At 42.2% G+C, this 130,101-nt stretch overlaps 1 protein-coding gene across 1 annotated transcript; it reads right to left on the bottom strand.

Annotated features, from left to right (window-relative positions):
- Positions 1–13,136: 13,136 nt before the first annotated feature.
- Positions 13,137–122,369, bottom strand: GALNT2 (polypeptide N-acetylgalactosaminyltransferase 2). The gene is given in 18 exon segments (XM_048486389.1): positions 13,137–15,959; positions 16,654–16,773; positions 21,000–21,126; positions 21,460–21,543; positions 21,745–21,837; positions 23,955–24,081; positions 24,522–24,625; positions 25,737–25,824; positions 29,350–29,437; positions 34,502–34,623; positions 37,096–37,121; positions 47,667–47,706; positions 48,160–48,231; positions 49,293–49,372; positions 49,374–49,391; positions 64,454–64,607; positions 79,999–80,089; positions 122,153–122,369. Coding segments are annotated over 18 exon segments (1,701 nt in total). The 5' UTR covers positions 122,264–122,369; the 3' UTR covers positions 13,137–15,803.
- Positions 122,370–130,101: the final 7,732 nt, after the last annotated feature.

Here is a 130,101-nt window from a genome sequence, read left to right as displayed (position 1 = left end):
CAGTGATTTATTATAGAGTTTAATATTCACTAAAGTAAAATTAGCAATGCAAAATAAAGGTGATATTTGCCACGGAGTGCTTACTGGGATCATTAGACTCCATATGCCTTTGATTTTGCCACCTGAAAGTTAATGCACCATCACCATTGGACATATGTTTTGTGTGAAGGAATTTCTCTAGTTCACTTGTTGCTTTCCTTAATATCTTTTAAGGAATCCCATTCACAGTTCTCCTGCATCACTTGCATAATTTTGGCATATCATTATATTCCTTTTTCAGTATTAATCTAATTAGTTACCTAATTAGTTAAGACATTCAGTTAGCTGACGTAGTTAAGACATTTCTAGGAATGTGCCAGAGACTTAAATGAGTGTCCTTAGAGTGTTTGGTAAGTGCTCCCATCCTGCCGAAGGCTTTATACTTCTACCAACTGCCCAACGGAATCATTCCTGAATGGGTAACTAATGAGACCTCTTCCAGCTTATTCCTCCATGTACAGTAAGCCACCTCTGAGGCTGGTTTTCAGTGGTGACTAAAGACTATATTAAAATTTTGCACTTCTTTAATGCCTTCCATCTGAAGTACTACCAGTTTTCATATTCACAAATGAATAAGCCATGACAATGTATGTGCTAAGGTAGTGGAGTTGTAATGCTCCCCATTTGTAAAGGAAGAAGAAAACATTACTGTTTACATTAAAATTGGCAGCTTTGGGTTCAGCTTTTGATTCTACTTTTGAGGTACAAATAGATTATACCTAGTCTGTGTTACTTTATTCTCATTTCCACAGCTTATGTCTTCTAATTTACCACCATCAAATACTTAAAGGCTTAAAGTCTCAAAAAAGGGGGGAATACAGGGATACGCTTGTGTAGTTTCCCCATTGCTAGTACAGCTACGAATACAACACAGTGGTTGCAAGGCTTCCACACAGCAGGTTTCCTATGTTTTTTTAAAAAACTGGCAATTGAATAGAGGCTTTCTCAGTTGAGTCATGGTCCTCACTATTGCTGGTCAATTAATTTTACAGGTTCATAGAGCAGTGATACCGGAGGTAACCCTTGGGCAGTAACCTATAACAAACTAACAGTGCTGTTGACTTAATTCCTGAATTTGCCTTTTATCTCATACATTCCATGGAAGATAGTTGAGTTGGGCATAGAAGAAACAAGCTCTTTCCAAAATAAGCCCCACAGAAGAAAAATAGTTGCGATTTACTGTTAAGAAAAGAACCGCAATGCTAGCAAGGTCCAAGATATTTGTGTAGGCATTTCTCTGGGTTTTGAAGGCTGAGACAGACCTGCCTAAGGAGATTTACGAACATTTGCCTGAGGCAGCACAATGTCTTCCTAGCCATTCCCTACTATGTATCTTATGATGGCACTGGGTGAAAAGCTAAAGTGATGACTGGTGAAAATACAAATCCTAACAAGTAATCTAAATGCCCTGAGATGCTGCAAAAGAGCTGTTCACAGTGTCCTTGAAGAGATCCTAGTTGGGAAGCTTGAACTTACCATAGCGTGGGAGACATACCTCAAGACATTAAAACAAATCCTGAGAGCCAGCATAGTTGTTAAGAGCAGGTGGACTCTAATCTGGAGAACCAGATTTATTTCCCCAGTCTCCACGTGAAACCTGCTGGGTGACCTTGGCCAAGTCACAGTTCTCTGAGAACTCTCACAGCCCCACCTACCTCACAGGGTGTCTGTTGTGGGGAGAGGAAGGGAATGTGATTGTACACCACTTTGAGACTCCTTGAGGTAGAGAGAAGCTGGGTATAAAAATCTACTCTTATTCTTACCAGAAACAAGTTGGTTGAACCACAGTAAAACCAAGAGGGGAAGTTAGAACCATTCTGAAACATTTGAAAGTCCTTTCAATTACACAAGTAATTACCTGGAAGGCTGCTGAAACATACACTTCCTTCTGAATACACTTGCCGCTCAACTTTCTGCCCGATTGCATTTGGGCCAGATCTTAAGCAGAGCTCCATAGACTTGATATCCTTCCTTGATCCTGTTAGGGATACCATTAATGCTCCCAACAACTCTCTTCCACTTACTTTTCTTTCTCCAGTTCAATGCAAAAAATATTAATCTGGCTAGCAATTCTGTGTCATTACAAAATATGTCATAGTCACAGCTGCCCAAAATGTTCTCCATAAATTTGTCCTACTGTTTCTAGGAATTTCTCTCAGAACTATTTCATAGTTTGATTATGGTTTGTTGTTTAATTTTACTGCATAAGCTTCTCTAGATTAATAGATCTAGCTGTTGTTTGTGTCTAAACTAATTGCTTTTTGCATAATCTGGGGATATTCAGAAGGCTTGAATCTTATTTGAAAACTGGTAGACATAGATACCATAGATATACCTGGCCACATGTAATTCTGAATTTGGGAAACCTTTTTTAGCCAAGACTGAAGTGGCTCTTTTCTCTTTATTCTCTCCTTTTGAACACTTCCGTTTCAAATTTAATATTTTTTTGGAAATCTCTACCTCATTTTCCTCTATGTACATTGCATGGCCAATCCCACCCTAATAAAAATTAGTTACGTCAAATCTTATTTTTCAAAGTATTGCTAACTCTTAAGAGTGATGTTCAGTTTAACTTGGAGTCCTTACAGTCTGATCCGGGATTCTTCAACCCTTCCGTGAATGCTCTGGCTGGGATGTGCCAACTCTAACTCCACCCTCCACCCTCATGGCCCAGTAATACCAGCACAATTGTTGAGAAATCCGGATCAAGACATAAGTTGCTTTTGAATGTGCAGCTCGGGATGTTCAGTTTTACAGGTACATATGTATGCCTCACCTACATCAAGTGAGGAGATGTTAAGGGCAAAGATTGTGAAGGTGAGCCTTCTTAAGGGCTGCCTAAGGGGTTTATATGAGCCCTTAATAAAGATATCAGTGGTAGCACACACCCCACCACACATCATATGGAAAGTGGAATTTCTCATAACACTTATTGAGTCTCAGTGGGATCCTGGCATGCTTTTTTAAATCACGTCAGTCACTCCATGGAATAGGCATCAACTAGACATTAATAAATGTGTATCACTGTTTATGAAGTAGTAAATGTGTTAGATATTAAAGTGGTTTGTTTGTACAACACCAAAGTGTAAAAAAAAAACACTTTTCTCAACCATGCACCTAATTTTACTGCAAACATGGATCTTTGCTCTGAAATATGTATAGAACTGGGATGGCGCACCCTAACTTGGACGGGAGAGCAGGGAAAGTGGGGATGGAGCATGTTGCCTAGGAGCAGAGGAAGACTGCTTTAACTAGTTCAGAGGATGTTCTGTGCAACCCTATGCAATGCTATCATTTTTTTAAAAAGTAATCTTTATTTTATTAACAAAAAGTTACAAGAAAGGAAAAGAAAGTTAAAAATAAAAAATAAACACTAGCAAACATAACAATGATAGTACAAAAAGATAAAAATGGATAAGATAAGAAAAAAAGAGAAAGACTAATGAGGGGGAAAAAACAAAGAAAAGGGGGAGGAGGCGGGAAGGCTGTTTCCAATAGCTCAGCACCTCACTCATACTGCTGATTCTAGATTTTTTTTCAAACTACTGCAGTCTACCTGTCAAATTTGAAGGTCCCCAGTATCTGGGGAGGCAAGAGCTAAAAAAAGGCTTGCTCTGCAGCTGGCAAAATAGCCCCTTTCAGCAATGTGTAGTCTGGGAACAGTCACAGGCTCAGCCAGAGTGAAACGCCATTCCATCAGAAGTCCCTACACAAAGCCATCCTGAGCAGTGTTACACCATTCTAAGTTCAGTGGCAACAGAAGGTGGAACAGATTTCATTGTTAGCAGAGTACATCCTGTACACCTCCAGAACAGACACTAAAGAGACCAAAAGAGAACAAAATGCTTTCCTAAGGCATTCAGCTAGGAATTGGGAGAACTGAAAAGCAAATGAGATTCTTTCTTTCCTTGCATCAAAATTTTCATTCAAGAGAGAAAGATTTCACAGGTAGGATGCAGAGAAGACAACATCTCCACATCAGTTATCACATAAGGGAACCCATAGGGGCCCCATTTTTCTCAGCTCTAATAAAGCATTTGATGCCACATATGTAGAACTCAATAAGAGACTCCTAGGTGATATTGATAGTCAGTCATTCTAAAATTATCTAGTCCATGAATCATACACTGATCACTTCATTTGCAAATTAATTTGACTGTAAGTCTACAGTCAGCAAATACCTCATGGTTCACCACAAAACAAAAATTTGCAGTTTATGTATGGAAGACATAAGCTATTCATTGCTGAGTCAGGATTATTTACAGCTTGAATTTATTCTTGTTTCATGGGCTCTGGCTTTGTAGCCAGTTTTAATATACCAGATAAAATCTGTGAATTGGGAAAATAACTGCAGAATTTTAAATTAGCAAAAATACTGAACTGGTCAAAGAAATGGACTTCAGTGAAAACCTTGAAAGGATAGATACACAAGTGGTCTGTGGGGTTGCAAGAAGAGGCAGTCCAAATGAATGTTCAGGATTTGAAAAGGTGAATTTTACTTCTGGCGACTGTCTCCACTCCCATTTAGAATTCTCGTTTTCATGGGGAGGAACCACAGTTCATTGACAGAACACACATTTTGCATGTAGAAAGTACCAGGACTGCTCCCTGGCATCTCCAATGATGATGGTACTCTGATAGAGACCCTAAAATTGGGGCTGCCAGTGACAGCAGGCAATACTAGGCTAGGCAGAAGAGTGATTTAAAGCATAAAAGCAGCTTTACATGTTCAGTGTTTGGTGAGGGCCTTAAGGCTTTTAAAGTCACCCATACAAGACGTCTTTAATACTTCGGTAGGGCCTCTTGGTACCGGAGAATTTCGCTGGGTGCTTCCTCTTCGGATCCAATAACATCCTCTTTGAGGCAATACTTTCGACTGCTTCGCATCGTTACCTCAGCGCTTAACGCCTGCGCTGAAAAGCCTTCGGCAAGTGGCTTAATCAGATGCTCTTTTGTTAAAAGCTTTAAAGGGACCCCTTGCGTGGAAGATAATCTGCATTATTTCAAAATGACATTGCGACTTTTTCAAGCTACATTGTATTTCTCAACTTGTTCCTTTTTTTCTCCGCTTTGCAATATACATTCCACAATCAAAATGAAAATGCACCTGTACATTAACACAATTCGGTGAACGTACATTCAAGCTTTGCCTGTGTGTAACTTTTCAGGCCTAATACTTTCTGGCGCTCACAAAATCATCAATAATCACACATAAGATTGCTGTTCAGTTGCAAGCTTCCATTTTCTTCCTCCCTCACCCAAACATGTGTTAAAAATTCAGTTAAAAGATGTCCATGGTAAATTAAACGTGAGGTGCTGTTTTGTTGACCATTTGGGTTGAAAAACTCCGACGAGCAAATTTTATACACATTTGTCTGTTTAAGAAATGCATGAGTGGAGATTCTACAGCTGAGGAAAATGCCCAGCTATATTTCCAGCTCTTTGGTTTATGGGAGGACCCAACTTGTCTATGGTTTTTGTTTGACACAAAAGCACGCTTGCAATAAATTTTTACAAGTTTTCTACACCATGAGCTAAATTCTGCGTTCCAAAATGTGAAGTGTGGTAACAACAAAAACTGAATGGATTTATAGTATCACTCTGGTATCTTGTTATGTGATTTTTTTTTCGTTCAACAAAGTTTGTTTACAATCAACAACTTTGAAATACAGTCAACTATAAATTACAACTAAATTTGTCCTGGTCTCATTTTTACTGGTATCAGGGATGGGCTGTTGGGCGTCTGCTGAATTATTGGTTAACATCTAAAATCAGTCATAAATGTTCCATCTATAGCACAAAAATAATGCTTATTCACTCTTTTAGCTTCATGGGGCAAGAAATAGAAGGAAAACTAGAGGATTAAATAGCAAGCAGCTACTATTTTCACTCAACATTACAGTATGATCAGCAGCCAGTTTCTCCAATTCCCAACATTTTTCTGAATCCAAAGAAGGGGGAAATGATGTTTTGAAAAGATAGCTACTGCCATAAAAGGAAGAAGATAGCAGGAAAGAAAAGAAGAGTGGAGCTTTAGCTAGGAACAGAAGTATACATAGAAATATCACCTCATTCCACGCTCTGCAGGTCCCAGATATAGCCCTACAGCCAACACAATTGCCCAACGATAACAAAATTGTTTAAATGGCCTTTGGTTCCTACAGAAGCAAAATTAAACAAATGTATGCTCCAGCTAAAGACAAACTCAGCACTTGTCCTGCATTCACCATACCCCTTTCCTCAATTGTGATGATTTATCAAGTCTAAGGATACTCAACACCTGCTGTTCAGCTTGGATCCTGTTCAACTGCAAACAGAGATGTGATTTTTTTCAGCCATTCATTTGAGAATCAGTTCCTGGGTTATTGGCAGGTACAATGCAACTTGCTTTCATGCTTGTGCACTCTCACGGAACCTGGCTGAGTTCTATTACCACCGATTCTTGCTAACAGCTTTAATCAGATGGCAACTGTTTAGACATTACATACGTCTGTCATCAATAAATACTGTGTTTCAATAAAATCCTATCCTTGATTGCTTGTTTGATTAGTCCTTAGTGATTTAATGGCTGCCATTCAGTTTGAACTGGCAGCTTCCTTGTGCATTCTCAGTTTTGAGAAAACCAGTGTAAACCATTTGGACAGGCATTCACAGCTGCTCAACCTGAACTAAACAGACTAAGTGTTACCCTAATTTAAGGTTTCAGGATCTTGTCTGGTATCAGTGAACCCAGTAACTAATGCCAAGAGTGGAAAGAAAAACAGTTTATTTTGCAGCTGCGAAAGGTACTCTGGTGGATTCTGCATGGGCCAAAAATAGCAGTGTGAAAATGGTGTAAAAATGTTTTCACACTGCTTCACACTGCTGTTTTTGGCCAATGCGGAATCTGCCTCTGTCAGCATGAAGCTCAAAAGAATAGAGATGCTATGACGAAGGTTACAAATTCTTTTACACAGTTCAATTAGCACATTGCATAGCAACAAAACAAAACAAAATTGGCATTCATTTTTTTCTCTCAGGAATATTTAAATTCCTTTTATTTTCAACATGCAGTTTTACCATGTATGGTAAATAGCATTCTGACACTCAGGCACACTGAAACTAGAACTCTTAACATGGCCTGTAACAATTTTTTTGCATTTCATATTCTTTGCTATCAGCAGAGATCAGCTGCAGCTCCCATTTGATTGGCACCTTTGAACAAGTTTCAGGTGGAAAGCTGTATTGGTCTGCAGCTGAACAACAAAATTCAAGTCCAGTATTATTATTGCTATTATTATTTATTTGACTACTGTGCCACCTCTCCCCTCATGGGCTTGGGATGGCTTACAACACTCCAATACTCACCATATTGAACCAATAACTCTATGAAAGACATCATGTCATAAACTCTGTCAAATACAATAAATTAAATACAATTTAAAATCACACTTAAAATCTAATATAGATGGCAATAAAAGTACTTATTGAGGGAAGAAATGGACTGGTTGGAATGGGGAGGCAAGTAGCATTTTAAAGACCAACAATTCTAGGTTACAAGCTTTTCAAGTCAAAGCTTTCTTTATTCCAGGGCTGGATTAAGCTAGTAAGGGACCTGTTGCATGTTATGAAGTGGCTCTATTTTTTTTAATGCTCATAAATATTAAAACTTAAATTATTTACTTGCATAGTAAAGTAATTTTTTCATTTACTGTACAGTCAGATAATACAATAGATGTCTGACATTTCAGTAATACTACTTCACCACACCTGTATACCAAACACAGCAAGGAGCCAACACGCACCTACAACACATACCAGGTAGCATGCAGCTTCCCCAACATGTAAACAACAGCATGGGGTCCTCAAAAATGTAGGGCCAGTGGAATATGCTACTTTTGCTACTAGATTAATCCGGAACTGCCTTATCTGATAACAGTTGACAAGTTGTGTTTGCACTGAAATTCATGGCATACCTATTCAACTCAGCAAAAGTGTCCCTTCGCCAATCTCTTTATATTTTGGAATTTACAGTTAAACACATTAAGGAAGAAGAAGCGTTTGGATTTATACCCCACTTTTCTCAATGGTGAGGACTCTGAGAAGTCTCAAAATGGCGTACAAACTCCTTCCTTTCTTCTTCCCACAACAGATACCTTGTGAGGGAGGTGCAGCTGAGAGAGTACTGAGTGAACTGAGACTAGCTCAATGTCACTCAGCAGGCTTCATGTGTAGGAACGGGGTAACAAATCCAGTTCACCAGATAAGAGCCTGCTGCTCATGTTGGAAGAATGGGAAATCAAACCCGTTTCTCCAGATCAGAGTCTGCTGTTCTTAACCACTATACCTCTCTGGCTTCCCCAAAAGGTAAGGAACAGGTATTGTACCAATGGAAGATACATTTTACCAGCGGCCTACATAGATGCATATCCTGTGCCCTCTCTGCTGGTAGGGATGCCCCTTACACTGGCAGCAGGGGCAAATGCATGGGTGCAGCCTGGCACGACTCCCACAGTCCATTCAGTCCCCCTGCCTCCATTTGGATTGGGCTGTTGAAATTATTACCTGTTGAAATTTTTCAATCAAAAATTCAATCACAAAGAACAGAGTATATTTTGAATATTTCTTGGTCAATATCTGACTGCATATCCCTACATCCAATAACCTTAATTCAGAAGACCATTTGAACTTTGAAACAAGAAACTCGTTTCCTGCTTCAGGCCTTGCAGCTAACAACATTTAACATGTTACTGAGGATTTACTTTCACAATGTGCCCCTAAAATTGGTAAAGGGATTTCCAACCATGCATCAGAGTTGTGAGCTGCTACGACTGATGAAGGTTTTTATTTAATTGAGAGAAAGTGACTACTTTCAATACCTCATCCTTTCAAACAATAAGGTCATCATTACTTACAATGAATATTAAACACAAGGTCCTCAAACACACACATTGCCACATCTCAGATGATGAATAATTTAATTATAATGCTATACATATCTATCACTCCTCCATTATATTGAATTTGAAAATGATGGAGAGGTTTGAAAGGGCATAAAAAGGGGGGCGGGGAGAGAGAGGGCTGTTTTCAAGAGAAATTTGTGAGAGAGATGAATAAGTTAATGAAGTAACCGTTGCTCCTAATCCAAAGTGCATGGAGGCAGTTGCTGTATATAGGCAAGGGACCCTCAGGCTAGTTCACCACCCAAGTTGCTCCAGCAGCTGCTTTGGGGCACCACATTGAGATGAAACAGCTACTATCACCTCCCTTGTGTTACTGCCCAGTTGTCCTGCAAACATTAGTGATTAACAGGAGTAGACCAGGAGATAAACATGGCCCAGGAAAAGAGTCGCCTCTCCCTGTCCCCAGGCCCACTGGGACTCTTCCTGGTGGCCTTAAAGTTTAATCCACCCCAAATTGTTAGTCCTGGACAAAATCTTTAGAGACTGCCAGATTAGGATGCAGTGAAGTTCCCATAGTAACTAGTCAGCACCCTCTTGTCCCGCCCTCTTAATCAAACATTGCTGGATTGTGATTTTTTAAAAATAGCAACATTGCTGGATTGATTTGGGGGGGGGGGGGTTATATTAAAGATGGATTCCTTTTCACCTCTGGCTCAGCCAGGGGCGTAACGAGGCAGCCCTGGGCAAACTGTAGCCCTGGGCAAAACCTGAGTTGGATGCCCCCCCCCCCCATGGGCGGCCACTCCACCACGACCAAATTTTTTTTGCACCAGGACATTGGTGCCTGCAGGGGGTGCATTGTTAGACATATCAGCACCAAACCTTCAGTGTATCATCAGGAGACTATCCTTATGCTACTCCCCTAGTTTGGTGAGGTTTGGTTCAGGGAGTCCAAAGTTATGGACTCCCAAAAGGGGTGCTCCTATCCCCCATTGTTTCCAATGGGAGCTAATAGGAGATGGGGGCTACAGTTTTAAGGGTCCATAACTTTGGCCCCTCTGAACCAAACTGCACCAAACTTGGGGGGTATCATTAGGGCAGTCTCCTGATGAGACCCTGAAAGTTTTGAGACTGTGCCTTCAGAAATGTGCCCCCCACAGCCTGCAACCCCCATGGACAGCAATACAGAAAACTCAATGCAGAACAAAGATTCTTGGGCAAATTTCTGGTGTGTTCCTGCAGGGGGCGCATTTTTGGATGTATCAGCACCAAAATGTCAGGGTATCATCTGGAAACTGTCCTGATGGGACCCCCAAAGTTTGGTGCACTTTGGTTTAGGGGGTCCAAAGTTATGGATCCTCAAAGGGGGTATCCCATCGAACATTCTTTGCTAAGGAGATGGAAGCTACCCTTTTGAGGGTCCATAACTTTGGACCCCCTGAACCAAACTGCACCAAACCTTGGGGATGTCATCATGACTGTCTCCAGATGATACCCTGAAATTTTGGTGATGATACGGCCAAGAATGCCCTCCTTGCAAGAACATCCCGAAATTTGCCCAATGAATCTTTGTTCTACATTGAGTTTTTTGCAGTTAACTTGTCCCACATGAGGGTTACAGGCTGAGAAGGCGCATTTCTTTTAGTTGGCATTGAAGTCTCAAAACTTTCAGAGATCTCATAAGGGAGCATTCTGCCCCCTTAATGATACCCCCCCCAGGTTTGGTGCAGTTTAGTCTTCAGGGGGGCCAAAGTTATGGACCCCTCAAAAAACTGTAGCCCCCCCCCCCCCATCTCCCATTAGGCTCCCCATTGGAAAACAATGGGGGGATAGGGTGACCCCCTTTGGGAGTCCATAACTTTGGACTCCCTGAACCAAACCTCACCAAACTTGGGGGGTAGCATAAGGACAGTCTCCTGATGATACGCTGATAATTTTTTGTGCTGCTAGCCTAAAAACTGCGCCCCCTGCAGGCCAAAAATGGAAAACCACTAAAAATACCCAAAAACGAACCCAGCATTTTGATGCCCCCCACAAGGTGATGCCCTGGGCAGCTGCCCACCTTGCCCAATGGGCATTACGCCAGTGGGCTCAGCAAAGCCTAAGGATTTCTGGGTGCTTAATACTGGAGTCCTGGGAATTTAGAGTAACAAAGTTTGCAGGGTTAAATTCTAAACAGTCCCCAAGCCTACCCTTAAAAAAGTCTTTCACTTCTGTTAGGTTCCCTTATTTAAGCATTCCTTGCCACTACAATGAAATAGATATTCCTTTCTCTTCCAACCCTACTGTTCCATGACAAAGAATCAAAATAGCCACAATGAGTGCTGTGGAGAACAATGATTTCTTTTTTTAAAAGCTCTAAGTAAATGAATAAAGAGCTCACAACTAGAAATAAAAGGGGAATTTTAGGGAATAAAACTTCTGGGCTTTTAGAAAAAAAATGTCCTTGAAGGACCTCAGAGTTAAGAAGATTATAGAAAGCCAAATATAATAATCCTGTTCCCATAAATATTATGAGTAGGCTATTCTTTCTTCCAATAAGTTTATTTGACAGTGTTAAACATAGGCCAATTTTGCATGCCGAAATTGCTCCTCTGTTGGCACGGGGAAAGCCCTGATGCTATCGGGAGTTTTGTACTGCCCCCGGTGCTGCAGTGTGGCTGCCACATTTCTGCTCCAGAATCACCCTGCAGCACTGGCTTTGCTCCACGAATTTCCTGAACCGCAAAGGTTGAGGTTCTTTGGAAATGCCCCTTTGTTGCTCTGGAGGCTTCCATCACTGTGCAAAACTTTTCCATAGCAGAACCAGGGCCAGTTTTCCCACCTCGCCATTCTGGCCCACCCCACCAATGGACAGGCGCTGAGAATCGGCGCCCTCCCCTCCCTTGTGGAGGGAGAAACGTTGAGCAGAAAAACAGCGTGTGCAGGCACCGTGAACAGGAGGGTGGCAATTCTCTCACACAAGCAAGGATTGTAGATATAGATTTTAGATGGAGGGAGGTGGAGGACAGCGATCCCATTACACACGCAAGGATTTTAGATGGGGGGGAGTGAGGGTGCCAATTCTCAGTTCTTGTTTTGTGCTACCTGCGTGTGAAGGGGGGGAACCCCACTTGACATCTCACACAGCAAAGTGTGTATGTGTTTCTATTCGTATTACCTACCACTATTACCTCTTTACTGTTTTCACTGCTCATCTCTGGCCGAACAGTGTAAGGGCATACCAACCCTTCAGGCCACAGACATGCTGCACGAACATTCTAAGGGTGACAGTTAAACACAGCCAGCTTCATGGCCTGGTGCGCCAGGAAAAAGACGTTTTACCTGGCTCAGGTATGGACTTTCGGCGATTTGAAGGTCCGATTACCTGTCCAGAACAGGGAGGAACGCGATCATAGGAGAAAAAATTAGGCGATCCAGATCCCCAGCCATTTTGGCATTAGGGCGTGACTAACAAAGTCACTGATAGCTTTTTATATAGATAGATAGATGGGAAAGGATTTGCATTTCCAATGCTAGCGTGAATTAGATTGAGGGAGTTTTTTCTACATTACTTACTGAGCCCAAGATAGTATTTGCAGAGACACAGACACTTTACAGAATACCAAAATAGTTTCATTCTTAAGAACCATTGCCTTGTTTACAGTGTTATTTGACAGTGCTGGATTTCATCCAAGCATAAAGTTCTGGTTTCAAGAACTTTTCAGTGGAGAGTCACCAGGAAACAATGTTTTCAAGTCAAAGCTTTATAACCCTCACTTTGCAATCCAGTAAATCAACACCTGCACACTAAACCTGGCACATGTTTATGGTGTGGAGAACAGTAATCCATCTTCCAGTTTCAAAAAGTCTATCAAGTCCAAGCAACCATTAAGAGTTAAGGGGATACACAGGGCTGGATGTGAAGTACTGTGCAATGAGACCAAGTGAGTTTTCGACGAGAGTTTCTTGAACAGCGCCCTCACTTTTCCATGAAAATGTCAAGCCTCAGGAAACTGAGTGGAATTTCAAAGAGAGTTTGGAACACAACATTCACAGGAGTAGTCCACTCTCCATTCATAGTACAAAACTGGGTTCACCCAACTTTTTTGATATGCTTTTGGAGCTTTTAAGAATTAGTTTGCAGCTATTCTGTGAGAGAGCTGCTTTGCTCAAACACCGACCGGATGCTGGGTGTAGAATGACCGTACAATAGAATGCCAGCAAGCCAGGCTATCTTATCTATAAAGTATTTATTTTAAGTTAAACAAACATTTTTCAAGGATGGTTTCCATCTATAAAATGAACAAAGTACAAGCTCTGTACAGCAGATTTTAAAAACCAACTGAAATGACAAACTATATTTAATTTGCGAAATCAACTCAGATGTACCACCTTCATCCTTTTTGCTTTGAAGATGCTAAGAAAAGGTTAGAACAGAGATGACATTGATAAGGTTTTCTAGTAATTTATTATTTAAAAAATTGGGAGGGAGGGGGGTTTGGCTATTTCTTAGACTTGGGGTCAGAAGCCACCACTGACAACCACTGCATACCCGGAATGCATTTCTTTATAGGGGGCTCCCTTGCCTGGCCCATTGACAAAGAACTTTTTTGCAGCAGCATTACATGGAGCACCGCTCCCCAAAATTCATAGACTGTTAGAAGGATGGCATCACAGTAAATCACTTTGGCACACTGTGTCATGTAAACATGGTTAACAAATCATTACAACATTTCTGCCCTGATCCAGGGACCGTACAATACCATGACTCGCAGCCTGAATGCAGTCTCTAAAGCAGATCCTTTCCATGCAGTGCTTACAGAATATACTCCCCATTTCACAATGCAAAACTGACAAAAACTTGTAAAGAGAAATCTTGCCAGCAGTCAAGGTTCTAATACTTAATTGTGCAAACATTGGCTAGTCTGCCAGTTAGTTTTGGACTGGTAATATAATATGTTAAAATCTCAGGATGTATTAATTCCCTCTGCAGAAGAACTGGATTATTATCAATTAGGTTTTCAATTTCAAGACATCGACAATTACTAGCCCATAAAATTACCTCCAATGAGTTCTTCATCTCAAGCTTTCAGTTGGAGAGGGGGGGGGGGTCACACATTTGAACACTCTTGGTAACAAACCCACCCACCCACCCCCAGCACAACCACAGCTATTTTAAGGTTTCTCTCTCTTTTTGCTCCAAAAGTATACTTAAATAGGATACCTCTAAGAATTTTTACTAGGGGGGAAGAAAATTCAGGGTAGGAGCCGATCTTCCCATTGCCTCATCACATACCCGAGAAAAAAGGATTGTAAGCTCATAATTATTTCAACACAGTTCCTGCAGAGATAGATCAAAAGCATGCCATATAAATCCAAATGTTCACTGGCCTATTTGATTTCAATGTACTTTAAAGATACAGCCAGTATACATGGAAATATACCCACACTTTGTGGCAAATACTGCAGCTATAAGGGAAAATGCAGTTCACAGAAATACTCTCACCTATGCAACAAAAGACCATCATCAAGACATGATTTAGTAACAGTTTTATCTAAATCCTTTGTAATCTCTACAGAGCACATTATGAATGCTACTTGCTTTTTAAAGTACTTCACAGACACCTCTTTTATTTTTAAGACTGCAACCCAGGAAAAAACAAGTCAAAGATGTCATCAAGTCCTTTCTCTTGATATAAAATACCAGTTAGATTGAATCTACTGCTTCCAGTGAACTACTTCCACTCAGATTATTTTCAAAAAGCCTATTTTTACTTAAAAACACAAACCTAAATTGAAAACCCAAATCATGATATCCCAAGAGTACAATAGCTCCAGCATTGACACTGGGCTTCTACACAACGGCTACTGTGATCTTGTGCTGTCTGTCAGCTCCATCAGCCTGACCACTTTTGAAAAGGAGAAAGAAAACCATACTGATAAACACTACCTAAAGACAAACTAACCCTCATAGCTGCATTATTATTTTTTCTTAAGTATTTAAAAGGAAAAATAGCCTAGAATTGATCAACACAAAATACCAAGTTTACAGATAACTAGAGAGAAGGGCTTGAATTCCTGGACGGGAGGCGAGAATGCTGGTGGAGATGAAGCGCGCAAGCTCCTTCCTGCTGTTTTCACTGTCCTCCTCTGCAGAGTTCCAGAGTCCTTCAGGAGGAGGGAAAGCAAAGGAGGAGGCCCTCTTGGCAAAGCAGAAGCATCCAGTGTTCGAATAAACGAGACTCAGCAGCATCAACCCTGCACCTTCACAAACTCTTGTTCCGCTGTAACAATCCTCTGCACTTACCTGTGAAGTGTTAATTGCTTTGTTGATAAATTACAGAATGATGAAAACTGATATAAAGTTGTAGTTTTGACAATATATGTGTGTGAATACATACATGTTTATATTCGGAGTCCTGTCATAAAAAAGTTCATGGTCAAATATATCAAGGACACATGGCAAAATCTTCCAAAATGATGCTTTGATTTCTGGAAACCACAAACACTGATTTTTATGTATATGGGGATTACCAATGATCCTCTCCAAGCAACTTCCTCCCCCCTCCCCTGACTATTCCCTCCCTCCCCACCCTCTGCGTGTTGAAAGCAGTTTTATATTGTACATCTGTTTCTAGGGATGTTAATCATCTGCTGCGTAGGTACTAGCTTGAAGCTGGAAAGGAACTGGCAGGCCTTTACAGTAGAAGTGAGCTGCAGTTGCATTCGGTCAAACAATGCCAGGGTCCTCAGTTCACTAGCTTCCCTTTTGTTCAATTTAGTTGCTGTCAGCTGCTTTCAAAAGATGGAATACTGAGGTATATAAAGTATCAGTAACGCAATCAGAAAAATGTTGCCCAAGGTTTAGGGAGTGAGACAGTACTTGTGGTGTCGGCCCTTCTACTGCTGTAGATTAAGTGTGAACTTCCACTGCTGGGACAGTGAAGGATTGCAGACTTCAACAGTCAGGCCACCGTTTTTGGCATTTCGGCTGTCTAAACACAGGTTACTGCCCACATGCCTTAGCTTGGCGTTGCTTTCAATTTGTTCCCATTTCTAGAAGAAAAGAACAAAACAAAGATTCTGAAAATGGCCACCAGTATCGAAGTATGTGAAGTTTTCTACTTGCCAACAGATGTAAACAACATATGGAAGCACACTTGAAAATGTCTAAGGGAACTTAACACACAGAATAGGATTTTCTATTGCCAAAAGCGCAGCATGTGCAGCACAGCCTAAAGAAAAGCATATGGCAGATCAGTACCTGCAATGGTCAAACAACATGTATTGCATTTTTATCCCATCTTACCCTCTGAGGAGCTTAGGGCAGCAAATGTGGTTTTCCAAATCCTCTTTTATTTTCACAAAAAAACTGTGAGATAGGTTAACCAGTGGTGGTGAACCTTTGGCACTCCAGATGTTATGGACTACAATTCCCATCAGCCCCTGCCAGCATGGGTCAATTGCTCGCAGTGTGTAGCATATTCTAAGCGCAGCATGTATGCCGAGATCGATAAGTCACTTCCCCGAAGGGCCAAGTGATCATCCCAAGGCTCCGTATGTGTTTTCCTTCATAGCGGAGTAGAGATTGGCGCCTCAGTCTCCTAGCTCTACATTGACACTTTAACCATCCTACGCTTTAGCTATCTGCTGTGGCGGCATACCAGGCTTCCTGGAACAGAAATAAATATCTACACAAGGCATATGTTATAATGATGTGACCTTAAACTCTCAGCCACAAAATACTGACCTGTCTACTGTCATTTTCCCTGCAGCCTTGAAGCTTTATGAGTGAGCCGGGAGCTCGATCCACAACAGTAAGGCACAAATCCATGTGTTTCACTGACTTGTCCTTTGTTAAGGCCCATTCCTAGAACATAAAGCAGACGACACGAAGTTGTATTCAAGCTTGACGGGCCTTTCTTCCCTGATCTACAGTCATATGCTTGACCACCATAATTCTTCCATTGAAAAGTTTCTACAAAAATTATCCAGAAAATCAGCTTGGGAATTTCACTGATTTCTTTGCCCCTCAGTAAGAAACTTATGGACTTTATAATTTTTATTATGATATTTTGCCTACATATCGTTGGACTCTTGTTGATATAATGAAGACCCTCCTTCTATGAGGGCAGCTGTTCCCATACAACCTTTTCGATAGTATGTCAATTTGGTTAAGATGACAATAATCCATATATTACATAACCACTGAAAGGTTATCAGCAGTTCCAGAGGCACCTATTTGAGAAGAGACAACAACAGTAGTTCTATAATGCCCTCTACTGGCTCGGCTTTATAGCACAGCAACATTTAACAAGCTAAAACCAACACTGATCAAAAACACATTCTGGGAATGTGTAAATTAACAAGTAGTTGAGCTGAAAGACTTCTCAAATGCTGATGAATCCAGAAAAAAAAAGCACATGATACATCTATCACATTTTAAGTTTTTAGTGCTTTAAGCTAAATTTCCAGTAGTTGAGATAGTAATCAGCCTATTTTGCTAGGGCAGTGGTGGCGAACCTATGGCACGGGTGCCAGAGGTGGCACTCAGAGCCCTTTCTGTGGACACACAAAAATAGAGTCCCCCCCCCCACACACATCTAGGATGGCCTGGGCCGCTGGGCTCGATTATTAAACTAAGACCTAGTTTTGGGGAAGCAGTGTAGGTAACCCTGTTAAGCGCTGTTAAACTCCACTGATTTTCATGTGAAGAACTAAAGTGCGATCCTTTACCTGGGAGTAAGCTCGGTTGCTGGCAATGGGGCTTGCTTCTGAGCAAACTCTCCTAGAGTCGTGATTCACCCGTTGGAAGAGCTAAAAGCGTATTGCTTCCAAAGCAAAGCCACCGACAATACCAAGCTTACTCCCCGAAAGTAACTATCAACTCTGAACCAACCGTTTTTTCTAAACTTAAACCTCAGTATTCAGGTTAAATTGCCGTGTTGGCACTTTGCGATAAATAAGTGGGTTTTGGGTTGCAATTTGGGCACTTTGTCTTGAAAAGGTTCATCACCACTGTGCTAGGGTAACTACCAAGAGGTAACATTATTTAATACACAATAACATATCAATTTCTAAAAGCTAGACAACGGTTGTTTTTCAATCTGTTCCACACACAACTAACTGATGTATATGTGAAAGTATTATTTAAAGAGACTTAATGAACAATTACTTTTTTCTAAGCAAAGAAGTATTTCAGAATGGGTTTTGGGGGAGGGGAACCCTCTCCATTAACCCAAATACCATTGTAAGGCTGCAAAACAGATGCTCTCTTCCACAAGACAGTCAGTTCTGTGTACTCAAAAATTAGACTAACAAAATAGAATATGCCAGAAAACATGTCACTCAGAAAAGGCATCTTTTCTGAAGGGTGAGTTAGCTCAGCACTGCAGAGTGATATAGATCCCAACAATTCCTGGATTTTAACATTCGATGCTTACAGTCTGTTGCATGCTACAGAGCCCATCATAATGACCAAACTCCAGGCAGAAATACACACTCCACTTCCCCTTCAAATTACAGCACTTCTGTTCCTGCATTCATATCAGGCGTTTAATATTCTTTCCACTCAAATGATCCTCTACATCCTGTATTAGGCCCTGGAAGTGTTTTGTGAAATGTGGATCACTATGCAACAAATTCACCACAGAATGTACACTGAGTAAGAAAATATGCATTGATTAAGTAAGCTCTCTATAGGCTAGCTTTGTGTTACTTCACTAAGGGTAAGTAGATTGAAGTCCACCAGCACCTTGGAGTCTACAAGATTTTTGGGGTATAAGCAGTGGTGGGATTAATTTAACAACTGGTTGTTTACAAGCACCATTTTAACAACCAGTTCTGCCAAAGTGAATCCCACCACTGCTGCTTTCAAGAGCCAAAACTCTCTTTGTCAGAGCTTTACTCCCAAAAACCTTTTTGGTCCCCAAAGGGCTGCTGGAGTTAAATACCAGTATAGCCACATTCAGACCACTCTGGTGAAGAATCTTACTAAATCTTAAGAGTTTGGCACACAGTCATGCAAGGGAATGCAAGGGAAGGGGAATGCAAGGGAAGGGGAATGAGGGAAGTAGGGGAGGGGGCCCAGCATCTGGACATGGCCCACCCACCCTAATGGAGGGAGGGGAGGGAGGGGAGGGGTGGCATGCAAGGGAAGGGGAGGGAGGGGTGGCATGCAAGGTAGGGGAAGGAGGGGGAATTAATCTTAATTCCTTCAGATTAAAAAAAGGAAGAAAAACTACAGGTCGAGTCTGACTGAGATTGAAGAATGCTTTGAAAGACCATATTATTAGTTCTATGTCTATATTTTAATCAATAGTGGAAAAATAAAATTAAGCTATGCATAGAAGTCACCCCTTACTATTAAATTTATCTTATACTAGGCCCTAAAAATGAGTATTCATTCATTCATTTATTGGTCCTTTAGGCTGTCCTTTTCCCAAACAGTGTTCAGGGCAGCTTACATTAAGAATATTCAACGTAATAAAACATACAGCATTTTTGGTAGTTACCCCACCAATATCTATGTGGCCACAGTGATCCATGCAACGGTCACCTCTAAAATGGATTACGGTAACTCATTTTACGCTGGTCTGCCCTTGAGATTGCTCTGGAAACTACAACTAGCACAGAATGCAGCGACAAGACATCTTACCAGGGCACTGGTAAAAGAGTACATTACACTTGTGCTCCTCAGCTGCATTAGTTACTGGTTGAGTACTGGATCATTTTCAAGGTATTGATGCTGACATTCAAGGCCTCATATCTCCAGGACCTCATCTCCCCGTATTGGTCTTTGGTCCTCCGGTAGTAATCTCCTGGTGGTCCCTGGCCCCAAGAACTTCCAGTTAGCTTCAACCAGAGTCAGACCTTTTTGGGCCCTGGCTGCAGCCTTGTGGAACTCTGTCAGATGAAACCAGCACCTTGTCAGCTGTCAGCTATCAGCTGAGATCAGCACAGGGCCTGTAAGACAGAGATGTTCCACTGGGCTTTTGACTGAAACCACTCATAGGTCAAATCTATCTTGCTGGCCTTCCAAACTTTTTTCCCAAACTTTTTGGAATTTTCTTCACCTGTGAAAGTTTTGTGCTCTCCACCTTCCCTGTCTCGATAGTTAAATATTTGGAGTTGATGAGATACTGGGATGAGTATTTTAGGCTGTGACATTGGATTTTATCAATTATTAATCATTTGTGTGTTATGACACTTAATTAGTTAATTTTTAGTTATTATAATTGTACATATGTTGTTTTATTATAATGTGTGTAAACTGCCCCGAGCCTGGTGTTAGTCAGGAAAGGGAAGGGTATTAAATTTTAATAAAATGAATAAATAAATAAAACCCATAAAGTTTGGGTTTCCGGGCTGTATGGCCGTGTTCTAGCAGCATTCTCTCCTGACGTTTCGCCTGCATCTGAGGCTGGCATCGACAAAACCCATAAAATCGACAGCCTTCGACAAAACCCATAAAATTTTATAAATTCTAGAATGTACTTTGGTGCCATTAAATTTCAGAATAAAATCAATCCAATTAATATTATTCCTGTGCCAATGTATCCTTCCATCATGATGGGTGGGAAGGGGAAGGAAGCGGGAGGAGGTAAGCAAGGATGGAAACTGTTGCTGTCCTCAACCATGGGCCTAACAGAAAAGCCCCATCTTACAGGCCCTGCAAAACTGCAATAAATCCTGGCCTCATTCAACAGAGTGTTCCACTAGGCTGGGGCCAGGGCAAAGAGGCTCTGGCCCTGGTTGAGGACAGCCAGACTGTTTTAGGACTGTTTTTAGGATCAACACCAGTAGATTGTTGTTAGCCAAACATACAATAAATGGTCGAGTTCATGTTGCCATTTTTGTAAAACATCATAGAGTAAGCAAGATCAATCTAGAACAGAATTTCCATATGAAAGGTTAGAAAGATTTCAGAAGTGACTGGAAAGAATGGGTGGACATATTTTAGCCTGCATCTGGAAAAGTAATAAACTCACTCGGTGGTGCTGTAAATAATCAGAAATATGATTTATCTCATTCCACTCATTTAAGTGTTAAAAAACAATTCAATCCACTTCTATTTATAAGCTAGTGACTACTAACCTGGTTCCCCCCAGCATTGTGACATTCATAAACACCAACCACGCCATCTGCAAAATGGCCTAGAGTGTCAAGGCAATTGGTTCCTTGCTGCAAGGCCCCAAAAGCAATATCTTGGTGATCAGGTACCCTGAAAAACAAAAATCTTTTAAGTTTAAAAACCTTCCAACCATTTGACCCTGAAAGCAATCCAGAGGTGTGTACAGTGTATATGCAAAAGGACATCTTCTAAACATCATTCTAGGTGTTTCTATCATACATAAGGAATCTGTAAGTGCTTCACTGCAGAATAGATTTGTTCTAAAGCAGGCAATACTGTTGCAAATATCTGTAGTGTTGCATGATGCTATTCATGCAGCTGGACAAAGAAACCAAAACTCAAAGTAAAGACAAGGTCAAGAACAAGTTTTTCAGCCCAGCTCAACTACCTCCTCCCCAACCAGTCACACCATCGAAAACTCACCTTAATTCTGGATACACTTTTTCAAGATACCACTTGAACGGTTTGCAGTTAAGTCTCTTTCTCAGTTCTGTTCGGCTTTGAATACTATTGACAGAAAGAGTAGTTTTGTAACAACTGCATTTAAGTTGCCACAATTTAGAAGTTAACAATAACTTAAGTATAGAAGTTGACAACAGGGAGAACAGAACTATGTGTTCAGTTTTTATAATATAAATGTATAGTCCCCCCAATCCTACACTGAATTTCTACACTGATGAACAGTAGACAGACAGCAATTTGACTTACTTGCCATAAGGTACATTTCTGGCTGAAGGCACTGCTGCATAATAGAAATTTTTGTATTCATCCATCCAGACTTCTGCTGCCCTACGTGTATTTCTGGAAATAGTTCAAGACTTTATTATTTTTGCTCCTGTCACAGTCATGAGAATTTCTTATTTCTTTATTACTTTAAGTGCCACTAACCCACTGCAATTAAAAAAGCTATAGCAAAGTCTCAACGAACAAAATATGCAGAAGTAAAGATACTGCCATATCTAACCCTTTTAAGGTCTTTTGTTTAGGAAAGGAAGTGCCATGACAGAACCTTGGGCATTTTATGGTTCCATTCTACTTCTATCATCAGAAGAACAAATGAACAGAGAGTAAAGGTTAAAAAATGCTTTAAAACTATTTCACATATGGAAGTAAACTATTAATCCTGCCTAAGAGCTGAGGCCCTTTCCGCACAGGCCTCCGGGTGCCCTCACGCCGGCAAGAATTCTGCCGGCGTGGGGGTGGAACGATCGCTCACTACGCGTTGTTTGGCCGGCCCCAACAGTTGTGCCGGTTTCAGGAGAGGCGACTCCGCATGGAGACGCCTACTTCCCCTGTCCACAATTACTTGCCTTGTCCCCGTCATTACCGCCCTGCCAATGTCTTTCCTAAGCCTAAGCCCATGCTGCCCTCCGACCTCCAGAATTCCGGAGGGACAGCATGGGCGGGGCTTAGGAAGACAGCAGGGCTTAATTATTGCAGGGACAAGGCAAGTAAGCGAAAGAGAAAACAGCGACGATGTTCCGGGCGGTGCCGTTCACGCAGCGCCGCAGGAACAACACGCGCTGTTTTCCTCAAAAACAACTCTTTAAAGGGGTGTTGTTTGAGGACGACCTAACGCCAGCCCTGACGGAAGGGGAGCCAGGTCGGCGCTGCTGCATTTCAGCAGCGCCGCCTGTGCGAACGGCGGCCTGGGGGCGGCGTTTTTACCATCCCCAGGCCGCTGTTTTTGGCCCGTGCAGAAACGGCCTGAGAATTTTCCAGCATCAACACTGCCTGCAACTGACAGACTGTGACTAAGAATTACTTTTGAGGAGTGACGGGATCCTCCTGGTCAGAAAAACAGCTCTGAATACATCCCAACAACAAATAAAAAGTCTTTGGATGACTACACTGGGGAAATCAACAAGACTGCTATAAATAGCGGGAATGAAATAGAAGAGATGTACCACCCCCTTGCTCTCACCTGCACAGTCTCATACATATATTGACTCATACAGGGAAAATATGTTTTTCACTATTTAAGTTACACTAACATAGGACATTAGAAGGTTCAATCTTGAGATTTCCTTCAACATAAGTTAACCTTTGGTAAGCATTTAGTGTGCTCCATAACCTAGGCTTGATCAAATACCCTCTTTTTGCTTGTGTTCAACCCCCCCTCCTCCTTTATCTGTAGTAGAGGCAGTCCTGCACTGAGGAGTGTGCACTTGTCTGACCCTAGGGACTTCGGCTCATACCGACGTGATATCTTTCAAGAAGCTGAAAAGTACTCAACGCAAGAGGAATGTAGACTGTTTGGCAGAGGACCACCTCTGCAAAAGGTGAAGAGGTGAACAAGTCTTAGAATTTCTTGTGTAGAAGTTCTAAACAAGTTAAGGACTGAAGTACTGTGCACCTCACTTTCCTGAATAGTATAAATTCAGTAGCAATCTACACCAGTAACGAGACCTCGGTTCATTTTAATACAACCTGCCTTATGACTTGGATTTATATGGATAACCAAAATAGATGCGAAGGCACCAAGGCTCCTGTTGATCAGGTAAATCAGAAGGATCAGAAATAAAAAAGGGTTTTGTTTTCTCTACTTCACGATTTACTTGATATACTGGGGGTTGGGTTTTCTGCTCCCTTTTTAGAAAACAATTTCTGTGTTGAATTCCAGTTAATCAGATTCTGGATTGGCTTCTGTATCTATCAGTGGACAGTTCAAATGAATTGCAAAAGCAATTATGTTGATATTTGCTATAGATGTTGACTCATTTGATTAGTCTGACAGAAATTAATTTCATTTCATGCTGTGATAGAACATAGAAGAAACATCTGCAAGATTTTACTTTGTGATAGGGAGTTTTACATGCTAGTAAGGTATCCTAAAAGTAAAATCACTCACTGGATCTCTGAGTAAGGACTCAATTCCTGCTTTGATCATTTTCGTTAAAGCCATCTCCCAAAGTTACCTTGCAAAAACAGTACCACTTCCTCCAGGGAAGGTATAAGGGTGTTGCTTGCGAAACACGTGGCCCACCCTGCTGCAGGGGATTATTTCAAGGCTCCCACCACACTGCCACACACGGAATGAAATCTCTATCAAGAGAAAACGAGCAATGAGGTGCAAAGAAAATGTAGCCATTCTTTCCCATCCCTTCTTTCCCATCCCTATTCATCCAACCATCCAGATGGGAAAATTATTCTTTCTGAAGCAACTACCACACTGATAAGATTTAAAGTCAGTATTTAACATTTTGATATGGTTCTACCCTCATAGTCTATCTCATACACGTCTAGTAATTTGTGAAAGTCACATTGTACAGTCAGGATTGTGTGATAAAGATATTTTTTTCAAAATTATGCTCTGATTTTAAAATGCAGCCCTGTTTTGGCTGAACATTCACCAGTAATTCATTTAAAGTACTGACTGCCATTTAAATTTTCTCCAGACAGAAATCTGAAAGTCATAAACTCAAGAAAACTGGGGTATGGAATAATTTTTCCACAAAATATTTCTATAAGCCAAAGATGCGTACCTAAATTTTCTCCTCCCCATACATCCATCATCATATCATACTTTCCTAGCTCTTCAAAATAATGTTTGTCCATCACAAAGAGTCCACCAGCGATCATTGGCGTTCTAACAAGACAGAAAGTAAAGAACGGAGAAGTCCTATGTTATATGGGACAATCATATTGCAACCTTCCAGATGATTACTTTCTACTCATATATAAGAAATAAACCCATTCAGTTTTAGTTACCCGCAAATGCTAACTCTGAAAGCTGCTGCATCATATGTAATATGGCCAAGACCGAATCTCGGCGAGCCATTTTCCAATTTTTTTAAAAGCACACGTTGTTTAGTTTAATTTAGGATTAGTTGGCAGCTAGTTATATTTTATATTTTGAAGTCTATAAATATTTTATATTTTGAAGTCTATAACATGCCTTGCAAATGAATGCAGAACTGTTCATAGTACCTATTTACAAATTAGGCTTCTGTACAAAAATGTCTGATTACACTGCTTATAGAACATGCAACTCCTTTGATGATGTCAGAGAATTGAGAGCCCGGTAGTCCAGATGTGTCTATGTGCTTATTCTATCTTCTGATAGTAAGCTTATAAATACACTGTTATTCTGTGTATTTGAGTAGACCAGGTAATCGCTGTGAAATAGAGTAGCTCTTTATGCACTTTAGTGAACACTGATCAGAGAAACCTGCATAATTCTCTGGCATCATCTAATTTCCTGATAAGCTGTTTGCAACAACTCAATCAGTAAAATGCATGCAGAACAGAATCTATAAGTGGTTACTTATAAGTTGTTCAAGCATTATTTGTTTCCTTTCTTCATGTGATACAATCTCAACTTGTATGTCTGTATGTAGGCAGCATTCACCTGTGATGTTTTGAATTATTCATTTCACACAAAACCCTGCCCACTGGGAATGAAAATTACAACAGCAAAACAGAACCATGGAAAAATCACCATGTTAACTTCTTTCCATGTATCAGCCTGCACTATTCTGAACCCACATTATGTTGGAATTTCCTCCTGTATGTATTTATTTTAACTGCTTCCATCTTGTAAGCTCACTGCCAGTGACTCTCGGGGAGTTTCATGATACTCAAGATAATTCAAGGACAGTCTGACAGGCATCATGAGAGGAGATGGTAACTCAAAACACTGCACTAACTAAGAACAACAGTATTGTTTTGTTAGGGGAAGGATGAGGGCAGGAACATACTTTATGGGAGCAACAGGGTTTCCTTGCCGTGCTCTTCTTTGCTCTGGTGTCATGTAATCCCATTTGAATACTAAATTCCAATCAAAACCTAAAAAGAGGTAGAGAGACGAATCAGATATCACATCAATTTGCTTCCCTTCCCTTTTGAATAAATGGTTCCAGAAGAAAAAGTGCAAAATATTTTTGTTGAATAAGCAGCAGTTTTTGATAACTGCTTGAATGTTGAACCCCATTTTACACTCACTCTTGAATTACTTAGCTATTGGACTTAGTGTAATTATAGTTCAGGTACTACAAGCAAACAGGGTACTCCATACTTTATTTCAAAAGGTTTTTTTAAAAAAATGGTAGTTTTAGTTTACTATGTTTATTTATGAAGGCATTTAAATCTCACCACTTTGTCTACAAGAGGAGCCACTGTGAATAAATCCTTGAAGGCTATGAAGAAAGGGAAATGCTTCCTGTTTTTGCCTCCCCTGCCCAGTTCTCATGCAGCTGTACTAGAAATGAAAATCCAGGACGTTCTTTCTGCTTCTGCACCAAATCTAACCATTCTCAGAAAACTCCGTCCATGTAACTATTGCCAGGATTTTTGCCACGTGTTTTATAGATTCAATATTTTAAAGACAGGGGCAGACTACTTATTCACATCTTTAGCATTTATATGCACTTCTGGTACCAAAGAAACACATACCGGTACTCCTCTTAGTAGGTGCTTAATAAAATAATGTCCATGTTTGGTAAAAATACACCCAAATGAAATGTGTATATTTGTAAAAACTTGTTGTGGATGCTTCCTTAGAGTGGATACTCTAAGGAAGAAACAGATAAGATTCACTTGGATTCAATGGGAAGGAATAATCTTTACATACAAAGGACAGCTACAGAGAATCACTTCTGCAGCAAGTGCCAAAAAATCTACAAGAAAAACATTAAAGAATTTATTTAAAAACATCTAGTGGAGCTGTTGAAATGTAGAAAAAAGTCAGCAAAATAGACTAGAATGATAATATTATCAATCAAAGACTGTCAGATAACAGTCTTAAGCATTTATTTTGTGGGTTAGAAGAATAAGGAAGAATTGGAGAATTTTTATGTAAATTGTCTTTAAATCTGAGAAATAAGTTAGAAAGATAAGGTTACATGTTTGTATATATGAAATGGAATAGTAATGGAATAACTTTTTTCTCTAAAAATGCTCATCTAGATAATAATAGATAATAATAGTAATAATACAATAATGGTAATAATAGATTATTAAAGATAAATTTAGCAATGTGTTTTTGATTGAAAGCCAAGTAGTTGTGTGTTATTTTTTGCTGTTTATGTAGTTTTTAAAGTTAGGGTGACTGGTTCACTGTAGAGTTTTGTAGTGTACTGTTTTAGTTGTGGTGTGTAGTTAAAAACGTAATAAAATCATTATAAAAAAGAACTCCAAAAGTTTGGAGAGGCAGGACTTAACTTTTTCTGGTGGGTTTTCCAGGCTGTGTGGCCGTGGTTTGGTGGATATTGTTCGTAACGTTTTGCCTGCATCTATGGCTGGCATCTTCAGAGGTGTATCACAGAGGTGCATCACAGTGTGTAACAGACTTCCCTCTGTGATACACCTGTGAAGATGCCAGCCACAGATGCAGGCGAAATGTTAGGAACAAGATCCACCAGACCACGGCCACACAGCCCAGAAAACCCACCAGAACCAGTTGAATCCAGCCGTGAAAGCCTTCGACAATACATAGGACAACTTTGTTAATTAACCATGCAGTCATCCTTTTAGACTTGGCAGTCCCTTTGTTAATCTGGTGAATCTGTGATTTCAAATAGCTTCCAAACATCCTTTAGGGATTTAACTCTTTCTTTTTCAGATACATTCTAACTAGTCCCTCCACTTTTGTAAAATTCCCTCATTTGAAATCAAATGTTATTTTTTGGGATGTTCTATTGGCAGGAATAGAGAACTTAATAACATAGCGGTCACTGTTTCCAACTGGTGCCACAACATCTTTATGTCTCATCAATAAGGAATGACTATAAACAAATAATTGTACAAAATATACTATGCTTCACATGCTACAATGGCATCCTTCTAATCAACCTATAATTGCAGTAACAGACATTTGATGTCAAGAAGATTAGCTAACGAGGAACTTTTAAATTCTGTTTCAAGTGAAAGCTTTACTTTTTCCAAAAGACAATGTCTGGCAACAAAATGTGCACTTCATTTCACGAAATGGTTTTAATCCGAAACAGAAGCAAGTGTTTCAGTGGCACTGGCGAGCATGAAGTGGCATACACAAGAGTGAACATTAGAGGGCTCTTCTGGAATACAAATGAAAATGTAACATATGACATATCCTGAAACACATGTCTATAAGGCCTCCCAAGCTGTGTCCCATCTGGCCTCTTTGGTACTAGACATGCTCAGTTGGTTGAGGTCAAATCCATTTTTCCATCACCTTTTCTGACTTCATAAAAACAGCAAAGAAGAAAGCAGATCTGACTGAAATGAGCAACGTTTCAGTCTCTTCCTCCCCAGGATGTGACAGGTACTGAATTTAATGCTCTCCTTAGGAAACAGAAAGAAGGAGAGACAGAGAGGCAACATTCCCTACCCCGGTATAAGAGAGAATGCAGTCCAGGAGGGAAAAAGGGGGTGTTTTTTTAAAAAGCTGACTAGAGAGTGAGGGACTCTGCCAAGCTATGGACAGATTCCTAACTCCAGTAGATCCATGCTGATTTTACCCTAAGTGGCATTTCCAGGAACCTCACAGGCAGCCTTTGAATATATTACATCATAACAGACTCAGGTTTGCTCCCCACCTCCCAACTACCTACCTACCATCTGCAGTCCTTAAAATATGGGGAACCCAAGCTGCATAGGGATCTGAAGATCAATTCCAGCATCTGTAATTGGGTCCAGAAGGAAATTCAGAGCTAGCATAGATGAAACAAGACTGGAGTGATAATGGCCCCTACAACCCACTCCAAAGATTCCAGTACCCTGACTTCTAAATGTTCAGTTTTTATAGAGACATAAAAAAAACTCTGTTTATGCCTACACTGAAAATTAAAACTCCTGACTTTTTATTGTGATTTTGAGAGCCAGTGTGGTGTAGTGGCTAGGGCAGGGGTAGGGAACCTGCGGCTCTCCAGATGTTCAGGAACTACAATTCCCATCAGCCTCTGTCAGCATGGCCAATTGGCCATGCTGGTAGGGGCTTATGGGAATTGTAGTTCCTGAACATCTGGAGAGCTGCAGGTTCCCTACCCCTGGGCTAGGGTTTTACATTAGGATCTGTGAGAGGTTCAAATCTCTGCTGTGCCATGACCTTGGGCAAGTCACCTACAGCTACAAGGGGACAAGGGTGTGTGTGCGTTGCACTGGCGCATGCCTGGGGCAGGATGATGGCAGCAGGAGAGCAACATTTTGGAAGGCATTCTGGGCTGCATCAGCAATGGAGTTTAAGGAAGCTGAACTCCATGGACAAAAATTCCACCTTCCACAAAAGCACTCCATCGGATCCAACCCCATGAACTACAGCAGCTGTATTTTTAGATGTTTTATGGAATTGTGGGATACTGAGGGATAATCTTATATTTCAGCTCAGATACCTACCGCCTTTTAAATCAGCTGATGCCCCCACATATTGGAAGTTGTCCATATTAATTACATCAATTATAGGAGAAACAACTCTGGTCTTTTCCTAAAACAGACATTGAAATAAGAGTAAAACAGAGAAGACAATATTGTAATACAATAACATGAACATACCCTCCCTCTTTCCAAGGCACATAACATAATCAACAGAAAGGAATTTTATTCAGATCATCCAGTCTTCAAGTATGTTTCCCCACAGTGAAGGGATCTATTTCTCCATAGTTTACCTTATGTCTTCAATCACCACTTGTTCATCCCAGATCTAATTGATACAGTTTTATAACCGCTTACTACATAAACACAGATTTTGGTCTTGAAGCAAAACCCATTAAAAAGGCAAAGAGCAGTATGTGCCACTGTCTTAGCCCTAGAATTTTCTTTAAAAACGTTCACAGTGGGCGCCATTAAATTAGATCGATTTGCCATTATCTCAGAGAATTACTGTAATTGTAAAAAGCATGAAATATCATGAAGTAAAATGGAAGAATTTTATCTTTTCTGAACAGATTAGATTGTTATAAGGATTTATTAGCTGATAATGGACTCTCAAATGAGGAATTAGTTGCAAGAAAGGCAGGAACTTGACATACATGTTATCACTACAGGTTTTATTAACCAAAAAGAAAAAAAAATAATTTGCCAAATACTTTAAGTTCATTTAAACTATCTAGAGAAAAAGACCAAGTATAAAATTATACCAATTACTGTTAAAGACACCTAGATGTGCGTCCAGTAGTAACCTTAGAGACCAACAAAATTTTTAGGATATGAGCTTTTGAGAGTCAAAACTCCCTTGGTTAGTATCTGCTAAAGACAGTTTGTCAATTACGTTTTTTTTTTAAAAAAAGACTATTATCCTTCAATAGCTGGTGAAGGGAAATTTTTATATAAAGACTGTAAGTACTCCACATGTCTGAGAGAAAATTGTTGCCAATTAGAATTAAAATAGCATACTGCATTGTATAGAACCTATTCAAAGTACTTGTTTTATGGAAATGCTTAAGGTGATCTCATATACGCTTAGTAGCTTTTCACAAAAATCAAGGAATTGTTTGAAAGTGGTAGGTGATACTGGAAAGGTAAACCTCAAGAAAAGCCGTAGCACAGATCACAAGCAGTCCCAACTAAAAAGTATCTTATAAAGTTTTAGGTCATAATTAAGAAGGTGAAACAAGTAATAAAATTATGTAGGGCAACCCTATTACCACAAAACAGTTACCCTTGAACCAAGCTATAGTGGCTACCTGCAAAACAGGAACATGTGCATCCACAAAGCAAGCACATGGAGGGGCCCTACCTCTTGCCATCCAAATGCCCCCTTTCACACACCCCACCACTGTTCATCTCTCCCCCACCATACTCCCACTTCTATTTATTCAATATAATGTATTAATAAATCAGCAAATCTCAATAGGGATGTCCAGGAAGCATGATCTCTCCTCTCCACTGTGAAGCTTCAGTTTATTCCACTTCCTATTTTTAACTTATTAAACCTTTTCATAAGTGAAGCTGTCACTATATTCTAGAACTTCTGGTAAAGGATTTGATCTCACAAACCCACCCTTTAAATCCAAGTACATAGTACCTGCTGGACCACCCCCATAACCCCATGTTTATTGCCACACCAGCAGTAACTCCTGAAACATTGGTCCTGAAGGATGAAAGAATTTGGGCCTGAGGGATCTGGCCTAGGGGCCCACTTCCAGAAGGGAAGAATCAGCAAAATCACTTTCTCCTCATTCATGAATCATGGAAACTCTTGTGCAATAAGCAGGGGGAAAGACAATCTCTGCAGTTTCCCCCTTCCCTTCCGGCAGCATCTCATCCCATGTCATTCCTCAGAATCTTCCAACCCTTCGGAGTGGCTTTTCAGAATACACACACAAATTCAGTATAAAGGAGAAAGCTGCAGACATTCCCTACACAAACTTGCTTGATTTGTGGTTCAATAAGATCTAAACCACAGCCTTGATGCTTTTAGCAATATACCTTTCATATTCTACGCTGAATTCCACGCTAGAGTATTGCTCATTCTTGTTTTCATTTGTATCCCATTTTGAAAAGGAAGAGGCTTCTTGCCTTTTGAAGGCCTCTGTGACACTCCCTGTTAACCTCACTGGTAGCTTCTTGAAACTATTTGTACCTTGTCAATGATGCACATTTTATCTGAACTTCCATGATACTCGTTTGATCTGCCTCCAAAAAGCCCATCCTGATTATCTTTTTAAACTGCTAAAATCTTGGGTAGAGGCTGCTTCATTGAGAGTGGAACCTTCACCATCTGCTCTGATCCTCACCTGCAGAATACAGGCACCCTCGTTCTATTGATCGTTTGCTGCGGTTCTTCTTGCATTACAAACCACTTTGAATCCACACTGAGTGGAGAAAAATAGGACAAAAGTACCTAAATAAATGAACTTTCTATTTTTGAGAAGATTTTCTCAGATGAAATGGTGTGTGATGACGTTGAACTTTATGGGCCACTTTCCACGAGCGCATATCTTCAAGTGTATGGCAATGTAGCTCCTGCCCCTGGCTGATTTGACAGAGAAGGGAAAGACCTGTGTGTGAAGCTCAGTTTCAATTTTTTGGAGGACCAACAATTTCTCCAAAGATGAAGGCTGTTCACAGTGTCAGAACTAGGAATTGCTGTGGCAACCACACAAAGTTCAGATTCAGTTCCTTCCTATGTGGACAGATGTGCACAGATCTGTGCACAGATGTCCCCAAAAATAAGATGTACTGAAATCTATGAGACCAGAGCACAGTATGTTTATGAATACATTAGATACTTAAGTCCATGCAAGACACTACCTGTTTCTAGTGTTTTTAGCAACCATGTAAAATGCCCTACAGTTGTCTCTTTACATTTCTCTGTCTCAACTACTTCCTAGTAGTTAGCAGCTGTTAATTCTCAGCAGAACTCAAACATACATAATGTTGGTAGTGTGCTGAAAAAAATGCTTCACCACAGCTTGCTTCCAAATTGTACCACATGTAGTCCATCATAAATCTAACATCTGGATGGATCTGCCAGCAGTAAGATTCCCTAACAGTGGACTTTGGAGCAATGTGCACCAGCTGCTCCTGGGCATGCTTAGGTTGCAAAGCTTATGTGAAAACATATTGTCAAGATGATCTGTTTTATAACTGCAACATGGCAAAACAATGGGGACTCTGGACCAGTTTGCACAAGATTATAAACAAATATATGTGAGAGTTATTTCTGATGATTAGTCTCAGTTAGTTATACCAGATGTTTCATACCTCACACTTTCTTTCCAGTGACTACAAGTCCAGACACAAGAAGCTATTTCGCCTCCTTTTTGACGTTTGACATTTTGGATCCCTCAATTTAATACTGAACTCCTTGGATGCATGCCAGTTCTATTTTCTTCACTGTATTTGTAAAATTGTCATGCTGTATATACTTTCTCCACTCTACTGACTACGTAACATTTGAACTGAAATATGTAATTATTTCCTATAACAATGTTGGGAGAACAGGCATCCTACATGTTAGCTGATGTTTCCTTACTACTTGTCTTTGTTAGAATTGGCAAGAATCCAAGATCCATACCATCATGGAAAGCTATTTACCTTTTTTACCTGCCCAAATACAGTATTCCAACACATCTGTCTGGACATAATTAAAACAAAGGGTTTGATCCTATTTTCTTTCTTCCTGCCTTATTTAAAGACTTGTTAGGAAGTCACCTTCTGTTGCTGAAAACTTTTTCTGATGTGTTTTGCGACATCCTGTCCCATTTTGCTATTTTTAGGGAAATATTAAATAGTTGAAAACATAGTATTGGGGAAACCCTATTTAGACCTTAAAATACAACAGACAATAGAAATTTTGCTCACACCAGTTTCATAAATACAGTTTACAAAGAGAAACCAAAAATACTGACTTAAAAAAATATCCATTTTGTTCCTTCCATCTGGAAATATTGTAATAAGCGTTCATTTGTATTTCTAGCTATTAAAAAGTCTTAATACATAATCATTTATTGTTGATTACTTTCTTGCTCTCAGCCAGTGCAAGCTTGCTCAAATAAAGAGACTATCACCTCTAGGAAAGGTTACTCACACATGCTGTTTTATTTTGGAGAGCTTTATTTTAGAGATGAAAAGTGGTAATTTGAAAAATGGGCTGTTCCAAGATTCTTCAGTTGAGCCTAACAGGTTAACCATTATACTGGCAGAAACACTAACTGCAGCCAGGACCAGATAAGGATTTATGCTACCAGACATGAGCCCCAAGAAACTCTATATTCTTAATCAATGAATATTTATGAATGATGCTGTCATGGTCACAAATTAAAAGAAGTTATACAAATACTTTTGAACTCCAGCAAAAAAAAAATCTCTTAATCAATTTATCTAATAGTCATCCTGGCCCCATTTGTGGATACTTAAATCCACTGGCTGGGACCATGTAAAGTGATCTTTCTACAAACTTGGGAGACCTCTCAGGTTTGAAGCAAATTTTTTTAAAAAGGTAAAGGAGTTTTTAAAAAACCCCAAAACCTCAGTTTACCAGGAAAAAAGCAAAGGTCTGTGATAACACATTGCAAGATCTCACCAGATATTTTAATAAAGAAGAGAGAGGAACCTTTGGTACTGCTATGGAGGCAACCAAGCCAGGAGGCCGGTGGGTGAATAGCTGAAAGGCACCATCACAGCAAAGAACACAGCTGAGCAGGCAGCCAGTGAGACAGCTGAGAAAAGTGTCTCTGCCACCAAGAAGGGAAGCAAGCAGGCAGAGGGGAGGAGAATCACGGCAGTGAGATACAGCAACAGACAAAGACTGACAGACTGACATAACAGGCGGGGAAAGGAGGAAGTGAGAAAGAAAGCGAGAAAGACTAGCGGAGGGAAGGAAGGACAGATAAAAAGAGACTAACATGAAAAGGAGTGGGGGAGAGAGGAGGAAGCAAAGGTAGAGATGGAAACTTCTGCATAAGTTCTTGCAGATTCTTGCTTATATTCCAAATTATATATGGGGATTCCTTTGGAAATATAGCCCCTGAAATATTTCGTGCCAGCCCAGCATTCAAGTAGAAGATGTTTATGGTTCAAGGAATCCATGCTTCTTTTAACTAACCTCAGCGACTCTCTCCAGGAGAGGTTCCAGCCAGTGCTCATTGCATTCACAGTGACTATCCAAGAACGTCAATACTTTAGCCTGTGCTGCATCTGCACCTCGAACACGAGAGCGCATCAAGCCTGAAAATTAAGAGCACAAATTAGAAAATGGTCCATAGGTTTACTTACTCTGAATAGAGGTGCAGTGCAAGAAGCAACGCAATTAGATTACCATCTCCGCAGTATCAAGCACTGACTGTTATTATAAGAACATAAGAACTAGCCTGCTGGATCAGACCAGAGTCCATCTAGTCCAGCACTCTGCTACTCGCAGTGGCCCACCAGGTGCCTTTGGGAGCTCACAGGCAGGATGTGAAAGCAATGGCTTTCTGCTCCTCCTCCTCCTGAGCAGCTGTTCTGCTAAGGCATTTGCAATCTGAGATCAAGGAGGATCAAGATTGGTAGCCATAGATCGACTTCTCCTCCATAAATCTGTCCAAGCCCTTTTTAAAGCTATCCAGGTTAGTGGCCATCACCACCTCCTGTGGCAGCATATTCCAAACACCAATCACACGTTGTGTGAAGAAGTGTTTCCTTTTATTAGTCCTAATTCTTCCCCCCAGCATTTTCAATGAATGCCCCCTGGTTCTAGTATTGTGAGAAAGAGAGAAAAATGTCTGTCAACATTTTCTACCCCATGCATAATTTTACAGACTTCAATCATATCCCCCCTCCAACGTCTCCTCTCCAAACTAAAGAGTCCCAAACGCTGCAGCCTCTCCTCATAAGGATGGTGCTCCAATCCCTCAATCATCCTCATTGCCCTTTTCTGCACTTTTTCTATCTCTTCAATATCCTTTTTGAGATGTGGCGACCAGAACTGAACACAGTACTCCAAGTGTGGTCGCACCACGGCTTTATATAAGGCCATGACAATCTTTGCAGTTTTATTATCAACTCCTTTCCTAATTATCCCCAGCATAGAGTTTGCCTTTTTCACAGCTGCCATGCATTAATTATTTAATTAATTATTTAATTAATTAATTATACTTGTATACCGCCCTCCCCTGGAGGGCTCAGTTGACATTCCCATGAAACTATCAACTAAGACCCCCAAATTCCTTTCCTGGTCTGTGACTGATAGCACTGACCCTTGTAGCGTGTATGTGAAGTTTGGTTTTTTTGCCCCTATGTGCATCACTTTACATTTTGCTACATTGAACTGCATTTGCCATTTCTTAGCCCACTCACCTAATTTATCAAGGTCCGCTTGGAGCTCTTCGCAATCCTTTGCGGTTCTCACCACCCTACATAATTTGGTATCATCTGCAAACTTGGCCACCACACTACACACCCCTACTTCCAGGTCATTTATGAATAGGTTAAAGAGCACTGGTCCCAAAACGGATCCTTGGGGGACATCACTCCCTACATCTCTCCATTGTGAGAACTTCCCATTTATACCCACCCTTTGTTTCCTGTTCCTCAACCAGTTTTTAATCCATAGGAGGACTTCCCCTCTTATTCCTTCATTGGTGAGTTTTCTCAATAGTCTCTGATGAGGAACTTTGTCAAAAGCCTTTTGGAAATCCAAGTAGACAATGGCGTAGGAGGTTAAGAGCTCGTGTATCTAATCTGGAGGAACCGGGTTTGATTCCCAGCTCTAAACTGCCTCGGCACATACAAACATGACGGCAATATATCACTTTTTCTACAGTAAAGGCAATCAATACATTCCTGCTGCCTTGAAGGTTTTTGATGCTAGGATTGGTTCCTTGTTACTGTATGGTTCCCCCATTTGGATTTCGGCAATAAATAAATCATTTAATTTATTACAGTCCAAATTCCTTCGGAAACTAATGGGGCTCCCTAGTTGTGTGCCTTATGCTGCGCTGTGCATAGAGATGGGCCAAACAACTCTAGAAACCTTGGCATGGATAAGGGCTATAAAATATTGGCTGCATATACATTTTCTAGCGGGATCCAATAGTTATATTCCCTCTGTTATCAGATCACTTTATTTCAGAATGGTATACTTCGATCTTTAGAAAGGTTGAAGCTATTGGTTTCCCTTTGGAATCACTCCTTATGCTCACAAAGGTGGAAGCCTTCAGACTAGTTAAGAATAAGAACATAAGAACAAGCCAGCTGGATCAGACCAGAGTCCATCTAGTCCAGCACTCTGCTACTCGCAGTGGCCCACCAGGTGCCTTTGGGAGCTCACATGTAGGATGTGAAAGCAATGGCCTTCTGTGGCTGTTGCTCCCGAGCACCTGGTCTGTTAAGGCATTTGCAATCTCTGATCAAAGAGGATCAAGATTGGTAGCAATAAATTGACTTCTCCTCCATAAATCTATCCAAGCCCCCTTTAAAGCTATCCAGGTTAGTGGCCATCACCACCTCCTGTGGCAGCATATTCCAAACACCAATCACACATTGCGTGAAGAAGCGTTTCCTTTTAATAGTCCTAATTCTTCCCCCCAGCATTTTCAATGTATGCCCCCTGGTTCTAGTATTGTGAGAAAGAGAGAAAATGTATTGTCGAAGGCTTTCACGGCCGGAATCACTTGGGTGCTGTGTGGTTTCCGGGCTGTATGGCCGTGTTCTAGCAACATTCTCTCCTGACGTTTCGCCTGCATCTGTGGCTGGCATCTTCAGAGGATCCTCTGAAGATGCCAGCCACAGGCAACGTCAGAAAATATTCTAACCATACAACTCAAACCAACAAAGAAAAAATTTCTCTGTGTCAACATTTTCTATCCCATGCATAATTTTACAGACTTCAATCATATTTCCCCTCAGACGTCTCCTCTCCAAACTAAAGAGTCCAAGACCAAACATAAGGAATCTGATCATCTCAATATAATAACTGGACATAACAAATGCCCTGGAGGCCAGACCTCAGTCAGCGAAATCAAACTGCAGGGTTCTAGTCTAGCTGAAGTTTTGGACTCTTTTAAAACAATACTTCATAAAACTTATGGGGAGTGTTATGGCCGGAAAATGTAAGACCTTATTAACTAGTGGTTTTCAGAGAACACTTGCATGGGTGTCTGATAGTTCAATGGAGTAAAGCACAGCTTAATCCAAGAGTTGCAACTGGTGGGAATGTTTCCAATATACAAAATTCCAGAGGGCAGCTGGGCTACACCGTTACTGAAAAAATAAATAGAGAAGTCCAGTGGTATCTTAGAGATAAAACTTTGTACACAATAAAATTTTGTGAGCTGGGGCTACTTCATCACATGCATGAAGACTACATCTATAAAGGAGCTATTTGATTTCTATGAAAAGTTAGAACAACAGAAAGGAACAGTTGGATTGATCATGACATGACTTAACTCAAATTGGCAAACTCTCTATGTAATTTGTGAGTTAAAAAAAAAGACTACAATACTCTTAGATCACCAATAGAATGCCCTGAAGATTAAAAAATATCCCCACTGGTTTCTAGGTGTCATGTGGTATTCCAACTTGGATTTATACCCATTTATTCTATGTACTGTCGAAGGCTGGATTCAACTGATTGTTGTGAATTTTTTCCGGGCTGTCGCGTGCGATGATCGGTAGATCTTGCTCCCAGCGGTCTGTCGCATCCGTGGCTGGCATGGGGAGTGCACCACAGAGGAAGTATACCACACACCGTGTCCTGTGAACACAGTGTGTAACAGACCTCCCTCATGATACACCCTGAAGATGCCAATACGGTTCCCTGAGCTCTTTGGATGGGAACAAGATCCCTGAATCCATGACCACCTGGCTCTCAAACTCCTGGCTCCTACATTTATTCTGTTTGTATGGGATCTGACCTGTTTGTCCAATGTAGAGAATGGAAGACATTGCTGACATTTGATGGCATATATAATATTGGAAGATGCAGGAACTTTTCAATCTCCCCTGCAGGTGTGCAAGGAACTTGGGTATTCTCCTGTGTGTGAGGAGCCAGTGTGGTGTAGTGGCCAAGAGCAGGTGCACTCTAATCTATGGGCTGGGTTCGACTCCCAGCTCTGCCACCTGAGCTGTGAGACTTGTCGGTGAACCAGATTAGCTCGTGCACTCCAACACAGCCAACTGGGTGACCTTGGGCTAGTCACAGTTCTTTGGAGCTCTCTCAGCCCGCCACCTCACAGGGTGTATTTGTTGTGAAGTGATGGGAGAGGTGTAAGCCTTTTGAATCTCCTTACAGGAGAGGGGAATATACACCCAAACTCTTCTTCTTCTACCACATCTTACCCCTTATTTATACTAAATTTTTCCATTAGTAACTTTCTAGTTGGGTTTGCATTTCACATTTCATCCCTGTACCATCTCAGATTTTTTCTTTGTTGGCCAACAGCTGTGAGTGGTGAGATCCACAGTAAGTGGGATCTGATTTTGTTTTATACTGACCTCTTTTTTAAACATCTAGCCCTCAAAGCACACTGCCTGTGGTCTGCAAATGTAATATCAATTTATCAACCTTTTGGATACACCTGCAGCAGCTCTGATTTATCAAACTCAAGCTGGAATCAATCTTGTTAGTCCTTAAAAAGGTTGCCACTTTCGAGTTCTGTAATCATTCTTCCAATATACAGGACAGCCTAACGCTGACTGATAACAACGATGAACATTTATTATCCAAGACAGTTCTTTACATTTGAGAGGTGAAGTCTTCCTGAGGGATGTTTGTCACAGGAAACAATTAGTGAATTGACATTGTACCTTAGGCAAACCCTAGAGTTAGGCGAGGTGTAGTACAAACCAACAATTGCAGCCTCAGCACACTTACAACAAAAGCAGACAGAATGTAAACAACCCCGCCTATGATCACTAGTATATGTGAAAATTAAACAAGTGTTTGGCTGCTCTAATCTAAGTCCCTGGTCCCAAATGAAGGAGTTGGGTTATACCCACCCCTCTCAACCCCAAAGGTCTCAAGCAGCCTACAAACTTCCTCCCATTTCTCCTCCCCACAACAGGCACCCGTGAAGCAGGAGGGGCTGAGAGTGTTCTGAGAGAACTGTGAGGCTGGGGTCCAAGGTCACCAAGCAGGCAAGTCACAGTTCCTCGGGGATCTCAGCCCACCAAAACTCTTGGATCTTGATTTTCATTGGCTGACTCTTGCAGCCAAGACAACCTGCTCCTGACTACCTTATTAATCCCATGCAGTGATGGAATTATAGCAGCTATATCTTAAGTCTGCTGATTAATCCCACCAGAGGAGAGAGTTTTAGCTACTACCAAGGATGTAATGTGTGCTGCCATCAGCTCTCTGGAGGAAGATTTAAAACGTTCTAAAGAGGTTTGCATTTCTTGTGATCTAGTTGCAAGTTTAGGCCTTGACCATTCTCTGTTTGTATGCCCAAAATATGATAAGATCATGAAATATGTGAATTCTATCTTCTTACCAATGTTCTCAATTGGCAAGAGTGTTACAAGATACCAACCTCCTAGACAGCTCTGATGTGCTCTTTTTTAGAGACTGTTGCAAAATTTTATGCTGGAAGTGAAGTAATTTTAACTGTGTTTTAATCTTGAACACTTTGAAATTTTGTCCCCTGTTTTGTATGCCAATAAAAGGCTGTTGTTGTTGTTGTACAAATAAAAAATAAAATATAAGTGAATCACAGCAAATGTTATATTATATAAGTTGTAGTAGTGCACACCGACCCAGCGTGCCCGTGGTAAACGTTGGGGCCAGCGGACCTCTGCGGCCCCGCCTTGCAGTCGCATAGCACCCCACTCCCTCATCCCCATGAGTCCACCAGTGCGTGAACTGTCTGGCTCAATCACGAGGCGCCAGGAGTTAATGGTCTTGCCCCAGGTGAGGGATTGGAGGCTCCCAGGCAGCGTGCAGCTCCTCTCCATGCGTGGCCAGATGAGGTCATGCATCACGCGGTAGTCTACGACCTCCAGCTCTCCGGAACTCCCCCAGTCCCTCCCTCCCTACGCCCGATAGAGTAACAATAAAGGTGCCAGGAACCCGGCAGGCCGGAACTTCATGGGAACACGGACCTCCGGTCTCCCGCTACTGGCGATCTCCACCAGATGTTATCTCCGCGTCTCGTCTCGTTCTTACGCTGACGGTCGACCCTACAAAGCTGGTGCGAAACCGGGAATCCTCAGACCTCCCACCCTGCTCACGTTGCCTGGGAAGGGCGATACAGTCCGGCTGGATGCGGCGTCCAGGGACCACGTTTGGTCTCAGCCTGTCCCTCTGGATCGAGCGCGTCAGAGCCACAGCGTCCCTAGGACACTCTCGTCCGGCCGGAACACCGGTGAGTATGGGAGCTTGCAAAAGCGGGGCTCATGACAAGCAGTTGGCGAACTGGCGTTAGCGAAATCGCGGCAGGGTCCCATTATTAAAGAGAAGGGAGCGCAAATTGGTTGAGATTGAAGCTCGGTGTCCATGGTACCCAGAGGGGGGGACATTGAATCTTAAGGACTGGGAAAACATCGAGTACTCTTCGTACAGAGCCTCGTAGCGCCCGATGTACCGCTGCTACTGGCGTGGAGACAATGTTTTGTAAGCCATCAGCCTGCAGACCATACGGCTCCCTTGCTGTAGGCAGCCCTCGCTTCGATCTTTCACCTTCAATTTCAACCCGGAATTTTCTCTATCCGCACTAAATTGGGCCGTGTCCTCCTTCTGCCCCCCTAGCTCCTTCACCCATTTCAAACTCTCCTTTGACTCAGCCGCTTACTCTACTGCTCCGCCTTCATTTTCGAAGCCACTGCACCTCCGTCGAAGCCCGTAATGGTGGCGGGTTTCAAAACTCTCGCCCAGAGCATTATTAGCCGCGATCTGCAGAGAAAGAAAACCAGTGGAGAGCGATACTTGATATATTCTTGCATTGTGCCGTCCATCCACGGAGAGATACCGTGGGAGGGATGGCATAGTTATCCGGTGAGGTTATCGAGTACAGCCCCGCCCTGAGCTATAACATCCTTACCGAGCTCCATAAAGCAATGCGGGGCTGATAAGAGTCACCTAGCCCCTCATTGAGAGGCATGCTGGAGGGCCATCGCGGAACCACCTAATGGTCCCAGATGACTGGAAGACCTGCTTTCGCATGCTCCTGAGCCCTGCGCAATTTGTGGTCTGGGAGAGAGTGAGTTCCGCCAGCGGTGCTTCAACAGGCAGCCACCTCTGGCGGTACCTACACCGCCAGCTCGGCTTTTCTACGGTTTCGATGCTTTTGCCAATCCCAGCGATCAGATTGTCCTGCCTGAGGCCACCCTTACCGGTGCGCCTCTGAGATTAAGCCCTATAAGGCATTTATCCAAAGTCCCCAATGCCGACCAATGCCAACGGAGTTTTCTCCTCCATCGGCAAAACCCCAAAGAACCCTATGCTGAATTTGTAGACAGGCTCCAGGGAGCTCCAGAGGCAGGTGTAGATGGCGGGGAGGCCCAAAACGGGCTCCTCATCGCCTGCGCCAAAGGGAGAGCGGCAGCTTCCCGTAAGTACCCTTGGAGGCAATCCGCGGACCCTAGGCAAAATCCTGAACTGGCCGACATGGCTTAAGGAGCACTTACCAGGGACGCCGATTGGGTCCCTCAGCCCACCAAAGCTAGCCTCCCCTGCGCGCGCAGCACTCTCCACTTGGCCGGGAGACAGTCTCAGGATGACTGCTTTTAACTGCGGCGAGACCGGACGCCTTCGAAGGGAGTGTGAGCAGCCCAGTGGGGGGCCTACAACCCGATGGAGGTCCCGCCAGGAGAAGAAGGCCACCGAAACCCGGTGCTACGCGTTGCCAGAAGGGGCTTCCATTGGAGAAAGCTTGACTGCCGTCGGGCTCCAGCCAATCTCCCAACCAGGACCAAGGAGGAGAGTACTAGAGAGCAAACCCAAGCGCCCAGAGGCCTACCAAAACCACCCCTCGTAAACAGCATCGTCGGCTGCATTTTAGCCCATCATCTTTGGATTTCCCCACGAGGGTTCTTTGTAGCCCCAACCCAGGTATGGCCAGGCCCATCCCCTACGGGACAATTGGCTAGATGCTGCAAAAGGCCTCTGCAGCTGGAAACAGGGACTGTTCGCGTCCCAGTGTCGACTCCACGCGCAAGATTGTCCACCTCCAGGTCTGGACAAACATCCCACAGGGCAGCTGCCCGGAACCAGCTAAACTCAGCTGATTCTCTTTTGTCATAGCTGCCGACCCAATAAAGGCTGCGAGGCCACAGCAGCCAACATAGAAGCAGCCTACACCACCGATAAAGCCCGGTTGGAGACACCTATCGGAAGCTCAAATTACATGTCTGGAGCTAGCATCATGAAAGGATGTAAGTTCAAGGAGAAGCCTGGTGGACACGGCTGATGTTACCGATATCAGAGGAAACAACCGAGTGCGCCCGACCAGAGTCAGCCGACCGAGACTCACCCGCTTTATCTATGGGGTGGGGAGACAAAGCCAGCGGGCGGAGCATCCGCGCTCACGGTCAACAGCCTTTGTGAGTTCAATGGCAGCTCACAGTCCGCCCATCGTTCTAGGCCTTCCGTCGTCAATCTCTGGGGAAGGGACCTTTTTCGCGGTCAGGTTAAAAGCTGGCTCTGGTCTAGGATAGAGTAAAGCCGTCGGATCGTAGTTGTCGATGCCTTCAGTTGCCTCTAATTTCCACAGAATCTGTTTCCCTCTCCCCTCCCCTTTTTCCTTCTGTTTTGACCAGTAAAGCGGGAGGGCCAATTAACACAACTGGCCCCTCCCTGGATTAAATCTAGGCCCGATCACAATTGCGCAGCACTGTCCGGGACAGGCCCCCCAGTTTAAGGGCTACCGCCATTATCGCCTAATACCCAAACCCGTTTGGTTATGGCTGCATGGCGCCTGGCAACTTTATCAGGTACCATGTTAAAGGCCAGAGCTCAGCGGGCACCAACAGGAGGCGGTCTGGTGGATGACAGTTCCCAAAGATAATTGACCACAAAATTTAGCACCATCCAGCTTCCTGCATTAGCCACCAAAGGTCCGCGGTAAGTGCAACTCCCTTACCAAAACCCCCCCCTTCCCTTTCTCCTTTGTGTGTGTAAATTTGCCTCTAATTGCCTGGTGCTTCCATTCCCGGATGCACCATCCCCAAAGGTGCTTCCAAAGCCCCCTTTGTGTTGCTGATTAAGCATGCATACAATCCCAGGACTTCGCCATTCCCTCCCCCCCCTCGGGCTTCCGGACCCTGGCCTTGGCGCGCAGTGGCGGCTCTGAAGCCCGAATTTCCCACAGGGGTGCAGCTACCTCCCCTGCCCCTCCCTGTCAAACAACTAAAGAAGAGGTGTGGCTGGGAGGATTGCATTAAAAGCAACCTTCACGGGCTGCAAAACAAGCCTTCTTCCTTCCCATATTAAATCTAAGCACTAACTCGATCCCAATCTCCGCCATCCGGCTCTAGAACTGGAGCCTGGCGGGACCAGTAGTAACCTGGGAAGGGGTGTGTGTTTCAGTCCCTCTTCCACCACAGGTTCCCGTGGACTCCGATTACGCCATGACAGGCCAACCCATGGAATGGCCAGGAGAAACCAACCCCATCCCGGAGATGGGCATCTCTCCTAGGATCCCGCCCAGCGATCGTCCCAGCAGGAGCGCCCGTCGCCAGCCCAAGACCCGAGGCCAGGCCTGGGGAGGCGTCAGGCCACCAGCCAGGCCCTAGCTGCTTTCTTTCTGTAGACCACCCCGAGACACCCGGGGAGAACCTCTGTGCCGCTCTCTTTGTGATCATCACCCACCAGCTCAGCGACCACCATCCTTTGCCTGCTCTGCCTCCTGCGATGGCGATCGGCCACCCCTGGCTTTCACCAGACCAACATCTAGGAGCAGTTTGCTGCCTGGCTGCCAACGTCTCATCTTTCTGCCTGGGCCGAGGAGTACCTAGGGAGTCCGGGGAGCCTGCTAAGCTCCCCTGCCTGCTCCCGTCTGCAAAGCACCCGGGAGACTTCCCTAGCGGAGTCTGGGCTGGAACCCCTTCATAGATACCTCATCCATCAGATATTCTATGGCGCCGACTGGGACCCGTCGTCCAAACCCTCCCGACTGGCTCTTCCCTTGTCACCAAGGCGGTCGCTAATACAGAGTCCAACACCTCGCCCGCATCACCCGGCGCAGCTTGAGCAGGAACCGACCCGAGACCCCATTAGGTCGGCTCGGCCAGTTGGAACTACACACACATGGAGGACATTTCCCCGTGTTGGGAACATCCTGCTCCCCAGGGGCTGGTTCTGGACCTGCGGGGGGGGAGAGGGGCCGTTTAACTACATTCCCGCCCGACTCCCCTGCGGAACTCTTTGCTGCCTCAGCCGCTCTGTTGTCCTACCCCAGGCTCCCACCCGGAGCCCGAGGGGCCTTGCCGCCGCCCAGCTCCACTCTGCCTTTCGACCCCTCCTGTGGGACGACCGGTCGCCCTCTCGGCGAGGAGTTCGTCTCCCTCGCCCAGCTTCCCTGAGTGGGAGTCCCGGTTCCTTCCTACAATGCTAAGACTATTGGCCCGGCTGGCCTGTGCCCTTCTTGAGAGTCCATCAACTCTACCTCCACGCTCTGGATGCCCTGGCCTCGAGCAGCAGAGGTTTCGTCAGCGACCCTAGACAATGCGTGCAGCTATTGATTATTTGTTGTTACATCACCAAGGTTGTGAGAATGTACATAATATGTGTTGTTTTAATCTTTCTGATAATTCCCAGTTGAGGAGATCCACATGAGGTCGTGAGCTGCAAAGTTGTATCTAATCTGAGTATGATGTTTTGCCCCATTGGTGGTCAGCCCTCTGGAGCTGGCTGCGGGAGGATGGTTGAGTGCTATTGTACAGCTTCTGCATTGGTTTAATTGTGTGCCTTGTTATGGGATCTTGTTTGCGTTCAATGCGTGTCTAATGTTGCCTGGCGTGTGTAAGAAACCCCTCGCATTTCCCTTACCCGCCCAACCAAGTTCTAATGTTGCACAAACAGCAGTCAACTTGACCCAAGCGGCGGAGGAGACAAAGCGTCCTTTAAGTAAGCCCCTTAGCGTTTTGACCCCCCGTTTTCTAAAATGTAAAAAAAAGGAGGAGATGTAGTAGTGCACTGCCATTTAGCAGTGCATTAGTAGAGCGTTGGGGCCTTATGGACCTGCGGTATGCGGTCGCATGGCACCCTCCTCATCCCCCATGAGTCACGGGTCATGAACTGTCTGGCTCAATCACCCGGTATGGGGACAATGGTCTTACTGGGTGAGGGATTAGGCTCAGGCAGCGTGCGGCTCCCTCCGCCGTAGCCAGATGAGATCATGCATCACATGATGATCTCCGACCTCCGCTCTCGGGAACTCCCCCAGTCCTCCCTCCCTGCGCCCGATAGAGTAACAATAAAGGTGCCAGGAACCGGCAGGCGGGGAGACTTCGCTAGAACCACGGACCTCGGTCTCCATGCTGGCGATCTCCACCAGATATTTATCTCCAGCGTCGTCGTTCTAACTGCAGCTGACCCGATGAATTGCGACTAATAAGTAATTTAAAATTACTTATATAATACATATAATAAATTCTTTTGAAGCCTGTTGTTGTCCACAGAAGGTGTTGCTGTGACTTCCTGCTACAAGCGGGTTCCTTACCATGGATCCGTCTTTTATTGCCCTTCCTGTAACTTTAGAAAAATATTAAGAAGGCGAATGTTCCCTTATTTTAATCCACCTAAACAATTTACTGAATTACTCAGTTGCAGGTACAGGATATATTCCAATGAAATCACAGCTGAAAATAAACTTATCTGAAAATTACTTACAATAAACACAGCAAAACATTTTAACATTATTTTTAAGTGTACAGTTTGGGACAGAAATACATACTCAGTAACTCCAACAGTGTTTGTTTAGCTTTAACATTTTTGGGGGGAGGCAGATACATGGACCAGTGGATAACTGACTCCATTATTCTTGAGCAATGTGAAATAATGCAGGTCTGCTAAAAAGGTTTTACACTGATGCATTGGTATAAAGTGGCTATTGCAATTTCTATACAAGTCAGTACTGCAATGTCTCAGCAGAACATTTTTAGCTCAAAGTTTCCTAGAGTGCTGCAAAACACAGCTAATTATTTTCTGTGTAGGAGAGCAAAGAATCTCAATACCTAACGAAACATTATACCGCCAGCAGATTATGACTTTAAACTGAAAAAGAAATTCTGAAATGTAAGTGCTATCTTAATTGTATTATCATCATAATGCAGCTACATACTTTCAGTGTATGTTCATACCTTTTTGAAAGTATTTTGAGTCACTGAAATTCAGCTCCCCCCGCCCCAAAAAATCTTTGTACAGTCACTGATCTAATTACAGCATTCTTTTAGTGAAACCTTCCAAATTAAAATAGGAGGGTTTACTGAAGAAATGCAAGTAATATGAAGATATACAGGTTATGGGAGAAGGGTTTGTATCTCTTTAAAGTCAATTGAGTTCTTAGTTTGGACGATTAATTTTCTAACAAAAATTGCTAGATAAATTCCTACATGTGTTTATTTAATACTACTTTTATAGGTGATCTGTACTTCAAAACACAGCAAACTACCCATGCTGTACAATAGGAACAACTTTTATTCAACATAAAATACCAAAGGAACATACTGTTAAACACCAAAGGAAGATCAGATCTCTGAACATGACAGCAATACTTAAGCTTACCACTCTGTCCTACAGGACTCTGTTTTCCCTAAAAAGCACCTATCAAATTGTTCACTTCAACTGTCATAACTTACTGCAATCCACCAAGGCAACTGAACTACTAGTTTTATTTATTTATTTATTTCTGCACCTAATTTGGATAAAGTCTCTGAGCTCAAGAAACTGTTGATTTACTATGAGCTTCAATACCATAAAATGTCTCTTTAGAAAATGAGTCAAAATGCAGAAATGATAAACAGCAGACTAAACAGCTCGACATGATTTATTATTTATTCTAGCCATTGTTAGATGCACAATATTTTCAATTTTTTATGAGGAATGAAAGCATTAATAAATAAAAAAGAGAGAATGAGTCATGAAACATAAATAAAAAACTAATGAGCTGCCAGGATTGGCCAATTCATTACACTAAATTTCTCCTACAACTAATCAAACAACAAAAAATACTTGAAACAGAAACAAATTGCTTCTATTGTTGCCGTATAATTCTGTCAGGGTTTAGCATCTTCATTATTCTTTCCATTTCTGATGAAATTCTACTCACCTTCCGGCGATCATTTTATGGAACTTCGCACTTTCAATTTTACTCAGAAGAGCACCATCTTCAGCTGTAAAGGACCAAAATTGGTGAGCTGCTTGATATGCTGGCTCATGTAGGGGGAAAAAGATCATGAAAAGCTACTTCTTGCCAAACCATCTACACTGTCAGCCTGCAGACCTTGGAACACTTCCACTTTCTCCCTCTCTGTGGGAGGAACTCACTTGAGAGTATCAGTTCTTTTCTCTCTCACACAAGGTGACAATTTCACCTAGATGATACTGAAAGGGATAGAAGCACCAATCTTATTATTAGCTGTCTGAAATCTACAATCATCTGCCCCAACAGGCAACTTCAATCATGATTACCAGAAAACAGATATTAGCTTCAGAAGCTGACTAGCACAAACCTACCGCTTCTGCCAAAGAGAGATCTACTAGAGACATTCAGAGCCACTCTTAAATAACTACATTTCAATCAGCTGCTAGCACAGGACTTCCAGGAACAGAATCGGTGTTGGTACTTCTGGATCATTGCAGAATTAGATCCACCAATATGATTTCTTTGATGAGATGTGGTGGACTTTTTTTGAACACTTTTGAAAACAAACAAAACAAATGGAAATCAGATGAGCACTTTCATCCCAAAGTTATTTATTTATTTTGCAATTTTGCCACCACCCCTTTCCCTTACAAGGTCCAGTGAGGGTTTCCAACTTCTGTAAAATATAACAAAAGTGGAATACAACACAAATAATTAAAAACTTACCCGTAAAAGTTAATTAAAATTTAAGCTAAAATATAAACCTCAGAAATCCAGTAGAAAATGTTAACCCTAGTTTACACTCCATTGGCCCCTCTTCCTGATGACATCCTGCAGATTTGTTTTGTTTTGGATGGGGCCTGTAGCAAGGGAGTATCAATAGGAAGGAGAAAATAATGCACATGGATAGGGAAAGGAAGAGAGAAGTCTGCAGGGAAGGGTAGCAGGGAGGAGGAAAGGGGAGGGCCCGATGATATTACCATAGCTGCCTCAACCACTTAAACCTGGTGGAGCAACTTTGTCTTACTGACCCCTGAAAGGAATTGCACCTGCAGTGTCCTGAACTGGTCTACTCAGACAGAATGTTCCACAAGGTATGGAGCCAGGGCTAGCTGGATCTCTCTTTGGAGCCAGAGGGATCGCTGTAATTTTAATTTGCTGATTGCAGCAACAACTTCAAAGGGACAGCATACCCGGAGAGGTGGTCCCACATAGATACCAAGACCCCAGACCATTTAGGGCTTTAAAGGTTAATATGCAAAACCTTAAGCCTGACCTAGTGCACTCAACACAGGCTAGCAATGCAGCTATGGAGAACACTCATTAAATATATGCATGTCACAGAGGTCCCCATGTGAGGGACCTATGCTGCTATATTCCTGAACCAGCTTGAGTTTTGGATCCAAGGCCAAGGGCATACTACATGGAGCAAGTAGTAGTAGTCCAACCTAAGAGGTGACTGTTGAATGGATCACTGTGACTAGATTAGTTCTGGGACAAATAAGGAACCAACTTCTTTCACCTGGGGTGAGTGATTAAAAACCTAATGGAAATTTGACCAGCCCACATCAAAATCCAGAGATTTTTCACTTGAACCAAAGAAATGAGTAAAGCATACCCTGACAATTGTCGAAACAAAGCCTGATCTTGCCTCATTGTGAAAAGTGATTACGACACAAGTAGCTGGCAAATCGCCACTGTTTTCTCTGACACCTACAAAGAGACAGGACAAAGAGAAGTTATATGAAACTGCGGTCATCTAAATTAGAGACTCCCTATTAAAAAGACAGGTGAGAGAGATTACAGACACCTTCTATACCCTTTTCAACCAAGAAGAACTAAAAGCAGAATTGTAACTTCATCTGCAAAGTGCTGGACCATCCGTTTAGAGCAGCTCTGCTTGGGTGTGGTGCAGAGCATCCCTAAAGCAGGGACCAGAGGCAGCAAGAAGGGAGTTACAATTGGAAACCCTGGACACATGTTGTCTTTTATGATATTTTGGTATTTCTGGCACTTCTGTACCTTGAACTCATTGTATTTTTTTGGTACCACAGCTAGGTTAAGAGTTTAAGACTTAGATTTTCAAAGAATACAGTGGAAGGAAGCCTCTCCACTGGCAGAGAAATTGTACTGAGGGTGGAGGAGGTGTTACTTTGCAGGGGAACATCTGAGTGGGGAGACCAAGCGCCAGAAGAGGCAGCTCTGCATGAAGCCACCTCGCTTACCATCCCCCACTCACCTTGTCCTCGAAGGCGTCCAGTCTGGAGGTGCTGCAGAACTCCCGCCCATGCTGCCCTCCGACCTCAGGAGGTCAGAGGGGCATGCAAGGAGCTCGATCCTCCAGGCTGCTGGGCATTTGGATGAGAATGAGAGAGATAAACCCAGTGTCTTCAAGCGGTGCTGTATACACCCATGACAAAAAGCGGCGTAACTTTCCAAAAACCTCCCTCGGGAAGGGCGGTGGAAAGCGGCGTCTTCGCACTACTCAGGGCCGCACAGAATGGTGCTGTAGCCAAGGATGTAGGTAAGGGGGAGTTCTCAGGTTCAGACCCCTCCATTCATGTCCGAAGCTCCGCCCACCCGTTTGTGGGTTTTTAAAACATTTTTAGTGTTTTTTTTGTTTTTGGCCTGCAGGGGACGCATTGTTTAGGCTAGCAGCACCAAACTTTCAGGGATTGTTTGGGGGACTCTCCTGATGATACTACCCAGGTTTGGTGAGGTTTGGTTCAGGGGGTCCAAAGTTATGGCCTCCCAAAGGGGGTGCCCCCATCCTCCATTGTTTCCAATGGGAGCTAATAGAAGATGGGGGTTACACTTTTGAGGGTCCATAACTTTGGACACCCTGAACCAAACTTCACCAAACCTGGGAGGTATTGTCAGGAGAGTCTCTTATTGATACCACCCAGGTTTTGTGAAGTTTGGTCCAGGGGGTCCAAAGCTATGGACTTCCAAAGGGGGTGCCCCCATCCCCCATTGTTTCCAATGGAAGGTAATAGGAGATGGGACTACACCTTTGAGGGTCCATAACTTTGGACCCCCTGAACCAAACTTCACCAAACCTGGGTGGTATCATTAGGAGAGACTCCTAAAGATACCCTAAAAGTTTGGTGCTGCTAGCTTAACAATTGCACCCCAGACAGCAGGCACTCCCCAAATTTCTTCAAATTCTCCTATTAAATCCACCCCCTTCAGCATGGATTTAAAGGGAGAATCTGAGGTCCTCAGTTTAGAAGAAGAGTTTGGATTTATATCCTCCCTTTCTCTCCTGTAGGAGACTCAAAGGAGCTTACAATCTCCTTGACCTTCCCCCCTCACAACAAGCACACTGTGAGGTGGGTGCGGCTGAGAGAGCTCCGAACAGCTGTGACTAGCTCAAGGTCACCTAGCTGGCCTGTGTGGGAGTGCACAGGCTAATCTGAATTCCCCAGATAAGCCTCCACAGCTCAAGTGGCAGAGCAGGGAATCAAACCCGGTTCCTCCAGATTAGAATGCACCTGCTCTTAACCACTATGCCACATTGAAAGCGATGCTGTTTCAGGGTGGGGGATCATCCACTCCAAAACAGCATCACTTTCAATGTTGTTTAACTGGGGACCCCAGATTCTCTCTTTAAGGTGGATTTAAAAGGAGAATTTGGACTCTCTAGTTTAAACACCATTGAAAGTGATGCTGTTTGGGGGTGGATTCCAGCATCACAGCGGCTCCTGCCCCCCCCCCCCCCGCCCTGCAAAACTCAGATTTTGCACCAGGCTCCATTTTCCCTTTATGCCTCTGCCCAGAGGGGAGGGCAGAAGGAACTGCCAGCTGCCGGCTGGGAGCCCAGCTGATGGGGGGCAGGGGAGGCCAGGGTGGGGGAGTCTGCTGTCCTCGGCCTCGGAGAGCCGGAGGTGGGGCTTGGGGAGGAGTGGCCATGCCCTAGGGGCGGGTGGGGGTGTGGCCCCCCGAACCCCCCCATAAAAAATCTATACCTACATCCCTATACCTACATCTATACCTACAGCCTGTGCAAACAGCACCCCAGACCAGTGTTTTTCCGTCCCTGGGCCACTGTTTTTGGCCCCGTGCGGAAAGGGCCTTAGAGTCCAAATAGGCTTCGAATGCTGGCACTAGGGAAATGTGCATCCCATCCCACTCTGTCTTTGCCCAGTCAGGATCTAAGCAAAAGCTTTTGTGGGTGCAGCTGTGCCAAGAACTAGGAATTCCTGTAATGGTTGGCATTTCTCCTGCATTAGTACAACATAAGTTTTGCTGTGTTTGAAAGTACAAGGCCATCTGTTGTGACACAGAGGTCGCAACAATGGATAGAACTAGGTTGCCTCTATCAGTCTCATCAGAACAAACCAATCAACTGCTTTCATTAGGAGTAGTGCAATGCAACATTTATTCAGTTGTGTTCAAAATCTAGTCCCGCCAACAACAGTAAAACATTCCACCTAAAGCAACTCAATTGATCCAAGTTAGTCTTCTGAGTTGGATCTAGGTCTCTTCAAATCAATCAATTCCCCAAATATTTAAAAACCTACAAGAGCTATATAAAAATTAAGCTGCTTAAAAGTCTCACGGCAACAAGACTGAAAAGCTTTGTTAATCCTTTGTTTGCTCTTCTCCAGAATTAATGGTAGGTGAAAGCTCCATGTATTTCTGGTTCTCTTTTAAACACATAAAGTAGAATATAAACATTTTTCTCTCATCCATTTAATTTATTTTGATAGGTCTTAAGGGCTGCAGTTCAGTGGTACCACATCTGTCTGGCATCCAATTAAAAAGATCGGCAAGCAGGTGACGTGAAAGACCCTCTACCAGAAATCCTGGAAAGCCGCTGACCATCAGAGTAGGCAGTACTGACCTTGAGGGACCGATGCTCCAATTCAGCTTCATGTATTCACATTTTTTTTTAAAAAAATACTGTCTGCACTGATAGCAATCTTGACATGATATACCTATAAATCTGAAAGCTATTATACCCCCAGACTACCAAACCAAAGGTAGTTTTATCTTTTGTAATTCTTCAAAAAGACAACTGCTCTCGTGAAAACAATATGACAAAACTTAGGAAACCGTGTTTCCGCTTTGGTATCGGCTGGCCATTGCTCAGCCAAACCTTCGCTTCAGTGAGGCCCCAAAGATGTTATTTTCGGGAGGCCCGCATTGATACTACTAATCATGATGACCAGTTTCGAACGTCCCGGAGTATCTGGCGAGGAATTTTAAACAATTTTTTGGCCCTGGTTTTACTGCCACGTGCAGCAGGGGTTGTTTTACACAACTCACACAATTTTTCCAATACATTTTCTTTCCGTATTCTGTTTTTACCTGATTTTTCTTTTGATGCCATATACCTGTTGGCTGACTGCCTAGGCTGTTACCTTATATGGCACTGATTTTGCAAACTTGAGCTGTCTTTGCAGACTTCATCTCCTAGCGGTAGCAACAAATCAGGGTTGTGAAGGGGTTACTTTGCCTCTGGGAGCTAAGCTGGGACATTTGTGGTGGATTTTAAAGGTGTTTTCCTTTTCCCCCTCCCTTCTCCTTGCAAGCCCTGTCTGAAATCTCTATTCCCACCTGACTTCAAAAAAACAAAAAACAAAACAGGGAGCAGAAATAGAGAAAAATCAGAGTAAGGCAACAGTGTGAAAGTGCCATGTAACAGGCCTAATTCTCACTGAGAAAGATATTGTCCCACAAATACTATTACCCTGAGTTTGATGCTTTGGGGCAGGACTTTTCCCCCCACTTCCCGGCAGCATTGTGGAACATCCATGCACTTCACAGGGTTTCCCCTGGTTTTTCTCCAATCTTTCTTAAGTTTTAGGAAAGATCATCAATTGAAAATTGTTATAACTGTCTACAAGGCTCCCCAAATTCCCAGATTTCTGGCTGTCGTGGGTTTTCCAGGCTGTGTGGCCAAGGTCTGGTAGTTTCGGCTCCTAATGTTTTGCCCGCAAAATGAATGTGGGCAAAATCTTGAGAGCAAAAACTACCAGACTCTGATCAGTCAGTTGTGAAAGCCTTCAACAATACATTTCCCAAATTACATTTGCCATTCCCATTATATCGTGCCAACAAAATGGGATACACAGACATTTTAAAATATAAAGATAGGAATTCAATGAACAGCGTATGTTACAATGACGTAACTATAGTAAACTAGTGAAAAGCTCCTTTGGCATGTGGTGGTGGTGGTGGTGGTGGTGGTGGTGGTGGTGGTGGTGGTGGTGGTGGTGGTGAGTCACTGCTAGGGGACTGGGAATGCAGGGAAACCTGTCATGCAGAAGCCTCGTTGCTGCTGCACTGTATAAGCAGCCACAGCAGATGGTTACACAAGCAATGTCTCTTGTGGAAAACGTCACAGTACACCTGTAACTGGACACTATCATTCTGAATTGAAGGGAACTCCCACAAATATGCCTTCCCACAAAAACCCGCCCTTCATGAATGCAATATAAAACTAGATGCTGGAGAACAGAAGCCTGACATGTTGGTTTTCCACATGCAAAAGTTACTCACTTTTAGTATGATAAAGCATTCAATCATTTGAGCCACACCTTGTAACCTGCAACCAGAGGCATACCTAGGAAAAATGGAGCCTGGTGCAAAATCTGATTTTTGTGCAGCCCCCCCCCACCCCCAAATGGGCGGTCGCTGTGATGCTGGAATCCACCCGCAAACAGAATCACTTTCAGTGGTGTTTAAACTAGGGAACCCAGATTCTCCTTTTAAATCCACCTTTAAGGGAGAATCTGGGGTCCCCAGTTAAAACAACATTGAAAGTGATGCTGTTTGGGGGTGGATTCTCCCCCACCCTGAAACAGCATCACTTTCAGCGTTTAAACTGGGGACCTCAGATTCTCCCTTTAAATCCATGCCAAAGGGATTTAAAAGGAGGATCTGCGGAAATATGGGGGGGTGCCTGATGTCAGGGGTGCAACTGTTAAGCTAGCAGCAAAAAAAAAAAAAAATTCAGGTGAAGTTTAGTTCAGGGAGTCCAAAGTTATGGACCCTCAAAGGTCCATCTCGTATTAGCTCCTTTTGGAAAAAATGGGGGATGGGGCAGCCCCTTTGGGAGTTCATAACTTTGGACCCCCTGAACCAAACCTCACAAAACCTGGGTGGTATCATAGGAGAGTCCCCCAAAACATCCCGGAAATTTTGGTGCTTCTAGCCTAAAAACTGCACCCCCTCAGCCCAAAAACTGAAAAACACTAAAGAATACAATGATTTTTTTGCCCCCCCCCCCCAGGTGTGCGCCCAGTGCAATGCACGCATCCCAGTCCCCTGGTAGCTACGCCTCTGCCTGCAGCATAATAGTTTCAGACTAGGATCCCGGAGACCCATGTTTATGTCCACTCTGCTATGAAACCTTGCTAGATGACTTTGGGCCTGTCACACCCTCAGCCTAACCTGCCTCACAAAGTTGTTGTCAGTATACAACTCAAGAGAGGAGAACAACCCTAGAGGCTTTGGGTCTCACTTGGGGACAAAGATGGGCTATAAATACAGTACATACCGTATATATTCGTGTATAAGTCGAGTTTTTCAGCACATTTTTTGTGCTGAAAAAGCCCCCCTCGACTTATACACGAGTCAGCTGTATTTTAAAAAATATTTTAGGGTTTTTACTTTGTCGGCCTCCAGGGGCGCAGTTTTTAGGCTAGCGGCACCAAAATTTTAGGATACCATCAGGTGTCACTCCTGATGATACCACCCAAGTTGGGTAAAGTTTGGTTCAAGGGACCCAAAATTATGGACCCCCAAGGAGGGTGCCCCCATCCCCCATTGTTTCCAACCTTGTTGGAAATGGGGCTACATTTTGAGGGTCCATAACTTTGGACCCCTTGAACCAAACTTCACCAAACCTGGGTGGTATCATCAGGATAACCTCTTGCTGATACCAGCCAGGTTTGGTGATGTTTGGTTTAGGGGGTTCAAAGTTATGGACCCCCAAAGGGGGTCCTCCCATCCCCCATTGTTTTCAATGGGAGCTAATAGTAGATGGGGCTACATTTTGAGGGTCCATAACTTTGGGCCCCCTGAACCAAAATTCACCAAGCCTGGGTGGTATCATCAGGAGGGTCTCCTAAAGATACTCTGAAATGTTGGTACTGCTAACATAAACATTCCTCTCCTGACCAAAAATCCAGTTTTGAAGGATTTTAACTCTTGTGTTTTAGCTTGGTTGAAGGTTGAGCTAAGGTTTTTGTACTTTTAAAGTTATTGTTGAGACCATATTGTTTTTTTTTACTCCCTTTTCAACTTACAGAGCTAGTTTACTGTTTTTCTTTGAAATAAATATTCAAAAACATTTAACCTACTGATGCCTCAATTAATGTAACTTTATTGGTATCTATTTTTATTTTTGAAATTTACCAGTAGCTGCTGCATTTCCCACCCTCAACTTATACGCGAGTCAATACGTTTGCCCAGTTTTTTGTGGTAAAATTAGGTGCTTCAACTTATATGCGGGTTGACTTATACAGGAGTATATATGGTAAGTCAAATACTGCACAGTCCCAGGCTCACCACCACAGTGAAAAAGAAGTCTAGGTAAAGATTTTGAGAAAGAAACAATATGCTAAGAATGATCTGCCTACGGCTGACACTGTCAGATTTCTTCATGAGACGTAAAGCAAATGTTCTCCAGCTTCTTAAATGAAATGCAAATATTGTATTAAATGTTCAGCTGCGCAGATTAAATTGTGGATGTTCAGCTTGCCACAAGCCCTAAATTATAGTCATCTTTATGCCACCTGCACAAGAGAAAAAGGCCTGGAGAAGTATAAGGCAAGGGAGGCGGGAAAAATGGGTAATAGGAAAATTACAAGGTGGAGGGCAAAAACTCTTATTAGGATTTCACTCATCCTGTAAGAGAGAATTGATGGGGGGTTTTTTAGGTAGTTATTACAGCTAATTCACAATGCTACAAAACTCTTCAATCCAAGATACAAATGGCAGGAATGTTAATATTTTTTTATTTTATCTAAAATATTTATCAGCTTCTTTTCTTCTTTACAGAGCCCAAGGCAGATCACAATATTAATAAAATACATAAAACAGATTACATTAAAAACAGAAAACTAAAATTTCAAATCACAATTCAGGCCTGCTTTAATCAAATGCAGTCCTAAAGAAAACACCACTCAAACAACTTTCCTGCCGTAGTAGACTTTCTCTGTGTTTTACTCATATTTTATTTTTTCTTTACCAGTAGCAAGAAACTTAATTATTTTTCTGAACACACTTTTTTCTATGTCTGGAAACTTTTGGGAAACTGTGTTTATCTGCAACAGACATAAATGATAGTAAATTACAATTCAAACTTCGAAGTATACCAAGCCTTAAGACAGTTTTGTGAAGACCTCCACGAATGAGGACAGAACTCCACAGTTCTGCCCTGGAAAGCAGTAGCTATAGCTATAATGTAGCAGTAGCAGTAGCTATAATGATTCAGGGTTCACTAGTTCAAAAGAATCGCTCAAAACATGAGAAACTAACACACTCGAAGACTATAAACCAGCTCCCTCAAACCTTCATCGATGGCTTATGCCAACAGATACATCGTAAACATTCCTATTCATCCTCCTTCGTCAGTTATAATCAATCATGATATTACCCAAAGTTTGCACAACACAAAAGCTACATAAACATGTCACCACTCCAATATTTTCAGGACCCTGTGCTTTCAGGGCAAGTTCAAGAGGAAGAGTCAACCATTCTTTCTATCTATGACATTTCCATGATGGAGACTATTTGCAAATGATGTTCACAGCAACCAGAGTTCAGAATGCATCAAAGAGAAGCAGTGAATTAGAGGATCACACACTGAATGATCAATAGATTTCCAGGAAACCCCACTGCTTAAAACTGGGATGACATCTGAATATCCTCTGGTAATGGTCATCCTTAATTTTAGCCTGACACATTCTGAAGAAAGTAAAAAGATCTCAGGGTCGAACTGGATGACAGGATATCATGTCTCTAAAAGAGGAACTGAGGTCAAATTAGTCCCATGCTAATATGAATCAGGGTCACAAATGGAGGGGAGGGAGGGTTGAAGCTTCCATCCCCACGTGAGTTCACTAATCAAAACCAGCCCTCTCCCTCTAGCAACATTTTGATTTTGAGGGAACTATGTTGGTTTCTCACTTACATCATATTTGTAAAAATACCCCGAACCACCCAAAAACTGATCAATTTATTTTGCTTTGTAAACTCCCTTGACAACTTTATTAAGAACAAAATCTGTTCTACCACCTTTATTTCCCTTCCTGCATTTTTGGGCTTGAACGCCTACTCTGTCCTTACAAGCAGGAATGCCATCGGCACAGTAAACATAAATTGTGATCTCCAAGCTTAAAATTCTAGAGTCAACATGAGCTTTCATCAAGATCTCACCAATGGATTCACCTGGTACCACTTTCAGTCATTCATTACCCTTTAGACAGCTTTATGCAAAGAAGTATACAGCCCCACCTAAATCAGGAAGCCTACAAGAATACTTGCTGCTGTTTTACTTGTATTTTTGAACACATACTTTTGTTTTGGTCTGCCATTCTCAGAGATATGAAAGCTCAGGAGAAAAATGCTGTGGGGAAAAATCAGAAATAACCCCCTCAAAAATCTGGCAGAGAACTGAAAAATATGCTATGAACTTTTTAAAAATCTGGAAACAGCTAAATGCTTTTAGATGAGATTTTACACATGCAAAATGTATAGTATGAAAAAAATTGTGTACAGCAATTAAATGACCATTCTTATCAATATATCTGATTCTCAACATAGCCCCATTTGTGGGTATTTAAATCTGGAGAATAGAGCCATCAACAGACAGGATGGATCTTCCTACAAAACTGGAAAAAGCCCCAGATTTGCAGTAAAATTTGAAAACTTTTAAGAAAAACCCTAAGGGGGAGAGTTAAAAAAAATCCTAAATAATAGAAGCAGCACCTGTATCTTCACAAAACAAAGACCCTTTGCTAGGCCACCACAACATTATTGTCAGCCTTCAAGCCCTGGGTTCCATCAGCAAAAGGAATGTGGAGACCCTTTTCATGGGCATTAAGATTCTCTGAGGAAGGACTCATCAGAGTCAAACCTCAAAACAACTTGATACCATACAATTTGCATGACTCATCTGTCACAGAACCAGGCCTGGGAGAGCCATGCCTGTTCTACAAATCCTGGGTTCTTTTCTCCAGACACTCTGAAACCAGCTGAGTTCTCAATTATTTTATTTAAAAGAAAACAAAAAACAATAAAACATTCTAATTCTCAATGATTTTATTTAAAAAAAACAAAAAACAATAAAACATTCTAAAACATATTTCTCAGCTAAATAGCACGATTCCTGCAGGCTTGTCTCAGCCCCCTGAGCTTAGAGATGCTCCCTCTAGCTCAGGCTGGATTAGAATCAACCTTTGTTTGTCCCTTTCCCCTTAGGAAAACTCTGTTTCCTGCCATGCGGTAACCCAGCCTTTGATGTATGGCGGTTTGGTCACTGGCTTCCTTTTGGGCAAATTTATTCACAGCCTTTTGGTTCTCCATCCGGAGATCAAAGCCCTTGTCAGGCTAGTGTGATTTTTCCTGAAACTGTAAAGGAGTAACCATCCCATCATCCAAGATTGGCTGTTTGCAACTGTTCAACAGCAATCACCCCACAAAAGCCAATTAATTAAGAATTCAGACCGAGGATCAAATGTCCGCAGAAACTCACTGGGTGAACTTGGGCCAGTCACACATTATCAGCCTAACCGACCTCGCAGGGTTGCTGTGAGGATAAAATGGAGAAGAAAATGCTGTAAGCTGCTTAGGTTCCCATTGTGGAGAAAGATGAGGAATTAATGAAGTAAATAAATATAGCGGAAGATGGGAAACATTAAAAAGTTGATTGGTTGATAGATAGGAAGGAGTGAGAGGTAAGGATTCCAGGAGGATGGAAAGAAGAAATAGCGTGGGAAGGAGATAAATGAAAAACTGAGGCGCCCTCCCTGCAAGTCCTTTCTGGTTCCCCACTCTGCATCCAACTGAGTGGCTAGCAATGTGCAACCTGGCCAAGAGACCGACAATGAGAATTTAGCCAAAGCTTTCCTGGTCAGAGGCTACCAGAAAGAGGGGAGGGAAAGAGAGAAAGCTGAACACAGGCGAGAGGTAAATTGGCTGACTGGGGCCTATGGGGCCCAGGGAACAATGCCAATGGTCGAAACAAGTAGTCCTAACAAGGCCATCAGAGAGAATGCTGCTAGAACACGGCCATACAGCCCGGAAACCACACAGCACCCCAAGGCCATCAGAGTCATCAGGTCTACCTTGGTTAGATGAGAGACTTCCTGGACTATGCCTCTGAGTTTGATCTGTTTGTCCCCAGGCAAGAACACTTCACCTTTCAGTGTATTGATCTCAGCTCCCATATGTGTGGTGATGCTCTTGCTCCTGTTGAGGAAGAATCCATGGTCCTCCAATGCCTGGATGGTTGTTTGAATATCCCAGAGAAGGGCCTCCTGAGGAAGCCCTGAGGAGAAGGTTGTCATGCTATGCATAAACATTGATTCCCCTTTGACAAAGATGGCTACCAAGGTGACCACTACCTTTGTGAACACCCTAGGAGCCAAGGAAAGTCAAAAGGGCAAGGGCATATATTGAAAGTTTGCTGCCCTATGCAGAAACATAGATAGACAGACAGATCCAGTGGAGGGCGGTATATAAGTTCAACCAATAAATAAATAAATAAATAAATAAATAAATAAATAGATGGTGATGGGAGGAAACCAGAGATCAAGAAGCCTCACACCTGTATGGCCTGAAGGAAGGTTCAAAGGGACTTCATGCAAAACTTCTTCTTAACCCACCACAGATCCACCTATTTTAGGCTCAGGATTGCCATCAACTCTCCTGACTTTTTTTGGGCACTGTGATGAGTGGAAAGTAAGCCCCTTGACACCTCTGGTCCACAGGAACTGATTCGATAACTCTGATGATGATGAGGTGCTGAACCACGCCTCATAGGATGCTTGCTTTTTTGGTGACCTTGGTTCCAGAGAGAACTGAAAGAGGGGGAGAGGAAAATTCTACCCAACACCTGTCTCTCAATTATCACAACCCTAGAATCCCACCCTGATTTGCACTCACTCGTCTCTGCCCCAAAGTTTCGGTCGTTTGAAAACAGCTTAGCTTGATCGCAAGATAGCATGGATATAGGGGTCCCGCAGAGAGGGATGATCTTGGGAAGACGATGTGGCCTGTACCTTGTTAGTTGAAGCTGTTTTGGAATTAGCAGCCTTGGTTTCTGCCCCTGAAGGAAGAGGTTTTATCATTTCTATTTAGTCCTTAGACTTGTAGGAAAGGCAAAAGGAATGAAAGGAGTGTGAGCTCTTGCTTTTCTGGCCCCTGTCCTTAATAGATGAGGAAGAAGAGGGAAAGGCCTTTTTCTTCACTTTGAAATCTACTAAGACCTTCACTAGAGCTGCATCTCCAAAAAGTTACTTGCCAGAGAATTTCTCCGCCAACGTTAGCATTGGTCACGTTATTGACCTCCCAGGCTTTCAGCCAAGGGTTTCTGTCGACCAGTACCATCATGCCTGAGACTTGGTGCAAAGCTGCATCGCATCCTGGGATGTGTCAGCAATAAATTGAGAGGTGTGGTGCATCTTCAATAGAGACCTCTTTAAGTGTTGTTGGATCTACCTCAGGTTCCTTTGTGAGGTTGTCCATCCAGATGATAGAGGCTCTGGTGAAGCTAGACAGAAGGTTCTGGTGGTCACAGATGCCACTCAAAAGCTTTCTTGAGGGCCATCTAGTTTTTGTGGTCAAAGGAGTCTTTGAAAGCATTTTCACCATCCTTTGGTAAAATTGCCCCCCTGTGTGTAACGCAGTCACTGTGCCATCAATGTGGGGCACCTTTAGTTCATGCATGGCCTTTTCTGTCAAAGTATAATTGCCTCTTGGCAAATCGCATTCAAGATATTTCCATACCCAGGTAGTCCACCCTCCCTTGACGACTTTGAGAAAACACGTTGGCAAAGGGCAGCCTGAGGTGAAGTTTGTTGAATGCTCTAGTGTCATATTGTTCTGAATCCTTAGATGGTGATTTACCCAGACTTTTAACCTGGTAATTTAGCGTGGCAATTTAGCTTTTCCAATAAACACTGGTAATGCTCAATGGAAAAAAGCCTTGAGTTTTGTCTTGAGATTCCTCCTCATCCCCAGACCACTCTTCATTTTCTCTGTCTCAGCCAAAGCTTTCAGATCTACCAGAGGAGGAATTCTCCAAATCCATCTCACTCTTAGAGTAATGGGGATGATGGGTTTTCCTGAGGGCTTTTCTGTCTCAGCAGGGGGACAGAATGAACCGATTCTTCTTCCTCCCCTTCAGTGGCATAATTGGGGGAAGGAGATTGCCTCACCCTCTTGGTGGAAGTGGGTCATGGTGGATCTCGAGTTGGGTGTATGGTCTTGGATGATCATCCCCGATGTTCTGGGATTCTCAGCTGGGTGGTGCGGATGAGGATGAGTCGGGCAACCTCCCCCTTTGCAGCATTTTGGGTTTCTGAGCTTTTTGTCCCCTCTGCAGTCAATCTTATTTCCCACTGCAGCTGCTGCATGAGGTGAATAAGAGTCCATTTTGTGAAGTAACTGGGGTTGCAGAAAATGGTGGTGTCACCATGTTGAGGTCTTCCTGCCAAAAGATTGCCTAGGGAACTAGCATTTGCCAACCAGGCTGAGGTCCTTTGTGATGATGGTCCCGGGTTCAGAAGGTCCCCATCCCATCCCACCACAGTAAATGCTGCCCAGGTGGAAGGGGTTAGCTCACCACCGAGTAGATTTTTCCTCATCCCAGTGTCAGGTGATAGTTCAAGTGCTGGCCTCTGTATCAGCATGTCTCAAATGACACTTCCACCAGTCCCAGCAAAGAGAGGGCAGTGCGTTGAGGCTGCTCCGACAGAGCAGAGTGCCCAGTCCTATCATTTCAGGCAAGCTCAGCCAAGCTGCCTCCAGCCCTTTGATTTTTTCCGGGTGAGGTGACTTGTCCTTTGCTGCTTTTTCATTCTTCAGCTTCGGAGGAGGATTAGTTTTGTCCTGAGCCATTCTGAAGTCCTAACTGCAAATAGTGATCTGGCTAGGTGCAGGGCTATGAAAACTGGAAGAGAGACGAAGAACGGCCCCCTGTTGTTTCAGGAGGGAAACAGAAACTTTCATAGCCCTTCCTGGTCAGTAGGGACATGACCTACTGTCAGTGAATGAATTCACCCCTCTGAAAAAAAGACATATTCACGGCAAGTACCAACGCCATTGAAGGAGAATGCTCCTATATTACGAAACCTAACCTGGAACACATTGAGTTTTTCCCCCCTATATCTCGCTTTGTCATATACAGGGCCTCTTCTGATGGTCACTATAAGAAGCTTCCTTACTAAGGGAGACTATGTTTGTATCCATTGGGGTGCACTGATACCTGGGAGCACTGCCTTTTGAAATGTGTGTGTCACTTGGATGTAAGAGAATTATGAATATTGCTTTTCTTTAAGGGAGGGCAAAAATACCTACTGGGGAGAAACTGAGAATGCTCCTAGCAGGCACTGAACACAGGACCACTTTGGCTACTGCAATTTTTCTCCCCCAAGTTATAGCAAGATATAATAATATTAATAATAAATGATAGCAGGTCTGGTGTCAGGCTATTAGGATTGTTTTTAACCTTATTCATATGATACTGCTCAAGGTCAAGGGTCGAATGAGTAGTTTAAGTAATAAAAAGAAATCTAAACTGGGACAAACAGAATAGAGGAGTGCCTGAATATTTAGAAGAGAATGGTCTGGTGACTAAATTCATACTATACTCTGTCTCACCAAAAGAAAAACCAAAATTGTAACTTCATTTGCCACATGCTGGAACGAGGTAGGCACCACGACCCATACAGAGCATTCTAAAACAAAGACAGTCCAACATGTGGTGAATGAAGTTACAATTTTGGTTTTTACCTTTGGGGAGACAGAGTATAGGTAAGTAAGAAAAAACTCAATGTCAGTTGCCATACCCAGTCTGAGGTCAGAAAAATCCTACATTGCTTTCTTACCATTTCTTACCACATTTCCAAAAAAGAGTATGCTAGTGGAAGTCATGTGTCCATGTTTTTTTAAAAAAATCATTTAATGTGATCCTTCTTCAGGGAACTGCTTGAGGCAGCTCGCAAAGCAAAAGAAAGATAAAATTGTAAAACATTAAAAACGTGTGGTATAAAACATCTCACAACCAAAATCATCCCTCAAATGTTCCTCAGGCAGTATGGGGTATAAACAACTAAAAAGATCAAATGCTAAGTTAAAGACTAGGTAAAAAGAGAACAGCCTGCTGCACAGGGGTATCCTGGTTAAGGAAAAAAGGACATGAGATCATCCAGCTCAGTTTACAAGAGGCTACTCTCAGCCAAAACTGAATAATTTTCACATTTCTAGTGAGTAAACATGGAGCAATCACTATTTTCTATAGTTGACTGTCTTATATTTTCACAAAAACATTCAGCATACATATGCTAAGTACACTGCAAGTCAATTGATCCTTTGTATATTGCATAAGTACCCTCTTCTGTTAGTTGCCTTATTTGAAATTTAGTTAAAGACTAATGCAACTTAACTGGGAATGACAGGATGGAAATGAAAGTTAGAAGAACTCAAGTATGCACTATGATCACAAAGACTGAAATCCCAAGAGCCACAAATGAGCTGTTTGACATGCCTTATTTACCCATATCCACAACACAGAACTACTAACTATTGATACTTACTGATCATGTCTAGTATCTGGAACACTTCTATCCATTTGCAATTTATCGCTCTCCACTTGATTAAATTTATTACGAGCATATGGGTCTTGTCCAGCTCTGACCATAGTAACCCCAATATAAGCTTCCTGGTTGAAGTCTTGCCACCGAACTTTTCCTAAGAGAGAAAGAAAAAATTGGAATTAACCAACTTGACCAAATCTCAACTTTTTCTATTAACAACATGTACTTTATAAACAGGTACAAAGGGCCAAACTAGAAGGGATAGTGTCCATTTGTCCAGCATGGGGATACTACCTCAATGTTAAAGTGATTTCAAAATGATGCAATGGGGAGATTCTGATTGGGCCTGAGGTACACTGGGCTGACACACTCTTTCTCTCCCTCCCCAAGCCTTTTCAAGTGCCCCCCCACACACACACACACAGAGCCATTTCAGCTCCTGAAAAGATGCAGGGAGGGAATAAGAGTGCCCGGTGTGATGTGAGCCTGATAGAATTGGATCCTCACAGAATTTTTCAATCACTTTAAAATGACAGGGGTGCCCCAATGGCAGACACAAAGAGTTATTAGATCTGGTTTCAAAAGGGTTGTTTTTCTTTCCAGATCACACTACATGAAAATATGAAGCTGCCACAGATTACCCAAATGTCATTTCAATCAGATATGCAAGGTGGAAAATCTACTCAGAAATGTTTAAGTTCTTAATTTTTTCTGCATACAGTTTTCCAGTTTTAAAAATCCACTGGATCATAAGGTTTGTATCAATAAACAAACAGCAGTAATGTGTCAGAAAATTCTCCACACATATTCCAGCATAATTTTCACCTGAATTTTTTCCACCATGCATATGTAGATAGAGTCCTTCCCTATCATTGTCATGGCTGTTGTGCTGCAGATCCAGTGGTTGTATGTGTTGGATGAACTAACTCCAGAGGTTGTACATAGTCCCGGTTTGTATATGGTATATTTGCTTTTTTTTAATCAGAAAATTTCCCTGGAAAAATCCACATTACTGACAGATGCCAATGCCAGCATAACATTAGGCATGGTTCTCCATTTCAAACCTGTAATTTAACTGCAGGGGTGGGGGTGGAGTCCAATGGTTATCCTTGGGAATTGTGTAAGAGTATGTATTATGGATGAGTAAAAGTGGATGGGGAAATAAAATCATAAATATGTACAATAATCAAAAAGTCATGTTACATATTTACCTAGTTGGCTGTGCAGGACAAATTAAAGCCAAAGCTAACATTCTTATTCTGACATCCCTCTCCTATTAGAGGGAGATACAGGGATACCATAATCACCAATGTAATATGGAATTAAACAGTAATGGAAATGACACACTGAAGAGGAAAAGGGAAATCAAAGTATGCAAAATGATCTTCATTAAACTTTAATGAAAAACAGATGAGAATAGTTTTTTGGGTGTGCTAAAATAGCACAATCCTATGAAGCCAACAGGCAGACTAGAGTCACTCCCCATAGGTTTGCACTATTACCATGACAGATTTCCATTCTCTTTTAAAATTTTGTTTGTTCAATATGAAATAAATATGCTGAGTCAGATTCAAGGTATTAGAATTCTGATATTTTCCTTGCCAACCAATAACCATTGGCTATTTCTCTGGACACCTCCATTTGTTGCTCAAGGATATTAGGTATCTGCCCAATATCTCCCACACAGAAAACAAACACAAAGAATTTGTTCAGCTTATCCACAGTTTCCACACCTCCTTTGGTAATCTACTCGCTCTTTGTTCTCTAATACAGTGATAAGCAGCAGCTCTTCGACATGCTGCCTGTGACTCTACTCAGCAACATTCCACAATGCGGCACCTTCCCTGTATTTCAGAAAACTGGGGAAGGCTCAAACCCTACAGTTTGTGGTTAGAAGGCAGTCCCCACCTTGAATCAGCCACCAACAAAAGACTGAGTAATCTGTGCACTTCACCCTGGTCTCTTCCCAGAGATGGAAGTAAACATGGCTCTTCTGGTCGACATAGCAATCAATGCACTTCTCAAATACACCCTTTTTGCTGGTTTTACTGCTACCTTGCATTTCCTTTGCCAGAGTTTGTGCGTCCTCAAACTTTCCCCATTTGGGACAGACTTCCACTTTCTTACAGGGAGGGCAGGGTATAAATTTGAAAATAAACTAAATAAAACTAAAGCAAAAGTGCCCCTTATGACTTTTATTGCCTTTTATGGTTTCTTTAACTCCTAGCTACACTATACCTTTTTCAGGATAAAGATGACACCGATTCTGATAATTTATCTGCCATTTCCTGGACCATCTAAAATGCTCTGCGGAGGTCCTCATGCCTTGGAAACAGAACTAGGAAAGCACCAGGACTCAAATGGAGCATTCTAGAACAAAGACAGTCCAGGATGAATTCTCAAATCTGGTGTCATTTTTATCCTGAAAAAGGTATAGCAACTGTTGCTACTGTTCTTAGTCAGCGATAATTTATTCGAAACAAGCTTCCATTATTCTGGTTTTAAATAATCACCAAGCAGCTTGAAGTGATATGATACTGACTACTCTTTCATTTTCTTTTATCTAATGCCTTCCTTTTTGAGAAGCTGCCACTTTCGAGTTAAATGTGGCTGCACTAGACTTTCCAGGAAACACTGCTCACATATGCTGAATTTGGTCAAAATTTCCTGTGGTCAAAATTCCTCAGTGATTTGACCATTCATATCTCTCATGCAAGATCCTAAGTACCTTTCCAGATAAATCCAAGGTTACTTCCCATCTAGATGGCTCAAAGATTAACTGTTCAAAGGGACAATCATTCTACCTTTGAATGAATCATTGAGCCCTTCGGGGATAAGGCGGCCTATAAGTTTAATAAAATAAAATAAATAAATAAAATACCTAACCTAGAAATTTCTTCTCTTTGTTGTGACAGACTTTTGCCCAAAGGGAAGATAGTTTAAGTTCCCCATTATTATATCACTATTTCTCTTGAGAAGTCACTCCACTATATTTTTCTACTCTTAGAACTGTGGTCTACAGAAAAGGGGGAGATTATGCATTCCTAGCACCAAGTTACTTTTCAGACCCCTTTATACATACATATGAAGAATGAAGCCTGTGTAAGGTTAAACTGTTTGTACTTCAATTCATTTCATAATCTAAACTACCTAATTGAATAGGATCTCTTCCATGGACTTCAATAGGATGCTAGCTGCATACTCAAGAAATTTTCTAACACATTTTAAGAGGCTACTTTTGCATTTTTATTTTCTAGATGAGCATCCTTACAGATTGAAATAAGCTATCCAATACCAATACTCGGAAAGAAACCAATAGGAAAACAGTAGATAGAACACTCCCCCTAGCCATGGGAAATAATATCATCCATTTTTTCCTTGTGGATTTCAGCCAGCTTTGCTAGATTTATATCCAGAGCTTAAAGATGCAGGTGAATTCAGATCATGGGTATACACCAAAAATAGTGATCAGACCAACAGAGACATAACGAATACGCCAAATAACGAAATTCGTTAAGTACTCATCACGAAATAACTGTATCGGACAAGACCCAAGTATTTGCTTCAAGTATTATAACTATCAGAAGCTTGCAGGGGACCTACGAATCAAACATATTTAAATTATCAGTAATTGTGACCTGCATATTGAAACCCTTTTAGAATTCTACAGATTACGATGAAGTGATTCTACAGGAAAAAAAAACACCAGCAGGCCAAAATAGGTTTTAGGTATGTCCATCTATCAGCTTACTGTGGTGCATATGGTACAAGACCAATGCTGGAACACACTTGTCAAATAAATACTGTATATTGCAAGCTGAATTTAATTACTGAAGCTCTCCAATGGTTGACACTTCCTCCTATGAACCTTCAGAATAGCAAATTATGATAACAAATTATGCTCTTATACTGTACAACCAAATAGAAAGAAGACCCATATAGAGTCCCAAGGTATTGTTGAAATATACATTGTACAGCAACCTTGCTGGTCTAGGTGGGGAAAGGGACTGGACAAGAATCTTCTCAGTGTACCATGACTGAAAAAGAGCACGATATAAACGCAATAAATAGATGACTTGCATTGATTCATCTATAGGACTGAGACACATGCTAGAGTAGAAAACGTGACACATTCTATAATCCACATATATTCTACAGCCCACAACATAATGCAGTTCTGTTTAACAATGAAATTTTTTTAACAAACTGCAAAAAATCCCCAATACTTAATGAACTGAAAAATGCGCTTTGCTTCCAGAACTCCGTGTGATGTAGCAATTTCAATATAAACTGCAATTTAAGCAGCAATTAAGTTTTTTCAGTGTCAAACCAATTACTTAGCAGAACCTAAGTAAAGCATTTCCCTGAATTCATTGTTACTATCTAGACCTCCCATCATACTTAATAACACTGTAGCTCTAAAAACAGCCATTTACTGGATTTCCTAGGCTAGATCGAAGATTGGTTGTTTATTTTGCAGATTTTCAGAAGAAACATTTATCTTCTCATCTACATGTTATTCAAGAGTTACTCCACCCTGAGCCCACTGAAATGACTGAGTTTAGACTGGAGTATCCCTCTTTAGGAATGCACTGTTATTTATTTTTCTGAAATAGACATATACAGTCTATCAGTACCAATACAACAACATGGATCTACTTGTTCCAGCTTCAGCTTGAACTCAATTCTACAATTACTGTGGACAGGAAGTCAGCAAGAATGAGAATGGCACTGCAGTTTTAGTGCAACAAAGATACAATGGCACTGCGTTAGGCAGTTATTAACTACTTAGGAACTTTGACTAACCTTGAATTGAAGTTGACAAATTTTATAAGGAAAGTTTGAGTCAGTTGTTGCTATGTGCATTTGTTATGTAAGAAATAAAAACCTCAAGAGATGCAACATATTATACATATACCAATAGAAAAACGCGTTGCACCTAACCACTGGCAAAAATGCACAAATGTTTTAATGTATTGACACAGCTTAATGCTTGCTAATAATCAAGTCAAATTAATAATACAATCAGTACATTCAAGAATTAATATTCATTCACTGTTTACAATGCATATATCCCTTTAAAGGAGTAATGGAGCAAACTGATTCAGTATCCTTCCAGATCTCTTCATATAACAATGTATTTTACCTTCACAGGGTTTCTCCTCACACTTGGGAAATAAACAACTTGCCCAGGTTCCCAATCTGGCTCTGAAGACGGGACATAGTCCTCCAGGGAGCAGCAGTGGCGTAGTGGCTAAGAGCAGGTGCACTCTGATCTGGAGGAACCGGGTTTGATTCCCCGCTCTGCCACTTAAGTTGTGGAGGCTTATCTGGGGAATTCAGATTAGACTGTGCACTCCCACACATACCAGCTGGGTGACCTTGGGCTAATCACAGCTTTCCGGAGCTCTCTCAGCCCCACCTACCTCACAGGGTGTTTGTTGTGAGGGGGGAAGGGCAAGGAGATTGTAAGCCCCTTTGAGTCTCCTATAGGAGAGAAAGGGGGGATATAAATCCAAACTCTTCTTCTTCTAAAGTCAAATAAATGACCACATCCAAACAGAATGTGCTCGATGACTGTTATGTAAGCCATCTGATACTGAGGAGAAGTGGTTAACGTAACGGGAGAGTCTTTCTTGTGTTATTTATTCCAGTCTTATTGTATTATTTAATCTGTTTATTAACATATCAATCCCCCACCTTTCCTCTTGGCTCAAGCCAATTTACAAGCAGGTATTAAAACATTACGCGGATTAAATCCAAATCGCTGCCATCCCCACCTCTCCAAGATGCCTGCTGTTCAAGCCCTGGCACACAAGGAAGCCTTGCAGTGGATTCTGAAGATCTCCCATGATAGGGCTCCCCTCATTTCTTCAAGGAATGAAGGACTGCAACAAAAAAGTTACAGTCCACAGCATGAAGGACTGTAACAAAAAAGACCCAGGCTCCAGCTGATGCCTAGCAGGCCACCCTCAGTGGAGAAACAAGCAGGTGGCATCCTGAACACTATAACTGGCTCACTGAACACATGGAAGAAGATGGTCTTTCAGATATCTCAGTCCTAGGATATGAACTGCTACCAGTGTTGGGGAGGTTGGAAGGTGGTCGTTCCCCAGGGAAGTCCCCAGGATTGAAGGCTTGGGGCTGAGGAAGAAAAGGTGCTGGGAATAAGGGTGACATCACCATACTGACTGGGCTTTCTGGATGCCGGAAACTGCCAGGAGATATGTACAACCAAGTCAGAGGAGCCTAGGTAGGAATCTGTCTGCATGCAGCAGAGTCCATGCACCATGGAGGTGGCATATTTGAGCCTAGAAAATTGGCACAGCCTCTCTCTTCCATTGAAACAGCCTTTAAAGTTGCAGCTGGGGTGGCTGTGTTCTCCTGAGACAAGACCAAGTTAATGAGCTCTATTGGGTCAAAGGAGCTTTGTAACCGACCAAGACCCCTGGAAAATAGCTGTTTGGACCACAGAAGGATACTGATAGTTCTGTGGTCCTGCTCAATGCTGAGAAGATGGTCCTTCCAAGGGACCCTCTCTCTGAACCAGTTGTTCCAGGTGAGGAGATTTGTCCCTTAATGCCTCCTCCTTTTTTATTCCTGTTGCTGCAGAGGCACAGAAGGCAGAGGAGAAGGGAACTAACAAACTAACAGCAGGGCTGTTCAGAATGGATAGGGACGGCTCCCTAGGAGAGTATACAACTAATTTAAACAGTCCTGCCTAAACAGTTGGAGGCATGACTGGATGACTGAGCCCCTCTGTTGGGAGAATGCTCAATCTATATTCCAGTTCCCAAAAAAAGGAGACAACAGAGACTGTGATAGCTTTAAAATCACTGTAATAATTTCTCATACAAAGGGATGCTCAAAATCTTATCACAAAGACGGTTACAATATACGGAATGAGAAATACCAGAGGTCCAAGCTGGATCCAGAAAAGGAAGAGGCACAAGAGTTCATTTTGCAAGTTTACATTGGTTACTGAAGCATATGAGAGAACTTCAGAAGAATCAGCATGTTATTTCATAGATTACAGCAAAGTTTTTGACTGTGTAGATCATGAAAAGCTATGGTTTTTTAAAGAAATGGGTGTGTTACAACATCTGATTGTTTTGATGTGTGATCTATACTCTAGAAACAAGGCTACTGTTAGCATAGAATATTAAGAAAAATAATGGTTTCCAATTGGCAAAGGTATCAGACAAGGATGTATTTTATTTCCCTATATGCAGAACGTCTCATAAGGAAAACTGAGATGAAGGTGGAGTGAAAACTGATGGAAAGAGTATTAGCAATCTGAGATATAAAGATGACATCACATAACTAGCAGAAAATAGTAAAGAACCGAAACAACTACTGACAAAGGTTAAAAAGCAGGATAAGATCAGAAAATCAAGAAGATAAAAGTAATGAGTACTGGAGAATTACATAACTTTTAGGCTGATAATGAAGAAATTGAAATGGTTCAAGATTTTGTACTCCTTGGCTCAATCATCAATGTAAAGGGACAGTGCAACTAAGAAACTGGAGTTTGAAACTTGAAGGGAAGCCATGAAGAAGCTAGAAAAGATCCTTAAATGTAAGAATGTGTGATTGGCGATCAAGAGAATTTATACAATAGTCTTCCCCGTTACTATATTTGGGTGTGAAAGTTAGATAATGAAGAAAACTGACAGGAATTGATTCATTTGAAATGTGGTGTTGGAGAAGAGTTTTAAGGATACTGTGGACCACCAGTAAGAAAAATAAGTGGGTTCTAGACCACATTGAGCCAAAACTCTCCCTGGAAAATAAAAGGACTAAACTGGGACTATCATACTTTGGTCACATTATACAAAGGCAAGATTCAATTGAAAATGCAACAACTTTCTAGAAAAAGTTGAAGGCAGCAGAAAAATAGGAAGACCCGACATGACATGGATTGACTCAATAATGGAAGCCTCGGCCTTCAGTTTGCAAGGAATGGGCAAGGCTTTAATAATAGGATATTTTGCAGGTCACCATGAGTAGGAAACAACTTGATGGCACTAAAGACATACACCTTGACTTTCAGTGAGGGAAGTAGATTAAAAATGCAGTAAATAAATATTGCAAACATGATAGAAAAGACAATAATTTGCACATTATGGAAAACCTGCATATAGGAGAAAGCCCTGAAAGATTTCAAGACACATCATACATTCAACTCCCCCAGTATCTAATGCTTTTTCTATACTCGTAGGATCTCACCAAGGCAGCCTGCCTCCAACACAATATACCAACTGAAACTGAGACCCAGTTACAGAAAAACTAACATTGACATTACAAAAACAGTGCTGATTAAATTTTGTATTGTAAGGATGTAAATGAAGAGGTCTGCACTGGGAAAGCAGCCAAGGCAGGAAATATTAGTTCTAAAATGCTTGAATATTTTAACCTTTGTCAGTCCCAGCCTTAGCATTAATTATTTTTTCCATTTTAATAGTAGTAATAAGGTATATTAATTACTACTTTATTAAAAAGTAGTAATCAGAAGCTTTAATTTTTAAAAGTATGGTTATTAATTTAAGAATGATGCAGATTCACGTGAGCTGGAGAAGATTAATCCACAAAGCTGGATATAAATCTTTTCTGAGCAGCCAGTGGAACATTCAGATTTTTATCTCTTGCAAAAGATGATACTGTTTAATGTCATGAGCTATAATCCAAATACCGGGCGGGAGGTCATGAAATACTGCAGGATACAAGGAATTCCCTTTGAAAGTTAATGGCTTTGCAAAAGCCCATGATGTTTACGACCTTATATGTTACCCAAAAAATTGTGCCAGACATCCAGTTTCAAGAACTCTCAATAAGCTGAACTCCTGGCTTTGCTCTCTTCCTCAGAATCACGGAAATGCAACACTGCAGAGTTATAAAACTAAAGCTGCAATAATTTCAATCTGAAACTCAAGGAATGCACATTTCAAAGCAGCTAGGCAGGGGGTGAGGGGAAAAGAACGTGAGTGGAAAACATGTCCCAAGAGTTAAGACATCTTTTCTGCCAGGTTAGTACTGATTTGCTTCTTGTATATCTTGCCTTTCTCCCCAGTGGAATCCAAAGTGGCTTACATTGCTCTCATCTCCTCCGGTTTATACTCCCAACAACGCTGTGATGTATGTTAACCTGTGGGTATATGACTGGGCAATATCACTGTACCACAAAGAGCTCCTTAGATTTACCTTGGCCGCCATTGCTACCTGGGGGTTGGACAGGGAGAGGGGCAGACTCAGCACTGGCATCCAGCTGGTGGGGCTGGGCTGCCCAGCTGCCAGCGCAAGCAAGTGACTTGCCTGGAGGAGGCGGGGCCGCAGCCTTATATGGGCAGACCAGCCCATCCTGCACCTCTTCTCAACCGAGTGCCGACGGCTTCTCTTATCTCTCCCTCGTGTCACCTGGCGGCTGTTTATCATGGATCAGTGGAAAATGGCTTTTTAGCTTAGTGCCTCTTGGCAATGGAAGGAGGCCTGATTTGCAGCAGCAAGCAACCGGGTATTGGTGGATTGCACCCGACAGATTGCAGTGCAACTTTGAGCACTACACCAGGGAGGACAACAAGGGGCCTGCTGCAGTAGCCCCAGTGATGACAGGGATCCCTCTTTTTCTTTTTGGAACTCAGGCAGGAGATGCCAGGGAAAAGAGCAAAGAAGCCCCAGCAGGGGGAAGGAGTGCAAATGGCAGGAGGGAACAGCATGGGCAGTAGGGGCAACCCAGGTGAGAGCCCTTCCAGGCCACAGGCAGCACCAGGCGGTACCAAGGGTGGCAGAAGCGCAACTGACCCAGCGATGAGTCAGCATGTCTGAACCAGCCCCTACCTGGCACACCACGGTTCATGTGCCAATAGGAAGGGATCAAGCAGCTGGGGAGGGTTCCAACCCTCACACGCCTCCTGGTGCGGGGCTCACAGTCAGAGTTACCTCTGTAATCCATGGGACAGGTTGGTCTGTTTCCTCATGCCCCTCCACCATCAACATGGCAGCTCCAGATTCTTCCATAGGCTATGTCTTCCTCCATGGCACTGCCAGGACTCTCATGCAGCTCCCACAGTGCATGGGCAAGCTTGGCACAGAAAGGGGCACTCTGAGCAAAAATCAAGAAGCGCCCCACAGCAAGGGGGCAGGATGCCAGCCTGGGTGGGGCGGAGGGTCCTTCAGACAGTGGCGAGATCGCTAGCCCATCAGCAGGCGCTGGGTTCAAGGCTCCTGCCAGAGTTCACTATAATCTCCGGAAGCACAAGAGGTCATGCAGCTGCTCTTGCCATCCATCCTCCAGCAGCTCGTCATCCGGTGAGTCTTCCTCAGATGAGGATACAGTCCACGCTGGCAGCTCTTATTGGTTCCCACTATCTTGATGCTCTGGGTGTTTTCCCCCCATCTATCGGGCTGGGGAAAAGTTATTACTGGGAGACAGCAGACATGCTGCCCAGTGCTGGAGCTGTCCCCTAAGCTGCGCCTCTGGTTCCTTTTGCCAGTACACCAATAAAATGGCTGTAGCCAAATTTTACCCACACAATGGGATTTTCTGTGTCTCCTTCTGCACCCTTGGACCACTTCCTCCCCTCCTTGGGCAGCAAAAGTGGCAGCAGAGGTTAGAAGAGGCCTCATCTACTGAGCCAAATGCAGCAGCTGCCCCAGGACAGAGTGGAGGCAAGGCAAGGAAGATAGTAATAGCTGAGCAAGGCTCAGAGAATGGAGAAGTGTGGCTTGGCTAGCATGGGCGGAGCCCCAGGGATGAAAAGGGAGGCATCAGAGGAGAGAGGGAGGAGGAGGAGGAGAAGAAGAAGAAGAAGAAGGAGAAGAAGTAAGTTTGGATTTATAGCCCCCCTTTCTCTCCTGTAAGGAGACTCAAAAGGGCTGACAATCTCCTTTCCCTTCCCCCCTCACAACAAACACCCTGTGGGGTATGGGGGCTGAGAGAGCTCTGAAGAACTGTGACTCACCCAAGGTCACCCAGCTGTGTTGGAGTGCACAAGCTAATTTAGTTCACCAGATAAGCCTCCACAGTTCACCAGATAAGCCTCCAAATAAGTTCACCAGATAAGCCTTCACAGATAAGCCTCCACAGCTCAAGTGGCAGAGCAGGCAATCAAACCCAGTTCCCCAGATTAGAGTGCACCTGCTGTTAACCACTACACCACATTGGCTCTTAACCTTAAGGAGAGCTGAAGCCTGGGCCAAGGCAAAGAGACCTGGAGGAACTACCTCAATGTAGAAGCACAGTTCTGCCATCTAAGGTGTTAAAGGGGCAAAGCAAGTAGGTGAAGGAAAATGTTCCTGTATGGATCTGGTTCTATCATTAAAGATAAAATTATAAAACATGTAGAAAAGCAAGACCTGCTGAAAAAGAGTCAGCATGGCTTTTGCAGAGGCAAATCCTGTCTTACAAACTTACTAGAGTTCTTTGAGGGTGTAAACAGGCATGTGGACAGGGTGAACCGGTGGACATTGTCTACTTGGATTTCCAAAAGGCTTTTGACAAAGTTCCTCACCAGAGACTGTTGAGGAAAACACAGCAAATGAAGGAATAAGAGGGGAAGTCCTCCTATGGATTATTAAAACTGGTTGAGAAACAGGGAAACAAAGAGTGGGTGTAAATGGGAAGTTCTGACAATGGAGAGATGTCGGGAGTGGTGTCCCCCAAGGATCCGTTTTGGGACCAGTGCTCTTTAACCTATTCATAAATGACCTGGAAGTAGGGGTGGGTAGCATGGTGGGCCAAGTTTGCAGATGATACTCAAATTATGTAGGGTGGTGAGAACCACAAAGGATCATGTAAGAGCTCCAAGCCGGACTCCTTGATAAATTAGGTGAGTGGGCTCAGAAATGGCAAAATGCAGTTCAATGTAGCAAAATGTAAAGTGATGCACATAGGGGCAAAAAAAATCCAAACTTCACATATTATCACGCTTACAGGGGTCAGTGCTATCAGCTCACAGACCAGGAAAGGGATTTAGGCCTTAGTTGATAGTTCCATGGGAATGTCAACTCAATGCATGGCAGCTGTGAAAAAAGGCAAACTCTATGCTGGGGATCATTAGAAAAGGAATTGAGAATAAAACTGCAAAGATTGTCATGCCCTTATATATAAAAGCAGTGGTGCGACCAAGCGACTTTGGAGTAACTGTGTCCAGTTCTTGGTCACGCGATCTCAAAAAAAGGATATTGAGGAGATAGAAAAAGTGCAGAGAAGGGCAACAAGGATGATTGAGGGACTGGAGCACCTCTCTCCCTATGAGGAGAGGCTGCAGCGTTTGGGACTCTTTAGTTTGGAGAGGAGGCGGCTGAGGGGGGATATGATTGAAGTCTACAAAATTATGCATGGGATAGAAAATGTTGACAGAGAAATTTTTCTCTCTTTCTCACAATAGTATAACCAGGGGGCATTCATTGAAAATGCTGGGGGGAAGAATTAGGACTAATAAAAGGAAACACTTCTTCACGCAACGTGTGATTGGTGTTTGGAATATGCTGCCACAGGAGGTGGTGATGGCCACTAACCTGGATAGCTTTAAAAGGGGCTTGGAAAGATTTATGGAGGAGAAGTCTATTTATGGCTACCAATCTTGATCCTCTTTGATCTGAGATTGCAAATGCCTTAACAGACCAGGTGATCGGGAGCAACAGCAGCAGAAGGCCATTGCGTTCACATCCTACATGTGAGCTCCCAAAGGCACCTGGTGGGCCACTGTGAGTAGCAGAGAGCTGGACTAGATGGACTTTGGTCTGATCCAGCTGGCTTGTTCTTATGTTCTTATGACAATAAAAAGAACTTTAATGAGCACAGTGATGTTTTCTTATGAAAATATTCTGTGTACTTTATTTCTGTGATTCAATGTGGGGGTTTATATGTTTTGTGTCCCACTGTTTAAAATGCAAAACCCTAGGAAAAAAACAGAGGGAGCTGGATGGGTGATATGTTATGATTGGATGGTAGCTACACCGTAGGGGACGCAGTTGACTGGATTGCAGAGAGGGTTTGTGTGTGAGACATAAAAAGAGTTGAGTGGGTGAAAGACTGAGGAAGCTGCTGTAAAGCATGAGAGAGATCTGTGTTCTGTGTGGAAGTTATTAGTCTAACAGGCAAGTGAGGAAAGTAAGCCTTTGTGCCTATGTCCATTTAAGACACTTCAGAGAACAAGGGAGGACAGTACCTCCGTGAAACCATTTTGTTTATGAACCATACTGAAACCATAATGCTGTTATATTTCTAAATAAAATCTATGTTTAAGAAAAAAAACACTGTTTCATTTAAAGGATTTCAAACCCAACCCCATGCACTGATCATTCTGCCATTCTACCAAATACAACCAAATATATCCTATTCTTTAGATTCAGTTATGAAGCCTAAGGTGAGGCCTTCGGTGGCATGAAAATAAGTAGGAAATGCTAAGGAAGGCAAGGAGGTAGCATAACATACGTCATCTCAGAACACTACAGAGACTGCCTTGGTTATTTTGGCCAGTTATTTGGAGACCCTGGTGAGACAAAAGGTAGCTGAATTTGGATAGATTGAAGACAAAGATCCTGTTGTTGGGCTAGGGTGCAACGGACACCAGCACCATCCAGCAAGAGTTTAGGGAGTGATTCTGGATCTTTACCAATGGAAGCACAGGTCACCAAGGTAGCCAGAATGACATTTTTTCATTTCGCCAGATTCGGCAGCTGGCCCCCTACCTATCTCACTCTTACCTAACCACTGTGATCCCCTCAATGGTCACCTCCTGGTTATACTGTTGTAACTTGCTTTATACAGGGCTATCCTTGAGGCTGATTTGGAAACTCCAACTGGTCCAGAATGTGGTGCTGCATGTCCTTAACAGGGACTCCATGATGGGCACATATTCAACCAGTGCTCTGCCAACTGCACTGGTTCCAGGTAGAGTACCAAATCAGGTTCAAGGTTTTGGTGGTGACCTTTAAAGCTCTTAACGGTCTGGGACTCTTGTGTCTTCAGGACTGCCTCTCTCAATAAGGCCTCCCAAAAAGCACTTCACTCATCTGGTGACAACTTGCTGGTGACCCCGGCTCAAAAAACATCTGGCTGTCCTTGGCCAGAGCCTTCTCAGCTCTGGCTCTGACTTGGTAGAATTCTCTAACGTGAGACCCAGGCCCTGTGGGGTCTGATACAATTCTGCAAGGCCTGCAAGACTCACATGATCCACAAGGCCTGTGGTGATGAACCTTTGGCACTCCAGATGTTATAGACTACAATTCCCATCAGCCCCTGCCAGCATGGCCAATTGGCCATGCTGGTAGGGGCTGATGGGAATTGTAGTCCATAACATCTGGAGTGCCAAAGGTTCGCCACCACTGCACTAGGCCAATGGTTGAAGACAGCGACAGTTTCTACCTTGATGTCTTTCCCCTCTCCCCTTCCCTTCTCCCTTCTGTTTTCTTCTTTTCTATTATCCATTGTTATATTTTGTCCTCATTTTACTAGAATTTAATTTGGACTGCCCTTTCTTTTGGTTGATCTTCAGTAGTTTTAGTGCCATCAGGTTTTATTAAATAAAATTGTAATATTATTTATATGTTTTAATTGTAGAGAATATTTTTGGAAGCTTGCCTTGAGCTCGATGTGCCAAGAAAGGGTGGGGTAAAAGACAAACAAACAAACAAAGTGCCTTTACAGGAGTTCCACAGTCACTCAGCAAGGTTCCATGGCAGAGTGTGGATTCAAACCCGGGTCTCCCCTATCCTAGTCCAACAGGAGGAGAGCTCTAAGAGTGCTACTCAGAGCTCCTTAGAAGAACTTATTCAAAATTCAGTAAATAAATAAGAAGCATAAGTTACAACAGGACAGCAATAAAACAGATGGAAAATTCTTATAAGAACTAACAGAGAGCACATTTCATATACTAGTTTGCTGCTGTTCATTTTTAATACTAGTATCAAAATAATATGGCTTGCTGGGCTATAATAAAATGGCTCATCTAGAATCCACTATTGCATACATTTTTTTTACCTTCACTTATTTTTGTTCTGATTTTGCTTTTAATGTTTTTACTTTGCATGCCCCCTAAAAACTGAATAATAGATAAGTTTGTCACAAATACTCCAGAGCAGTCCTGGAGCCATGTATCTGACATGTCATTTTTCAAAAAATGGCTCCTGGCAGCGTGTTTAGCACGCGCAGCCTCACTAGCAGAGCTAACTAGAAATTCAGACATCTGGGATTTGCTAATTCAATGGTTATGAGGTGTTCCATTTCTAAAGCCAGGAGATATGAACACACAATTCATTCAAAGTCTTTAGGAAGCCTCTCTGGCATCTTACCCCTTAAGAATTGTTGCTATTTAAAAGATCTCTATGATGACTAGAGATTAAGACTGTCATAAATATAGCTTTCACCGAGAAAATTAAGAGATATTCTTCAGCACCAGCATACGCATTGGCAAAAGAACCTGCCAAAAACAAATCCCTCATTTCTTGCCCCTGCTCTCATACTTTGATGGTACTGGCTTTCCACCCAGCTTTTGTTGCCAGTTCTTACATTCACAGAAAGACAATAAACACTATTTAAATACCTGGTGGAAGAGTTTCCATGCCTTGTGACTTTTCATCCCCAATGTTATTGTGCTGATCTTCCTTATTTAATCCAATGCTATTTTGGAACTTCTGGAGAAAGAGAAAAAGCACATGTATCATTAAATCAAACATTTTTTACCATTTTTACCAAGGGGATATATGGCAACTTCTACAGCGGAGGCTGTTGTACTTTTAGTGCTAGAAAAGAGGAATACCCATCCTGAGAGGGATTCGCTCAATAAAGGAAGTAACAGCATTTAGATTGCCAGATCTGAGCAAGGGTGTTAATGATTTGGGGGGTCATTAATTCATAGGGTGATTATCAGTTGGAAGCAACTTGATAGCATAACATGCATAACCATCTTAAAACTGATATGCTTTTGATTTCAAATTCAAAAGTAATCTCAATCAATGAAATTAGTGAGCAAAAGGGTACACGGTCCCTTACTTCAAAGATGTTCTATTTATTGCCAAAGATCACAATAACAAATGCAAGTAAACTTCTCTAACCAGTTACTAGAAAACCACATAAAGAATTCAGTGATGCCTACATATCTTACATGTCAAGTTCATATTGGCTAGCCAAATTCATTTAATACCATTAGCAAATATAATACATTATATGTCAAATAATACATTATATTCAAGTATCATCTTAACAAATACTCAGAATATACTGCCAGAAATACACCACAAAAATGAGAGATGATCCCAAAAATGTGTTCCTACATCTGCTCAATTCCAGATTTCACTAACTTCTATTTATTCTGCAAGTTAAACTAAAATGTTTCCAAGGAATAGCCCTGCCTTTCTATAAAAGAGCTAAAATTTACACAATTTTAAAAATGAGATTTATATCAAACTATTTTGTCCCAGTACTAAAACAAGCCTTTCAAGTCTTACATGTCAACATATCTTACATGTCAACAAGTCTTAGCCCTCTGCTGACACCCATTCCTTCCTAATTTCTTGCTCAAAATACTCTGGTAAAAGGAAATACTGTGGCTGGGATTCCGTGCGTGGAAAATACTGCTGACTGCCTTTGGGGCGTCCTTTAATGGATTTGGACCTCGGAAGGAAACTCGACAGTCCCTCGACAGCACACAGATCAATAAAAAGTAAACACACAGTAAATAACAGAGAAACAACAGACAAACACAAAGTAGGTCAAAAAAGTGAAAGCAGAGCCAAAAGCGGAGATGTCGTCCCTGACAAGGCAGGAACAATACTGGAGTTAGAGCAGGAGGCAGAGCCAGGCAGGAAGTACAATTTTTTGGAGTTCCTACCTCCTGTCAGAGGATGAGGAAGACCCATACAAGATGGCCTCCGCCTCCAGGAGAAAATGGATTTTTAACAAGATAATTACAGTTGCATATATATTTTACATATTACATGAACTTTTGGAGTAGCTCTTCAATACCTTGAATTGAACAAGAAAATTAAATATTTGTAACAATAACTCTGCCCTGTTGATAAGTAGGGGCACTGGCCTCATAAAAGCAACACGTATATGAGAAATAGTAGATCAGACAAAATTCAGAACAGGAATCCTAAACAGCTACTTAATAACACTTTAAACAGAGATATGATCTGGAAGAAGCAACAAAAGTTAGCTCCTTGAGTACGTATACAACCTTCATACATTACATACTTTACATCTGTATTTAAATATAGTCAGCACTGCTGAAACTGACTCCTTTCAGTTGGAAGAAGGACAGATTACGACCAGCATGCAGCTGTGTTGTTTTCCTGCTGGGTTTTTAGAGATTTAGAGTTTTATTTCATTTCATTTTAATTTCATTTTAATTGGAGAGGCTCTGGCTGACTTTCAGCAGATCTTGGTAATTAATAGAATTGCGGATAAATTCCCTGTACTCCTGCTGGATGGCTTACAGTTGTTTTCGATCATGGCTCTGGCTGAAGTCATCTACCAAGAGTTTGCATTTTATCGCATTCCAAGGCCTTAGATATAAATTGTACATTATCAAAAGACCAGCATTTTGTAAAGGTGTTCCATCTCATCATTTTTCATCGAATATGGATAGTCACTAAATTGAGCATAATACATTGGGGGAGTTAGCAAGCAGGTTTTCAGGGATCCTTTTTTCTGCATTATTTTGTGATTGTAAATCATGGAATTTGGAAAATGTTTGGCTTTTTTTAATTGACTGGAAAAGTATGATCTCATCAGAAGTGGGAACTTGCCCTGAAGCAAGAGACAGTTTCACAGCTATTGGCTGATACGGATCCAAATGTAACCCCAACGGTGGCAACATTTTTATCTATGGCTTTTAACAGCACTTCTTTCTAGATGTATGCCTTAGCCTTTGTATTTCTGTATATTTGGTTATTTCTGTACTACTAAACTTACTGAATTTGTTTTGCTCATGACCTGTTGGTCCGTGAGCATAAAGAATGGAATGGAGAGGCATAGACGAACTCCATCCCGAGTCATCAGTATGTTTTGCAACTTACATGCACTGTGCAATTTACTGCAGCAAGGTTTTCACTTGAGGATTTAAACCTCACACTTCTCTATAATCATCTGAATCCAAAATAAGAGTTATCCCATATTCAAGCAATTATACACAGACATCTGGCTGGATACTAGGTTTGCAGTCAAGTTTCTTCAAACTTCTTGGAAATCCTACTATACTTGAAGTCTGACTTCTACAAAGAATAGATATTATTCTGCATCATGCCCATATGTTTTGCCTTACAAAAATATTTCAAATGAATCCAAAAACTGTGAATTGATTTGGTGGCCAAGTATTTTCTACTAACCAGCTCCAAAATCCAATCCCACTATATAACCTGTCACAATATCTGTTACAGTAAAACAATTCCTAGATAGATCAGACCTTACACTGTGTTAATAAAACAGTTTGAACAAGAATTTTACCATGAAACACTTTAAATGACCAAACCAGTCGTGAAGAAAGAAAGTCAGAAAGGCAGTGGGAGTTATCCACTTTTTTGCAACGAGTACCACAGGTCTGATCATGTGTCCACGGGGCAGAAAATAGTGGGTATGTGCTCAATACATAGAAATTAGATTGCAAGACATCATGACTGTGTATTGCAACAGCTGGTCATAGAGTAACATTTGATTTCAATAGAGAGAACCTTACAAAAATGAGGGAAACAGTTAAAAGGAAGCTGAAAGAGAAGCTGGTTTACAGCACAGAAAGCCCAGGCAATGAAAGCAAAAACAGATGCAAGGCTTCAGCTGCAAGAACCTTTTAAAAATCTACACCACTGGTGAGTGCCTTTGTGAAACAGTGCCAAAGGATTGTTAAAACTGTGCCCTATGCAAAAGGGAGGTCACAGGGAAAGGATGAATTATAGTGCTACACAAAATAATCCACATAAAAAGCGCCTTAATAAAATCAAAGGATATAGTTATGATTTAGGCAACTAATTCCAACTGCTATAAATTCAGACCTACCTATGAGATATCGAAACCTCTCACTATCTCCTGTCCTCCCCTTCAAGTCTCAGCAAAAATACAGCAAAGGTTACGGTTTGGCTATGGGACAGCAGGAGATCTCTGTGCCCCTTTGGAAACTCTACAAATAACTTTGCACAGAAAGGACATAATTTAAAGAGACACAGCAGCAGAACTATGAAGTGTGAGTAAAGTGCAAGTCCACATGATCGTCTCCTCGTCCCTCGTCCCAACGGAGTAAGGGAAGACTCGTGTCGATACGAGGACGGGAAAGAGTTACCAGCGAGACCCGTTCCCCCGCCGGTCCCTCCAAATCCATAAGGGAAAGCTCGGAGCCCTCTTTGGGGGCTACCGCACCTTCCACAGATTCTGGAATATTCAACCTCTCCATGCCGAGACACCAGAGGTCCACTGCACTAGGAAGATAGATGAACTAGGTTTCCTGCCACAATGTAAGGAATTCCATAGAAGCAGAAATAAAAGGCTTTTTGGTGTAAAAGACCGTTTATTCAGACATCCTAGAAAGCTCACGTACACGACGTGGCAGGAATAAAGTCTCCCGCCAGAAACACAGGTTATAACTCTGTCCATCCCATCCCCCCTCCCGGATTCCCATGGGAACAGAGTTCTCATCTCTCTCGCAGAGATAAGGTCTCCGCCAGAGTCTCCGCCGCAGATGCTGGCCCATCGCCCGGGTTATGGAACTCAGTCAAGGCCAGGCGGCTGTCCTGACCATCAACACCATAGAATCCTTTACATTGTGGCATCTTAAGGACTAACTCCAGTCCTCTTCTTCAAATGCAATGAACAGATCTTCACTATGAAATCATTTTAAGTAGGAGGTGGGGGGGGGGGGCAAACAGCAGAATCAAGAGGTCATGAAATGCAGAAAGAACAAGATGAAGTGTGATTATGACTTTTTAAAAAGGTTTCTACATAAACAACAGTTGCAAAGTGAAGATCTAACTACTTTATCCCAAGAAGTTAACTCCATTTCACAAAACTCCATTTTACATGGGATTAATTTTGTTAGTCTAAGGTACTACAAAACTCCAGTTCATTTGCGTTAATACCCCACTGAAAATAAGACAGAGTAGAAAAGACTAGAGGCCAGGGGACACCAGTAGTCTATAGTATTTGTACAAGTATCCGTATTCCCACAGTATACAGCATCAAACCTTCTTTCAATCAGTTCTTTTTAACAAATCCATACAACTTTCAAATATACACACAAGAAACCTCAATATAGTAGATGTGAAAAATTACACTCTAGGATCAGTGTTTGGGGAGGGGCTTACCCCCCAAAAGGTGGCAATTTAAAGGGAGCTGAAAAGCAGATCCCAAATCATGCCAAACTTTTCCAGAATGATTTGGACTGCTTTGAACCATAAAAAAGGACTGCCTCTCCCCTTAATGACCTGCTTGTCATCTCCACAGCCCTGGCTTCCCAGTTCCACGTGAAACTTGGAGGCTGGGTTGGGTACAGAGAACAGAGGTCCACCATCTGGTCTCCCAGTCCCATGTGGAACTCGGGAGGCCGGAGCAGGTGTAGAGATGTTGAGTCTCCTCTTCTCCAGCAGCCAAGCTAAGATGTGCTTGCAGTTCTGTGCATTGCTCCACTGCCCTGCCTCCAAGTCCCATCTGGAACTCGAAGGCCAGGACAGAGCTCCACCGCCACAGCCTCCATATTCCACATGCCAGAAGCAGCCACCTTTGAAACCAGAGTTCAGTAAGGATATAGAAGGATACAGGAGGGTAGATATGGGAGGTTAGATGTGGGAGGTAATTTGGGCCTAATGGACCTAAATTATTTCAGGAATCCTGGATTTTCTAATATGAGAGTTCAGAAACAACCAGAATTCCTGAAACAAATGTGAGTTCATTAGATTCGAATCTGAATTTTGCTGATTTTTAAAAATGCATAGCCCTAACTGAGATTCCCCTGACAGGGGAACCTATGCTTTCATGATTTTTCCAACTAGGAAGGGAACCAATCTGAACAGTCAGAAAAAGGTTTCACTTTCAGAAAAGTGAAACTTTTTCCCTCTAATACTTTTTCAAAAAAAGTAGAAATAGGGGGAGGGGGAGTGAGATACTTTATCAGTCCTAAACCTACTATTGATCTTTTAACATAAATAACATCATTTATAACTTAGTAAACATGTGAAGTTGTATTTGGCACATTTATGAAATTTAAAAAGTGCAAATGCCTGAGTTATCTATAAGGAACACTGCAAATATACCAAATATTATAAAGAAAACTGAAAATTCAGAGGCAGAAGTAAAGAACTGCACAGTCCAAGAGTTCATATTTACTAAAATATATAGATTAATGTTTCAACTACTTTCCTCCATCCAGATTCTCTCACATTGATAGCTGACTCAGTCCTGGCTCAAGTAATTTCCATTTGCTTTGATTCTTAATTAACACTAATATATTCAGAAAGAAGCACTGCTGAAGAGAAAAAGAATAAAAGACATAAAATGAGAGACCCTGGAAAAAATCTTTTCAATAAATGGGAAGAAATTCTGAGAACTGGACAGGACAGCAAGCTATGAAGTGTACATTTGGACTCTTCCTGAATTTTCAGCTTTTTCAAATTCTAGCTGTATTCTAGCCAGTTGCTGAATAACTGATGTCTTGTTGCTTGACATCTTCATGGAAACTGCTAGACATCACCTGGAGTTTTGAATTACAGTGCCATTAATGCTGCCAATTTCACTCACCTCTCTACTTTCCATTCATTTAGAAATTGACATGGAACTGGTTCGATGTCAGAACTGGATCACTGTTTCTACACCACTCATGGGGCTGTCCAGAAACTCTAACACTGTGACAAAGGCATGAACTGAACTAATCTGTGATTAGTATCAAATATCAATCATGTGGAAGAGCCACGTAGCGGTTAAGTGTTTGCACTGCCACTCACACGGTCAGGAGTTCGAGCCCCCTGTGGGTCAGATATCCTGGCAGCTGGCTCATGGTCAACTCAGCCATCCATCCATTTCTTGGTTGGTAAATGAGTACCTAGCTCATAGCTAGGGGGTAAAGAATAGCCAGGGAAAGCAATGGCAAACTACCCCACAAAGAGGCTTGGTGGTACCCCAGGGTCGGATACATGATTTTTATCAATCATGTATCAATTGCACTAGTGGTCACTTTGTAAGCAAAATTCAGAACCTTGGTTTTGTCCTTCACATTCCTAAAAGTCTTGGGACTACTGTATCAGAATGACTGCTGCAAACATCATAAAGCTGCTTGAGACCAGATGGTATCCTAGGTTCATGGGCCCACATCAAGGGTAAAAAGCACATACTCGTGACATATTAGTCTCCCTTCTGCTGTCAATCAACATAATTCTTGCTCTCCTGGAGAACATGTAGCTCCTTCCCTTCTGCCCTTCTGACAGTCTATTCTCATCCATTTGTTCTGAAAGGCTTTGTGAAGAAGCATGCGATTTTGAGCATTTGCATTTTCTCACACTGATGCTCTGTGGGGGATTTAATTGATTCTGCATTTTATTATCCATTGACTGATGTTGCTTTTTATAGTTGTACTGTAAATTTATATTAGCTGTCATATATGTAACTAAATAGGGTTGTGGAATATAAATCCCTAAAGAAATAAAGGTACTACAGATATATTTGTATATGCTTGCAATTAAAGTAAATTCCCAACAGCCTTGAATTATGTAAATTATGGAAAATATCTTTTCTAAAACCATGAGCTGCTGCTGCCAGTCTGAGATGGTCTATCTAACACAATCGTATCTCCAGTTCAGTTCATGAAGCTCTGTGTAATTCAAGTTGTTAGTGCAAGCTAGCTAGTATGCTTTATTTTCAAGCATGACTAATGTTCTGTAAAAATGTAGGCAATTTAAGGGGAAAAAACATTTCCATACCATTGAAGTTTCTGAGTGAACAATAGACTACAGTTCTCCTGGGGAAATAGATAGATTAACAATTATTCTAAGTGAGACCACATATTCCCAGCTGTTTAAATGAAGTCTAATCCGATTCCAAGTTATTACTATAGTAACAACACTATTGATGCCTTTTGTTTAAATAAGTCCTGTTGTCAATTATGGATAATTTTCCTGTACATCTTTTGAAGCCAACTTTAAGGGCATTAGAAAAGCACAGACCAGATACAGATGAGTTGTAGGCAAATAGCAACCATAATCACACCAGAATGAGAGCAAGACTGTTATCTACAAGGCTAAAGGTCTGCACTTAAATTTTTTCTTGACTGATATCAAGATGCACGTTTTACTGGAAGCAAAGGAGGTGAAGTCACCATTCATGCCTTCCCTGGCTATGGATGGGACCACTGTGGGGGAGAGAAAGTGGAGGGGATTTGTGATCCTTGCATGGACACTTCACTGGATCCAACCTATATCCATGCATTCTGACATGCATCCAGGCCAATTTTCCCTGATTTGTTGTGGTGTGATGACTTCACAGCAGTAGCAAATATTTTCTACTTAGGACAAAATGAATGTTCCAAAAATGAGCCAAGCAAGTCATGGCAAAAGACAGAGAGAGGTACACTGTCCCTTTGAAGACTAACAAATTAATTGTGACAAAAGTTTTTGTGGCCACAGTAACATCAAAGGTAGGAGCAAATACTTTCCTTGCACATTGCTGAAAAGTGGTGATTTGTTAGCAGAATATATCCACAGATAAGAATTTTTTGCTTGTGAAAGGAATCTTAAGACAAGACAACCAGATACTGAGTATATTTACCAGGTAGATTTTAAAAAAATATTGATGTCACAGTACTTTCATGGAAATAAATATTTCAGACCAAAAAGGTTAACATAAAAATTCGGGCAAAATATAACTTCCTTTTCCTCTTTTGATAGAGCTCTTCTTTGCAGTATCTTCAAAGTTAAAGGATCCTAATCTAAACCATGAACGTCAATTATCAGCGTAAAGCCAACAAGTTCATGACATATTATCATCTCATCAGGTATTTAGCATTTCATAGTTTTCAATAGTCATTTCAAGTCTTCACCCTGTAACATATGAAGCTACGACAACAACAGAGGTGAAAGTCTTGTACTTCTAGAAAGGTATATTCAGCAATTAATACTTTAAGAGGAATCCATGCAGATCTCTACTGTTTGAAAGAAACAATAAACATTTAAAAATTAAAGGCTAGGTCCTAGCTTAACTGCTTAAATACATGCAACTGCAACGATATAAGACTACCCACTGAACCAGGACAGATCCAAGGGCCAAGTTTATTTATGATTCTATTTACTTCATTTATACCTTGTATTTCTCCCTAATGAAGGCCCAAAGTGGCTAACGTCATCCTCCTCTCCTGTATCTTACCCCCCACAATCACGTTGTAAGGTGGACTAGGGTATATGAATGTGACTAGCCCAAGCTTACCCATCAAGTTTCCATGACAGAATAGGGCTATGAACCTGGGCGTCCCAGATTCTCAGCTGATACCTTAAACATGCCACACCATTTTCATGACGCCACATTTGCACCCTGCACTTGGTGATTTCTTTCTGAGCCTTAAGACTACATGGAAGAGGTGAGTGGGCAAATAAGCCTCCATTAGACCAGCAAGATGGCCAACCCACTCTTTTTGGTGCACGGCAACAATAAAATCACTGAAGTGCAGAAGCATAAGGAGAGCTGGATGAACATACCTCAGAATATGATTTTCGACACAGAAATCTCCTAACTGTGCTATACTGCTTTCAATGAGGTCTGAATCAGAGCACAGGAGTGACACCAGTGCGCCTTGTTTGCCTTGGATGATATAACCATGCAGTTCTGTGATGTAAGTACATTTACTACATTATTAACAATTAGGCAGAAACATGTAGTGAGGAAAAGAAGCCCAGAGTAGAGTTGACACAATCTCCCACAGGGACTTGGAAGGGACATCTCATATCCCTACCTCCACGGTTTCACCTTTCCCTTCTCTGGCAGTCTCGATAGCCTCTCCTTTCCTGCTTCCTTCTCTCTTGTGACAGACAGGAGACTGTCCTGCCCCTGAAGTAAAAAGCAGACACTCAGATGAGCCCATAGCAGTGCTGTTCCAGCATCCAGTCACCTTCAAGAAGGGGGATGATATATTGAAGGGAACACAGAAGAAGGGGGAGGTGAGTTCTGCCTCAGGGAGACAGCAGTGACAGCTCAGGTCTGGCTCAGAAAAAAGAGCCAACAGAGTGAAGGGTAGCTCTGGCTGGCAGCGTGGCAGAGCAGTTTAGCTCAGTTTCTGGGAGAGAGGAGAGTGGAATTTAGGCCTGTTTATAGTGATGAACAGACCTTGAACCATTTAGTCTGGTGTGAATGGAAACCTGTTTGTGAGAAAGGATCCAACCTACTAGTCAATAAAAGTCTGTTTGTGCCTCAAACCATTGCAGCGAAGTCTAACTGCTCTCTGAAGGCACAAGCAATTTAAATTTCTATGCCTCCATCAGGATTCTACTTTGCATACCTGGAGACATGTGCTGTTGATTTGTTTTTTTAAAGTAAGTCTGTAAATAAATAAGTCTTCTTAGTTGTTTCTATATTAAGCTGCTGCTGAACTGGAGCAAGTAGCTGGGCCTGGGTGAGTCATACAAGTTGCATGGTGTGATGTTTTCACTGTGTAAATATTTTGTGTTTTTTATTTTCTATGTTTTGTGTGTGTATGCTCGCACACTGTGATTCCAAATGCAGGCCTTAGACTACAAAAAAAGGGGACTGATAGGCAATAGAACCCTGTTATGATTGATAGTAGCTCTATCCTAGGAGGCAGAGCTGGCTAATTGGTTCTGAGAGACTTCACGTGAGAGAAAGTAGAATTTGTGGATTGAGGAGATTGAGGGAGCTGCTATAGAGTACAAGAGAAATCAGTATTTTTTTGTGGAGCTTATTGACCTTAAGAGTCAAGTGAGGAAAATCAGCCTGTGTGGAAGCCATTAGCCTAACAAGCAAGTTTGGAATTTTAAGCTTTGTGCAAGTTATTAGCCTAAGTGGAAGGTGAGAAAAATAAGCCTTTGTGGCTCGTCAATTTAAGGAGCTTTAGAGGGAAACAAGAAGAACTGTATACCTGTCTGAAACAGTTACACCTACCTTCCTGGAACCATTAAGATTATGAACTATACAGAAATTATTTGTGTTCAACATAAATAACATTTTATTTACTTCAGAGCTACCCCCCACATGCTGATAGTTCTGTCATTCTACAGGTTGTAACAAAATCATTCAGTTTTTTAGGTCCAACTAAGAACTCTATGGTAAAAACCTTTGGTGGAAGCAAAAATAAACAAGAAATGTAAAGAGGCAGCATAGCACACCTAATCTAAGAATACTACAGAAAGGTGCCTTTACAGGTGTTACATATAAGGAATCGCAAAGAAAAGAGCAAAACGTTACACATGGTGTCAGGTCAGTTAGTGGTTGCTCAAGGGCCAAAAAAGGTGAAAAAACAGCCTAGAAAAGGCCCTGTTCCCCATCCTGTGATTTTAATAACTGACAGAAGCTAAGGTTTAGACCAGTGATGGAGAACCTTTTCGAGACCGAGTGCCCAAATTGCAACTCAAAACCCACTTATTTATTGCAAAGTGCCAACACGGCAATGTAACCTGAATACTGAGGTTTTAGTTTAGAAAAAACAGTTAGCTCCGAGGCGTGCGTTACTCAGGAGTAAGCTTGGTGGCTTTGCTTTGAAGCAACTGTGCAACATTTCCAACGGGTGAATCATGACCCTGGGAGTGTTTACTCAGAAGCAAGCCCCATTGCCAGCAACCGAGCTTACTCCCAGGTAAAGGATTGCGCTTTAGTTCTTCACATGAAAATCAGTGGGGTTTAGCAGCGCTTAACAGGGTTACCTACACTGCTTCCCCAAAATTAGGTCTTAGGTTTAATGCTAATCGAGCCCAGCTCAGGCTTGCTGAGCCCAGCGACCCCGGCCAGCCTAGATGTGTGTGTGGGAGGGGGAGAGACTCTGTTTGTGCGTGCCATAGGTTCGCCACCGCTGGTTTAGACCGTCAGTACTGTTGTAGTTTCCTAGAACATCAGTTTCCTAAAGCTACAGGAGCTGCTTGAATTATTTCAGGGGATTTTACCCACCCTCACTCTGTTTTCTTTTTAAGAGTTCAGATTTTTCTGCAGAGTTAGAGCTTTTCTCAGGTTTGTAGAAAGATCTGTTTTGTTTGTTCATGACTCCAATTTCAAGAATTTAAATATCCACATTCAGCATTAGATATAATGGTGATGCTGAAGCATCAGCAATTACCTGTGAAAAACTGGAAACAAAAGGGAGGTTTTTCTGGTGTTTTTTCCACCTCTGAAAATTGCACTGCCTTGAAAATCTTTGCATACACAAACAAAAAACCAGCACAGCTCCAGCTGAGACTCTTAAATGAGCCCAGTTTTAAAGACTGGAGGCATGTACTTCTTCCTCTGCCTACTTGCATCCAAATTATTCAATAACGCTTTGGAATTACATGCAACTACTACCAAGGCAGACTGAGTGGGCACTGTCCAGAACTCACATGGAGAAGCTCACGTTCCCCAGCCACTATGAGCAAAATAACTGACTCATTTTGATTCCTCACCGTGCAAATACAAATTGTAAAATAATCATTTTGAATAACTTACAGACAATTCAGTTTTTGGTCAAAATCTCAGAAATATCACTTACAGCAAGCTAGTATTCCAAAGGGGATTTATACCAGCTTATCAAACCAAAGACTTTAATCAGTTGCTTAACAATTTCAGAGAGGGAATTACAAGCAATGGGAAATAGATGGTGAAGTTAAGTGGCAGGAAGCAAAAGAAATGAAGAGACAAACAGCATGTTATCCTAGGTAATGACTAGTATGGCAAACTGTATTTAAATAATATATACTGTATATACTCGAGTATAAGCCAACTTTTTCAGCACATTTTTAATGCTGAAAAAGCCCCCCCCCCCCCAGCTTATACTCGAGTATATATGGTAATTCCAATATAGCGGCCGGAGCTGGGGCTGCTGTGGGGATCTGGTAAGCATGTTGCTGCTTTTTTTCTAACTCACCAGAGTCTCATAAAAACAAGCTGTAAGGACAGCCTGCATAGCATTACAACTAGGTTGTGTGTGTGTGTGTGTGTGTGTGTGTGTGTGTGTGTGTGTGAGAGAGAGAGAGAGAGAGAGAGAGAGAGAGAGAGAGAGAGAGAGAGAGAGAGAGAGAGAGAGAGAGAGAGAGAAGAAACCAAGGCATTTCTCTCCTAAGGGTTATTGGTGCATTGCATTCTAGATTAATACAATTCTTCATATTGTAGTTTACTGCCAAAAACTGATGTTACTGAAGACAAAGACTTTCTTTGGAACAAAGTTTAGGCTGGCATGGCTATGAATCCCAGAATTATTCTACATTTGGAGGAAAACAGTGGTTCATTTGTGTTCCTAGAGTGTTGTAAAGCTGCTCATCCCTAATGCAAACTCTGTTAAGCAACTCTATCTCATCTTGCTCCCAAATCTTCTGTTTTTAGCTGCTACTGAGTCAAGTTCGAAGGCTTATATTTGAGTCAATAAGTTTCCCAGTTTTTTATGGTAAAATTAGGTGCCTCGGCTTATATTCGGGTCGGCTTATACTCGAGCATATATGGTAACTGTGTTTATGTTATGACCGCAAGCCCAAAATACAAGCCTATGGCTTTAGAGTCAGGCAAATGTTAAAGATCTGAGCAAGAAGAGATCTTTGTTGGGGGGGGGGGAGATGCCAGAGTTTGCTCCAGCTTGAAAGGCAGATAATATTTCCAAAAAAACCAAAAAAACTCTTACATCTATAAATGAGTGAGCAACTGAAAATGGTCACATAACAAAAGAGAGTTGATTTTGCACATTTAAGTTATGAAATTAATAGTAGTTACAGTAGACTACTGGTTTCTATAGGATTTCAACCTATGGAGTGCTTGACATTTCCTAAAATAAAACCACACAGAAGGTACATTGTCTCCAGATGACAGAAACCAGAACAATTCATCTCACATTTGCACATACACCAAGAACATTAGATACTAAAGAATTTCTATCAAAACATGAAAACTTTTATTGGACAGCCACAAGTCCAAGCTCCAGTCTCCTCCTTATGAATCTAACTCCAGATTAATGAGCCATTGATATAATTCAACAAGGCTGACAAGCGCAATAATGCTGGGTAAATTAAAGATTTCTGTTCTTAAGAAAAAGTAAAGAAGTAACAAGTCTGCAAAAGTTCACTTCCATATAGGTGGATTTTAAAATTTCAATTAATCTCACGGCAGAACTTTCCTATGGACAAAGAATTACATTGTCAAAATCCTCAGTTTATCTAAAACACATCTGTGCTACTAATGAACTCACTGTTCTGGATTGATAGTTATCACAATGTAGATGCCACTGAGTATAAGCGCTACATTCTTCAGAGCGATTCAAGGCATTGTACTAGCTTCCATGAATTAACAATATAATTAGCTAGCTCAGCATTTTTCAAACTGTATCAACACACCGTATTTCAGAGGTCTGTGAATACTTGGTAAATGCAAAAAGCAAGCCCTTCTGGTTAGCACGAAAGACCTCTTAGTTTTCTAGGAACAAAGCAGAGGGACTCATCCTGAGGGAACAAAACAGTCTTCCTTCCCTTTCAAGCTCATATAGTTATCATCACTGGCAGTACTCCAGCTTATGTGTCATTACCAGTAGCCAGAAAATGTGTTGATTGGTTTCTGGAAAGAAACAGCACTAGAATTCTAATTGGACTAATCAGAGGCGAAGCTACAAGGGGACCAGGGGGTATACATTGCACAAGGGGCCTGGGGGGGGGGGGACATGCAAAAATTCAGGTTTGTGGTTTTTGTATTTCATAGTGTGTTTCAGTTTTTGGCCTGCAGGGGGCGCAGTTTTTAGGCTAGCAGCACCAAAATTTCAGGGTATCTTTAGGAGACTCTCCTGATGATACTGCACAAGGCTGGTGAGGTTTGGTTCAGGGGGTCCAAAGTTAAGGACTCCCAAAGGGGGTGCCCCATCCCCCATTGTTTCCAATGGGAGCTAATAGGAGAAGGGGACTACACCTTTGAGGGTTCATAACTTTGCACCCCCTGAACCAAACTTTACCAAACCTGGATGGTATCATCAGGAGAGTCTCCTATAGATACCCTGAAATTTTGGTGCTGCTAGCCTAAAAACTACGCCCCTGCAAGCCCAGAACTGAAAAAAACACTAAAAAATACAAAAAAAACAAACAAACATGGGGGGGCACGGGCGGGCACAAAACTCAGATTTTGCGCTGGGCTCCATTTTCCCTTGCTATGCCTCTGGGTCTAATGGCACCAAAGGAGTAACAGTCAGAGTTATTTCCAGTATAAAATTAAACTGTTTTTCACTCTTAAGACTTTTTATGTTAAAGTTTTGGGAAAGATCATCCAGCGGGGGTTATCACCAGGATGTGCAATTGGGTATTACTGGCCCTATGCAATGAATGATTCATGGCCCAGCTGGAGAACAGTAAGAATAAGTGGGCTGTAGACCTGGTTTCTGGATTTTCAATGGCTAGTAGATCTGGTTTCTGTAGTTGGTAAGCCAAGTCAACTGCCCACTGAAATAACAGTATTCCTTTAAAGGCGCTGATGTAGTATGGCCCAGTTGGGGAGTGGACTCTTTGTCCTGCCCCCTTGCTGCCACTGCCATCTCAGGCGAGTAAGCAGATCTACAGTGCACTGGCCCTTTAAACTACCTTTATTTTCAGTGAATAGTAGACCTGGACTGGACTCCGGAGGCCACGTTTACCACCTATGGGTACAGTGGCTCTTTAAAACTTTAAAAAATTGATGTTCCATGGACAAGATGAGGCCTGGGTCATGCTTCCTCATTCCCTCTATCCTCACTACCTGGAACAGGGAGGCACTTAACATTGTTTTAACTTCCTTTTGCAATTTCCAGAAGGGCATGACATTCATTTTAATTGAACGGGGAATACGGTTCAGATATTTATTAAAACAGGGATTTTTCCTAACATGGAACAGTAATAATATTGCCAATATTTCATGTAAATAATGATTATGCCCATCCCAAATTTCTGATGCAGAATTAACTTTCTAAAGTGCACATCCCTATAACACCAGTATATAGCCAACACCCAGCTTTATATTTCATTAACTAAGCCTCTGAAAGCAGTTGTGAAGGTCCTGAGCCAATGCCTTGAGGTCACTGTCAAGTGGCTCAAGACAAACAAACTGAAGCTTAATCCAGATTATGCTAGTTGGGAATGGAAATCAGAGTCTTTGACTGGGGTTGATTTACTAGACTTAGATGGGGTTAAACTATCTTTAGCAGATCAAATTAAGAGCTTAGAGGTGCTCTTGGATCCAGCCTTTCCAATGGATAAACAGACTGGTGCTGCTGCTAGGAGTGCCTTCTTTCAGTTATGTTTCACATATAAACTGGCCACTTAACCTAAAGTCTGATGACCTAGTCAGGAAGATCCATGCTATGGTTGCTTCCAGATTGGCCTACTGTAATGTACTCTGTTTGTTGCCTTTGAAGAGTCTCAAAAATTTCAACTTGCATAAAATGCTGCTGTGACACTTATGTCTGGGGTCAGCCAACTGGAACATAACTCCAGAGCGGCATCAAATGCACTGGTTACTCATTTGCTTCTGGGCTCAATTCGAACTACTTCCAAGCTCTTCAGGGCTATGCAGCTGTAGTGTGTTTTCACAGGGGGACCTGGGAAACTTTCAGCCTAACGTAGCTCACAGGGTTGTTGTGAAGATAAATTGGAGGAGAGGAGAATGGTGTAAACTGATTTGGCTTCCCACTGCGGAGAAAGGCAAGGTAAAAATGAATAAATAATCTAACAGCATCTCCTGGCACACTGCACTCTTCAGACATCTCTCTCCATGTGGTGCTTTCTCTTAGGACTGGCTATCTGACCAAAGCGAGCTTTCTTCTGTGGCAAGTCCAAACCTTCCAAATGGCTTACAAGAGGAGTTATGTCATGCCTGTATTTTTGCATTCAAGAAGACATGTAAACCAGTCTTGTCTGAGAGGGCATCTGCTGGGCAATACACTGTTTTGGCAGATCTGACTGTGCTTTTATCTTGTACTCTTTCATTTTGTTGATGGACCATTATATTGTTTTTATGTGTTGTGTTATTTCTTTGTTGAGCCTTGAGTCTAAAAAGATAAGGCAACATATAAATATTTTAAACAAATTTATTTTCTGCTACAAAGTATTTCACTAGATAGAAAGAAGCCACTCTGCATCCACAGATAACAGCAATACTCCATCAACTACCAGAAGCTTTCTGAGAAAATGGCCTATTTCTACGAGCAGCTCCGTTTTTCTATGTCCGCTCCCATCCCTGTACTGAAAGCTCATGGCTAGAAATGTTTAACCCGTAAGGAAATTTCTTCCTGTCTCCAAAGTTCTTACCAATTAAGGAGTGAGACTGATTGGAACTTGGTATACGGTCTTTTGACATGTCATTCTATAGCAGCAACAGATCCCCTTGCAGACTAGACCTTGAGGACTGGTAAACTTGCACTTAAATAGTAGCCAATGTGGTTCTCGTGGTGTTGTTTTGGGAGTATAATCTTTTATATATTTCATGAAAGGGGATTTTTGGGATGCTGAAGTATAAACATTTCTGATTTAGCTTATTCCAGCACTCTGCTAGATATTTATTTCTGTACACTCCTAAAATTCTTGCTATGAAAACTTGAAATGTATTGTGTAGTAACACATAAAAATTCAGGCATACATCCTACAGAGACTAACTTCGCTTCTTGCCTTTAAGAGTCATGCAGTAGGTAATAACTTTTCCTTTCCATCAAGCCTTTTGAGGAGATAAACAGCTGTTTTTTGCTCCTGGTGATAATTCAATACCTACAGTTTGCATGTTTTTCTATTATGTAAGTGGAGTTTGTAATTGTTTACCTTTTTATCTGTGAACCAGCTTGCTGATCATTTTGTAGGAAGGTGGCATAAAGAAAATGGTTCAGGAAGAACATCCTATAAAACAGCCGGTATGTTTGCAAATTAAACTTCTTGCTCTCCAAAACACTGGAGGAACAGTGGGCAAGATTCTTATCAGCTTTCCTGCTCCATCCTGCCCAACTGATCTCCTCATCACAGACTCTGTCCCCAGTGGTCCCACAATCCCCAGCACAATCTTTCTAGTTATCACAGGGCCCTCCCCTTTCCTCTCTTGATTTCAGAAAAGCTAGTGAGATTCAACCCAATTCACTTTAGAAATTCCATTTCCTAGCTTATTTTTCTTTGCTAAGTATATCATCACAGCACTGCAGCACCACACAATATGGCTACATACATGCCTGCTTAAAAATAAAGTCTCTTCAAATGTAAGATTTAACTGAACTTCCTTGGGAGTAATTTTATTATACAAATGAACTCTTGCATTCTTGATAAAAAAACCCAGGAACAATTAAATACGTGCTTTTTTACAGGATATAGAAGCAGAACTTTCCATTAGCAAAAAGCAGGATGGGTCCAGTGATTTACCAAACTATGGAGTTCAGACAATATGCACTGGCAGTCAGGACAACTAATACAGGACAACACTTTTTGTCTCAGGGGGACTGGAATGGGTATTAAAGTTGCCTTCTTACTGAGATATTTTATAAGATTAACAGCAACTATTGCAAGGGCTTCACACGTCCCTTTGGTAAAGGCCTTAAAACTGCACATGAAATTATTGTTCTTCACAGACACTCTAGAAATGTCAAGTGTTCTGTCCTTGAGGCTAATGCCTTCTTTGGTTTCTCCCTCCTGTCCACGGACAGAAAGAACTTCCAGTTGACTAAAAACCTAATGACCTCTAAGGACCAGGTATGTTTGGATAGGAGATAGAGAGCCCTTTCTCATGCTGATAGTCACAATCCTTCACCATCAGTACGTCATTGGCTACCCTGTCCCTGAAGAAAGGCAAAAGGAAATATCATCCAAATATTAACAAGGTATGAAATTGTCACTGTCATCAGCTTGGTGAAGATCCTCAGTGCATATGTGATAGCAAATGCTAAAGCACTTAACTTGAAATGTTTCCCATGATAGGAACTGCTAAATAATTCTGATAAAGTGAGAAAATCAGAACATCCAAACCTGCTTCCATCAAGTCTATTAAGGCCATGAAATCCAGTCCTGAATTTTCAGTACCTCACAAACTTGTTCATATATTTGAGATCCCATTTCATTCTCCATGGAATCCAGGCAGACATTGGCCATAAATGTATACATTTATCTCCCAGTACTGTTGGCATGCCATTTAATACATTAAATACCCACTCAACTGACTCTGTCAGACAGACAGAATGACACACAATTTGAAGAAAACAGAAAGCTGGGAAAAAATGTAAGAATTCTAGCCTGGAAGCAATATAAAGACAGAGCTCCCCCCACCCCACCCCGCCAAACTCTTCCCGAGACAGGGAAACAAACAGAAGGGCATTTCCCAGAGTGAAGACAGGAAGCCCTTAAACCTGATGGACAGAATCATCCAGTAAATGGTGCTCTCCACCGTCAAGAAGCAATGTTTTTATGAATTAGAAACTGAATAACTAGAATGGATTAGAAACTGAATAGTTAGAATAACTAAAATTATTCTGTTGATACTTTGAATGCTATGCCTCAAATATACAGAGAAGGGAACATTCTTTTTTGTCTAAGGATTGCTTTCAGGAGCGCAACCTTTGTTTTTCCAAGCAAGCAGTCCTTTTAATGACACTGCGGTAGGTAATAAATGTATATACCATATTCTCTAATGCTCCCTCAGCAAAATGCATTAAGAGGAAAATAATCTTCAGCTGCCAAGAATTTATTTAGAATGCAGTTACACCTTCTGCAATTGTTCTTAATTTACTTATTTAATTTTTCCCTAACCATCTGCATCTAAAACCATTAAAAATGGTGTGACAAAAGCATGTAGAAAAGCCATGTTCAGACTGTTTATCGAGATTTTTTTTTTACTTTTCTGAACAGGTGTCACTGGACACTCATTCCAAACAGCTGTTAAAATGGACGGGTGGGTAGAAGGGAGGGAAGGGAGAGATTTGCAATTCTCCATCCATATTTGCAACAGTTTTATCTATTTTAGGAGTTACATGCAACAGCTTTAAACATAAATTATGACAGTGATGGCAAACCTATGGCACTCCAGATGTTCATGGACTACAATTCCCATCAATTGGCCATGCTGGCAGGGGCTGATGGGAATTGTAGTCCACGAACATCTGGAGTGCCATAGGTTCGCCACCACTGAATTATGAGAAAAAGATGGCAAGTGAGAATATGCTATCAAGGCAAACCAGAAAGAAAAAACACACAAATGTTTGATACATCATGAAGGGGCATGCACAACAATCGTGATAATTTGTTTTGCTTTGTTTTGAGGTCCAATTGTACAAACCATTCTGAAGGGGCCAATAGGGTAGAAAAGACAGACCTGGCCATGAAGCTCACTACAAGGCCTTGGGCAAGCCATTCTGCCTCCTAGCCTACCCTGCAGATGTCCCTCTGACATATACAGTCTCCCTGTCTGGCCCTTTGGTACAACAGTATATGAATGTTATAAGCAACAACAGAGACTTGAGACAAAACCAGAAAAGTGTAGTGGCTAGAGTAGCTGATAGGCCAAAAGAGACCCATGTACAAATCTCCATTATGCAGCTTGCTCGAGAACACTGGGCCAGGCATTGTCTCACAAGACTATTGCAAGGGTAAAATGGGGGATAATGTTCACTGCCTTTCTGGAAGAACAGCAGGATAAGAAAGTGACTGAACATGCAGATGAAAAGTGTCACCAGTATACAATGGACAATGGAACAGTTTGCTGCCTTGTTGAAAGAAACTGGGGCAGTCCAATCCCAAGCCTTGGGAATGGCACTGCTGTGGCAGCGCCCTACCATCTCCAGAGAACTATATAGTGGCGCAAGGAGGCAAAAACCCCTCTTCCCACAGCTGGAAAGCCTTCCATTTCAAAATACTTTCCTTTATCTTCATCACTTTCTATATTTCAGAATCTTGTATACACACAGTAGCACAAAAGAGAAGGGGAGAGGAAGCTCTAACCCCTGTGTTGCTGCCCCCTGCCCACCCGCCCCAACATACAGCAAGAAGATATTTTCATGGGTAAGGCTTATTCAATGGCAGCCAATCTCTAGCCTTCAATATGCTGAGGCATGGCAATGAATCCAGTTCTCTCCATAGTCATTTTGAAAGCTCAAGGGCACCAAGCAGGTTCAGGTTCCCTTTGATACCATGAATATATTATGAGGAGGGCCAGAGGAGATTTCTACATAAAGACTCATCATTGATGGTATAATCTTAATATTAACAATCAGATGAAATTTCCATTTTTAGAATAACAATTTTTCAGATTAGTTTTACAGTTATATCAAAATTACTTATTTGGTTGTATATATATAAATTACTTATTTGGTTGTATATAGATAAATAATTATGAAATTATTGCATGGTATCTCCAGATTCATTCAGACCACCAGGACTTGTATTTCTTTGCTGTAGTGTTTGCATTTTGTATGCCTGCCTGCCTTATCTGTAGGCAGAAGAACTTCATTAAAATATTCCCAAACTGGTTCTCTTTTACAGCCTGCAGCGATTATAGTCTTTTTCTCAACTCTGTATGTTTATTTTATAACATTTTTGATGTGAAGAAGAGGCACTTTATCACTGCAGCCACAAATGTACAGTTTTGAGAACTGCAAAATCAAGCATCTGTGATATCTTCCAGATAGAAAAACTGCCCAAAATAATCTTACAAAAACCTCTTGAAGAGCATGACATTGTGAATGAAGGGAATTCATTTACCCAAAAAATGAAAGACGGCATGAATTTACAGTCGTGTGCTACATAATTAAAAACTAATCTTTATTTCATGAATAACCTTTAGACTATAATGTACCTTAAATAGATTTTCCCTCCAAAAACATTTTGTTTTAAAAAATCTGATTTAAATTTTTAAAAATCTGATTTAAATAAAATATCTGATTATTTAATTTTTTATCTATCCTTCTTCTCAGCTTTATTTGTGACAAAGAAAAGTAAGACACACGGTGAAATCATAAGCTAAAGAATTAGAAAGTTACATGGAATCTTTTTCTTACCTTCAAAAGATAAGCAAAGGGAGACACACCCCAAGTTACCTCATAATTCTAATGAACATTATTAACACTGTCTTCTAGAAAAATCAGTATTAAGAATTAGCCATGTTATCAGCCCCTCTTACATGACTTTACTGTTGACATATTATCAGAGGAGCAACTCTATCTACCCTTAGCCAGGGAAATGCACTCTACCCTACTAGCACCTGCAGAACACTCCCACACATAGACCAAATAAAAATAATTGTACTAAAGTTTATAGTTCCCACAGTATTGTCTTCAACTATGCTACCCCATCAACCTTAACCCTAACATTGTTCCCACAAAGACTTGCTCATGTAACTAAGGTTACCCATCACAATTTATTTTTACTGGGTGAATATTAGTATAATTAGCCATTCTTACTAATAGCATAAGACCACTTTGGTGGTTTGAGCTGGGAACAACCTGCGGATAACATGCAGCTTTTGACAGGTCATATGACAGACATGATATATGGTATCATCTCTCAAAATTCCAACTGTGCCCAAGGCTCAGGTTTGGATTATACCACTACTCCTGCAATGCAAGACTAAACTTTAACTTTTTTTAAAAGCAGTGAGCCTGTAAGAATGTGAATGACTGCATAACACAGTAAACATAACCAAAGAGAAAGGCACTTTCTCTTTGGCATTTACTGTAGCACTTAGACTGGCAGTTAATGTGAGGGTTCCTTCATCTCTGAGGAAGTGAGAGGATCTTAACATGGATGATTCCAGTCCATCAATCAAGAAGGTGGGGCTAAAATTCTTCCAGACTTCTTGTCTTCAGAGCAGAGTCATCCACTTTCCTCAGTAACTCCCAAAGCCAGTATCTATCTCACAGATACTATATCACAGTAAGTAACCCATTCAACACTTTAGGAAACAAGAAAGCATTAACATGGAGAAAAGACCTTTCAACACCCCCCCCCCCTTTAATCAAGACAGGGAAAGATGCCCTCCCTTTCACATTCTGAAGGGGAGAGCATCTGGAAATGCAATGTCCAAAAACAATTGTATCTCATGGTGGATGGGAAAATCAGTTCACCTGCAACTTTTGCTGAAGGTTGCATCAGCAATGTCTGATGAAGATCAACAGATTCCTCAATGGAAGGTTTCGCATTCAATGCTGCATTTGTTGCAGCAATATGAACAGAGTGAGCTGTAATTCCAAGTACTACCTGGAACTTCCTAGCTTGACAAGCATATGATGCACTGCCTTAGAGTCTTATTTATCACCACTCCAAACATTATGTGGAGTGGGCACACTAAGAAGACGAGAGTTTGTTTTACAAACTGATGCTGTGTGCTTGATGTAGATCTTTGGGGCTCGGTGAAGATTGAGCGTGTGCCACTCCTTTTCTTTAGAGTGAGATGGTTGTATATGGAATGAAGGCAATATATTTCTGGGAGTGGTGGAAGTATTGACCTTTGGATTGAATGTTGGATCTGTTCTTAGGACCACGTGTCCTTGTGAAAACACACAGACCTTTCCCAGGTGACAGAGTGTGTGATTCTGAGATCATTTTGGCTGAAGTCACAGTTATAAGAAACAGGACCTTCATTAGCAACCATTTTAGTGGAACTTCTTTCAAAGGTTCAAATGGAGGTTGAGTGCACACTGATAAAATTATGTGCAGTCACTAAGAAAGAACTATCAACAGCTGGAGGGTTGACATGGGCTACTCCTTTGAGAAACCTGACTATGTGAAAATGTCTGGATATCAAACATCCATCAATCGGGGGGGGGGGGGGGGGGTGGGAGCTTGTAGCCAGGGCTGTCACTCATCTATGTAACATATTTTTTTACTCCAAAATTTGGGGTAGCATATGGGCTAATAAGTCTGTTTCCATCTGCATCACCTGGCATGTACTTTCCTTGAAGACTTATTCGTTCTTGACATAGAAGCTCTTCTGGGTGCTGGCATGGTGCTTGTGACCCTTGCTGAATAGCCTAGTCTTAGAAGTCTTTGCCTTTCAATCTCCATGAAGTCAGGTGTAGCTGGTTTTTTCTGGACTGGAAAGATTCTGGTCTATTTTCTTGTTCGTTTCTGTTCCAGTTAGTGCATCTTTGTTTGCTCCTGAAATGGGGCAGAACATGTCGGCTTTGAAAGTGTTGAGAGTGGCATCAACTATAAATGTGATTGCTTTATGAATCCTACTGGAACCTTTCCTCGTCTTTTTGCTCTCATCAAGATTCAGCTGAACCACCTTCCTAGCCCAAATGATGTATGTGTCCTTGAGATCTGAGATAATGTGACTGATACCACAACTGCAAGGGTTGAGGCCTCATCTGATTTTTCTGTGAGAATAATCTGCTAAACCTGGGTTCTGTTTATCAGAAACAGGGTTTGGTCAAATTCTTAGAACAGCACTACTTTTTCTGTACTAGGTAATGTGGAGGGGAAATTCCTTGTTCTCTTTGGGTTTGGCTTTAGGATGGTCTCTTCTTCTAGTACAATAATTGGCTTGGCTAATAGTCACTGATAGTCCTCTTAGTTAAAGAAATGATTGGGTTGCTCTGGGACTATTATCTCCTCCTCAGACATTTCCTCTTCTTCCTCATCAGAAAAACTTTTTTATTCCCCTGAGCTAGGTCACTGTGAAAAGAGTGGAGTCTGTGCACCACCAATTTTTTTTGTGCAGCATTAGTCAGCCGTAGTTTATGCCCTGCAGCTTGCTCCCTATCTGAGGAATCCTCTCATCTAAACAATCCACAAGAAGGGGGAGAGCTGGAAGAGGACCTTGAATGATATGTTCTTCATTTCCCTTGTGGGGAAGGTATGATTTGCTCTTGCCAGGACCAAATTTCCTCCAACACTGCACAGCAAAGCCAGTCAACTATTTTCAGGAGCCATTCAGAAAATGGGGATTAGAAGAGAGGGGAGGTGTCTCAACCTCACTCCATGGGGGTGCCCTGTCTCCCTGACTTCTCTGCTGGGACTAAGTACCCACCATCTTATTGGCACGAAGGATCTCCCCACCAGAATCAGCTGCTGTTGTTCAGATGACCTCTGAGTCGTGGTCAATTTGTGTAACATGGTCCTCTCACTGCCTCTGCTCATCTGCTACTGACTGTTCTTCTGCAGGTATCTCAACCATAACAAGGAATAGTCCCTTCTCCCCATTTTTGTGGATCCCACCCTCTTTGGAAATTAAGCTGTCCAAGGCTTTGTTGAAGTTCTCCATGTCTTCCTGTGCCTCAGTCACTCAACCCTTAGAAGACTGAGGGGATGAGGAGTGCCTCAAAATAAAAAATGAGAAGTAGGTCTAAAAGCATAGAAATAGATTAGGTACATTCAGATGAGTTGCAGGGCCATTGCTCAGCAGCACCTACGAAAGTCTGTGTAGGAAATGAACTGAGGAAAACTGGTAACTCCCTCAAGAAGACAGGAAGGCTGGGATAATTCTAGGCCAGACTCCTTGATAGTCAGGAATCACCCATGTTAAGATTTCCTGTCTCTCAGAAGGAAAGAGCATATATCATGCCTCTATGTGCATGTGGAAGTCCCATAATTAATCTTATGCATCAAAAACACAGGTGAGAGTCTACAGCCTTAATACTGAGAAGCACTGCATCTCCTTGAATATTGTATTTTTAATTAAATGTGGCATAAGGACATGCGTGCCAGTTTGTATGGAAGTTCTAGTCCATGGAAGGGATTTAGATGGATTTTAAGCTGTGATTAGATTTCAATGATTAGTTTATCAGTACATTAAAGTCCAGCAAGCTGTGCCTTACACTGTGCTGTTTATGACTTGTTTTCATACTGTAGTTTTATGATCATATTATACTGTTTTCCTTGTGAACCTACTCAAGTAGATCTCTGAAAAGGGAGCTTATAAGCATTCTAAAGTAATGTTAGAGTACCCTTAATGTTGATCAATTAATTTCAAGACTATTCCCTTCCAAAACTATAGTGAAAGGCTAATTTTGAATGATAATGATTGCATGTAGTACACCTCTTTCCAAATATGCAAATGTCTGTTCTTCACAAGATGGCCATGTCACAGAAACAGTTTCACATATGAAAATGAAGCAGTGACATGTATGGGGTTTTTCATCCCCAAACTAAATAATTTGAGGGATTATAACATGCCTTTTACATATTTATTAGGAAGGAACCATTCATTTTCTTAAGAAGCTATTCCCTCTTCATTGCGCTTGGATTAAATGGCATATCTTGATTTTGTATTCAACACAGCCAATAGTAATTACTCAGGACACTGGTTTTTGCAAACAAAAGCAAATATATACACACAGATTGCATATTTGGGCACATTACAGGACAGCTCTGAGAAGCAGAGCTAAAAAGCAATGAAGATTCAGTGACCAGAAGCGCAATCAGTTATAACAGCTATGAAACTGGGGATGTAATTAGATGCCACTAAAGAATTCCATCTTCTTACCACATTATTTTGTAATCACATCTTGTTTAATTATAGAAGATTACCACTCCCAACTGCCAAAAATAAGTTTTAGTTTACAAACTGAACAGTAAATTTAAGTAGCATGAACTGGCTGCATTTTAACATCTCAAGTATTGGTTCTGTTGAGATCTGGGAAAGATGCCTTTCAAGAAAAAAAAAAACCTCTAGACAATACCTTTTTTTAAAAAAAAATCCCCTCACATAGTTTTACATAAGTGGTGAATTATCCACTGTTGTGTGACTACTGTTTTCTGTTTACATGCCAATACTTAAAAAAGAAGTTGTCTCACTGAAGCCATCTTCACAGCTAACTTGACCTTGTGGAGAGATAAGGTGCGGAATAAATATTTTAAAGAATTTAATTAAGTAAATACTATAGCTACATTATGGAAAAAGTCACATTAGTTTATGCCTTATTTTGCTGCATATAGTAAATTGAATCATCTGGTATAGGAAAATACCCTCAAGGGAAAAAAAGACCACTTCTCTAGATTCAGCTTCATACTAGCAAATTACTGGGGAACGAGAACACCTGAGCTATGTAGCTCATACAGGGTTCCCCCCAACCCCACCGGATACAATGGTGGGAGGTGAGGGGTAATGTTATCAACTGCTCATGTACTAAAATTCTGCTTTATCATCTTTTTAAAACAATCATGGCATTCACAAAGTAACATTTATTGGTACACCAAGACTAATTTTGCTTTTATAGACTTTTGCCAAGACAGCTCAAGTGCTTTTTGAGAGTCCATTATTCTTCATTGATACAAATCCAAATTTGAATTAAACTCCTCATCAATAAAGAAAAGGTAATGAGTGTGTCAACTGTGGCAGTTAATTCTTTAGCTATATTGCTCAGGTCTACATTTAGCAATGTTCTTTAAAAAGCTCCCAGAGCTGCACCTATTTTTTTTTTCTGAAGCGGGCAAAAGTAAAAAATGACACCCCCTATATTACATACATATTTTTCTTTATATAGTAATGTATAAAATCCCTGTTTATAATATACACATATGATCAACAGCTCTTTTAAAGATAGAATAAATTGTGTTGACTTCTATGAATTGTTCATAAATAATTAAACTTGTAGAGCCCCACTGCCGCCATCCCTTCCGCAGGGGCTTATGCCATCCCACTGTCCCTTTCCCAAGCTCTGACAGGCTCGTCTTCGCCTCTAGACTCTGGGGAGTGGTTTGACAATGACAGTTGTTGGAGCCACAGGTTGCCCCAGGGCAGACTTTTCCTAGGTCGCTTATACCTCCTCGACCCCTTTTCCACTTTTATTCTGCCTTTGCAATGTCCCTGGCTGAGAACTCCGCAGGCCCCTCTCTTGCTCCGTTGCCTGCTCACCCCTCCTCTGCTTTAATTCTCTCCACGCTCTCGCGCTGTTGTTAACTCTCTCTCTCCACGCTCACCTCCTCCACCCTTCTCCACACAGACCCATCCCAGTGTCTTTCTTCTGTCCCCTTATATCCTTTCCTACCCTATATCAGCCCCTCCTTCCACTGGTGGCCAATCTTTTCCCCAGCCCTCCACCCCCTGTAGCGCCCTGTCTGAGCGACAACAAGTGGATGTCTTACTTCTCCCCACCTCGAGGGGAGGGTGGGGTCCATGTTCTGCCCAGCTCGGCAGGGCTGGGTCGGGGCCACGGGACTCCGCGGGAGGCCGTTCACCCATGCTGCTGTGCGCTGTCGACCCTTTGAGCGCCGGCTGAGGCCAGCTGCCTGGGTTCCCCCGAAGGCCACCTCGCTGGCCGCTCCAGCGTGGGAGGTGTCATATTCACTGACTCCGCAGCTCTCCTGGCCACTTGTATGGGAGGTGACTGGCTCACCAGCTATGTGGCTCTCCGAGCTGCTTGTGGGGGAGGCACACGGCTCACCAGCTCCGCAGCTCTCCTGGCCGCTTGTGGGCCCCTCGCTCCTTTTGTTGTCAGGGCTTTTGGGCCCATTGCCCACTCCCGGACAACACTTCTACGTTATTTATCTATTAATTCCTCCAAGAATTAATTTTGTTGTCCTAAGCCAAGGGCATTCATAGCCAGACATGTATGTTAGATGTTAGGAAGACAGACTGTAATGAACTTAGAGGAATTATAAGAATCATTCCATGGCAAGAATGCTGGAAGGGAGAGGAGCAAGTGAAAGGAGGAATCTTCTAAAACTAGAGCTCTTGCAAGCTCAAGCCATCAGTATTCCAATAAGATGGAAATGTGGTAGAGAATTCGCTATGATGGGGGAAATTTAAATTCCAACAAAGGAAGCCCACTAATCAAATAAAGAAAATAGATTCAAAGTCTTTATTCTCAGCCTGTATGCCCTGTTGTTGGCCATGAAAGACTGCCATGAAAGTTTGCTCTGTGACCTTGAACCAGTCATATAGTCTCAGCCTAACATACCACACAGGATAAAATGGAGAAGGGAAGAATGAATGATGCCACCCTCAACTCCTTGGAGGAAGGGCAGTATTTTAAAAGTATTATATTGATAAAGAATAACAAGGTGTTTCATAGCTAGGCTGGTGACGAAAACAAATTACCCCAGTTTTAATATAAAGCTCATAGAAAAACAATTCAATTCCTACAGCTAAGATATCATTTAGGCAGTATAATGACCCGAAAATAGTATGGAGAAAATACATCCCACCCTGCAAAAGTGTGCACATGTCATCATTTTGCTGAAGATACGAAGGCTGAAAGAACAAAAGTCTACATATCTGGCCTGAACAATCCACCCCTTTCTCATTCTCACATATGAATGCCCAACATTCCCAGTTTGTGGTTGAGGTGCCCAAGGCAGATATCAAAGTGCATGAATCAACCATACCGTCCCCTTTCCTCACTCAGACTCTACGGCAAATCTGAGACAAAACTCTAGCAGGTAAGTTCTTCAGGCAAGTTTATTTCTGAAATAATCTCTTACTTGAAAAGGCAATAATGCTAGGAAAAGTGGAAGGCAGCAGGCAAAAAGGAAGGCTGAACATGAGATAGACTGACTCCATCAAGGAAGCCATGTCCCTCTGTTTGCAAAACCTGAGCAAGTCTGTGAACAGAACATTTGGGTTGCCATAAACTGAAAGTGACTTGATTGTACATAATGCACACACACAGATTACACTAAGCCTGAACTGTGCCTAGAAGCTAAAATGAACATGCTGAGGGCTACTTTGGTCACATTATGAGAAGGCAATAATCACTGGAAAAAAGAAGAAGAATTTGGATTTATACCCCACCTTTCTGTCCTGTAAGGACAAGCTCCTTTCCGTACCTCTCCCCACAACAGATACCTTGTGAGGCAGGTGATGCTGAGAGAGTTCCAAAGAATTGTGACTATCCCAAGGTCACCCAGCAGGCTTCAGGTGTAGGAGTGGGGCAACAAACATGGTTCACCAGATTAGAGACTACTTGCTCTTAACCAGTGCACCACTCTCAAAACAAAATAGGAAAAGTGAAAGGCAGCAAGAAAAAAGACCCAATATGAGATAGATTGACTCTATAAAAATAACCAGGATTGCCCCTCCTTCCCTCCTCTCTCGCACCAGGATTGCCTCTTCTTCCCCTGCCCCACACTAGGATTGAGGCGTCTCACTGCCAGGGGCAGGAAGAAGTCGGACTCTGGCAAAAGAGGCAGGGCTGGCAACTGGGAGCATTGGGGCCTTGATGGGAGCAACAAGAATCAAGGGTGGGCTGCCTGGCTGTGACTCAACTCAATCTGTAACCCACAAGCCAAGCCAAGCACATGCAGCCTCTACTTCATCGTGCTGCTCCCAGTCACTTGGGCTACCAGCGAGGATGTCATCACCTGACTGCACATATTCAGCAGGGTGGAATGCACAAGAGCTGGAAGGGGAGCCACCCGCAGCTTTTGACAAGTGGCTGCTGCCGCCGCACCACTATCCCCTCTCTGATGCTGCTTTCTTTCTGCACCCAGGGCACCTGCTCCCCCCTCTATATCCAACCATGAAAGCTCCCACTCTTGTCAACCACACACACAAAGAACTGGCACAGATAGACAACGAGCCTGCCATATCAAAAAAGCCTATGAAGATGCCAATTCTGGTCCACTGTTTCTAGCTAGGGTACATCAACCTGCAGCCTGTTACACCAGGGGAAAAAAACCACTCTCCAAACATGGGACTGAGAATTTTCCTCACGAAAAACAAGCTATAGTACTACAGTTAACACATATTCTGACAGAAAAGATTAGCCTGAATAAAACATAAAACACTACTGTATATGTCTGACACATAAATATTTCCATCCCATTCACTATTACTTTATCTTCTGCTACAGGAGTGTCAAGTAGACAAATCTGGGACAATCGCTACAGTAAGGGTTGTACTGCTCTATACATGCAGGGCTTGGAATCCCCTGGGCAAAGCATATACATTCACTGCCATCACAGGGCGGAGATAACAAAACACACTGTAGGAACAGGCCATACTTTTTCAATTAGCAAAGCTTAGCTTATTCCTTCTCTACTAACTTGTTACTGGGGACAGCAGCATTGCTGAAGAGGAGCACAGGAGACAAGACTGCACTACAGACAAAGCCACTGCAGCTGTGTCTTCTGCCCAAGAACTCCAAGAAGCTAGTATCAACATTAAATTATCTTGCCCCCAATTTATGCATTAGAAGCAGTAAACAAACCTTGATATTTGACACTAAGATGGTGCTTCTATATTCTTCTGAATTTCTATCTCCTCACAAAATTCTACAGGAATGCAGATATATTCCCATGGCAAAAGCTGAATCATCCATGCATATTTCTGACATGAATTTAGGAAGAAATTTAGTTTTTAATTAATGTACCATCTTTCACTAAATCTACCCTTTAGAACAACCTCCTCTCATCTCTCATAGCAGGTTAGCTATTGTATTTTATAATTGCCATTCAGTTGTCACCTAGACAGATCAGAAGAAAGTTGGATGTTTCACTAATGGGATTGTAAAGAACATTTACTAATTAAAACATCAAAAAATACATGAACCATTTCTCTAGATACAAAGCACTATAAAGCTTGCTTAATTTGCTGACTATAGTTTCTTTTCTGTTATATTTTCTTGACAATGTGAATGTCTCAACAACTAAAGTTTCATTAAAAGGCATGGAGAAAAGCATTTATTTATATCCTGTTTTTCTCCCCATTGGGGATACCAAACAGCTTACAACACCATCCTCTCACCCTCCTTTTTATCCTCACAATGACACTGGGCTAGTCTGACAGAGTGCTTGACCCAAGATCACACAGTGAGCTTCCATGGCAGAGCGGGAATTTGAAAATTGGTTCTAACGTGAGATTGTAACCATGGTACTACCACACTAGCCCAACAGTATAGTACTACAGTAATTATACACTTGATTGTGTAGCGGGACAAAGACATCTGTTGATGAGAATTAAATTATCAGTATTCATCATTTCAGATAAAATCACAGCAGTACACAGCCACTGGCTACATAATAAGCTTTTTGCCTCATGCTGCAGAACTAACTGGATGAATGCTGTCATGCAGCTTACTCAACTACAGCTCAGACTATAACAGTTATTTCATACACGGCTAAGCAGACTAACCTACCATTGCACAGTTTAGAGTTATCAGCTAAATCCAAATGGACTGGTTTACCAGCAGCATCATTTCCATCTCCTCACAAAAAGAACTGTGGCAAGCAGCCAACAAGCATGAGAAGTAAACTGCAAGCACTAACTAGAATGAGTTTCGTGCAGTTTTGGAGACAGAAAGGACAGAACTTGGAAGTACTTTAAACACATCTTCTACACTGACATAATTAAGTACTATTTATTTTCTTGAAAACACCTCTTTAAAGCCATTATTAATTTCACATGTACAGTAGGCCATCAGGAAATTTAACAACTCTTTAAAATCAATTTGATGGGAGGCTAATTACTGTCACATTCCCACACTGGGTCTGTCTGTTCTTACATGCATGTTATGTGTCTGCCTGCGTGTAAAATCATGTTTCCTCTTCTTGCCACTACTCCAAGATATAAAACCAGGTTTCTCACTTATTAACCAGCTGGTAAAGCTGCCTCTGAGCAAGTACAAAGGGCAGAACTTCCAATTACCTTAGCTTCCTCCACGAGTGCAAGTCCTTAATGTGTATGAGCGGCATTAGTGTATGGGAGGGATTTCAGACACAGTTCGCTTTCTTAAACAGGAAGGAAATTTTATTTTAAAAAATTAAACTAAAACACATACATAGAGAGTAGTCATTACAGAAAATAAACCCCCCAAAAAGGCAGCCATTAAACTAAGTCAAATAAACAGATCCAAAAAAATGCCACAAAAGCCCCTCTCTTTCTGCCCTTTCTTCTCCCCCTCACATACCCTCTCCCCCCACATACCCTGCGGAAGGAGGAAGTAGCAGGGAGAGTATTCAGTTTTCTCCCTACCGTTGCCTCTGAAGTCCACATGAACTTAGGAAGTGGCAGAAGGGAGAACTGATTGCTGGGTTCAGGACAGCCAAGCCCAGCAGTCAGCCCTCTCCACATTCAGCTCTCCCTGCCCCTCACTTCCCAAGTCCACATGGGAAGAGCTAAGGCAGCAGAGGAAGGTGACATTTTTCAGATTAAAAAAACCCCGAAAATTTGGGAAAACTGAATAAAGCCAGTAGGGGGTTCAGCTTTTTTGAAAATTTCCGGGTCTTTCAAATCCACACCCAAAAAACAAACAAAAAATGCACCCCATCCCCCACCCCCAGATGCCATCACAGTGGAGAATACAGATCTAAACAAAACAAAGGGGAAACATATCTAGCTGAGTTACATAATGCTAGTTATCTTCAGATGGAGCAAACATGGTCTCAGTCACCACATTTGGGCAAAGTGTTGAAACCAAGAACAAAGGAAGGCTTTTGACACTCTGCCTGCTTAGGTGAAAACCTCCCCCCCCCTCCCCATCCAAAGTTAGGAATCCTGCCTCTCTGCTGTCTGCCAATGGGAGTCCCTTGGCACGTAGCCCTCGGCCCTGATTGAATTTTATGATCCCCATCCATCAGATCCCCTTTAGCAGGCAGGCCCCAATAGCGGAACCAAAGTACCTGCTTTCCCAACTCTCCACTCTTGGGAAAATAAACACTTTGCTGTTTGTTCAGGAACCCCAATCATAACAGCTACGTCAAATGAATGCACCCATATTTTGGATGAAACATGTAAGTCATTCTGCTGATACTTAATACCAGAGAGCTACTTTATAAAGATTGGTATCTATGCCTAAATGGTTTTCGTTTGCAAGATTTTTGAGCGTATTGACAGAAATTACAACTAGTTACTGATTCTGTAATCAACCATCTAAATGAGAATTTTCTACTACAATCTAGTATATGTGGGATCAATTTTTATTAAAAGACAGCTAGACTTTAAGTACAGAAAGTATTTGATTTGCAGATCTTCCTCAAAAATGGTCCATTTTATACGTTACCCAGACTGGGATCATGGTTTCTCAGAAAATCCTAACCTATAAGAATCAAGCAGAAGGAAAATCCAGACATCCCTTGTGAGGCCCCTCATATCCACACTCCCTTTCCCCCAGAGTCCATCTTCCCACTGCAGCGATGGGAGAAGGCAAAAGAAGGTGCAACTGGAATAACGGGAGGCAAATACCACACTCAATCTTAGACAAAAGGCTAAGAAGTGGGAGGCAAATACTAACAGAACAGACAAAAACTGAGTAGTAAACTCAAAATTCTATTACTGATTGTTTACTTTAGTACAGGTAGAACTGTAAGTTACAAGAGGGTTTTCCCTTAAACCATAACATTTTAAGACTGTGGGTAAGGGTAAGAAACTTAAAATAACTCTACAGCTTTGCAAATCATCACAAAACTGCTAGGACTGTCTCATTCTGCTTGGCAAGCACCCATATATGACAGCCATATAAGTGACTGGTATGCCACAGATATGACAGCTTATTAATCTTCAGTTGATTTTTATACACAGAGACGCCAATTTGCCCATTTAAGTATTTTTAGCATCATACTTTGGTTTGAGAGGCTTCTTCCATTTTGCAGGAAGTTCAACAAAACCAAGTTTTAATACATCACAGTATTTGTATGTGAGCACTTCAGAATTTCCCAACGGATTACTTAATATAGTAATCAAAGAATCCATAAAATGTTTTGCAAAAAAAAACAACAACAACCCACAAGGCTTAAGGTGGGATATCATGAGTGAACAGTGACATGGCTGGCTGAACCATCAATCAATCGTTATGCCCTTGATTCAGTGAATTATCATGCCCAGCTTAGTTACTGAGATCTAATGAGATTAAGCTAGCCTAGGCCCTCCAGATCAGGGCTCACTTATTACCATATTGGCATAATATCAATTTGCCTTTAAGGATTATTTAAAATTATGGGATCTCAAGCCATACAAAATACTTATAAAGAATCTATAACTTTTGCTTAAGAGCTTTGTGGTCGATGCAGATAAATCATTCTGTAACATCACTGTAGACTGGAACATTTTATGCAGTTTCATAGTCAAGTCAGAAAAACTAACTTTTGCTTTTGTGACTTTTTGACTATAATTTTAAGAAGGGAAGTAGCTTTCAGGAGGCATCCTGCACCTACCAATCTGCCAAAGCTTTGTTCCAGTGTTGTGTGGTTGTAAAGAAATGCAACTATTTGGTGTGTTCTGGAGACTAGATTAGCAGAACCTTGAGAAAAAGGATTCCGAATTAGCTCCATTAAAGTTTTGTTCCCTTGGATCGAAAGTGGCTCAGCTTCTAAGTTTCTGGTGCCATTCCATTCTTCAGACTGTGGACCTGGGCCAGAAATGTATCTTGCTGTGCAACTTTACTTCTTTTATAATGCAGCAGTTTCACCTGAATTAAGAGCTTGATATTTATGGAGTACAGCTTTCCAGAATCTGAAATAGAGGCCTTTGCCAGCCTTGTGCATCAGAACCTTTTACACTGGGTATGATCAAATCTTAGCATGGAATGCACTGCAGGGGCAAAGCTACAGAAAATGGCACTTGGGGCAAGAGCTAAAATTATACCCCAGTCCAAACATCAAACATCCATTTTTTAAGATAACTGTATCAAAGCAATGCCTTTTTGTTACCTGAAATACCTCCACACCTATTTGTCTCCATTCAAATATAGGTTTCAAACTCACGGCCCTCCAAATATTATGGACTACAGTTTCCATCATTCCCTGCTAGCATCATGCTGGCAGGGGATGATGGGAACTGTAGTCCATAACATCTGGAAGGCCACGAGTTTGACACCTGTATACAGCATAGACATAAAATATTGACCATCTCTACAGTACTCATCTCTACTCCAAGGAATTCCCCCCAAAAAGAAACCAGCTCTCATAATTCATCCCCATTATTGAAAAAGAAAAGGCTGTGAAGGCTAAGATAGTGTGTGGGGGAGGAACTTCCTTTCACATTCTAAAGACCTAATGATACTGGTAGTAAAGGTATGATGTTCTGAGAAAGATAGGATCTGCAATTCTGGAACGTGAAGGGGAAAGGGAAAAAGAAAACAGTGGAGAGAGATGAAAAGAAATAGAAAAGATGGAGAGAGAGATGAAAAGAAAGGAAGACTAGATAAACAAAGAAAAGATAGAGAGATAAATGGAAGGAAGGATGGAGAAACAGATGGAAAGATGTTCTTGTAGCAACCGTATGTCTACATTATGAACTTTAATAAATAAAACTACAACCAGATGACAGAAAAAAAATTAAAAGATCCTTATGGCATCTTACTACACCATACGTTTTGGTGAATTCAAGTACACTTCATCAAATGGATGAGGTAAATCAGATAGAAAGGCAGGCTTCCACACACAAGGAGAAAAACTGTGAACAGTGTGGTCACTGTGAAATGCACAAGGTGTAATTGTAGCATTTATGTACAAAATTAACAATATAAAAGATACGCACAGGAACCATTGTAATTACAGAATTTCTGATTTACCATTTCAATTCCCTATTTAGCAAAACAAAAAACCCAAAATAATCAAAATGAAACATGCCCTTAATTGTTACCTTCACCTCTTTTCCTTCCCCTCTTTTTCTACTATCAGTCCTATCAATTAACCAGCTAAAAGTTTAGCTGATTTAGTTCATCAGTTTAACAGAGCAAAGTCTGCAGCCCTTTAGTTCAGAAAAATGTACACCTTTACTTAGCAGCCAAATCAACCATCAGAAAAGCTATGAAGGAAGATCTTCTTAGGAAGGAAAAAAAAGCCTCCTCCAACCACCAGAAACCCCGTTTTCAAATTCCAGTGAGGGGAGCAGTCTTTGGGCCAATAAATACTGCACCTGGTCAGGGGCACTCTAGCATGAGACTGCACATTTTGATTACCTGAAGACAGTAAGTCCCAACAGGCCTCTTGCTTAGACTGTAGCAAGTCATTCCACCTGCTGAGGCCAGGGCTGAAGCGGCTCTGGGAAACCCTTGAGGTGATTGATGGGCCCAAGAAAACAAGCACTCCCCCATTCTAGCCCTGAGCACGGAGAAGCCACCTGGAGAAGGGCGGGAAGCTGACCTGAGCCTTGAGCCAGTGAAACTGCAAAACATCAGAGCTGCACCAGAGACAGACTGGTTGCCCAGCAGGAGGTACTGGGAGGGAGCCAGCACAAGAGGGGGACACCCACATGTTCCCCCACCCGGCTGCTGAGCCCTGCAGTGGGGGGCAGAGGCTGACAAGGAGCGCAGGAGGCGGCAGGGAGCGTAATACTCCACTTCCTCATTCATGAGGTAGGGAGAGAGGTGGGGCTGGTAGCCACCGAGATGCACAGAAGTTGCACCCTCCGCCCTGACCTCATAACACCTCTGCTGCACTGTGTACTGGAAAGTATGTGTTCATTGAGCTGTGGCTCCTTTTTTGGGTTAATTTATTTTCAGGTTATGTCTTGCTGAATATATTAACACTTCCCAGTTGTTTATGGACCAGTTTAACATGACCGATCTGAAATACAATAGCATTTAAGCCAAGCTAGAAACAGTCACACAACTATTAACAAGGAACTATGTGACAGTTCTTCCATTAAGTAATTTTATCTGAATCATAGTAGCCATATCAAAAAAATCTAAAAGGTGGGGGGGAAATAAATATACTGTGCCAGAGTCTAGAAGACAAAATGCGTGTGCAAACACGAGAACATATAAGAACAACGATACAAGAGCAGTATGCTAGACAATAAGGTGCAAAGGTGAAAGTGTCCAGTGTGCACTGTAGAAGAAGAAGGAAGAAGCATGCTGGAAGTCCAGTTATGTCCTTGTGCAAAGAAGCCTCAAAATCAGCTAATAGTCCCTTAGAACGTGATTGAATTCTGCTATATAAATAGCAGGACAATTCAGATCTTCCCCCATTTCACAGCTTCAAAAGTCATTACCCTTTTGGTCTGAACAATGAAATAGATTACACGTGCTGTCTTTGAATGAAACTTTATTTATTCATGAGACACATTGTTCATGTCAGCATCCAGCCTCTGGATAAGACAAATAGAGCAGAATATTAGTTTGTTATATTTTAAAGCTTATGGTACTTTAAAGCTGCGTGCTTCTTTAAGAAATCTAGTATTCTAGATTGTATTGCATTATGGTTATATTTTGAAGTTTAGGCTCACAGTACAATCTAGAGCAACTGACAAGATGACGCTCTGAATGCCTAGCCGCTGATATAACTGGGATCATATCATAGCTTTTAAAATAATTTGTATTTACTGTATTTATTGTTGTTTAGACCTTTGAATAATAAATTTAAATTTAATAATATTTAAATGTTATATCTAATATTTAAGAAATATTTTCTGACTTTAATGTTTTCTACAGTGATATTAATATTTTTATAATCACATATTTATTATTCTAGTGGCTAGAAAATAATACTCCTGCTAAGGGCAGGCTATAAGTAACTACGTGTCACTGATGGAGCCACTGTGAAATGGGGGAAGACCCAGATAGTCCCATTTCATATTTATGTAGAAGCATTCAGTCACTTACCTTCTGGAGAACTATTATACTTAGCTGATTTAGAGGATTCTTTGAAGAAGGACACAATTAGACCGCCAGCAGGCTTCACTTCTTCTACAGTGTGCATTGGTCACTTTCATATTTGCACCTTATGTTTTCTTGCATACTGCTCTTGTATCATTATTAAATGTTCTCATGTTTGAACATGTAATTTGTCTTCTAGACTTTGGCACGATATATTTCTTGTGAGCTTCTATTTTTCTGGTAGTCTTGGTATGGCAGGTTTCTGGATTGTATCCCAACTCTACGGCCATTTCTGCACAGGCTGAAATCGGTGATTTCAGCCTGGTAAAACACCGCTTGTTGGGGGGGGGAGCCTTCACACAAGCACCGCCGCCAAATTGATGCAGCGTGGCTCTCTCTCCCCCAAAACGGTGTTTTTAAACTTCGCTCAGCTTCCATCCAGTCCCGAGTGAATGGCATTGGGTGGAAGCCAGAGTATTTCCTGTGCCGCTCCTGGACACCTCCTACCTCCTGCCACCTTCTGTCACTCTGTGGAGGCCAGCGGACACACCTCCTGACCTCCGACCCCAGACGTGTCGCTCTGACCACAGGGGCATGTCCCCTGGCCTCCACAGAATTATGGAAGGCAGCAGGAGGCCTTTGGGGGCAGCACGGCCCATGCGAATGGCCCCGGAGGGTGCACTGGCATGAACTATGCTGATGCACCCCCGATCAGCTATCTGTGCAGAAACGGCCTATGAGGGCACCATAAATCAACCACACCTTGATGCAAAAATGGCTATAATATATACATTCTGCTTCAAAAAGGTTGAGGTAGTAAGCAAGAACAATGGAACCATGCTGCCTGCAATGGACAAACTGCTTGTGACTTATAGATTCAGTCAACTCTATACCACTTTTTTGTATACAAGCATGCCCCCACACCCAGCATCTCCACGAAATTTTACAGTACCTCACCTTAGGTACCTTAGTTTCCCTAAATTATTATAATGGCACAAATGTTTGCCTTTTAAGTTTTTGTTAACAGCTAAGTTACCTATCACCAAGTTTTTCTTTTTTTAACTTTGTGCAATAGTGTGAGGGAGAAGAAGGAATACTGAACCAAAACATGGTTAGAAACCACACATTTACACAATGTTGAAGAAAGGACACTTCTCCATTTATGAACACAGATGCTACTCTGGTGATCACCCTCTAAATTCCATATAAATCACTACATGTAAGAGTTGATTTCTCAACTTGTTGCCACCCCCTACCCCACTTGCTCCAAATATTTGATTCTGTGTCTTTTTGCATGGAATTTTAAAAGCCAGTGACAGAACACAGGCATCAGCAGAGACTTCCCTCATCACAAGGATACCACTCAGAGGTGACAGGTAAAAATCAGCCCAGAGAATATTCTCTCAGTAAAAAGGGATTAAGAAATCTGCCCTTTTCCCACACTGAATGGGTCATTGCTTTTCATGTCCTGTAATCTCAATAATCCAACTAGATAATGCATAGTTTAATACTGAACAATGGTATAATAGCTTGGTTTGAAAGTAATTAAACAACTCAAGGAAACATTGTAGCATATTTATAAAGTCAACACAAAACACATTTTATTTCAAGGCTTTTTATAATAATTTCAAAAGCTATGGCTTTTACATGCCTCTTCTTTCAGTTGCTAGACTATTTTAATGGCAAGGATTAAATGTTATGCTTCGCTGACAGAAAACAGAATCCTAAATCACCAAGCCATGTTTAATGGGTCATTCTCTTCTCCCACAAACACACACACATATATTTGTGGTGCATCCTTCAGCTCTACTGTGACATTATTTTATACTTCCCACACCACAGATCTGTGATGTCTCATGTCCTCTTTATACCACCCTAATTTTTTCTACATGCCTGATTTCTTAAACTATAGAACAGCAAGCTTAATAGAGCCTAAGCTCTATTAAGAGCCAAGATGAAGCTTGAACAACAACACTCATACAACCTCAATATATCTGCAATAGTTTCACAGTCCAACTGCAACACATTTGCTGACATCACTGAATCAAATGAATCACTAACAGTGCAATCCTATTTAAAGGTACTATAGTCTACTCCGTTGAAATCAATGTTAGGTTGGAGTAATTATGCACAGAATTACACTGTAAATAAATTAGTTCTGACTACTATGGTGGTCTGCAGTTCTCAAAAAATTTCAGGATTACCATCATTGCAAAATTTGGCACCCAAGGCCAATTGACTGAAATATGCCAGTAACTAAAAATCTACCATATGCTTCTGTAATCAGTTTGTGAATGTTTAAAACCATAATCTGAGCTGGCTGATATAATTTGATATATTTCTTGTATTAGTTTAGGCACAAAGATAACCTTGTGCTTATGACTTCTTCTATACTCCAGTAACTGGAAACATACCAATGGAAGTCAAAGCTTCATACAGCTCACATTCTTTGGTTTTCACATAAAACAACTCAATTTTGCTATTTTGCTATACATAACTGTCAAACTGTCCTACTGACCTCCAATATTTGCACATCCATCAATTAAATATGCCCTCCAATTGCAACAAAAGGCTTGAGATTTCTCATGCATGGTGGTGGTCCAGTCACAACCAATTTATGGCAACCCCACAGGGTTTTCAAGGAATGAAGTGTTCAGACGTAGTTTGCAATTGCCTGCCTCTGTGTAGCAACCCCACATTTCCTTGGTGGACTCCCATCCAAATATTAACCAGGGCCAAGCCTACTTAGTTTCTCAGAATCTACCAAGATAAGGCTAGCCTGGACCATCCAGGTCAGAGCTTCTCAGGTATAATCTGATTAAGAAAAAACGTAGCTCTAGGAATACCTTGCCCAGTGAACATTTTGCCAAAAGTTGTCCCATCCAATAAACAGTTATAATGTGTCAAAGAAACTAATAAAGACAGTTCAATGGCATACAAGAAGAAATTACTTCTGGACTGCCAGTTTTCAAAACAGTGATAGAAATATTTTAAAAGGAGCAATCTAAGGAATTTGCTCAGGAGAAAAGGAAATCACATTTACTTAAAAAAAAAACTCTTAAACCACTAACTATAACAAAGTTATAGTTAAGACTGGTGGATGGGGCTAACCTTTTGAAAACAGAAGATTTGGTCTCAGGCTAGCCTACATTTATTTCCGGGGGGGGGGGGGTCACTATCTGCCTCTAAAGAATAAGGTCATATTTGTAAGCATTAAAGAGGGACCAACTGCAGCATTTAGGACGCTTGAGATGAGCAACTCCTGCACACACGGAAAATCCAGAGTAACACATTATTTCTATGAGCTTTCCCCATTCCACTGATATGACTCCCTCCCACCCTGATTTCCCCACAAACTCCGACGTGGCTCACTTCTGTTGGACTGGAAGCGACTCTTGCAAGAACGAGTTGAAAACCAGTTTGAAGTCCACAAAGCAAACATCTGCCTTTTAAAAAAATGCGCTCAGAGGAGGAGTCCAACGCGCTGCACTCCCTTCGCTGCACAGGGGAAGAAACGAACGGCAGTCCCCGTTTGCGTACTGGCGACTTTCTCCACTCTTCTCTGGAGAGCCAAAGCGCAAGCCAATTTCACCTCGGGCCAATGTCAGGCTGGGGTGGAGACGGAAAAGTGACGAGTAATGACGCCCCCCTCCCCACACGAGTAATGACGCCCCCCTCCCCACACACAAACAAACCAAGAGGGGAACAATGTCCCCCTCTTCCACCGCCCCACAGAAAAAGGAACCTCGCCTGCCTTTAGCAGGAGGCCGCCTGCGAACAGCCCCTGAGCTCAGGAAGGCAGACAGGGATCAGCACAGTCGCTAGAGGAAGCGGGCAGAAACCCCGGCCATGTTTCATGGGAGGGAAGTGAAAAGAAGCAGCAACACCAACTCCATTTGCAGAGACTCCGAGAACCACCTCCGCGAGGGAGGCGGGAAGAAACCGGGGTGGAGGAGCCACGGCAGCTCCGCAGGCTGCAGTGAGCCGCTGGGAGAGGAGGACGAGCACGGAGGCGAAGGCGAGGCTGAGAGGACACCGGCACTGGGGCTCAGCCTACCTGACTGTGAAAGGGGTGGGAAGGAAGGAAGGAAGGAAGGACGATCCGCCTATCTCTACCCCACGAGAGAAGCCGCCTGGGCGCCCGGCTGCCCCTCGCCGCACTCACCTTCTTGCCGCCCCCGGCGAGCGCGGCGTTCCCTCCCGAGTACATGTAGTAGGCGATGCCCAGCACCCACAGGAAGGCGAAGCAGAACAGCATCCGAGACCGGCGCCGCATCCTCCCGCCCGCCCAGTGCTGCAGCCGCGGCACCAGCCGCCGCCAGGCCAGCAGGAAACGGGCAGCGGGCGCTGCCTCCGCCGCCGCCGCCGCCGCGCAGGGTCAGGGGGCAGAGGGCGAGCGCCCACCCCCCGACCAATCGCCAGCAGGCCAGCCCCGCGCGGGGCGTGGCTAGGTGCGTCGCCATGGTTGCAGCACGCTGAGCCTCCTGGGGTCCCTCCCCTGCTCGCCCGGCACTTGCGCTGCAGGGGTGGTGCGCGCTCCACCGGACGGGCTGCAGGGACTGACTGCGGCGGAGCGAAAGCGGACGGCGCCACTGCCTCCCCTCTCCCCCGCCCCTGCTTTAGTACAGATCCCTTTTACTTCGGTTTCCCCGCTTGACAGGACAGACAGGCGGAAGGACGTTCCACTCTTCTCGCACGCTCCGTTGCTGGCCTGAAAGTCAAAGGACAGTCAAAGGAAGACTCCAACGAGAAACATCTGCATTCTAAAATTTATCAGTAGGTTGCATTGTTTTAGTTAGGAGCTTAACTTCTGCAATTTTCCCAGTCTCCTGCTCATCGTAAGTAACTAATCTGTTTTATCGCCAGTTGCAAATGTTATTAGTATCGTGCTGATCTGTATATCTTTTGAGTTTTGCATCAAAATTACACAAAGTAGATCTTCTAACTCTTTGTTTGCAGTTTCTTTCCACTCCTTGTGCTGACTGAAAATTCACTTCACACATCTGGCAAAATGAGCCAAGAAAAGCTTACACTACATCTGTTCCTCTTTAAGATGCCACGAGATTCTTGCTTTTGCTGCGACAAAGTTGGCTGTGTCAAGTCACAGCTAACCCCTTGGGGGCTTTCCAGGCAAAAAATGTTCAGAGATCATTTGCCATTGCCTGTCTCTGTGTACAAATTATGGCTTTTCCTGATAGTTTCCCATCCAGATAGTAACTGGGGTTGATAAAGCATAGCTTCCAAGATCTGATGAAATTTGGCTAGCCTAAACAGTCCAGGTCACAGTGCAACAGAATTATCCCATCAAAGTTTGTAATCAGCTGGTTAAGTTTTGAAAAAATGTATAATAGTATGAATGGGAAGAATCTGTAATATCAGAAATGACGGAACTGCTTTTCAAACAAGGTTTACTGACAGTCAACCAAATGAAAGAATACAGGTGCCCCAACAAACTGAAGATATACTGGAGCAAGGTCATAGCTTGGGGGTGCTGGTGGACCGACCCAGGACAGCAGTGGCCAGTGACACCTTTAACTGGCCTTAGCTAATGAGCCACTGTGAGCCTTCCTGTGCAGAAAATATCTTGCCACTGTGATGCATGCCCTTATGACATTTAAATTAAACTAGCGTGGCCCGGCCACGCGGTGCTGTGGCTTATTGTGGTGAAATGGGAAAGGAACAGTAGCAGCAAATCAATTGCAGAGGCCAGCAGTACATGCTCATGCAAACATGCAGCCTGATACTGTGCGATGTCAGTGATGTGTGTGCCCGCATTCCTTGGGGGGGGGGAATGGAAAGGCACCCCTCCCACACATCTAGGCTGGCTGGTCATGATCCTTTACCTGGGAGTAAGTTTGGTTGGTGGCAATGGGTGTCGCTTCTGAGGAAACCCTCTGACGGGTGCGACGCAGCCATTCAAAGTATGTCATGGTTGCTGTACTGAGCTTACTCCTGAGTAATGCGTGCCTGGTTTTCTTAACTGTAACTGCAGTATTCAGGGAATCGAGGGTGCCTGGCCCCTCCCTCCCCTCCCTTGCATGCAACCCCTCACTGTCTCCCCTCCCTCACTTCTCTTCCCTTGCATGCCACCCCTCCCCCTCCCTCCCTTCCCTTTCCCTCCGCTAGGGTGGGTGGGTCATATCAAGAAGCTGGGCCCCTGCCTCCCCTCCCTTGCATGCCACCCCTCACTATCTTCCCTCCCTCACTTCTCTTCCCTTGCATGCCACCCCTCTCCCTCCCTCCCTTCCCTTTCCCTCCACTAGGGTGCGTGGGTCATATCAAGATGTAGGGCCCCCTGCCTCCCCTCCCTTGCATGCCACAGCTCACTGTCTCCCCTCTCTCACTTCTCTTCCCTTGCATGCCTCCCCCACTGTCCCTTTCCTCTCCCTCCCTCTCTTCCCTTGCATGCCACCCAGTGGTGGGATCCAAAGTTTTAGTAACAGGTTCCCATGGTATGGGATTCAAACTGTGGCGTAGCGCCAATGGAGCTGGGCGGGGCACGACAGGGGCATGGCCAGGTATTCCAGGGGCGGGGCATTACTGGGCGGGGCTGTGGCAAGGACGCAGCCACTGTGCCGGTCCTTGGGTGGGAAACGAATGCACGCAGGCGCAGGCTGCCACTCATGCTGGTGCACCTCCTGCTAGACTGCTTCAAGTTCTGCGTGCTACTTCTGAGAGAAGGGGCGTAACTAAGGCAAGTATCACGTGACAAAATCACCAATTAGTAACCCCCTCTCAGCACACACAAATAATTAGTAACCTACTCTCGGGAACCTGTGAGAAACTGCTGGATCCCATCTCTGATGCCACCCCTCCCTCTCAGTGGCAGTGGAGGTTAAGAGCTCGTGTATCTAATCTGAAGGAACCAGGCTTGATTCTCCGTTCTGCCGCCTGAGCTGTGGAGGCTTATCTGGGGAATTCAGAGTAGCCTGTACACTCCCACACACGCCAGCTGGGTGACCTTGGGCTAGTCACAGCTTCTCGGAGCTCTCTCAGTCCCACCTACCTCACAGGGTGTTTGTTGTGAGGGGGGAAGGGCAAGGGAGATTGTCAGCCCCTTTGAGGTCTCCTGCACAGGAGAGAAAGGGGGATGATATAAATCCAAACTCCTCCCTCCTCCCTCCTCTTCTTTCTCCTCACTCCCTCCCTCCTCCTCCCCTCTCCCTGCGTTATTGTATGTGTGTGTATGTGTTTCACTTCCACGCGAGTTACTGCCTATGTGCTGTTTCCACTGCTCATCTTTGGCCATCTGAGTGAACATTCTAAGGGCATGAACATTCCTAAGGAGTGACAGTTACACACAGGCCCTCCTCCCTGTATCCCTTTTTCTCACCAGGGGAGCTAGCCAGGAAAAAAGGCTGCTTTTTACCTGGGCCAGGTATGAAATTTCAGGTATGTGAACATCTGAAAACACTCTCGCCTGACTGACTATAGTGGCTGGGAATTTTCAGAGGAATTGGCCCAGCAGTTACTGAGGTACCCTGTCATCAACACATACACGGAAAGCTTTTTATATATATAGATTACTGCAGAGCACTGTACACAGGGTTGCCCTTGAAGGCTATCCAGAAGCTACAGTTGGTACAGAGTGCTACAGCCAGAATTTGACTGGAGTAGATTGTAGGGACCATATCACTCCAGTCTTCTGCCATCTACAATGGCTCTCAATTTGCCTCTTGGCTCAATCCAAGGCTCATTCCGCACATGCAGAATAATGCTATTTCAAACTGTTTTCAATGCTCTTTGAAGCTGTGCGGAACGGCAAAATCCACTTGAACATAGTTGTGAAAGTAGTTTGAAAATGCATTATTTTTGTGTGCAGAAGGGGCCCAAGATTCTGCTAAGACTTTAAAGCACTGTTGGTTTGGAGCCAGCATACCTCAAGGACCCCTGACCTGACCTCTCTAGTCCTATTTGGAGGCCCTGCTCTGAAGCTAGATAGGGGGCAACTTGAGTAAAAACAATATCATATAGCTTCTGTCTTCCTTTGTGCATAGAGACGCTCCCTTCTGGATTGCTGGTCTCCTCACAGAAACAGTTAATCAAATACATTGTATTTGATATTATTTGAATTAGCAACATGAAGGTTCGGGGTTCTTCATGCAAGCCTCCTGTCTACGTACACTATCGGGGAAGAGAGGGTGGTCTCCTTCTGGCTGCTTGGGTGTGTGTTTCTGTATTATAGCAGATGATGTCATGTGATGGCAGTGGGGCTTCATGGTGGACACTAGGACACGTCTCATCTACTCTGGTCCACAGTTTGAAGGCCAAAATGACACTGTAGTAGAAGATCCAGGAATGGATCTCCTGTGGCCTTTAAAATGTTAAAGCAGTCACAGAGAGGCCCAATCCAGAACAGTTATAGTTCTTTTTATTTTGTTCAAAATGTTCAGCAGTTTTATCTAAAGTATCCAAAGTACTTCAACACAATTATCAGACAGGCTGACAGTTTTATCCATTTTTTTTTAAAAAAAAGCTTTATTTAGAAAGGTTTATAATAGTAATGTATGAAAATCTTTAAAGTATTCCAGGTCTTTACAATACACTGTTAACAGTAGGAAAACAAAAGGGAAAAATAGAGGAAAGAAGAAATGAAAAGTGAGAAAGCTAGAAAAGAAAGTTGAGTCGTAGGGTGATATTACTTACATGGCATATAAGCAATATAGCCAATTGACTTTGTGAGAAAGTACATAATATAGTGACTTCCCCTTTAGTCAGCTAACAATTGGTAACACATATCTGGTATCCAAAGTGCTTCAAAACAATTATCAGACAGGCTTCCAGTTTTATCCATTTTCAATAGCTTTCTTCTGTGTAGACAAATAAGGTCAAATAAGGTCATCACTGTTTATAATTACACAAAACAACTTGAACATACCAGACTGCGACCATGTATTCACTCACCACATTGAACCATGTAAGCTTCTCAGTGATCTTAAAAGAAGGAGGATGAGGGGTTTGGATTTATACTCCCCTATCTCTCCTGTAAGGAGACCAAAAGAGGCTTACAATCTCCTTTCCTCCCCTCCCCCCCAACAAACACGCTGTGAGGTAGCTGGAACTGAGAGTGCTCCGAAGAGCTGTGACTCACCCAAGGTCACCCAGCTGGTGGAGTGCACAGGCTAATCAAGTTCCCCAGATAAGCCTCCACAAGTGGCAGACCAGGGAATCAAACCCAGTTCTCCAGATTAGAGTTCATCTGCTCTTAACCACTGCACCACTGCTGCTACAAGAACTGCTACAATAGCTCCTGGTCTCTTTGAAACAGTCAAATGTTCGATCCAAATAGGAATTGCGCCAAATTTTAAAGAGTAAATTAGAAACAAATGTGCTTATTTATTTATTTGTTTATTTATAATCAGACTTATGTACTGCCCTTCCCCTGAAGGGCTCTGGGCGATGCACAACATAACACACACAAAAACAGATGGAGTATCAAACTAATACAGATCATAAAACAATATAAACTCCCAAAACATAAATGCTAAAAACCCCATTAAAAGCAGCGTTCAGTGCAATACAATAAACAGTATAAAAACAGTGTCCTGCAAATAACCCATTTTTAAAAACCCTCTTCAACAAAAAGAAAAAAGGGAGGAGTAAGGCGATGGGTCCCAGTGGTGGTAAAGGGACTAATTAGTCGTCAAATTTAGAGGTATGTGAGTTTAAAGGGGACAACTAGCATTAATCCAGTGAAGATTCAGTGACTATATACACGTTAATACTTTAATGTCTAAGTTCAGCAAATAAATCCTTTATGACATGGGACTCCTTTATTCTTGTTTTGTTCATATTATACCATGTTTTCCCATCATTTGTATATCAATGCAGAACAGAGCATGTCATGGCGACTATGTGTTAATATTGGGGGAGGGGTGCTAATCCTTTCCTGAAGTAAATATCATACATTCCCCAGTTGTTGTTTTTCCCAGGGTCATGTTTTTCACATGTGTTGAGCAGCAGCACTGAGTCAAGGTTTGTGTCAGGAAAAAAAGCATGGGGGAAGGGGGTTATTATCTTCATTAAACTCTCTCACAGCTGCTATTAATAATCTTTTCTAAAATATGAGCGATTAATTCATTCAGCTCCTGCCACTATGTTTGTTTGGGTTTAACAATCAAGCTAGTTGGAGTTAAGCAAATGTTTAAAATTAGATCTGTCTCACTAACAGAAAATTGGGGAGATCCTGATTTCAAAAGCAAAGATGTGCTGAGGCTTGAGGTTGAACCATCCCTCCAGTTGCAGATTATTTCTGTGCCATCAGTTTCCTTAGATTATTTTTTCCATCAGCTGGCCTTTCTTTCAGTTCTGGAACCCAGCTGGTTGAAAATCACCCAGGGCCCAAACCATCACCTAACACAACCATTTTCTGTGGCTTACTGCCATGCATTTCCATGTTTTCACAACAACGGGAGTGATGCATCTGCAAGTCACTCAGGTTCTTAATAGTAAATAAAATCATTATATTTTCTGTTTTTAGTCATTCAGTGTTTTTAACTCTGTGTTCTTCTTGAGGGTGGAGGAACATCCTGGACCAATCACAGAGCTGGAATTGATCATACCAACCAGTCTCTAGCACAAGATGTTAATAAAAATGAAATAAACATTTTCAGAAAGACTGGAGTTTTTGTGAGTGAGATCATAGTACTTGTTGGATTGTTCCAGTGTTCCCTGTTTTTGTAAATTGTTGTTTTTGATCTTGGCTAAGTTGCCTTCAAACATGTAAATCACAATAACAATAGTAAAGTGTGTGTGTGTATGGAGATGGTGCAATTGTAAAATCAGAAGGTGCCAGCATTATCAGACACAAATGCGTGATTGTTTTGGTGCTGCCTGTAGACTAAGACATGTTCTATAGTTTCATTTCATTCCAATGCAAAAATCATATGAAGTCATGAGGATCTGTTTAAAATCATCTGGATCTGGCTTTTACCCAGATTTGTGAGTTGGGGCATGTTCTATAATGTGATGGTGACATTGGTTGTGGGTGGGGGAGGGAGGGAGGGCAGCTGCCCATATTGGGGGGGAGGCACAGCGGAAAACTCAGATTTTGCCCCAGGCTCCATTTTTCCTAGCTACACCTTTGCTGTTGCCTCAGTGATCTCTGTGTTCTTCCAGCTCCCCAAAACTAAACTCACAAAAGTAAACCAAAGCCTCTCTACTTGCTATCCTAAAAAATCTTATAACTAACAGGAAGATTTACAATTCTAAACAAACCTATTTCTTCAAAATCATAAGAGGCTGTATGATTCCCCTAGGTTCCAAGAAAGGGTCTGTCACTGGAAGCATTTATTTTATGCAACAAAAACCAATTGTGCAATGGTACATGTGAAGTTAAATAGTGTTCAGTACACACATACATTCCAAAAATTTGTTCGAATGGACCCCAACCACGATAATAAAAGTTCGAAATAAACCGCAGTAAGAAAACATGCCTGCATGCCAGCAAAAGAAATCATCTTGCTTTATTGCTTCTCAGTGTTTTCCAGAAAACAAATACACAAATTATACACATTTGTGGTTAAACATAATTTTCACACCCTCTAGCAAGACATCAAGCCATTATTTTAAATTTAAATTTATCCAGCATCTGAAACTGCCTTGCACAATTCACATACCTACATTATTTTACAGCTCTGTTCCTTTCCCTGTGCTGAATCTACTGCTCCCAACAATCACAGCAGAAGCTCCATGCCACCAATTAGCCGACTTCCTAGACCCAAATTTTAGCATAGTCAGTAGTCTGGAGGAAACGAAGCACAGCAGGTATGTCAACTAGCAAACTAAGAGTTATTGACCTGAAAAGCAGAATGGGGTGGTAAGATTACAGCCAAAAGTTAGTTGAGTGAAGATGGCAACATGATAGAAACTAAGGCCCCTTCCGCACCCACAAAATAATGCTTTTTCAAACCACTTTCACAACTGTTTGCAAGTGGATTTTGCCATTCCGCACAGCTTCAAAGAGCACTGAAAGCAGTTTGAAAGTGCATTATTCTGCATGTGCGGAATGAGCCTATGACTCGTAGAGGTAGGTGGAAATCCATTGGTCCCTTATGCCACTGACCTCAGCTGAGGCAGTACCCAGAAGCACTGCTCTCTGACCATTTGCTATGC

The sequence above is a fragment of the Sphaerodactylus townsendi genome, linkage group LG01 (genome assembly GCF_021028975.2).
Source record: "Sphaerodactylus townsendi isolate TG3544 linkage group LG01, MPM_Stown_v2.3, whole genome shotgun sequence".
Taxonomy (NCBI): domain Eukaryota; kingdom Metazoa; phylum Chordata; class Lepidosauria; order Squamata; family Sphaerodactylidae; genus Sphaerodactylus; species Sphaerodactylus townsendi.
The sequence above is the reverse complement of the archived record's forward strand: the minus strand, read 5'-3'. Positions and strand labels throughout refer to the sequence as shown.